This window comes from Saccopteryx bilineata, chromosome 4 (assembly GCF_036850765.1).
Source record: "Saccopteryx bilineata isolate mSacBil1 chromosome 4, mSacBil1_pri_phased_curated, whole genome shotgun sequence".
In the NCBI taxonomy this organism is placed as follows: Eukaryota; Metazoa; Chordata; class Mammalia; order Chiroptera; family Emballonuridae; genus Saccopteryx; species Saccopteryx bilineata.
In genome coordinates, this window is record NC_089493.1 from 223,896,292 (window position 1) to 224,040,470 (window position 144,179).

General features: G+C 39.6%; 1 protein-coding gene, 1 non-coding gene and 1 pseudogene across 2 annotated transcripts; 2 read left to right on the top strand and 1 right to left on the bottom strand.

The window, feature by feature from the left end:
• Positions 1-9,255: 9,255 nt before the first annotated feature.
• Positions 9,256-101,143, bottom strand: ELL2 (elongation factor for RNA polymerase II 2). The gene is made up of 12 exons (XM_066273864.1): positions 100,834-101,143; positions 79,593-79,640; positions 41,286-41,407; positions 34,349-34,512; positions 26,647-26,906; positions 22,941-23,065; positions 22,691-22,778; positions 19,384-19,954; positions 17,355-17,421; positions 14,004-14,175; positions 10,476-10,520; positions 9,256-10,386 (listed from the first exon to the last, which is right to left on the bottom strand). The coding sequence occupies exons 1-12, from the start codon at positions 100,978-100,980 to the stop codon at positions 10,270-10,272; spliced, it is 1,926 nt and encodes a 641-aa protein (XP_066129961.1). The 5' UTR covers positions 100,981-101,143; the 3' UTR covers positions 9,256-10,269.
• Positions 82,870-82,978, top strand: LOC136337031 (U6 spliceosomal RNA). Its single transcript, XR_010731750.1, has one exon. It is a non-coding gene; the product is annotated as a U6 spliceosomal RNA (small nuclear RNA).
• A 30,030-nt stretch (positions 101,144-131,173) lies between the features above and the next one.
• LOC136336275 (transcription elongation factor 1 homolog) lies at positions 131,174-131,479 on the top strand (annotated as a pseudogene).
• Positions 131,480-144,179: the final 12,700 nt, after the last annotated feature.

Consider the following 144,179-nt stretch of genomic DNA (forward strand, 5'->3'; position numbering starts at 1 on the left):
CTCAAGGCCTTCCCAACACATTCTCTCTTTCTGGTACACTCGCCCCTCACCGGACTCTAGGTCACCCCTCAAGTATTAGTTTACATGCCATTTCCCGCGGGAGGCCTTGCCCCACACCCTCACTGTCCTGTGCCCTGTTATAACTCATTCTCATAGCTGCCCTTTTATTTTGCAGCATTTACCACAACTGGAATTAAATGATATCTGTAATTCACATCTGTCTTACTCGGAGATGTACTCCCACCACCCAGATGCCTGGTACACATGTGTATTTGTTGGATGAATGCACAAATGCTATGACTGAAAATTCACAAATGTAAGTAACAGGTTTAACACAGGACTCTGATGGCTCTGGTTGAAGTCACAGGACAATAGATGCCACCTACCCCCACAATATAAAGCAAGATGTGGGACCACATATTCAAGGCTTTCACTGGAGATCGTCAAGGCTCCCTTAACTCCCCTTAACTTCTAGTTCCTCAATGGCAGAAGAGATTGAAGTTGAGAAGTCACTGACGTGGGAACTCAGAGGGTTTCTGTAGAGTTAAGAGTGTGCTTCTCCTCCTCGTAGGCTAACGAGAGCGGCTCTCTGGAGACTACTGAGATGCTGGCGAAGGTGTGGAGAAGGGGTGTGCTGACTGCTGCACTGTTGGTGGAATGTAATTGGTGCGGTCACTATGGAAAACAACGTGGAAGTTTCTTTAAAAATTAAAGAGAGGACTACCACATAATCCAACAATTCCACTTCTGTATGTTTATCCAAAGGAACTGAAATTAAGTACTCAAAGAGATACCTGCACTCCTGTGTTTATTGCAATACTATTCACAATTGTCCAACTATGGAAACAACCTACATGCTCACTGATGGAATCAAGAAAATGTGATACACACACATTATGGACTAATATTCAACCAAAAAAAAAAAAAAAACCGTACCATTTGCAAAAATCTGAATAAACCTGGAGAATTTATGCTAAATGAAATGAGCCATGCAAAGACAAATAAAGACAAATACTGTATTTTCTCACTTTTATGTGGAATAGACAATAGTCAAGTTCCTGGAAGCCGAGTAGAATGGTGGTAAGCCGGAGCCGCAGGGGTGGGGGGTAGGGAGGCGATGGTCAGAGGGTCCATGCGTCAATTATGCAGTGAGCTCTGGAGATTACTCTACAGCACAGTGCCTGTAGCTAACAAGACTGTATTGTACAGTTAAATTTGTTAAGACAGTGGATCTTATGTTAAGTATTCTTATCTGACACACACAGACAAACACAGATACTAATAATAAAAGGGCTAAGAGGAAACTTTGGGAGGTGACGGATATATTTATGGTCTTGATGGTGGTGATGATTTATAGGTATTCACTTAATCTCAAATTCATTGAGTTGTAAACATTAAATTTGTATAGCTTTTTACATGTCAATCATACCTCAATGAAGTGTTTAAAAAAGAAGAAAAAGAAAACCTGATTTGTGACTCCTCAGGCTTGGAGGACACAGGCAGCTGGTTTCTGATTCCGACTTGAAAACAACGGCCCTATAGCAGGGACAAGGGAGCACTCAGGAAGCCACCACACTCTCGGGGACAGCAGGGCGAAAGTGCTCGGGTCAGTATGTGGCAGGGTGGGAGGGCGAATGAGATTCTCTAGTCGGTCTGTTGGCTATGGCTCTTTAGAAAGGAGCCCTAAAGAGGCGGGGGGTGGGGTGGTGTGATGTGGGGGTGGGGTGGGGGGGGCCAAAGAAGAGGCTCTGCCACCCTCTGGGAGGCTGGGAAGCTCGGCAGGCAGCGTTTGAGATGCTCAGGATCGGCTCTGACTATGGCCCGAGGAAGCCCAGGCTAGATTTCAAGGTGCTGGCAAGTAAGACCTCTCCTGCCCCTTTTCTCCTACCTGCCTTCTGCTCCTTCAACCCCGAGACACTGAGGCTGGGAGGACGGCAAGAAAGGCTCCACTGCCAGCCTGAATGGGTCTAAACTGAACAAAGGGCACAGCTTCCATTTCAGAGTTTCGGATTAGTCTTATTAGTTACTGAGATGAGACCTATTCTGAAACTGACCACAGGACTGGCCATCTTAAATTTGTCCTGGAGGAATGATAAGACCCGGCCTGGATTTTATTGCTGAGGGTAGAGAAACAGCTACCAAAGTGGGTTTGTAGGGACACCTGTGAGAACAGTGTTGCTTTATGATTGCCCCACCCAGTCCCTCTAGTTGAATGTAACAGTCTCTGATCTTCACTTGCCCATGATCTGCGGGTATTATCAGAGTATATAAGAGATGATGAAAGTGAGATTCAGGGGTTTAGACAAGTTGCTCTGGGTCACAGGTTGGTAAATCTCAGAATGAGGACTCAGACCCAGGGTGTAGGACTACACGCTCTGTTCTTCACCCTCTATCACAAAGCATTTGGTTTATTTCCCAAACTTTTCATGTCTTGCTTGCAGAGCCCTGATTCTGAACCAACCTCACTTTCTATACGCCACGTCATCTCGAGCCAAAGACAGAGGCAAAATGCTAAGATGTGCACATGAACAGAAGGCAGGAGCCACAATGGTGCATCCAGGTGAGAACAGTGAGTGGAGGGGGCAGGCGGGGTGCTGATATTGGCCACCACAGCAATACAGACTTGTCAGCTAGGGCAGAGCGAGGCAGGAAGGATGAGGGTAGACAGGACTGCCAGCAGTCCCGTGTCCCTTTACAGCTGTTCTCGGTTACAGTTCTGTAGCTCAGGTGGCCATGAGACCCCTGGTGACCCTCTTGGCACTCCTTTGGCAAAGCAGACTAAGCTTATAGGTGTTAAGACAGAGTCATTGTCACGGCAAACTTTTTCCCAAAGCATCTTACCTGAAATGCACGTTGTTAACCCTCTCTAGTAACCAGAGGGTGAGAAGCACTTAAGCTTACAGAAAACAAGACCCTCTTTGAAACTCTTCCCCTCTGAAGACAACTGGAAAAAAGAATTAATCGAGAATATGCTCAAGCTTGGAACTTGCATCAGCACTGTAACTAAGTCACTGGTGGCCGTGCTGTTTAGGGCCGCTCATGCGGTACTGGAGAAGGTTCACGGAGCAAACCTACTTCATCGAGCAACTGGGAGCCGGGTCCTCCACACGTTCAGAGGTGTTTATCTAACACATCTCGGTCACTGTTATGCACACATCTAAGTTAACCCAGTAGGGTTTTCAGAACTCTGGCTGCCTGCTTGTTTATCAGGTATATTGTCAAAAACTGTCCAAATCGAATTTTTAAAAAGAATGGAAGGAATAGTTAGAAAATAAACCATAGAAATACATACAGAAAACTTACTAGGTGGCAACTATCACTCTACATACCCGCTATCACAACAACCCCCGGAGCTGGTGCCATCCACTCACAGGTGGGAAACGGGCTGAGGGCTTTATGAACCCGCCCATGGCCTGCAGGGTGTGGCTGGCAGAGCCTGGCCCTCAGCCGGCTCTGGCTTGACTGCTTTGAACTGCTGAATAGCACGTCTTGTCTGGCGCGTGACCAATCCTTCCCTGTCCTATTTTCAGCCCCTCTGGGAAGTGTGGAAGCTCCTGGGGTCTCATTAGCGTGGCCAGGGGCTGCATCAAACATCTCCGTCTCATCGTCTGTGAAACGAAGGCGGCAGTTCTGAGACGTCAGTGGGCTCCGCCAGCACAGCCGTTACAGGAACCCCACTGTCCTCGACTCTCCTCTGTGTATCCCAGAGTGCTAGGCATACAATAAATGTCCAAAAAGCACATGTTGAACTTAAAGAAACGTCAGGCTTGGAATGCTTTTATGCAGGTGGAAAAATGATGTACAATTCTCTCTCTAGACTGCTGTCCTCTCCCACGTTAAGTGAGAGAAAAGTGATTGAAAAAAAATTAAGAAATAAAATTAGAATCTGTCAGTTAAAAGGAACTTTTAAAAACCACTTCATTTTATATTCCAAACCATTACAGACTAATGTAGATTCTCATCTTCCAGAGGTGACTAGAGGGATGAATGTCAATGCTGTAAAGAAGTGTCCTCTTTGAAGGTGTCCAGTTAATTAACCATGGCAAAGGGATTCCCAAAGGAGAGTCAGTATGCCATTCCTAAACCGTGACTGTGGAAAGAAAGGGGCAAGGCCTAATGAATGACACAGCAATCTGTTGCAGTAATCCAAATCCTCTGGCCACATGATCTTTAAACATGGCATATATGGATAGCCTGCTTCCTTCTTTCAATAAATTATTATTAAGTACCTTCTATATGTTGGCACCAGTTCGAGAGCTGGGGACACCCTAGCGAACAAGATAGTCTCTACTTCCATGAAATGTATTTAATTAGTAATAATATAATTAGCATTTAGTTACCATTGTAATAAATGCCATAAAGGAGAAGTACAAGATGAAAGACAGCATATACCAGGGTGACCTGAGTTAGTCTGAGGTGTCAGAGAAGGCAGGCTTCCTGGAAAGAAGTTAATATTCAGAGATGGTAAGCATTAGGAAGACATAGCTGAGTGGGGAAGGGCTGAGGGTGGAAGGGGCAGCGAGTGCTGAGGAAGGCCTCGGGGGAGCAGGCTGACCTGGGCGCCTGCGGGCGGCACGCGGCTGGTGTGCAGGGCGAGTGTGGCAGGAGAGGAGACTGGCAGGGCAGGGCAGGCCGCCGACCTGGAATTCTGGAAGCCCCCTGGAATCCATGGAGTGTAGAGAGGCAGTTGTCCGTGACCCTGGGAACCTCCCCTTTGGAACTCAAACTTGGTGGCTACTCATGTGAGCTCATCTTTAGGAAGCACTCTGTACATTTCATAGACCCAGCTATGGAATTTCTACCATCCATCTACAAATGCCCACACTGTACCAAGTACTTAATTACAAGTAAGACAAACAAGCCTAGCTGCCAGTTGAATTTAGCAGGCACTTGTAAATGACACATCTCCACTGTCAGACAACAGAATCATCTGACCCCAACCAGGGAATTAAGCAATCACGAAACATCAGACATCTGCAGTGGCAGTGCTCGCCTCCTACCCCCACCTCAGCCAGGTAAACCAGTGCAACAGGTACATGAAGGCCTACCACTCAGTAAGACAAACCCCAAACACTCGACCTGGAAACCTCGAGCCTCTCTCTAGCACCGTCTCCTTCGCAATCAGTCAACATGGACCCATTGTCACCTGGAAAATAATGCTCCAAACAAATTCCCCCTACTGCCTTCAGCAGATAATATATAATTTAGATAGCTGTTTTTCAGGGGACTCCCAAGTACTTTATAAACAATAATGAAGCTTCTTTCATACCTAGTAAGAAGGCAGTTTCACTTTAGCACTGAAGAAAGGAGTTAAAAGACAAGTGCCATGTTAAATGTCTGGTGGGGGGGATGCTGCCCAGAGTCTCATGTATCCTTGAGAGTCCCATAAACCTAACCGCATCTCTGCCGGCAGTAAGCAGTCATGGTTTCTAACACCAGTGCTTAATTGAGGCCCCCCCTTTATTCCTTCAGAAAACTTACAGACACTGGACGTTGAGGATCCAGCCAGGAGGATGTCCTTGTGTTTGATTCAGTTGGGATACTTCCTAGAGTCAAGTCTGTTGTATGGAGATAGCCTTTTAATATGAACAGTGTTTCCAGGCCTGTGCCCCTGCCTCTGTCTCTACCTTCACTGCCCAATCTCCTTCAGAGAGCCGTTGTCGAGACTGCACACATTCATAAAGAAACATACCTTTTCTCAAAAAGTATTTGGGCCTTCCTTCAAATTTATCAATTCTGATATACCTGCTGAGAACAATCCACTAGTCATCCACCTTCTAGTCTCCTTTGAATCAAAACAGTCTAGCCGCCTGACCTGTGGTGGCGCAGTGGATAAAGCATCGACCTGGAAATGCTGAGGTTGCCAGTTCAAAACCCTGGGCCTGCCTGGTCAAGGCACATATGGGAGTTGGTGCTTCCAGCTCCCCCCTTCTCTCTCTCTCTCCTCTCTCTCCCTCTTCTCTCTAAAATAAATAAATAAATAAAAATTAAAAAAAAAATCAAATTTAAGAAAAAAAACAAAACAAACAAAAAAAACAGTCTAGCCTGTTTGATGTTTATTAGTTATCTGTGAAGATTCTTCTAACCCTAAATAGGTACCAACATAGGAGGGCAGTATGGGTAAGTGGGTAGAACACAGACTCAGGGACCAGGCTTCTCAGGCTCCACTGTTGACTAGGTGGGTGATGGGCAAGTTTCTTAACTTCTCTAAGCCTTGGTTTACTCACGCATAAAGTGGGTGTAACAGGGTTGTGAGGAGAAATGGGACAATGCATGCAATAGAGTCCAAAAGCCAGAGGAACTCTCCATAAATGCTGACTACAGTTACTTCCTCTAGAAGACGCTGCCCGTGGAGGGCATGTCCTAGACAAATGAAACAGGCAGGCTCCTGGGCCAGGTACCCTGCGCCCACTCTCTAGTCACCAACAAATAATACCCGTCCCAGGAAGAGCACTTACATAAGGCATCAGAGCGCACTTCGTTGTGGGGTGGGTTTTACTTTTTAAAGACAGAGTTAGGCTTGAAATGAGACAAAGGAAAAACAAGTGCCAGAGTTGCCATGTTAACATTTTTATTGAACTGAAATCGGTGTAGAACAGGGGCCACCACAGCTGCTGAGCCCAGTAACAAATGAAAAGTCCCTGTGACACTTTACCTTTCAGAGTCCTGACATGGCTTGGTTGGAACTGAGAAGCAGCGTAGATAATGTATTGTTTTTAACACTTCAAAATATTTTGAAATGAGCCTCACAGAACTTGTCCAGTTTTCAGGTTACAAAGAACAGTAACATGCTCTGTTGCCTTCAGTTAGTAGTGTCAGTTAAATATCGTTTCCCAAAATGCTCCTCTCAAAGTGCTGGCTACAAGTTCTCCCCTATCTGGTACATGTAAGAAAAGGGTTTAGTAACACTTACGCAAGTAATAAATCGTAAGAATTTCAAAAGTATATAGTAATGGCATACACAAAGCACATGTGACTCAACACTGGCTAAAGGGTCTCAGGAAAGTTCCAGAAGCAAAGAATAAAGTAATGCAAGGGGCAAGGCAACCAAGCAGTGTTGGAACTAATGGACCATTTATATCTAGACCTCATTTCAACATCTTGCTTCCAATATGCAAGTATGCATTTGGTTGACATAATAAGGTGAAATACTTGAAGGGAAAAGAAAACTCCTCTAACAGTAAAAAGATCGATCAGAGATGGAAGAAAATTAATACTGAATTGTTTATAATCAATGCATGGAGCAATGCTATAAGCTGACCAACGGGTCACTTTTGAGAGAGCCAGTACTTATCATGCTTCACCCTTTATTCCATGAGAAATAAACCCAACAAGTTAGGAAAGGAAATCCCCACATAAACAAAACCACATCGTTAGTGTTCTTTTTGGTTTGTATTAAGTCAGGTGCTCATTTGATTTAGAATTTGAGTGTTGGTAAAAACCTTCAAGAGTGCTTCAAATTATTTTAGATGAAAATATAAAATTCTCTCATTTTGACAATGCTGTTTTACATTTAATGCTTTAAAAAAAAAAAAGAAAATTTTCAATCAGAGTAACTGATACTAAGTGACCACCCATTCCTAATACAATTATTTGAGAGTATCTAAAAATCTAGCAGGAGATGAATGATGATTATAAATATTGTAATAGGCTTATGCCCATCTTCAAAAGAGATGCAGCCTAAGGTAACAGCAGAGTCAGACATGTACAGCTCTCAGACTTACGACTGATAAACAGAGACACATTTTGTCAGGATCTTCCCAAGGTACACACAAACATCTAAATTAAGGCTTTGATAGACTGGTGGTAAGTCTGTGGGTGTGCAATGCAAAGCTGGACTTCTTCACAGCATCTCCAGCTTCTATTACTATCCAATCTGTAAACCAGACGTAGGTGGGGAGGGTCTTCCGGGGCTAACAATCGACCAGCTAGAGGCCTTGTGTATAAGCAAGTTCTGAAATGAGAGTTGGCAGTGAAACGACTGGGAGGGTGCCTCACATCTTGTAGAGGGGAAAGTGACGGGCACCTGCTGATAGGGATGGACTTAAAAAGGAGGGGCAATAACTGAACTTCAGCTCAAGACTTTGAAATTTAGAGACCTACGTTTGAGCACTACATCCAAGCCAATGCTTCTCATACTTCAGTTCGCAAAGTCAGCTGGCCGATAGCTATGAAAATGTGGAAGGCTGCCTGGGCCCTAGACCCAAAGATTCTAACCTAGGTGAAATAAGTGGTCCAAGAACCTTGTTTTTGAGAAACACCTCTCATAGCAAATAGCAGCACATACTCTTTGATTAAAAGGCCAAGATATTCAAGAAATGACACCAATGGGGTCATTATGTATAGGCAAATCCCTCAGCAGACTCCACCATAATAATATGAGGACCAAATTGACCCAATTAAGTTTCCTCTCCTTGTTTTTAACTGAAAGTTTGAAATGAACATTTAATAATGATTGTACCAACTCTGAGGTAAAAGGAAGAGCACCAGGGGTTTCAATGCTAAAATCAATCGAATTCCCTAGGAGGCCCATGCTACATAGAAATTAAATTTCTGCAGTGATATTACAGTTATAGTACAGTGCACAGGGTCTTATTTTATTCTTTGTATAGTTTGTATACTTTTGTATACTTTTACTATATTACCTACTCTTTCCAGTTAATGTTTTAGAAGAACTCCAAAGAGAAAAGTTCATCTACATGCTCTCTCAGGTTTTCTAGACATTAATGTTCTCTGGTTTATAGCAATACACAACAAAGTTATTTACTTGGTTTTTTTTGGATGCTGGACACAAACATCTTTATTAAAGATACCACCAAAATTTTGGCAAACATTTCAAAACAGATTTGTAAACATAATGCTTCCCTTTTTAACTGGCAGCACTTTGAAAAGACAATACGGTAAGACAACACAACTTGAATCAACATTAGTTCAATATCCTTGTATTTCTGACATAACTTACGTTCCCACATGATAAAACAAGTGATAGTTAAATCAACGTCAACAGGTAAACTCCATGAAATGAAAGCTTGTGCTGTTTGATGAATCACAGTATGCTATGGTTAAATATATCCACTCTTGTTTATATTCCTGGCACCCAGGATGAAAAACAAAAATCTTTAAATATACATTTCATGTAGGTAATAACTTCTTTGCATATCTCTTTTCAAAAAATACTTTATAGCAGTATATAAATAGGTTACCTACATATTTAATTTTACTTTTTAACTACATAGTTTATAATTTTGCCCCAAAACTATAGATTTGTTTCATTTTCATAACATATCAATTTTGCCCAAGAACAAAGCTGACAAATGGTTGAAATGGAAATGCTTTTGTCTTCCACAACAGAAGGAGCAATTTGATAGGAAGAAAAACCCACCTGCAGTCACACTCGCCAGTTGTCTCACCTGCGCGCTCGGCCTGCGGACAGTAGCAGCTTCTCTCCTCCGGGCATGTTCACATCCACACCACCTCTGCACACACACACACACACACACACACACGCACACACACGGGCTGCGCACACGCTCTCAGACACACAGCGTGCTTCCCACCGCTCCAATCATGTGGGAGGCAGCGTAGCTAACGATTAACACACTATTTACACAACTAGCAAACACCTTAAGGCAACCATTGCAAGGGGGGTTAACTCGCAGGGTGGACTTACTGTTCTATATCAAGTCAGTCTGTATACATGTGTGTGTAGCTACCACACACACACACTCATAGACCTTTCCATTTCTTAACCCTCCAAAACAATGTTTTAATTTTTTTTGTATTTTGTGCAAATTTCCAAATATTCCACCATTTAAGGCAAAGAGTTCGCATTAAGAAAGATCAGAAAATAGGCTTATGTTTATCCAAAAGCATTTCACCTTGCACCTTACTTTTTTTTTTTTTTTTAAACACACATAACTTTGAAGTGTGGACACTGGATCCCCAATATCTAAAAAAATTATTTCTAATTACGAACAAGTTTTTAAGAAATAAACTGATTTGAAGTGTAGATACTGGATCCCCAGTATCTAAAAACAAATTACTTCTATTGACAAACCCAAGTCTTGAGGGGGAAAGAATAGGACCAGAAAAAGCAGCTTCAAAAATAAAGAGAAGCAAAGAAAAATGGGGGGAAAAAGTAGATCAAGTTTACAAATACTGAAACTTTCAACAGGTAAAGTTTCATTGTTTTAGAATCTTAGAGCAACTCATTTGGAATTTTAAATAAATAAGCTTCAGTTTATTCACATCTTCCGGTCCAGCAGAGTGCTAGTGCCAGGACTCCGCTTGCTGTTGGTCAAATTCCCCTATGAGTCTTTTGATGTGAGCCAGCTTGTTATGAAGATACTCGCATCTGTATTTTTCTTCATGGTAATTGGGACTAGACTGGGGGGGAAAAACAACAAGGAATCAGGTTGTAGAATTGTAATTACTTCCCGACTTCATGCCAGAAAACCCACAGTGATGATACTTACCTGCCTGATCTTCTGATATTCGTGTAAGACTTCTTCATGAACATTCTATAACATTAAAAATTAAAAATCAGAAGAGAACCTTTTTTGTTTGCAAATTAAAACAGTTAACACACATGTGGTAAATATTGATGATGGGAGGTAAATTGGTACAATCTTTAAGGAAGGCAATTTGGCAACTGCTCTCACTACAGCAAATGCAAATCTGACTTGGAATTTACACTTTTCTTTCAGATTTACTTGTGCCTAAGTGAAAAGATCTGTGTAGAAAGTTACTCCCTACAACATTGTAAAACAAAAGACATAAACAAAATCTAAGAGTCCATTAATCCACACAAAGAAATACTAAGGAGACTATTGAAAAAGGGGGGAGTGTTCATGTACTTATATAAAAAGAATTCTCTACTATGCGTTACGGTGTTCAGTGAAAAAAGTAAAGTGCAGAACAATTTATATAGTTTGCTATAATGTTTTAAAAGGGGAAATAGGATGATAATACACTGCTTACAAAAATTAGCGGATATTTCAAAAATGAATATGAAGCAATAAAAAAAAGAAGCATTTGATTTTTTTTTATTAAACAAGAACATCAGAAAAGCAAGTGACAAGTCAAAGAAAGTTGTTCAATTATGCAAATGAGATGCAAAACCAACTTTTATTTCATTGGTGAAAATGCACTATACAAAAGGCTGAAAGTACAGGAGTATCTGCATGTTCCCTGATCTTGAAAGAGCACATCCTGCAATTTCCCACCCTTGCAATGCCCCTGCAACATGATTTGCCCTAATGTGCAGTCTGGAGAGCCTTGGATATCTTGAAGCTGGTCAAACACAGACGACAGTGGCAACAGTACTTGGGACATCCCAAAATGCGATTAGCAGACTGTGGAATCACTTTCAAGAGACTGGCACAGTATGAAGAAGATGGGAGCAGGGTTGCCCATCTGCCACAATAGCAAGAGATGACCGCTACTTGACCCTATTGGCAAGAAGGAACAGGCACTGTACTGCAACAGAGCCGCAGGGCAGTTTCTTGCTGCCACATGATGGATATGTACCCAGACCATACGAAACCCGCTCCATGGTGTTGGACTGCACGCCTGAGAACCAGTGGTATGCATTCCATTATCTGCTGAACACCGTAGAACCCATAGAAGGTGGGCTGATGAGCATCGTCATTGGACCCACATTGAGTGAACTATCCTCTTCTCTGATGAGTTATGGTTCAGTTTGCAGCCTCACAATCATTGTGTCCTGATTTGGCGTGAATGAGGACTACGGGAGAATCCACGTTTCATGTGAGAAAGGGACTCCTTCGGTGGTGGTGGAATCATGGTGTGGGCTGGCATCAGCATTGGTGGTCGTACCGACCTCCACGTCATCAGAAATGGATCTCTGACTGCTGTCAGATAACAAGATGAGGTCCTGAACCCCATAGTGGTACCCTGTGCTGGAGCAGTTGGAAACAACTTTCTTTCCATGGATGATAATGCAAGGCCCCACTGTGCTCATCTCATCAACAACAAGCTTCAGAAGGCAGGAATCAAACACAAGGACTGGCCTTCACGTTCTTCAGACCTAAATCCCATTGAGAATGCTTGGGAAGCACTGGGAAGATGTCTGGCAAACCATCCAATGCCTCCCACAGCACTTCTTGAGCTGGAAGTTGCCGTGGAGCAAGAGTGGTGGAGGATCCCACAAGAACTGCTGGGCAGTCTGACCTGTCCTGCCCCATCGCTGTCAGTGTGTTTTGACAGTCTTAGGAGACCATACACCCTACTGAGCAGTCGATGTGTGGCACTCTGGTCCAGTTTGACATGCTTCCGTTCACCCCCACCAGTATGTCACTTGCTACTCAACCATGATAACTGAGTTTGTATCTCATTTGCATAATCGAACAACTTTCTTTGATTTGTTTGCTTTTATGATGTTCTTGTTTAATATAAAAAAACAAATGTTTTATTGCTTCATATTCATTTTGAAATATCCCCTAATTTTTGTGAGTATATATTCTAATAACTTTATTACTTCTAAGATGCCCATTTATTTTAATGAAATCAGATAATAATGAATCATACTTTTACCTTAACAATGGTGACTCTTAAACTGATGACATCTTAGATTTAATTACATATGGTATATTATATGGATTTGCTTGTGGATATACATCTTACACACACACACACACACACACACACACACACACACCCCTCTGAAAGATACACTGGAAACCAGTACTACTGATGGCTTGTGGGAGGGGAATCAGGTGGCTGGGGAAAATGGCTAACCCTTATGTACCATATGACCGCATGTATGATGAAACTAAGCAGTTTCCAAATACTTACATTTATTCTGCACAACTCTATAATCACCTCATCTTATGGGTGGTGATTTTGAAGCAAGTTAAATAACTTTGTGCCCAAAGTCACATGTATTAAACAGTAAGAGCTAGAAATCAAACTCAGGCATTCTGGCTCTGCAGCCTGCGCCTACCCACTGAGCAATCTTTGGAATTACACTGCAGTTTAAATATAATCACAGTGCACAGGTAAATACAGGAAAACAAACAAACCCAAACTATCATATCACCAACCCCTTGCACCCTCAAACACCAAGTCCTCTAGCAAAATCTATCATTCTAGTGGCTTAAGAAATAAGGCCCACTAAGGAAAGACATGAGGAATCTAGGGCAACGTGCTCTCAGGTTGATTTCCCCACTGTGGGAAAACCCACCCAACCTCTCACTTAGGCTCCCATCAGAACAAAGGTAGTGGACTGGGATGAAGGCACCATCTGTGCCTGTGAAGTGTGACAAAGTTATCTGGCTTATACAAGGAAGGACACATTCATTTATATTAATCCTTTTGCCAAGAACTATGAAAATGATCAGGTCAGGCTTCTACTGTTCTTTGTTAACTAGTAATGTTACCACTTAACGTAGGGTGGTAGGAACTGGTTACTATCTGCTAACAAGTCTGTCTCTGGAATAGCTGGAAGCGCCATGCTTTTCTTCACTCAGACCCCAGACTTCTTTACATTCTAAGTCTATTCTTTCCTAATCTATGTCAGATTGAGGTTATTTTAAAAATTAATTAAAATATTTACTTGAAATAGCAGCTTTGGGTAATAGCACCAGATCTAGGAGCTATATAGTCTGAGTTAAGTTGGCAATGCAATAAATATTTCAGTGAATCCTGAATGCAACTTTCTTCCACTATTGTGTGTGCTATTTTTCCCAGTACACTATATGTTATATTATAGTAAACATATAAGCATATATTACATTTTATACATATTATGTTAACTAAAAAAATTATTTTTTTCCACGGATGGAAATACATGTTCAATATTTACGTATTTTCAAGAACTATTTCAAATTTTTAGTTACCTAGCTAATTTTCAATGAAAGCAAAGCTGCAGAGAAGCAGGTCAGCAAGCAGACTTGCTCTGACAGCTAATGGGGTTGGGCTGGGCAGAGGAAGAAAGTAGAACAGGAAAGTCAGCTCGTCTCAGAGCAGATGCGTTTATTCACCTGATACTCTTTGGAGCCTGGAGAAAGGCGCTTCCGCTGTGCATCCAGTTTGATAAATCTTCTAGCTACAGTCTCCATTCTGGCGTGCAAGGCCCTGTACTCTTCATACTCTGCATTGAAGTCATCTTTGTAATTCTGGCGTTGCTCATAGGAGACGATAGCAATGTATTTTCTAGTAAGAAAAACAGAAAATAGAGCAATAGCTGTGTCACTCCTTCAGAGACCTTCCAGATGAAACTATCCCACTTAAGAACTTCAGAGGAGAGTATGGAAATATAAGAAAGACATGGTGGCAATGGAATTAAAGTGCAACTATGTGAAAAGAAAACAACACTCACATAGATGTAGCTTCCTAAACCTTTCTCCACCCAAAATAATTCACTACATACCAGCGGCAGAGACCAATGTCTATTATAAGTCACATGGAGACAGAGGACTAGATGGGTAATGTGAAACCAGGAAAATGTCACATAGTAATTGCTAAAGTCAGAGCTGTCCCCCGACCTGCTAATACAAGGAGACCCATCTTCAAGCCTTTCAAACCTGCTTCCACCAAGGTGCTCCAGGCCCCTCTCCTCAGACCCTGTCCTCCCATTTCTGATTAGGCAAATACATATAAAATACAAAAGGGGAATTGTTTATCATTTTTAAAGATGATATAGTGTAACATGCCATACTATGTGCAATAAAGGCAGTGTTGTGCTATAACTGTAGTTTACTTTCTTAATAAAAATGCCATGAACCTATACTTCACGTTATGACTATTTCTAGGGACCTAAATAAAGGCCATTTTGCCAAAGTGTCAGTTTATTCAGTGGTAAGTAAATTAAATGAGCATTTTATATTAAAACAGAGTTCATATTATTTGTTTGTGGATCTGGGGACTGGGATGACATCAGGTTCTGGTTTGGGTCTTTGCACTCTGCTTTTGTCATGGAATGCAAAATTCCCTTGACTCTTTTGAGACAAAAAGTGAGATTTCAAAGCAATTTCAAGGAGGTAGCAGGAGATTCAGAATGGCCCCGGGGGTACATAATGTTTTTCACTGTGGGAAAACCTTGGAGTTCAGTCCTCTCCAAAATGGCTTCAGATACTCTCACCAGTTTTATTTAAGATGTAATAGCACAGATACCTAGCTGCAAATGTGAGAAAAGTGATAACAGCACAAGCGACCTAATGTCCTCAGGAATACTTCTGTTCCTACGAGTGAGGCAGTGTGTGCAGTGTGCGGATTCACAGCTGCCCTGCTGGTGCCTCTGCTCCAAAAGGAACACCGCCAGCCAAGCGGGCAGCAGTCCCTTCCAGACAGGCACCGCAGCAGAGGGAGCCCACAGGGAGGAACGGGTTCCGGGGTAAGCATGTGAGGAAAAGGGCTAAACTGATTGTGAAACTCAGATTCCATTTGTTATACCAAATATTTACCCTGCTTTCTCAAAACCACACCCTCAATATTTCATTTAATAAATTCCCTAGGAAAAATAAACTGATCAACAGTTGTGTGGCTATTATAGATTATTTGATTATACTGGCATTTTAATGAAAAGCATTTCACTATTTCCACCAAAGTTCAGGAGTTCTACAGTTGGCTCTTTATGCAGTGATGGAATAAAATTTAAATAGTTTGTATAATTCACAACCAGAAGTAGCAGAAGTAGTCTAATATATAAAAATTAGGAATATTGTAGTTAAGTATGAATTATTTAAAGCTGATCATTAAGGTTTTGCAGTATGATCTTTTGGATTCTTGTGAAGCAACTTAAATTTTATATTTTTGGTGACTTCTGAAAAGTCATGCTTTCTCACCATTTTTAGAAAACTTTCTGTATTTACACAAGATTTAATTTTTAAAAACAAATTGCTTTTACTTAAATAAAGCAAGCAAACAATCACATAGGTCATGTAGTTTTGTACTTTTTAAAGAGCGAGGATGGTGACAAGTGTACAGAAATACACTAATGCAGATGCAGCAACTGGCCTTAAACTAGTTATTTTTTATTGTTTTATAATTATTATTATTTTTTTTTTGGTATTTTTCTGAAGTGAGAAAAAGGGAGGCAGAGAGACAGACTGCCACATGTGTTTGACTGGGATCCACCCGGCATGCCCACTAGGGGGTGATGCTCTGCCCCTCTGGGCCATCCTATCGCCTTGAGGCAGAGGCCATAGAGCCATCCATCTTCAGTGCCCGGGCCAACTTTGCTCCAATGGAACCTTGGCTGTGGGGCGGGGAAAAGAGAGAGAGAGAGGAAGGAGAGGGGGAGGGGCGGAGAAGCAGATGGGCGCTTCTCCTGTGTGCCCTGGCTGGGAATCAAACCCGGGACTTCTACATGCCAGGTCGACACTCTACCACTAAGCCAACTGGCCAGGGCCAAGTAATTATTTAAAAAAAAAAAAAAGAAATGGCCCTGGGGGCTTCTCAGCTAAGAGATGAGAACCAGCGTGATGGTATCCTGCTGTAGCATTCCGCAGTAAGTACAGCTTTCACACTATTGGCAAGCGGAAGTAATATATTTTAAGTATAAGACGTTCTCTAATCTATCTAGAAATGAGCATTTCATAGGACATGGAAGGCTAACGAGCACAGTTTAACTCTGTCTACCGGAGAAAATATGTTTATGCAGCCCAGATTCCATCATCCATTCTATATTCAAGCTATTTGCACATTTGTTCATTTTTTAAGCTATCGACAGACCCATTTGCTCTTTCACTCTCCATTTCTCTAGATTTTAAAACTTAATTATTTTCTTCTTATAGAAGCCATTGAGTCTATAAAAAAGCTAGCATTATGTGTCCAAGTTATAATTTCTGTGATAGCCAGTTACAAAAATGTCCCCAGCCCAGCATTTAGCAACTTGTCATAACAAGAAAAACATTATAACCTGTACTAAAATGAGATGATCAAATTTTACTATTCTCTTAAAATTAATTTGATAGTTTTACTTAACTAAACCTCAGTCCATCTCCACTTTGTATGAACTGCAGAGGGAAGCGCTTCCTTCATCAGTAACATGTGCAGGGAACGACTGAGCAGACAGACTGTCAGCTTTGAAGAGGCTGATCCCTGAAATCCTCCATAATCAAACGCTTGGCCTGGCCCCGGAACAAAGGACAGGCTTCTCTATACTTAAAGGCCACCACGCGGAGCTCAGAGCAGGGGGTGGCACAAGCTGCCGAAGCTGACAGGGTGGATTTGGGACGAGCAGGCTGAATGGCAGCCTTTCAATTGCAGGGGTGGCTCCAGGACACTATTTCTGGAACTTCTTACTTTTTCGATTTGCAAATTATGGGAAAAGAATTTGCAAGTTTCTAAAATTAAACAGTTTTCTCCCAATGGCAGACATCTGAACTTACATCAAATAATCTGGGAGTTCAATTGTTGAAGAAGGCTCCGTGGAGGCAGTGCAACCCTCTTGAACTCCTACGAAGAAAAAAAATCCAAGTGTTCACCAACAGTATGGTTATAAAATGCCTATAATTCTAAAATAGATCAGAAACATCTGGAAGACTTTTCCTCAAATCCTATTCATCTATCTCAATAAGCAACAGTGAGCAAGGAATACAATTGAACACGAACAATGGAGGCCCTATGACCAGCGCCAGCAAAACCGACGCCAGGCATTGAAAGCACCCTGGCTACTGCAGTGTCTGCACAATAAAGGAATTCCATCTTAACCCAAGGTCAATCTTCTATTCTTTCAACAACAGTTGTGGCATCTGCCCAGCAATTCAAAGACTGTGGTGGCAGATGCAGCCAGACAATGGGAGATACAAATTTTATATCGACATCTACTTTTCATAGGATTTAAACAAGGCAGATGAGACAATGAAGCCAGGTAGCAGACTGTTCTGGTCCCTGTATTTTCATGGCTACCCTTTTTGTATGCAGACAGCAGAAGTGGGTAGGAAGTTTTCCTATTGGTTTAATTTAAAATAAGTTATTACTAAACACTGACTTACACTCCTCTAATTTCTAACCCTCCTAAGAAGAGAGACTTGTTTTAAAAAGAACAAACAGATAAAGTGCTAGTCATTCAGGACTATGCTATGAAAGTGTATAAAATCCCTGAGTATTTCATTTGTTCGCACCATTTCCAGAGGGTATGTTCAGACTTTTTACTAGGGTAATTCATTCAAAGTAGAGTTAAAATAATAACTCAGACCCTAACCCTGCCTGCTGGCGAAACACACAATTTGATAATTTCTTCGTTTAATATTTTAAAGGATGAGCATCTGAGGGTGGGAAGTGTGGAGAGTGGGGCATACCCAGGAACCTGGTTTACTAACTCTGAAAATGAGGTGGTATTACCTCTTGCCTTTTTCTGACCTGGCAAATTCAAGTATGACAGTGTTAGAGGGAAAAAGCTTACATCTACCTCTTGGGCCACTATATAGCATCATACTGATCCCAATATTTCACAAATATACTCTGACATGCAATATGCTCCCCCATGTCAATAAAAGCACTGTTAGCATACTCTTCTAGAGTCAAAGCTTCTTTTGTATGGTAAAAATAGTTAAATCTAAGGACTACAGACTTTCAGTATTGTGGGCAAACTACAAAAGACAATACCCTTACACTTTATTCATCAAAGTAACTTTCTCAAAGTTGCATTTCCCTGGGGAGTTTTGCCTTAGTTATGCTTAGGATTTGAAATGGGCGGCATTGCTAAATGACCGGCTTGATCTTCTCTGTGCTGGCATAAAAGACTTAGTTTTAGAGGACAACTCTTTTTTAAAAAAAAACTAATTTTGTCATTAGGTTTTAAAAATCACTATATCCTAGGTAAGCAGTCCTACTGGTTAGTTTAATCGCCAACAGACTTGCACAAGACAAACTGCTTTTACTCTAAATGAAGATAATATTATGGATATGTAAATGTGATTGTACCTTGTCTGTTTTATAAAGAATTTGACATTTCCCCTGTGCTAATATTAATTAAAGCAAGGGTGACCTTGTGTCTGTGACAAAGAAGGAAATGAATATTTTTACTGCTAATTGTGTGTCTGGTTGAGTCAGTTCAAGAATGGCATATAACAGGTCATGTTGAGGTTACAAAATACCATTATATCACAGTTATGGAAGAGGGTAACAAAGCCCACTTTCTTTAAAAGGAGGATGACAGGGTCATTTTCAAATGTCACTCACCATCTTATTAACAAATATAAAAACCATATTTAATAGCTGGCTACAAAGAGACCAAAAATGACTATGGTAAAATGCAAGAGAAACCTGCTCAAAAATACAATACTAATATTAATAACTAAAAGGAAACTCATTTGATAAAAGAGGATTATAATTATGAACAGCACCACCTTACACTCATGACAGTCCCTCTTCCATTCATGTACTCGGGCAGCGGTTTTTAGAAGTATAAAATACCTTCGTTGGAATCTGGACTGGAGTTGTTCAGCTTGGCAATTTCCTCATCTCTTTTAAGGTCCTCTTCCTTTTCCTCAATCATCTCAATGTCGTGTTTATTTATTTGGTCCTTCTCCTTGTGTTTTTTAGACTTCTTTTTGGACTTTTTGTGAGACAGTGAATGGTTTTCTTCCATAGGCTTTGGACACTTGAGCAGAACTGAGTCAGAGGGGAAGGTTTCCAGAGCAGTCCTAGAGGTATATTTGTCTTGCTGGTCCTCGTAGACACTACTGTTTTGACTAAAACTGTCAACAGGTAGGTCTTGAGTCCCCCCGCCTTCTGGAGTGCTGGGGGAGTTGGAGTTAGAGTGTACAGTCTGCGGAGGGTTGGAGACGGGCAGGTGGGTGGAGAGCAGGGGCGGGGCGGTGGGGATGGCGGCAGCTGCGGGCGGCGGTGGCAGGCCTGCAGCCAATTTGTCACTGGTGGGATTCAAATGACCGTTTAATGTTGGTGGCACTCTGTTTGTCAGGTGAGATATTCGAGCTTTTTTATTCATTAAAGGATCAATGAAATCTGAATCTAAAAGTCGTTTCTGTGGGGCAAAGGGGGAGAGGAGAACAGGAAAAAATATAATTTAATATATGCATCACTGATTACCATAAGAACACTGAGTATTTTTATTTGTACTTAAGTTTATGACTTGTGTTGTGTTAAACCTTTCTCCAAGCTTAGGCAAAAACAAACAAGCCATAAAAACAAAAGTGAAATAAATTCTCATGTCTAATATAAAAAAGAATCTGGCAAATGCAGGAGTGGACCAAAGAATGTGCCACCCTGACATTCTTTTGAGTTAATACGGCTGTTGTAATATTCATAATGTTCATGCCTTTTTCTATACGAACAACTGTAAACCTACTTTGCCTACACTGTATATTTCTTGGAGCATTTATCTTTCTGATTATACAGTGTGGGGCAAAAGTAGATTTATAGTTGTTTGTATGGAAAATAATACAATCATAAATAATAATACAAGAATAAATTCTATTTCACATACTCTAACTGTAAATCTACTTTTGCAGCACCCTGGACAGGCCCCACCCTAAGTTCCTTGAGACAATGCCAATTTATGTGAATTATACCACTCAGGAGAGTACTAGATAGAGGTGGCTTCGTTCCTCTGCTGACCGAGTTCTAATAAGCGAGAGCAGGAAGCAGTTTGTATCATTGCACTCTGTCAGAACAAGAGTAGGTAAAGGGCAACAAGCCTACACTTACATATTTAACCTCCTCTAATCTGCTAACATGCTCCAGTTATGAATATTTTGGCTGCCATTTATTATTGCACCTGGCAACAGCCAACCCCTTCAGAGAAATTTCTCTAAGTATCTATCATTGTTGAAATACTATTCATTTCCCCCACTTCATTGGATTGGAAAATAATTCTTAATAACTGGTCTAGAAAAGTGATATGGAATTACTGCTTCAAAAAATTTCAAAGTCATGTTAATATTAGTCCAATTCAGCAACAATAATAGTATTTACATTAAAAAAAATTCAGTTGAAAAATATATCCGGTACACTACTGTGGCTTAAATTTCAGCTTTAGAGAAAACGACCTAATCATCCTGTTAATTTAATCTATTTTAAATTTAGTGCCATTGATTCGGCCCCCAGTGTATAATTAGATCAGAACTATAAGCAGCCTCATGGTAAGTGGCATTGAAATTGGGGCTTCTATGGGTAGGGTATAGGCAAGAACAGAACTGCTTTGATTTTGTTTCTCCTCTGTTCCTCACAATAGGGTGCTAACATTTCCTGACTTGTGAATAGCCTTTGCCCAGGGCATGCTTACTATTTGCCACACAGCTGTCCTATCTCCCTAATCCTTGGAAGGAGGGTCCAGAGAGAAAAGCACTCTGTCACCAGTACTGGGGTAAAGAGGTCTGTCCCACTGTCAGTCCCAAACATGTGGGAAACGGAGAGCTCAAGGCTGGCTGGGTCCTCTGAGACCAAGCAAATTTAATTCCAATGCTACCCAGGATCTCCCCCCCACTTTTTTCCAAGATAAACTGAATAGCTTGGGGGAGACTAAGCTGAATTGAAGTCCAATCGCAGTATTCTGATTGGAATCTAACTGAAAAGAGCTTTAAGAAAACATGTCTGAAAATGTCAAAATTTTTTGTTTACTTATTTAAAAAAACATTTTCCCCAACAAATACTTTTATGAACATGTTTCAGATAAAATGAAATATCTTCAGTTTTCTCTGTTATCTGAGACTGTATATGGGAGTGGAAAGGTCAATGTTTTTCAACTGCCAGTCAGCGGACTGGTCTCCCAGAAATTTCATGCCCATCTGCAAGAGTGAACCACCCTGATGTTTGTGTGATTACAGACCTAATGATGTTAATCAAATTCACTTATGCTCAGGGTGACTTCTGCCTTAATAAGTCCTTGAAATAATTCTCCTATTTTTACTGGTCTCCAAGTGTAAAAAGGTTGAAAACCACTGGAATAGGTCTTCTAGTTAATGATAAAATGGAAAAGTAGATAATCTTACAATAAAAAGTATCCTTTAAAAATGGGAAAGTAGATATTAAGAACTTTGACAGGCCCTGGCCGGTTGGCTCAGCGGTAGAGCGTCGGCCTAGCGTGCGGAGGACCCGGGCTCGATTCCCGGCCAGGGCCCATAGGAGAAGCGCCCATTTGCTTCTCCACCCCTCCGCCGCGCTTTCCTCTCTGTCTCTCTCTTCCCCTCCCGCAGCCAAGGCTCCATTGGAGCAAAGATGGCCCGGGCGCTGGGCATGGCTCTGTAGCCTCTGCCTCAGGCGCTAGAGTGGCTCTGGTCGCAATATGGCGACGCCCAGGATGGGCAGAGCATCGCCCCCTGGGGGGCAGAGCACCGCCCCTGGTGGGCGTGCCGGGTGGATCCCGGTCGGGCGCATGCAGGAGTCTGTCTGACTGTCTCTCCCTGTTTCCAGCTTCAGAAAAATGAAAAAAAAAAAAAAAAAAAAAAAAAAAAAGAACTTTGACAAGCACTACAGTCCAGTGGAGAAGAGTTCTGGGCTGAGAACTTCTCCAAAACTCAAGGCTGAGTCCTGCTGGAAACGAGCCGTGCACCCCCGGGGAGACAGCCGCGCGCCCTCGGGGAGACAGCCGCGCACCCCCGGGGAGGCAGCCGTGCACCTTTGAGGAGACAGCCGTGCATCCTCAGGAAGACAGCAGTGCACGTTCTGTGGCTCTCACTTGTCTCACCTAAAAGTCAGAGGAACTGACCTAGATGGCCCATCTCACGACTAGGATTACATAGTTTTATGAAATATGAAATACCTGAGGAGAAGATGCAGTGTCTCTACTAGAACACACAGGAGATTCTGAACGGCTGGTGCTGGCAGCATTTTGAGATGGGTTTAGTTTTCTGTAAAGGATACACATGTTCTAGTTATGGAGAGGTTTTTAACTTTTCATGACAGAAAACTTGCCCTTACTTCTCTTTTCCCAACTCAATGTCAAAATAAAAATGACTAAAATAACTTTATTTACATTATTTTTAAAGAAAAAAATTAAAACAAGAACTTACCTTGAGAGAATTGATTCTAATGACCGTCTGTCAAATTCATTATATCCAGGCCAATCTCTTTGAAGCTCTTTAAAAACATAATCCTTTAAGGTATAGGAGAGGTCCTTAGGATTCAGATTGGCCACCTGATACATGGTGTGAAAACAGAACATTATATCTTTTTGCTATTTCCTAACCTAAAAGAGACAACCTTTTGGATTTATATTGAAAGTTACTGTCAACTAGCCACAAAGGGACTGCTAGTTTTGTATATACCAGATCTCAGTAAATGTTCAACTTCATTTGGGGAATTAAAACTTTATATACATAGCTAAATATTTTTTTCCCCTGAATGGCCACTGCATTTATCATTTTTCCAATCAAATACACACAGTAGGCAAAAAATAGAGGAAGACTTTTTTTTTTTTTTTCCATTTTTCTGAAGCTGGAAACAGGGAGAGACAGTAAGACAGACTCCCGCATGCGCCTGACCGGGATCCACCCGGCACGCCCACCAGGGGCGATGCTCTGCCCCTCTGGGGCGTCGCCATGTTGCGACCAGAGCTACTCCAGCGCCTGAGGCAGCGGCCACAGAGCCATCCCCAGCGCCAGGCCATCCTTGCTCCAACGGAGCCTCGGCTGCGGGAGGGGAAGAGAGAGACAGAGAGGAAAGCGCGGAGGAGGGGTGGAGAAGCAAATGGGCGCTTCTCCTGTGTGCCCTGGCCGGGAATCGAACCTGGGTCCTCCGCATTGAGCCAACCAGCCAGGGCGAAGACTTTTTTAAATCAATTTTTTCTAGTCAAAGAAACTCAAAACCAGTTATGTTATCAATATCATTATTATCATTCTCTACTTTAGATTCACAGTAAAAATCCTTGGTCACTTGTATTAGGTAGAAACCAAATAGTGCCCAAATGTTAGGTTACAGACTTTCCCTTCAGTAACCAACGGAAATTATCTCCATAAATAGTATCAATGCTGATACTGTCATTTTCTTAGATAGCTAACCTTGCTCATTGTAGCTGCCGGGCTCTTGAAGAACCTCTTATTCAAAGTCCTTGAAATTCCAAAAACCAGTAAATGGAAACAAACCAAAATAATCCTCAAATTACTGTTAAGCCCATTTATTCCCAAGTGTAGTCTTTTCTCATCCCCTAACGACAGTTCCAAGTGTCTAGGCCTAGATTCTGTTAACAAGACAAATGTAACAAATGTACAGATTTAGGAGCCAAACCAAGAGTCATTTTTAAGGCTGGCACAAAACTATTCCTCCTGTCAGTTCCCACTGGAAAGGTCTTGTCAATACCTTGACTTCTTTCTCTGTAAGTAGTACCAAATATATATATTAGGATAGGACATGCTTTTCTCACAGCTGAAGCTGAATACTAATATGCTAATGTTGGTATAAAGTAGAAAATTGTAGGCTTATTTTAAAATTCAAATTAGCAAATAAATTAACATGACATGCAACTAGATGTCTCAAAGTGAAATAAATGTAACAATCCTCAGATTTCCCATTATCCAGGGCACTATACATACTAACAATACCCTAAAACTGAAGATGACGGTTTTATTCTTTTGTAACACTGTATCATGTCTTAGATAAAAATGAACTTAAAAGTATTATCCTTTGAATAATAGATGAAAACCTGTATTTTTTTGTGATGAAATTAAAAACAAATTTATTTAGAAATTAAATTTAATGGGATGACACTGATCAAGTACACAGGTTTCAGGTACACATTTCTATAGCATTTGAATTGTTGACTGGGAAAAAAAATGGTGAAATACCATTTATGGTGGATTTGAATGCTAATCAACATTTATGGCCCAAAGTCAGTAGGAAAAATATAGAAAGTTACAAACTGCTGACTAATTAAATTAATGATCCACTCTTATACTTAAGCTTGCTATTGTAAGTTAACTGGTCAGAGCTAATATTTTATATGTTCATATCTGTTAATGAAGAAAAGTGGCTGATCTCAATATAACCAAGAGTAGAAAAATGAACAGTAATACAGACAGCAAACAGTATGCAGGGCAATACACATTCTAAACTATGTAATAGGAAAAAATATTCTAGTTTATAACAATCAAACACTGATAATACATTGCATAAGGCCTATATAAACCAATATGAATTACGACAATAGATCAGGTAGTTCAAAACAAAACACCAACAATAGAAGCTTCTTGCTATTTTAACCTGACCAGGCGGTGGCGCAGTGGATAGAGCAGGGGTCCCCAAACTTTTTACACAGGGGGCCAGTTCACTGTCCCTCAGACCGTTGGAGGGCCGGACTATAAAAAAACTATGAACAAATCCCTATGCACACTGCACATATCTTATTTTAAAGTAAAAAAACAAAACGAGAACAAATACAATATTTAAAATAAAGAACAAGTAAATTTAAATTAACAAACTGACCAGTATTTCAGTGGGAACTATGCTTTTCTCACTGACCACCAATGAAAGAGGTGCCCCTTCCAGAAGTGTGGCGGGGGCCGGATAAATGGCTTTAGGGGGCCGCATGCAGCCTGCTGGCCGTAGTTTGGGGACCCCTGGGATAGAGCATCAGACTGGGATGTAGATAACCTAGGTTTGAAACCCTGAGGTCACTGGCTTGAGCGCAGGCTCATAGACATGACCCCATTGTTGCTGGCTTGAGCAAGGGGTGACTTGCTCTGCTGTACCCGCGCCCCTAGTCAAGACACATGAGAAAGCAATCAATGAACAACTAAGGTGCTGCAATGAAAAACTGATGCTTCTCATCTTTCTCCCTTCCTGTCTGTCTGTCTCTCTCTCTCCCTATCTCTGTCTCTGTCACAAAACATAAAAAGCTTCTCACTTTTTAAAATGGAATTTCAAGGCAAAATTTATTTAACTCAAATGAAGATAATGACTCAAACTTTAAATACCCACATTGTCATTAGGTTTTTTGTTTTGTTTTGTTTTTTTTACAGGGATAGAGAGAGAATCAGAGAGAGGGATAGATAGGGATGAGCAGAAAGGAATGGAGAGAGATGGAGAAGCATCAATCATCAGTTTTTTGTTTCAACACCTTAGTTGTTCATTGATTGCTTTCTCATATGTGCCTTGACCAGGGGCCTTCAGCAGACCGAGTAACCCCTTGCTTGAGCCAATGACCTTGGGTCCCAACTGGTGAACTTTGCTCAAAACAGATGAGCCCGCGCTCAAGCTGGCGACTTCGGGGTCTCGAACCTGGGTCCTCCGCATCCCAGTCTTATGCTCTATCCACTGCGCCACTGCCTGGTCAGGAGTTAATTCACCCTTTGAGTAGTGAGTTTTTTTCATGCTCGCTGACCTCCAGGAGTAAATTTTTTTTCAAAAAATGAAATTAGTTCCAGTTACAGTTTTATTAACTTAAAATCATGTTTGATAACCAATTTATGGAAACAAGAAGAACATACATTTGCCTTTTTTAAATGTTGCCTTACACATTTTTAAAATAAAAATTTTTGTATGATCGTACTCTGATGGTCAGGAGGCACCAGGACGTACATGAACGGTTGTACTACTCAAAGGGTTAATGTTTAAACTGAGGTGCTTTAACTTAATATTCAGCAGTTATAGTTCATATGGCATTGATCAAAATGATTCTGAAATTTCTCTATCTATACTAATAGATACAACAAGAACAAGCCTTCTAAAATGAACTTCTCAACAAGAAGGTAGGTATAAGGAACTCTCTCCTCCAGTGCTTACCTGTTGCAGAATTGCTCCGAGGGAGTTCTTATCTTTTTGATTGACACCATCTTTCTGCAGTCGAGCCAGTAGCTCAGGTTTCTTGTAGGCCTTCAGTGCCAGTAAGTGAATCACCCTGTCCCTGTATGGCCGCTGAGAAACACTGCTGCTGCCATGTGTCTTTCGAATGGTGTTTGCAGGGTTCATGGGGGTTGACCTTTTCCTCTCAGGCACTGCATCGGAAACAGCCTGAGGTGCTTTTCGAATTTGCACTCTTTTCCCTAAAGTCCAGTGGAAATGACATTTGTTACACATTTGTGGGTAATAATATAAGCATCTAAGTTTCCACAACCCTGAGTTAGGTACCTGTTCATTTCTGGAGGGAATAAAGACCACTGCTTTCCTTCAGATTTTACTTTTAAGAGATATGCAAACAGAAAGCATTCTGAATAAATGGCCTAAAATACAAATCAGGAATTTTTTGATGGAACCATTTATTGAAATAAATACATAATATAGAACAGTGGTCCCCAACCTTTTTTGGGCCACGGACCGGTTTAATGTCAGAAAATATTTTCACGAACCAGCCTTTAGGGTGGGACAGATAAGTGTATCACGTGACTGAGACAAGCGTCAAGAGTGAGTCTTAGACGGATGTAACAGAGGGAATCTGGTCATTTTTTAAAAATAAAATATCGTTCAGACTTAAATATAAATAAAACGAAAATAATGTAAGTTATTTATTCTCTCTCTGTGAACCGGTACCAAATGGCCCATGGACTGGTACTGGTCCGTGGCCCAGGGCTTGGGGACCATTGATATAGAAGTATTTTGGCCATTTAGCTACACATGCATAATAATTAGCAACACACATTGTAGCAACAAACTGGAAATTTTAAGGATGTAGGTATTTGATGTTAAATAGAAATTTACAGAACTTAAATAAACACTTTATATAATACTTTTTCGGCAGATATATTATAAATATAGGAAACATGGAATAGTGAGAAAAACCCGCTGTGCCTCGCTAAGAAAACACTCTTGCCTGAACTGGAGCATTACCTCAATTATTTCACAGACTAAGATGCTACAAAGAGGGGAGTCAGGCATAATTTGGGGTTAACATCCACAAGGGCATCCACGAGTACTATTCCTTTTCTATAGGCTGTAACAAATTCTAGGAGTCAAAAAGTAAAAACAAATAAAACCAACTGACCAAGCAACCTGTGTGAGAGGGCGAGACAAGCAGGATTTCTCCCGCGGAGCTGAGACTCCACAGTGAGGCAGAGGAATGGAAATGGTAAAGAGGCCGACTTCACATCACTCCTGCACAGACTAATACCATTCACAGAATTAATTTACTTTCTGTTTAGACTTAACACAAACAAGTGTTTGGCAAGTGGCTACTTCCAGAAAATATTTTGGACTGAAGTGACCTGTATACTATGTGAATGTATGAAGCAATCAGGCAGTGATTATTTACAACACCTAGTAACCACTTCTTGTTGAACTAAAAGAAATTAGAATGAAACTGTATAAGACTCTCACTTTATAGTTTCAGAGGTATAATTTTATAACTCAGTATACTCTAAGCCCCTAACTCTATGCACTCTGATTAAAGAGGAAAGCACTGGTAATGACATGCAACAGCAGCATTAGGTACAAACTTAATAACTAAAACAATGGATAAGTAAAAGCAGTCACTTAAGTGCTATGGTCACGAGTTAAAATAGCAGGTGTAAGGGGCAGGAGATTTACTGAATAATAATTCTGTCCATGTGAGGCTCCCTAGGTCTGGCCAGAGGAGCTGTTTGCTCGACACCATCCCACCTCAGGTAAAATAGTCTCACTGCCTCTTATAGTTCTTTACTAGCTGGACATAACTAATTGTAAATACCAGATCAAATACTACACAACAAAGAAACACAACATTAAAGTGACATTGCCCAATGATAAGAAAAGCTATTAAATTAAGGTACAATTAGCCTGACCAAGCGGTGGTGCAGTGGATAGAGTGTCCAACTGGGACGCGGAGGACCCAGGTTCAAAGCCCCGACGTCACTGGCTTGAGCACAGGCTTATCCGGCTTGAGTGCAGGGTTGTTGGCTTGAGCCCAAAGGTTGCTGGCTTGAGCCCAAGGATGATCGCTTGAGCAAGGAATCACTCGCTCTGTTGTAGCCCCCCACCCCATCAAGGCACATATGAGAAAGCAATCAATGAACAACTAAGGCGCCACAATGAAGAATTGATGCTTCTCATCTCCCTTCCTGTCTGTCTGTCCCTATCTGTCCCTCTCTCTGTCTCTCTCTGTGTCTTTGTCAAAAAAAAAAAAAAAAAAATTAAGGTACAGTTAGAGTTTTGGAGATAAATTTAGATCTGTTCTCTGAGTTATCCTTAATGTAGAGACAGATCAATGTCAGATGAGCAGGGAACTGATTCACATGATGCATCAGTTATGTGTTGAGGAGGGCACTATGCTGAGAACTATACAAACGTTCACTCTCCAGTATCCTGAGGATATAGATTTTGGTCTCACTTCACAGATGAGAAGGCTGAGACTGCTTGCAGTGGGATATGCTCAAATGGTTAAGTGCTCTCTCAGCATTTGGAGGGTTCTATGATCAACACCCAAGTTTTCCTACTTGTACCTCCCTGTGGAAACGGTTTTATGAACAAATGCCTAACGTCTACTGTTGCATCATGTTAGGCTGCAAGCTCCACGCAGGCAGGGCTGTGTCTGCTTTGTCACTCAGCTGATTTTGACTCAGAATTTGATGACTAGCAAAGTGTCAAAGTGAATGACAGCAAGAGAGTAATCAAACAGCTGAGGAGCTGGGATCAAAATGGAGTGTATTTCTACATTGCCAGACTGCCAGAATTGGAAGACATTGAAAGTTCTAAAATGGCAAATGCAAACCTTCCAATCCACTATTTCTCAGCTGTAACAGTGTTAACAAACAGTACTATTCCTTGAATTCTTAACAGAAATTTGTGTGTGTGGAGAAGGATCAGGGTCACAAAAGTTTAGGAAATGCTATAAATTCCATATTCTCTTTCCTGTGTAACTTGTTTAACTTACTCTTCTCCAAACAAGTTACTGTGGTACCCCCATTCCAACTCTCTGTGGAGGGAGCTAAGTTCAACACACCATGACTAGTCATTTAGAATGAATTCAAGCCAGCAAGGAAGCAAATAAAAACACAAAGTGACAGTACTACCACTGTGTTATGGGCTGCCCTACCTCTCCTGGATGTCTGACTCACCTCTGACCTCAGTCTCAGGAGAGCCCCAAGGTCTCCTGATTTACTCCCACCCTCCCAGAAGTAGAGATGGGCAGACAAACAAGGGAGGCTCGCTTTGCCCTTAAAAGGAGTGTAAGTATAGAGTTTGATAAGAAATTAGAATCTAGTCTGGGATGCAACAGGGTTAGCCACCTGGGGCGCAATGCTAGACTGTCATAAGTTAGTCCATGGATCTCCTACCCCCAATAGACTCACTTCACATTTACCTCACTTTTCTTTTAAATAGCCAGTCGTGGGGTAATCCATTTCTTTCAAATGCTGAAAGAACAATCCAGCCACACTGGGACACTGAGTTTTATGCAAAGATTACTTGCTCAAGGACTCCCATTAGTTTGTGCCTATTCAACCAGGAAGGAGTCCTTTGGTTCCGGTTAGAAAGCGCACAGATGAAGAAATCATCAGGGCTAGGAGTAAAGAGTTTAGATGCTAAAGAAAAAAAAAAGAAAATAGAAAAGCAGGAAAATATCAGGTTCAAAGTGGACAGAAGAAAGGCTTTATTTTTATTTCTTACATTTGCCTCAGAAAAGCCTTTTTAATAAAGCCTATGGGAGAACCTAATTCCCTTTCCAGACCCAACTGCTAATCAATTCCCTGGGCTCCTTTTATAAACAGCAGCAGTAGGTCCAACAGGGCTGGCAATCTGGGGCTATAGTAAACTTGTTTCGTAACAAGGAGTCAACTTCTAGCCTCTTCATTTAATGAGATGGTAGAAGTATCTATCTTTTCATCTAATGGCTGGAAAGTAAGTCTTAAAACAATCATCCTAAAGAGAGCAGGGGTTGTAGCCACATTCTGCAGCTGCTCTTCTGATCCATGGAACCTGACCAGAAGGCCTGGCAACACTGACCCAAGGCTTTAAAAACACTGGCAGGACTTTGATGATGGTGTGACTATCACGGTTAAATACAAAATCCACTGCAGTGGAATCCATCCCTAGCATTTGGCATTTATGATCACTTTTCCAAAGTTTACTATCAAAATGTATATACATAACAGACACAAAATATTAGAACTACAAAGAGCTGTAGGTGTTATCTAATTCAAATATCTTTTATTTAATATTTGAGAAAATTAAGGTTTACTGATATTAAATGATTTGTCAAAGGTCACTCAAATATGCACTAACTCATCAGAAATGAGGATGATTGTGGCAGAAGTCGAGAAAATCAGAAACAGAATCTGAGAAATTAGATTGGTTGGGTTATTTTCTATACTTAAATAAATATTAGTATGTGTAAAAATTTGTAATTCAATAAAATTCCAGAATTTAGGTATGAGTCAGTGAGCAGACTTAAGATACTAGTAAACCTGAAGCAATGGTATTAGTGATTTGTTTTCCACAGAATTATAACACAACAGTGTTTATCACTGATATAAATGCCATGACTAGAAGTGGAAATATTACTGAAGAAATAATGTTTTCTAGGTTAAAGGCTCTCCTGCTCTTCTCCAGGCAGAATAGGTTTTGTTCTTTATAGCCCACAAGAGGCTTTCAGAAGGTTGTATTCTTGGATGACTAGGCCAGGTGACCCCTCAAAGCAGTCTTCATTCCCTTCAACTTGGCTGATTCCCTAAATCAACAGTTAAAGGCCTGGCCTGGCATTATGCCCTCATAACCCCACAGTGGGACCCATTTGTCCTCTATCTAGCCTGACACCATTAAAAGAAACCTTATTCAGTAGGTACTTCTAAGATGGCATAGGTGAGCTTTTGGTATCATTTTATATGATATATTCAATTATGAATTACAGAGGTATCCCCTATCGTCTTAAGAAAATAGCACAACTTGTTGGTGAAGCCAAACCCGTATCATTCGCTATTTGCTGATACCAACAACTTGGTATGTAAAAGGAGAGGCAGTCATACCCTACCTCACAGGGTGGCCGACACGTAGAATGCCAACCATTGCCCTGTGCATCACAAGCACCCAGTAAGTGCTGGGTAAAATTAGTATAAAAGGATAGCTGATTGATTTTAGAGAGCGAGGAAGAGGGGGAGAAAGAGGGAGGGAGAGAGAGAGAAACACAAATCTGCTCCTGTATGTGCCCTAACCCGGAATGGAATTGGCAACCTCCGCACATTGGGACGATGCTCTAACCAACCACACGATCTGGACTGGGCCAGGTTGCATTTTAAAGAATTGAATGAGTCAGACAGTTTTGAAATACTGAAAAAAGCAGGAAGATATTTAATGAGCTACCTAGAAGGAAAGAAATATGGTAAAGGACTGATAAATGATAAAGTTAAAAGAAAAATATAAAAACATACCATAACAAAGAATGGTACAAAATCAAAAACAAAACCGAAAAGCCAATCTGGATACTAGCATTTTGCTCCCCTCTATTCAGAATTGATGAGAGTTTTCTTAAGGGTAGTCAGTCCAGTTTTGAACTTTGAAGTGAAGAATTGGAGGCAGTACAGAGGAGAGCAATAAACATAATTAAAGGGTTGGGATACAGGCCATATTAAGAAAAGTTAAAAGGAGTTGGGGTTATTTGACCTAGAGAATAAAAGAGTGAGGAGGTTAACGACAAAATTTAAGAGCAGCCGAGAACACAATGCTGTGATGGTGAGCGGCTGGGGGCTGAGGACACAGCACAGACGAAATGAGTCCACAGTGACCCTGGCAGGGCTCCAATGTGGGCACATGTGTGCACAAAGAGGGTGGCCAACCCTTCTTACAATGGTGGAGATGTAGTGTGGTTCAGATTATAACTTAGATGACCTCAAATTTTGCTTGAGTCACTCCCAAAAATGTATACAAATTATTTGAAACCTATAAGAAACCCTGCAAATTCTAAAATTCCCGTGCCATTAGGGAGTGTATGGTCCATGGAATTCTAGGTGTTGAAAAACCTGTTGTGTAAGCTGCAAATGAACTATACCTGACCCTATCAAAACAAACAAAAACACACAAACAGAGGGGCCACTCAAGGTTCATTCAACAGAATAGTACAGTAGTCATTGCCAATTTTCAAGTTTTGGAATAAGCTAAGATAAGAGTTTTCAGTTAGTTATAGTGGGAGAGGAAAAAAACATTTTGATGGCTTGTGTCTTCTATTAGACATGCCAATTTGTCTCAGTATTTCTAAAATGCTGGTACTGGACAGAGTAAAAAATACTTTCAAAGCAACAGGGACAGCAAATTCATAGTTTGTACTTAAATTTAAGTGCACTAGATTTTTAGCATTTAAAAATAATGAGATTTAGCCTACTAGCACAGAAAGTTAATTAACTTGCTTGTGAGGACAAAGGAGAAAAAGAAGCAGGTTGGAAGTTGCTACCTCACTCAGGTGGAAAGGGAAGATGAAAATCTCCTTGCTGGTAACTTACTGGGCAGGGAACGTGGCCCCGTAGGCACAGATACCTGGGGAAGTCATGAACTGTTGTTAAACCAAACTAAATGTATCTAAGCTAAGCACCAGGTCCCAGGAGCAATGGCTTTGTTCCAAAGAAATGCTTATTAAAGACTCTAGTGGAGCTTCTCAAAGCTGAATATATTGTAGCTGGGTCAACAATGAAAAAATACAGAAGCAGAAATCTACCAAACTATGGAAAGACATTGACTAAGGGATCTGGTTCTTCCAGAGACTCTTTTTGTAAGCATATTAATATGCTTTCACCATTTACTACCCAGCGATGTGTTACTAAACTGACCAAGGCCTCAAAGAGCTCATTCTTACTCTTGATAATTGCCTTTATTACTATTAAGTCATTGTGAATGGACTCCTTAAAATTGTCAGGGCTACTGCTCATAAAGAAGACTCATCTTGCTGGTCTGATCGGTCTTCCTTCCCTTCAACCTGATGAATACTTGAGTGAGCTGATGATAAATATAATGGAAGTGAGGCAGGTCCTTAATTAATGGATGAAGTTGAGGGTCCATAAATGATATCACAGTTGAGGTACCAAGGGCATCACCCTAATGCTTGCTATAAGCACATCTCATATTTTGTAATAAAAATTTGCTGTTGTGCAAAGATCCTCTGACAATGTAAGCAAACCTGCAACTATAAGGTTATCAATTCATAAATCCTACTAAGAGATTTCTTTGTAAAAATAACCCTACAGAAGTGCAAAACAAACACCATACCATCCGCCATTGAAATGACATCACCCAATGACAAAGAATTGACAATGGTATCATTCTTACAACCTCACAAAGTAAAATAACTTGACCAGATCACAATATGGTAAAATAACAATACCACAGGATTCAGATTTATGAAAGAAATAAAAGCTTTAAATCTGTTCTTCAATTAACCAGCACTCTGAAGAGAATGACTTCTGACCATGTTATCCAAAACAGGAGGAAAACTAATTTTTGTGTTTTCATGAAATTAATATAACCAGTATTTACCTACAGTGATCTTGAATTATTCCAGTCAATCAGCGAGAAGAAGAAAGATATCTATACAAACCTACATATGGTCCACCGGGTTTGATAACTTTTGTGCTTCGGTTGCGGGATTCCTCCTCTGCCTGGGTCATTCTTTCTCGTGTCACCTGATATGAGTCATTTGTTGCACACACTGTAATTTTATCTTGTATAAATCCCAGGCAATCGAGCTGGGAGGCTCCAGAGCTGTCAAATAAGATGATGGCTTTATTAGAGATGCCCCTCATTTTGCAAAGTACAAGCAAGACTTGTAAAGCCCCAAGGTCAGCAGCCCAAATAATAACTTTGAAACCCTAAAAAAACTAATATTAGTAATTTTAAATATAGACTATTTAAAATATTTGAGTTTCTCTTCTTCATTTCATGTCACCCCCCCATATTGTTAAAAGAATGGGTGAAGTGAGCACTCAGAGACTAAATCATGAAATTTTGAAAAACAATCAGCATTTGGAATGAATACCAGAATCCTGATGGGCACTATAGTTCTTTCATTTAACAGTCACTATTTTTAAGAATTAGCAACATAGATATAAGAAATGTTAAAAGTTTACTTTTAGTGGGACCATAATATGCATGGTTTAGAACTGACTAGGTTAAACAGACATACCACAATTCTTTTTATATCTAATAAGATATTAATTTTAAAGCTAAAATACTGCCAAACATTAAAGCTTACTTTATTATTCCAAAGATCCTAAACATTTATAGAATTTTTACTTACCACTTTGTTAAATCTACATAATATGACATTCATATAGCAAATACTGAAGAAAATACTGGACAAGAGATTTTGGCAATAATATATATATATTTTTAAACTTTTATTTAAACAATCATGCATATATATTAACACTGGCTCAGAAGATGGCTCTGTTTCAAAGTCTTATGCTAATATTAGGGGATCATAATAACAATTCTACTGATATTTTAAAAATAAATTACTATGGCCTTAAAACAGATTGGAGTATAAAGGTAATCAAAATATCACTGCAGCTCTGATACTCTTTCTAAATTTAATTGCAATAGCTTTGTTATGATGCTAAGAAATAAGGATCGATAAAAATTTATGTAAATGACTAATAACCTCACAAATACTATTTTTAAAAAAATCAGTTCAGCCTGACCAGGCGGTGGCACAGTGGATAGAGCATCAGATTGGGACGCAGAGGACGCAGATTCACAACCCTGAGGTCATCGGCTTGAGCACAGGCTCACCAACTTGAGCGTGGGTTCACTGGCTTGAGCGTGGGATCACAGACATGACCCCATGGTCACTGGCTTGAGCTCAAAGGTCGCTGCCTTGAAGCCCAAGGTTGCTGGCTTAGCCCAAGGTTACTCACTGGCTTGAGCAAGGGATCACTTGCTCTGCTGTAGCCCCCCAGTCAAAGCACATATGAGAAAACAATCAATGAATAACTAAGGAACTGCAATGAGGGACTGATGATTCTCATCTTCCTTCCTATCTGTCTGTCCCTATTTGTCCTTCTCTCTGACTCTCTCTCTGTAAAAAAAAAAAAAAATCAGTTTATTCATCTCATAAATATGTATTTATTGGGCAGAGACTCCATTACAGGCAATGTCTGAGGTACACAGGCTGTGACAAGGACTGAGACAGATGTTCAAGGAGCCATCTAATGGGTGAAAGGACGAGCAAACTGGAAATTACAGCAAAGAGACAAATACCAGGAGCAGGAACCTGAAGGAAAGTCCTTCACCTGGACTTGTGGGAGAGGCAAAGGCTTCCTAGAAGTGATGCTCAAGTGATCTAGAGGGATGACTACATAGGAGGAAGAAGGGCAGAAGTGCTTTAGGGGGATAAACAACCTGTGCAGGCCCAAGGGGAGCAAGGAAGAGTTTTTCAGTTAAACCAAAGACAGCTCTAAAGAACAATTAGAGAAGAGGCTGAAAGTGCATGAGAAGTACAATACACAGGGCTTTGGAGGTCACAGTATGGATTTTTTACTTGGTCCCAAGAATAATAGAGGTTGAAAATAGGAGAGAGAAAATATCTTATTTGCATTGTAGAAAGATCAATCAGGATGAAAAATAGATTGGGAGGAAGGGGCACAGAGTGAAAGCAGGAAAGCAGTTAAGGGGCTAATAAAGAATTACAGGCAAGAAGTGACGGCTTGAACTGGTGTAAAGTGGGATAAATGCAGAATAGTAAACAGATTCCAGAGATAGCAAAGAGGTAGAATTGATAGGATTTGGTCAGTTATTAACCGGTAGAAGGTGGGGAATAGAATAGATCATGTGCAGGTTACCAAGTGCATGGAATTGTCCTTTATTGACACTGGGATAGGGTTGGAAGAGAGAAATGAGTTCGGTGTTGCACATGGTGATTTTGAAGAAATGAGGAGAGATCTCATTTGAGGAGAGAACCAACTGTGAAGAATACTAATATTTAAAATAAGCTAAAAGAAGATTAAAAGACCAGAGAAGACAGAAAAGTCAAAGCCAAGGGAGTAGAAGGAAATCAGAAAAGCAGTGTGTAATGGAAGCCATTGGGATAGAATGCTTCAAGAATCAGAGAGTAGTCAATAGTGTGAAATGCTGGCAACAAGTCTAGAATAATAAGAAACCAATAAGCATTCACTGGATGCAGGGCAAGAAGGTCAAAGCCCCCATAGGGGAGCAGTTTCAGTGGAATGGTAGAGACTAAAGCCAGGTTTTGGCCCCAGAAGTGACTGCAAAGGATGTTGTCTTTATTTTATTTTTTAATGAACAGGGATGAATGCTGAAAACCCAGTTAAAAGAGAGGAAGGAGGAAAGGAGATAAAGGTTTAACCCTCAGGGGAATTAGGATGGAAAAGAAAGAGCAGGAATAGGAGATTGTAGTAGAGTACAGAAAAGACAGTAGTATGAAAGGTCTGGTGGCAGGAAGTTTTAATTTCAAGATCTCCCCTTATTTACTAAGTAATTTACATAGTAAGAATAAGCTGCACCGGTTGCAAATCATGATGGAGTTATAGTTCACACCAGGGGTCCCCAAACTCTTTACACAGGGGGCCAGTTCACTGTCCCTCAGACCATTGGACGGCCACCACATACAGTGCTCCTCTCACTGACTCCTCCCAGAAGTGCAGGGGGGGGGGCCGGATAAATGGCCTCAGGGGACCGCATGTGGCCGTAGTTTGGGGACGCCTGGACACAATTCAAAATCAAGAAACAGATCTTTATTTAGACTAAATAGCTACACCCTGCAGGAAAGAAGGTACTTTAGAATCCTCTCCTCATCCCTTTTCAACTGAGTTACCTTAAAAGTTTAAATATTTTGACATGTGTATAAACATTCTGTCTTGTGTGTGTGTGGCAGAGACAGAGAGAGAGTCAGAGAGGGACAGATAGACAGGGAAGAAGAGAGATGAGAAATATCAATTCTTCGTTGTGGTTCCTTAGTTGTTCCTTGATTGATTTTTCACATGTGCCTTGACTAGGGGGTTACAGCAGACCGAGTAACCCCTTGCTCGAGCCAGCGACATTGGGCTCAAGCTGGTGAGCCTTGCTCAAACCAGGTGAGCCCGCGCTCAAGCTGGCGACCTCGGGGTCTTGAACCTGGGCCATCCACACCCCAGTCCGACGCTCTATCCACTGCACCACCGCCTGGTCAGGCGAACATTCTTATAGTCTTTCTCTATCCTAGCTCCCTGTTCCCACACTTGAGTGTGCATTACTATACAGGGCTGTATGCCTCAAACGATGTATATATTTTCACTAGGTCTGTGAAGGGGTAGATTTAAGGAATTTTTGAAAGGTAATTTTGACTTTGGAATTTCTTCCATTTTACAAAAGAGAAATGCACGATTTAAAGAGATTTAACAAGAAAGATAAGAAAGACTAGTTAATTTGTAATTTTTAAACATCTACTTGTCAAACATTTAGTTTGAGCTCCACCAGCACTATAAGACTAGAAAAATGGTATAAGAAAGCTCCTGCCTAGAAAACTTGCACAGTTGAATGAAAGACAGGATCCATTGGAAAAATAAATTTTCAATGAAATAGGAAAGGTGGTCACAGATTATGAAAAGGTTTGTGTGCTAGGTTGAGAACTGAAAGTTTGAGTGCTTTTATCTTTTTAGAGGCAAATTTCCATTTATACCCATACTTTTTATAAGCATCTCAAATCACACTTTTTTTAAAATTTATTTTTATTTTTTTTATTTTTTACAGAGACAGAGAGTGAGTCAGAGAGAGGGATAGACAGGGACAGACAGACAGGAACGGAGAGAGATGAGAAGCATCAATCATTAGTTTTTCATTGCGCGTTGCAACACCTTAGTTGTTCATTGATTGCTTTCTCATATGTGCTTTGACTGTGGGCCTTCAGCAGATCGAGTAGCCCCTTGCTGGAGCCAGCGACCTTGGGTTCAAGCTGGTGGGCTTTTTGCTCAAACCAGATGAGCCCGCGCTCAAGCTGGTGACCTCGGGGTCTCAAACCTGGGTCCTCTGCATCCCAGTCCAACGCTCTATCCACTGCGCCACCACCTGGTCAGGCTCAAATCATACTTTTATACTTGGGTCATACTATATATTTATAAATTATACTTGAATTATACTACTGCATTTGTCCCAATTTTCTCACAATAATAATTTCTTTTCTCTTGCTGCATCAGGTATAGTTTTTTTAAGTGTCTTTAAATTCTCCAAATAAGTAAGGTAGAAATAAACACACAGGGTATTTGTAATGGAAGGGAAAAACCATATTACCTATGATGATATAACTGCTTTTGAAAAGGGGATTAAGTTCCTTAATAAAATTCCTAATGGGACATCAGCTTGATGTCAAAATTGTATCACTCTCTAAATTATATATTATTTATAGAGAATTAAATAATAATTCTCTAAAGACAAGCATTCCAGGTGAAAGCACAACAATTAGAAATTGATGTGTCCTGTGGGGTTTGTAATGAACACTGGACTGGAAGTTAAAACTTAGTTCTCATTCAGCCAGCTAAGTAACTGTGTAGATAAGTCACTTGTGAAAAGATGGGGTTGAACTACACAATTACCAAGGACCCTTATACTTGGTGATTCTGTAATTGATTGCAATACTATCCCATAGTTCTTCGTGCTATGGTGAAAATAATGCATGTGCTGTCCACGATGACAGCAACTAGATATGTGGCTTTTGAGCCTGTAATGTGTGGTTAATCTGAGTTAAGAACTGAATTTTTAATTTTATTTCATTTTTATCAATTGATATGTAAAATAGCCACAAGTGGCCAGTAGCTATCATATAGTAAATAGTGTGGAAAGGTCTATATAATCTGTAACATATGCAATTTGTTATAGATAACATAAGCCTGGAAGATGCGCAATTTTTAGAAAGCAAAATTAACATACTCACAAAAAATTGTCACCTTAAACAAGAGAAATTCAGAAGGCTTTCGTGATGTGTCTTATTTTATCTCTGCCTACTGTGCTCACTTGAAACACAACTTCCCTTCCGTCCTTCTTCCATGCTCAGCAAGTACTTATACAGTTTCAAGTACAGCCCAGAAAAGAGAGAGGAGTGGATGGCCCAGGGCACTGTGGGCCAATATCAGTGTTTCCCGGGAAGTTGGGGGCTCTAAGGCCTTGTCTTGGTCCACAGGCAGAACACACTCCCCCTACTCAAGGGGCCCATTCTTTAGTCAGAAACCACCACAGCACAGAAGACGAAACAAGTAGCTTATTATATATAGAGGATCTAAGTAGATAACAGTTCCCATGGCACCCTGGGATGTGGGTATGTGTTCTTATCTTCCTCCATTAAAAAAAAAATCAGAAATGACCACTGTACTGGGGTTAATTTCTTGTTTCCAATCTGCTGCAGAATAAAAGATTTTTAAAAATCTACCTTAAAACAAGGCTTGCGCTGGGAAGAAGAAAGGGAATAAATAATATATAAAGGGTTTCCCTCCTTTACCCTTTAATACGAGCCTTGAGTATACTATAAAAGACAGTTATTTAAATGTGGCAAATAAAAACTTTTTAAAAGTCACAACCCGCCCTGGCCGGTTGGCTTAGCGGTAGAGCGTCGGCCTAGCGTGCGGAGGACCCGGGTTCGATTCCCGGCCAGGGCACATAGGAGAAGCGCCCATTTGCTTCTCCACCCCTCCGCCGCGCTTTCCTCTCTGTCTCTCTCTTCCCCTCCGCAGCCAAGGCTCCATTGGAGCAGAGATGGCCCGGGCGCTGGGGATGGCTCTGTGGCCTCTGCCTCAGGCGCTGGAATGGCTCTGGTCGCAACATGGCGACGCCCAGGATGGGCAGAGCATCGCCCCCTGGTGGGCAGAGCTTCGCCCCTGGTGGGCGTGCAGGGTGGATCCCGGTCGGCGCATGCGGGAGTCTGTCTGACTGTCTCTCCCCCTTTCCAGCTTCAGAAAAAAGAAAAAAAAAAGAAAAAAGTCACAACCCATGTTTTATAGGTAAAAAAACTGTACTTCAAAAATGCCTTGAAGTAAATCAGAAAAAACTAAGAACTGCATGATTCCATACATATGTGGGACATAAAAACGAGACTCAGAGACATGGACAAGAGTGTGGGGGTTACGGAAGGGGGGGGGGAAGAGGGAGGGAGGAGGGGGGAGGGGCACAAAGAAAACCAGATAGAAGGTGATGAAGGACAATCTGACTTTGGGTGATGGGTATGCAACATAATTGAATGACAAGATAACCTGGAGATGTCTTCTTTGAACATATGTACCCTGATTTATTGTCACCCCATTAAAATTAATTTAAAAAAAAGAGTGGAAAAAAAATTACTTGAGAGTAAGAATGTTAAAATTTTTGTGACTATCCCACAGTGACAAGTGAAATTTCTAGCACAGAGTAGGTGCTCAATATTTCTCAAATAGATAAATGAGCTTTGCACTTCAAATCAATAAACATTTATAAATGACTACTATGTATTTTATTGTTTAATTTTAAGAACTCTTAAAAACTTATTTTCCCTTCAGTATGGCTTGAAATGAACTTACCTGGAGAGCCTTTGCTGGATGCAGTCAAAGCTGCCCTGAGGGTTGTCTTTGCCCACGTTTGACAAATAGAAGTTAAAGGTATGTACTTCATTGATGGGGTCGTTTTTGGGAATTTTGACAAGCTAAAAGGAGGGAGAGAGAAAAACACCTAAATAAGTTCTCCACAGAATAATCTGACGGCTGACTTACTGTTTTTCTCAACGTTCATTTTATACTCAAGGCTTGTTGTGCATTTAAATTACCAAATCAGCCCTGGCCAGTGGCACAGTGGGCAGAGCGATGTCCTGGAGTGCCAAGGTTGCTGGCACAGTCCCAAGGGTATCAGTTTAACCTTGAGGTTGTTGGTTCGAGCCCCAGTCAGGGCACGTATGAGAAGCAATCAATGGGTGCAAACTAAGTAAAACAATGAGTTATGCTTCCTCTTCCTCTTTCTCTCTCTCCCTGCCCTTTCTCTTCCCCTTCTTCTCTCTAAAAATAAATAAATTAATTAATAAAGAAATATAAATTACCAAATCATTCAAGGAATCTGGCAAGCAGGCCTGTAACTCACAACATTCTTATATCCACTTTTCTGGTTAGTTGTGTACTCACTGATTGCTTCCTGTGCGTGCCCTGACCAGGGACTGAACCAGCATCCTTTGTGAGCCCAGATGACACTATTTACTGATCCACCCGGCCAGGGCTGTTATGTCCATCTTTTAACCTTAAGTGCCAGTAATTACTTCTACTCAGTGATTAGTTTATATGAGGAGCCTTCTTCATTACAGTTCACATGAGAGAGTTATTAGTGAATTGGCCAAAATGTTCGTCCTCTTGAGCTACCCAGGTTCTTCTATCTGACAGATATGACCCCTTGCTTAATAGCTTCTAGATATTTAAATGCTCTCTAAATCTTAGATGATTCTGCAGGACACTCTAAGGGTGAGCTCCGGGCAACACTGTTAAACAGTTGTATGTTTCCCATGGTCTTGCTCAAAATCTGGTTTCTCTCATAGACGGGAGACCCCATGAGTGAAGAGATAGTTGCTCTAGATGACTGAGCCCTTGCACCAGGCACACATTCCTGGCAAATGGTAGAAGCTCAATTAACATCTGGACAAATAGACTGGAACTTTCTCAATGTCTTTCAATTGCTCCACCCTTTTCAGTTCTTGAGACTTTTCTTCCCTTGGGTCTGCAGGGCAACCACGGTGATAATTGCAAAAAGAATTCATTGGCACGGGTGTAAAACACGACATCTTTTTCTCCAGCCACATCCCTCCACCCCCCAAATTCACACAGTCTTAGTAATTTAGTGGACAAGCAGGTAAGGAAAGGTGTTTTGTAATTTTCTTTCTTCTTTCCCATTTCTGTCCTTTCCATGATTGCAAGATTAAGACTCAGGGTTAAATGGCTTCCGTGTGAGCATGCGTGCGTGTGTGACCTCTGTTTGGCCCTTCAGGACACCTTGCAGCTCTGACTTGCTCACTCTAAAAGACTCCTAATCTCTGGCTTACAGAAAAGCATTTAGAGCAACCAATTCCAATCCACACCCCCATCCCTAAAAAAGTAAAGCAAAGTAAGAAGGAAGACATTTTGCAGTGTATGACACGTAGTAAACATGCGATAAATATTTGTTAAAAGAATAAAGAAGTAAAATAAAAAGAATGAACAAGGAGAAAAAATAAGAAGTCAAAGAAAACCATCTTTTCATGGGGACAGGGGAAGGTGGAGATGGGTAGAGGGGGGACAGATGGTGATGGAGGGAGACTTGACTTGGGGTGGGGAGCACAGTGCGATATACAGGTGATGTGCTGTAGAACTGTGCACTGGAAACTGTTATAATTTTATTAACCAATGTCACCCCAATAAATTCAACAAAAAAAATTTTAAAAAGAAAAACTTTTTTCAAAGGAGATTCAAAATATCATACAGAGCTTGAAAGATCAAATTTCGCCAAAGATGTTAAATATTAGATAATGCTCCACAGAGCCTCCATTATTCATAAATTTAAACTATCTTCAACTCTACTGCAAATTAGTTCCCATTCCTAGAGTAACAAACCTCTACATTTATATCTACCATATAAATGATATCTTTTTTAGGGCCCTAAAGTTACTCCTGTTTCCCCAAACTTCCCATAGTTCAAAAATGCTGGAACTTTGTGAACAGGGCTTAATGTATTCTGTCTCTCTATATACACCAGGCCAGCCCTTGTGACAAAGAATCACCCAGTCTACAATGTCAGTGGGGCCAAGGCTGAGAAACTATGGATCAGAAATATAAGCAGTCAGTCCTTCAGATGAGAAGTCAGAGAATTCTGACTCCATTGACTTCTGAAAGTTTATAAACAAGTAGAGGGGGAAAAGTACCCATTTTATTTTAAACAAAAAGGAGCCACTTTAATTTAAAACACTCCAATTTCATAATTTCCAATCACAAGACACTGAGAAGTGCACCTGAGCCTTAGGTACAGTATATTTAGCCATTGAGAGAATGTGAAGATTAAATACGTACTGCAAATTAATTTCTACAAACTCTTCTAAACCTTACAAAGCCAACACATAAACAAATGGCTTAACAGGAGTTATAAAAAAATACTTTATTTGGAATGTCTACTCTAGATATCAAAGGAGGTCTTCAAGAGATACTAACTGATTATGAACAAACTCTCAAAATAAGAAAGGATCACTTCAGGATAAAGAAAGTGAATCTTTGTAGTGACAATTTCTGAGAATTTTGTTCCCCTACTAAGTTCCAAAAACTTCACTGGCAATAATAATTTAAAAAGAACCAGTATAGTTTTCAACTTAAAAAGGAAATAAAAGAGTAACACTTATCTGGAGTATGTTTGTAATCCCCAGCATTTGTCCTTATCCTTACATATACTACACATTCTAATAAAGTTCCCAGGCTGCCAGCTATCAGTGTCAAGCAATATTTGTCCTCAGTTCTCTGGAAGAAAGGTAGTATGATCGAGAATGACAGCAGGACTTCTCAATAATCTCTCCTACTCACTGTCCCACTTTGTGGGCATGTGTGTGACAGCAGTGGGAGGATGGAGCCAGGGGAAGGCATCAAGGTGAATCAGATTAACTTGGGACCCAATGGTGACTCCCATTGCACATCATAGTAATTTTTCCAGCTATAGAGGCAGGGTGGGTGTTGGAGGTTAAGAAAGAATGAGGGCCTGACCAGGTGGTGGTGCAGTGGATAGAGCGTCAGACTGGGACGCGAAGGACCCAGGTTCAAAACCCTGGGCTCGCTGGCTTAAAGCCCAAGGACGCTGGCTTGAGCATTTTTTTTTCTTTTTACTAATTTTTAGAGAGGAGAGAGAGAGAGAGAGAAAGAGAGAGAGCAAGAGAGAAGGGGGAGGGAGGAGCAGGAAGCATCAACTCCCATATGTGCCTTGACCAGGAAAGCCCAGGGTTTTGAACCGGCCACCTCAGCAGGACGCTGGCTTGAGCAAGGGGTCACTTGCTCTGCTATAACCTCCCCCTCTCCCAAGGCACATATGAGAAAGCAATCAATGAACAACTAAGGATACTAAGGAGCCACAATGAAAAATTGAAGCTTCTCATCTCTCTCCCTTCTTGTATGTCTGTTCCTATCTGTCTCTCTCTGTGTCTCTGTCACAAAATAAATAAATAAAATGAGGGAACACGGTGTTCTAAGTTTCTACATCATTTTTCCTCAGTGGTTTTCAGAGCAGCAGCAATGCAGAAGCTACAGATTGACCTAATCCCAAGCTTTTCCTGAAAGAGATTGAAGACCAAGATGTCACCAAGTGATCTTTATATCTTTAAAATTTCAAATGCTTAAATTACATGATCTAGAAATGAATTATATCTATTTTGTGAAGATGGTTCAAATTAGACAAAAATTTTATTTTTGTCAATATCTAAATATACTTTTTAAAAAATTATTTTTTATTTTTCTGAAGTTGGAAACAGGGAGTCAGACAGACTCCTGCATGTGCCCGACCAGGATCCACCTGGCATGCCCACCAGGGGGTGATGCTCTGCCCATCTGGGGCATTGCTCTGTTACAACCAGAGCCATTCTAGCACCTGAGGCAGAGGCCGCAGAGCCATCCTCAGCGCCCGGGCCAATTTTGCTCCAATGGACTGGCCAGGGCCTAAATATACTCTTAAGAATAAAATGGATGAGCCCTGGCCGGTTGGCTCAGTGGTAGAGCATCGGCCTGGCGTGCAAGGGGTCCCGGGTTCGATTCCCGGCCAGGGCACACAGGAGAAGCGCCCATCTGCTTCTCCACCCCTACCCTTCTCCTTCCTCTCTGTCTCTCTCTTCCCCTCCCGTAGCCGAGGCTCCATTGGAGCAAAGATGGCCCGGGCGCTGGGGATGGCTCCTCGGCCTCTGCCCCAGGTGCTGGAGTGGCTCTGGTCACAATAGAGCAACGCCCTGGAGGGGCAGAGCATCACCCCCTGGTGGGCAGAGCATCGCCCCCTGGTGGGCGTGCCGGGTGGATCCCGGTTGGGCGCATGCGGGAGTCTCTGTCTCCCCGTTTCCAGCTTCGGAAAAATACAAAAAATAAAATAAAATAAATAAAATGGATGTATTGTACAATGGAGTATTTAATGTTTATAGCTGGTAAATCTGCATAAGAGTTTGGCCCCATGGCAATCAAAGCAGGAGACTGACTTTGTGGATAGAGCAGATTGTGCATGACAATTAGGGTAGCTGAGGTAGTGGGGGTGGGGGCTGGAGGCTTCAGAACTAAACCAAGGTGACCTCTGAATGGACCAGAGCCTGTGCACAGCTCAAGTGGGATCTGAGACCTTGTGTAATCAAGGATGATAAATCAGCCATTTCAGACTAAACATGAGAAAACTTGCAAATGTTCATCACTCATCTTTCTGACACCCCAGAGCCTATTCTACAGCTTGTCTAGATAGTGAAGTAGGAGTCATTTCTTTCTTCCAGAACGGTTATAAAGCTTTTCGTATAAACTGGCCTTTAAATTTAAGGAATATTAAAGGGAGATGAAAATAAAATGACTGTTATTGGCAGGCGTAGGGTGGTTAGCCATCATGGGAAGAGAAATTCTGAGGTCTGAGTTAGAAGCAATCTTAGAAGAGGAACTCTGTGTGTGATACAAACTTCTCAATTTTAATTATAGTATTTTAAGCTTTTTCTATAGGTCAGTGGGAACAGCTTTATATTTAGGGAACCTTGGTCTACTTTAAATTTTTAGCTAAATGCCATAGAATGAAATATTTAAAAAGTATCAAAGACTATGATTTCAAACAGCTTCTTATTCAACACAAAGAATATAAAAATATATACCCTGTTCTAGGCAACTAGAAAAGTAGATTTTAAATTTCATTCTAAAAATAAAAGATTGGAAATCAAAGATTTAGGACCACTGTCCACAACCCTCCTCCAAACTCTAGTTTGTCTTTGATAAAAAGTTATGAAGAAAAGAGTTTCAGGGAATTTTCAGACATTTATAATTAACATAAACAGTATATACAAGATCTGTAAGTCAAAGCTTCTAATTATTCTGAGATACAAGCTTAGGCATGTGGCAATGGAATACTGTCTGAAAGGTCATTTCAACATCAAGTCACAGATCTCCTTTTACATAAGGATGTAGGGCAGAAATGCAATGTGCACACAGCTGCAAATTTCTCTCATGGGCGTGCTAACATCTGCTTAGAAGCCATTGGTACCTTTACTGCAGGGGTTTCATAACCTTAAGTCAAATACTTTCTAAATATTGGATTGTGAAGACCATCAAGGTTTTTGTTTAACATTTATTTAAAATAAATGTTTTATTCTTTTGTGGGTGTTATAAATGATTTAAGCCTACAGAAGCTTTTCTTGGATAGTAATTCTAGGAGTTCTAATCTCCCACCCTTTTGCTAAGTGACTCTAAACACTCAATGAGATGCTCGTGACCCAGCCATACCACCGCTTGATATAATGCTTAGTCTTTAGGCGGTGGTGCAGTGGATAGAGTGTTGGACTGGGACGCAGAGGACCCAGGTTTGAAACCCGAGATCACTGGCTTGAGCGCGGGCTCATCTGGTTTGAGCAAGGCTCACCAGCTTGAGCCCAAGCTCACTGGCTTGAGCAAGGGGTCACTTGGAGTGCTGTAGCGCCCCCCCCCCCGCCCCCGTCAAGGCACATATGAGAGAGCAATCAATGAACAACTAAGGTGCCACAACGAATAATTGATGCTTCTCATTTCTCTCCCTTCCTGTCTGTCTGTCCCTGTCTGTCTCTGACACACACACACACACACACACAGAAAAGGCAGAACCATAGTGCTGACAGGGCCTTTGAGATCATCTAGTTAAATTTCTTCATTTTACAGAAAAGGAATAGAGAGAGGCTCAGTGACTTGCTCAAGGTTATGACTCTATTTAAAATTGCAACTCCTGTACTCCTGACCCTATAACCCTGCTCCATGTTTACCTAAAACACTTAGTACCTGTACTATTTACAGATTATGTTTATTGTCTTTCTCCCACCTATAATATAATCCTGGGAAAGATAGAGGCTTTTGCTTGCTTTGTTCCTTGTATATATCACCACCACCTTGGATAGTGTGCCACATATCAGTCACTCCATACATGTTTGCTGAATGAATGAAAATGTTCATTAATACCTGAGCCAGGACTTGAACAACTGAAGTGTCTGCCTTCTTTTCGTCAATATTTCCAAAGCATGCTGAAAAGTTTTCTTATATGAAAAAAAGGTTCTATCTTCAAATAAATTTGGGAAATGCCTGGTTAAAAAAAGTACTTTCTTTGCTGTAGGCCCTTTCATATTAAATGGTGGTGTTCCAATTTGTATGGCCTCATAACCCACTGGTTTCTCAGGAGGCCAGCCTGGCTCTTAATATGATTTGACTAATGTATCTATTATTTTACTATATATAAACTATATATCTTAGCTTGGATATGAATAAACTAGAAAGCCCGGTGGTCATACAAAATGACCGCTGTTCTAGATATTATAAATTGTAATTAAAATGATTTGTGCAAAGGTGTCTGCTAATTCAAACTGAATTACCCAGGGCAGGTGGCGAGGACGCCCCTTTGCTTAGTGCCCCACGGGGTTTCCCCCTTCTACTTGCTTAATTGCTTAAAGTAGAGTGCAATGAAGGAAACCACTGGCGGTACATTTCTTAAGAGCCACCGCTAGCTCAATAAATAAAGGTGATTTAAATAATAAAATGTAAATTCACATGTCAAAGATCTCTTTGTACACAACATTTCTTGTGTAGATCTTTCCATCATTTTTAAGCTCGCCTTGCAGAGGGCCATCAATTATTTTTAATTTTACGTCCGTTCTTTCACGAACTTTTGAACAGGCAACATAAAGTTGACCGTGTCCAAATGCAGGCTCAGGTAAAAAAAATGCCAACACGCTTAAGACAGGCTTTTTTGTCTTGCATCTGAGGCAAGCCTTGTTTCTCTATGCTCATCAGTCTCATTTTGCCGAGAAAGACGCATTTGCTCTGCGACTGAAGCAAGCCTTGTCTTTCTCTGCTCAGGGGTTTCTTTTTGTCAAGAAAGCCGTTTTAGTGCAGCTTTAGCTCCTTTTCTCTCCTCTTCAGTGCTGTATTTTCTAGGAGGCATTCTTAAAAGAAATTACGTTAAGACGTAGTTTTTATGTAAAACAGATGATTGCCAATGTTAACAAATGTTCACCTTCCCCCTGACCCGCTCAATTTGCGTTCAGCCGTGGCAACTTCACCCCATTGGCTAGTACAGTTACGCAAGCAACCAATAAGCTATCGGCGACAAACAGACACTTAAGCCGCATATAATAAAGATATTGCTACAAACATTTAAACATTAGAATTCCCTGTTGTTCTAGGCTCTTAAGGATTCTGTCATTTCCTAACAATCTAGAACAAGCAAAAGAAATGCATCTGCATGTACTATTCAGGTTTCAGAGTTTAGGGGCAGCATAAAAAAATCTATAATCAGAACAGAAAACAGAAACCTCAACCTGAAAGCCACAGTCCTTCCTATTTTGCAACTCGAGCTACAGTTATGACTTCAGGTCTAACATTATGGATTTAGGGAAGGGGAGAAAAAGGCTCTCAGATCAGCCCAGATGTGAAAACCAATGCTGGGGTGGGTGTGGGAGAATAGGGAAGGTAGGGTACCTTTCACTGGCAACAGAAGTTAAGTATATTAGAGAAATCCTTAAGAACTAAATATTCCCACTGACGGAATGGCAAGGGTTGGGAGGTTCCCACACATACTAGAAATGCCTGAAGTTTCCATATGATACTTGACTGAGGTAAATAGTGAAAAATGCTAAATTTTCTAGCACAAAGAGAAATATTGGCAGTTATCAAAAAATTCAGGCTGTGAGCAATTAATATATATAATTCAAGAAAAAGTAAGTCCACTTATTTCCTTGCATTCTTCCTCTTTAGCAAGATGTATATTAAGGAAAAGAATAAAGTCAAATAACTTTCTCTATTATTCTTCATATAACTCTTTTTTATCCAGTTATTAGAATTTCTTAAAAAGTTTTTGATGTAAGGGTAGAGTAGGCCAATACTGAGCTTTCTTGGTTCTGTTACTTCTGTGGAATATGGTCTCATTAGAAAAATATTTTCTTGAGAATTGCATCTTTATCCCTAATGAACTTTCAAAGTTATGGCAATTTAGGGGAAACCATGGATGGCAACATTTCAAACTATACAGGTGTAACAGCTATGGAAATAAAGTGCTAATTTTTTTTTTTTTTTTTTTGTATTTTTCCGAAGCTGGAAACGGGGAGAGACAGACAGACTCCCGCATGCGCCGACCGGGATCCACCCGGCACGACCACCAGGGACGAAGGTCTGGCCACCAGGGGGTGATGCTCTGCCCCTCCGGGGCGTTGCTCTGTTGCGACCAGAGCCACTCCAGCGCCTGGGGCAGAGGCCAAGGAGCCATCCCCAGCGCCCAGGCCATCTTTGCTCCAATGGAGCCTCGGCTGCGGGAGGGGAAGAGAGAGAGAGGAAGGAGAGGGGTAGGGGTGGAGAAGCAGATGGGTGCTTCTCCTGTGTGCCCTGGCCGGGAATCGAACCCGGGACTTCTGCACGCCAGGCTGACGCTCTACCACTGAGCCAACCGGCCAGGGCCTAAAGTGCTAATTTTTAAAAGTCAATTACACCCAAGTTACTATATAACTGAAACTAAACAAACAAACAAACAAAAAACTACCTGAGTAATTTTCAGTTCTATTTAATACAAAATCAGCCTTCTAAATACGTCTCATCAGATGACATTGATTAATGGATGTTAATTTAATTAATTTTATTAACTGAGTGCCTCCTGTGTCAGGCACTGTTCCAGTTTCTGATACATTAATAAATGAAACTGACAAAGAGTCCTGTTGTTGTGGCACATATGGATAGAAATCCAGGAGCAGGATGATGGTGACTTGGACCAGGAGAGATTTGCGATACATTTTTCAGGCAGAGGCGGCAATATTCCTAGACATAGTGAATGTGAGGAATGAAAGAAAGAAATCAAGGATGACATTAAGGTGTACTCCCTTAAAAAAGACTGGAGTTGTATATTTCTGTGTGTGTGAACATATATACACATATGTGTCTATGTATGTATCTAGTATCTTGAATATAATAATGAGTACCTTATTGTTACTGAATCCATACTAGCTAAGTACACTAAAATACAAATGCTGGTTTCACTGGCTTCAAAGTGAGTTTTGTTATGACTCATTTTGTAGCAATGGCTAAAAATTATTTAGAAAAGACCAGGTGGCTGGGTCTTTGGTTGGTAGCTGGGTACTTCCAGGAAAAAAGGGGGGATGACAGTTATTGGCAGGGGAAAGATGCAAATAGCAAATACTTGAGGTACTGTACCAGGGAAAAGGTATACAGACTATCAGGTATGAGAGAACAGAAAATCTGCTTTGAAAATGACTGTAAAACTGACCTATAGCTTATAGAGAGAGAGCCACTGAGAGAAACTAAGAAGTTTGTTCGAACTTCACGGCTGAGCTATTTCAAGTCTTTCTTTGACAGCAGAAACAAACACTTCCCACTGAGTTCTGTAACTCTTAACATAAAACTGCTTTTAATTTTCATTTTTATTAACCAGTCCCTTCTAAAATATAAGTATATTCCTTATACTTAAATAGAAATTAGAATTAATGCTTAAGTAGAAAAGAATGCTTGTCTTATCCATAAATGTGCCCATCCGCCCACATCATCTGTCTCCCAATAAATAAACTACCATTCACCTACTTTGTGAGGTGTTTGGCATCCTGGGGAGTCAACCTGGACTCTTCTCTCACACCACTGAGCACCCCTCAACATTCAGATAACCACAAGCTCTACTGCCTTTACTCCTAAATTCTCTAATGCATGTTCTCATTTCCTTCCCCTGCTTTGGCTCAATTACACGTTTTGCTTTGACAACTTTTCTTTCAATCTCTACTTTTGCCTGTTCTTGGTCCCATTCTCTAATCATTCAGCTGCCAAAACTAGTCTCATAAAATGCTGGTCTGACCATGTCAGTCCCAAGAATAATTTATTTCTTCATGGTCCGTACTACATATATCCACTGTACAATCTAAGCTCATTAATAGGACATGAAGGTTCCTCCTCAGAAGGATCTGGGGCATCAACCTCCATTTATATTTGATGTTCCCACTTCCTTGTTTTGGCTTGTGCTAACTTATCCTTTATTTAAGATTCATCTTCATAAGCCCTTCCCTCAGGGAGATAGATTTAAGCCCCCTGTCAGTGTCCCTACACCCCCTCTGGTCCATCTCTACTGCTGCTTCACTATACTGCATGCTAAGTACCTTTTTATGTGTCATCCTCCCCACCAGACTGCAAGTTCTTTGAGGGCAAGGACCATGGTCTTACTTTCGTATGTATCTGGAACACAGTAAATACCTAGTAAATATTTACTGGATTCATCTGAAGAAACTTGTGACTTGATCAAGTTCACTCAGAAGAAGCCTTATGTTAAGATACTAAAAAAACAAAAACAAAAACAGAAATGCAGCTGAAATAGAGCACTTAAGAGTCTGGAAAACCAGACCTCCCCAGAACAGGCAAAAATAAATAAGAAAATGAAAGGCTGGGTGGGGTGGGGGGTGGGGGCTGGAGGGGAGGGAATCCCATAGTTGCCTGCTGTGTGATAAGAATATCAGGATGAGAAAGTTTCTGACTTTTCTTGTGCTAATTTAGCCCCCAAACCTAGGCCAAGTGGCTTCCTGGGTTTGTGGAACTTAAATTTATAAGCTTTATTTTTTAAAAGTCTCTTTATTAAATACTCACAGAATACTCTGGCCTCACCAAATTTCACTTAAAAATATGACCCAGTGTACTTGAAACTACTTTGTATTTTAAAGGATTCAGGGAGACCACACTAAGTAATTCTCAATTTAGTATCCTGGTCAAGTAAGAAAGCAGTACTTTGTTTTAAAAATGATTTTTTTTCTCCCTCAGAAACAAAGCCCAAATCTAAATTCTACAAGGAAAAAAAAAAACAACTTAAACATGCACGGCAATTTCCAAATTCATCGCCCATCTTCTCTCTCTTGCTCTCTTAGAGTCTCGTGGGAAGCTCTTTGTTATGCCAGGAGGAGCCGCGGGAGAAACACGGGTAGGAGTAAAATCGACGCAGGCAGTCAGCAACAGTTGTGTAAATCTAGGGAGAGCCTCGTACTATGCTTGACAGATGTGAATCCTCAAGATTGAGTTGCTAAAACTGACCTAGGCCCTAGATTTTGCAAAACACATCGTTTCATCCCAACCTAATCAATGTTACCATGAAAACTTATAAATTCAATAACATAAATAATATTTAGGTCTGAAGACCATTTCCATATAGATTTGGGGGGTATATTTAACTCTTAATTCTCTGTTTTTTCAACACCAATATTAAACCATTTTTTGTAAGTTACAGAATAACAGTTTTGAAAGAAAATCTTATGAAGAAACCCACCGCATATTACGAATAGAGTCAGAGCTGCCCTAGTTGAGGAAAGGGATGGCGAGTGACTATACCAGCTAAGACAGCCACTATGATAACATCACAAAATCCCCAGCTCAGGGGACCACAGACACAAAACCACACTCTGCACTAAGGAAAAAGAAATAGCAACAAGATATATAATAGCCAGGGGATACAATTATATTAATTAAATTTTAGTCGCATCTAAGTGACAAACACAAAAGACTGTTTGCAAAATATGAACTCTTCTGTGCCTCTTATAGATGCTAATCAGTGCCAAATATATACTTAAAGGGTACCCAAAGCAGGAAGTGGTGTCCTGCTGCCCTGTTCTCTTTGCTTTTTAAAATGTTTTATTATTGGATCCCTTCATATTTCCAGTTCAAAACTGGGTCTCCTTCAAGGTTTTCAGAAAAGAAAGTAAGAACTCTTTTACACAGAGATGAAGAAGGAGCAGTGCAAATAGGCTACATTTGGTGCTAGATCATGAGCTCTGGAGCAGCTGCCCAGTTTCCAAGTCTGCCTCTAGAATCTGTTATCTGTGTCACCTTGGGCAAGTAACTTAGCCTCCTTAATCCTGTTTCCTCATCAGTACAATGTGGTTAATGGTATTACTTCATACGGTTGTTGCAAAGTTTAAATTTATATAGCTTATCATTCTCCGATTCAGTCAGAACTAACCCTGTATGGTCGTTGATGTTAACTGGAATTATTGTGGTGATCATTGCAATATATACATGTATCAAATCATTATGCTGTATACCTGAAATCAAGATAATGTTATATATCAATTATAGCTCAATAATAAAAGATTAGATTTTTAAAAAGATAACCCATCTAAGGTACTTGCAAAATATCTGGCATACAGTACATGTACAAAAATGTTTGCTTCAATGATGTAAAACAAAATTGGGGAGCTCACACTCTGATTTTGGCCTGTTTGATTTAAGCGCACACATACCTTCCTTAACATAAAGATGTATTTGATTTTTATCATATGGTAAAGGACTGGTAATAAGTGCCCTGTACATATTCAAAAATTGACAATACTTATTATGAATCCTTGGTATTTACGAGTCTAGAAACCTTCAAGGTCAGCTTAATCAAAGCCAGAAGAAGCTATCTGAGAAAAACAACTAACCAAAAGACCAACAATATTTCTAATTGTTCCAAACTCAGAGAGAAAAGGTACAAAAATGAGTAAGTTATAATAGGTGTTTACGGAAGGCTGGAAAGTTACAGATGCCCACTGCTCCTCTAGAAGGGAGCACACACTGCCTCCCCCGAGCCCTAGCCATAAAAAGAAGGCGCCGCCTTCAGAGCCCCAGAGAGCCCCAGATACTAGCTACAGCACAACAAAGAAAAAAAGAAAATAGAATTAAGGAATTAAGAAAAGGAATTATCTATGTTATCTGTGGTTCTCATGGGAAGCACAACTTTGTGACTAAAGCATTCAAAAGTCATAAATGCAAACAATGTTTTTTAAAGTTTGTGTTTCTTTTCTTGTGTCAAAGCCTACAGTATTTTAATTTTTATAAATCTCTTTTCAAACATTTTTCCTGAAAATATGTTCCTGAGGTAAGTAAGGTCCATTTCATAAAATTTACTTCTATTCAGTTTTCACTTGCTAATTTCCTTCCAGACTATAAAAGAAGTAAAACTATTTCTGATTTTACATGTATAAAGCTACTGATATGCAAAATGCACCAGAGAGCTGAATCAGAAACCGCAGTTCTGATCCCAGACAAGGAAAGGCTAAGGGAGCTCATCACCACCAAACTAGCATTACAAGAAATATTAAAGGGCTTCTTCAGGGAAATGAAGGAACTTGAATATGAATAATAAAATGGCAAGTATAGATATAACAATAAACACTTTAAATGTAAAAAGACTCTCTTCTCTTGCACCCCCTCTCTAAAATTAAAAAAAAAGGCCGGAGAGCTCAGGATAGAGCCTCACCCTGATATGCCAAGGTTGTGGGTTCGATCCCTGGTCAGCGCAAATACAAGAATCAACTGATGAATGCCTAATAAATAAGTGCAACACCAATTTGATATTTCTTTCCCTTTCTTACTCTCTCTTTCTAAAATCAGTCAATAAAAGTTTTAAATATCTAGAAATAAAATTTAAGACATTGAAGAAAGACACTTAAGAAAATACAAATAAATGGAAACACGTACCAGGCTCATGGATAAGAAGAATTAACATGGTTAACATGTCCATACACCCAAAGCAATCTATAGATTCAATGTAATTCCTATCAAAATACTAATGGCATTTTTCATCACTAGAGCAAATACAGGGGGTCCTTGGGTTACAACAGTTTTGACATATGATGTTTTGAGTTTACGACATTCACTACCATAAAAACTTTAAAAACTTGAGAGGTGACTGTTTCAGCTTATGCCATTAGCGTCATACTGACAGACCACGTGGGCGAACTAGTTCAGTTGCACGTGGCAGAAGAATACACAGTAATGCAGCTTATGACTGAGAGAGTTGGTCTTCCCTAGAATGCTTACCTATGCCATTCTGGATTGTGGAAAGCACAAGTGTTCTGTTTGTGTTAGGCTAGGGCAGTGGTTCTCAAACTTTTTTAAGTTGGGGCACATTTAAAATCCTACAAATAATTGTAGGTTCACTATATACAAATTTCTGAGAAATGTTATAATAATTCAGTCAAATATTAAAGAAAAAATATAAAGTCCAAATGTGCTTTTATGGTAATTAAATGAAATAAATACAACAAAATTAAATTTATTCTGACATTAAAAAATTTTTATGTTACATTTTTTGAGTTATGCTTTTCAGAATTCATAAAAAAGGGTTAAAAATAAAAAAACGACAAAAAAGTTATCTTTTTATATATATATCAATAGATATATTCTTAGTAAGATTTATAAATTTTGCGGATCCCAGTGTGAATGTGTTAAGTTTTTCACTCTTGTGTTTATGAGAAACATATAATGATGTGTTAATAATAAATATTATATAATAATGATGTGTTAACAAAAAGAGCGGTATTTCTGTAATGAAATGGTATACGAGAGTAACTATATTTCTTTTTATATCTGCGCACATGCCACAAACCAGCGCAACTAGCTAGTAATTCCAGGTCCCGAGTGGGAATGGTGCGGAATTAAGAAAATATGGAGTCGGGAGGGCCCTATAATTGCTGCTGGCAAGAACAAAGCGTGCCCAAAACCGCATCTTGCTTTATCTATAGGGCAAAGTGAGGTCATTAGCAAATCAATGGTCTCTGACCACATTTCCAAGGCAACTCAAGAATTTTATCAAGTGCAGAAAACCCCTACCATGCATATCATCTTAACTTGACACCAAACAAAAAGATAGAAGAAACTTGCCTCTAGTCTTTCCAGGGAACATGGGGGGTAGTGTAAATAATCCAGCACCACAGCTTAACAGCCTTTTGCAACCTAATTAGGCAAGTTGAGGTGGGGGGTTGGGCAGGCTGTCAGTTTACAGCCAATTCCTCATACCTCTGTCCCCCCAAATCTAAATGCCAAAATCTCTGTTGGTTTTTTGGTCTCCAACAGGTACATATTTCTCTGGAATACCATAGGGCACACCTGGAAATCTTCTAGGGTGCACTAGTGCGCCTTGGCGCACACTTTGAGAACCACTGGGCTAGGGTGTGTTTTGACTTACACCAAAATTCAGGTTATGTCACTGTTATAGGAACAGAACTATGTTATAACCCAAGGACTCCCTGTAATTCTAAAATTTATATGAAACCACAAAAGACCCCTACAGCCGCAGCTATCTTGAAAAAAAGAACAAAGTCGGAGGTATCATTCTGCCTGAAATCAAACTATACTAGAAGGCCACAATAACCAAGACAGCAAGGTACTGGCATAAAAACAGACGCAGAGATCAACAGAACAGATAGCACAGAAGTAAACCCACGTCTATATGGTCCATTTATATATGTCAAAGCAGACAACAATATACAATGAGGTAAAGTGTCTATTCAATAATGGCATTAGAAAAGCAGGACAGATACATGCAAAAAAAAAAATTGTACCACTTTCTCAAACTATTCAGAAAAATAAAGTCAAAATGGATTAAAAACTTAAATGTAAGACCATAAAATTCCTAAGGGAAAACATAGGCAGTAAAATTTCAGACATTGCTCTTAATTAGTTTTTTCTGATACATTTCTTCAGGCAAGGAAAATAAATAAAAATAAACAAATGGGACTACATCAAACTAAAAAGCTTTTGTTCAGCAAAGGGAACCATAAACAAAAAGGAAAAGACAACCTATTGAATGGAAAAACATATTAATCAGATATCCCATAAGAGGTTAACATAAAAAATTTATAAAACACTTATACAACTTAACACCAAAAACATAAACAATCCAATTTAAAAATGGGCAGAGGACCTAAATAGACACTTTTCCAAAGATGACATACAGATTGCCAACAGATATATGAGTAGATGCTCAATATCACTAATCATCAAAGAAATGCAAATTAAAACCACAATCAGATATCACTTCATACTTTTCAGAATGGCTATCATTAATAAACCAACAAACAACAAGTGTTAGTGAGGATGTGGAGTAAAGGAGGATCTGGGAAAATATCCAAAGAAATACAAATCATGAATTGAAAAAGTTACATGCAACCCTATGTTCATTGTGGAGTTATTTAAAACAGCAAAGATACAGAAGCAACGCTCTATATTTTTATATCTATATCTATATCTATATCTATATCTATATCTAATAGTCATGAGATGAACCACAATAAAGTTGTGGTTCATATATACAATGAAATATTACTTGGCCATAAGAAAAAGAATGAAATCTTACCATTTGAAACAACATGGATAAACCTAGAGGGTATTATGCTAAGTGATATAAGTACAAAGAAAGATAAATACCATATGATTTCACTTGTGGAATCTAAAAAACAAACAAAACAAATCGATTCCAAGAGATAGAGAACCAACTGAGAGTTGCCAAATGGGAGTAGGGTAGAAGGGCTAGTTGAAAAGGTGAAGAGATTAGGAAATATAAATTGGTAGTTATAAAATAGTCATGAGATGTAAAGTATATCACAGGGAATATAGTCAATAATATTGTAATAACTATTTATGGTACCAGGTAGTACTATATTTATCTGGGGGATCCCTTTAAAAATCATAGAATTATCTAACCACTATGATGTACACCTAAAACAAGTATAAAATAAATATAAAATTAAATGGCCATTCTGATGTAAATAAGAGGGCCTGTCAAGTCTCTTAGATCAATAGCTTTGTGACTATAATAAATACAGAACTAAAAAGATTCATTTTTAAGAATAGTATGCTTGAGCTTTTGGTAAAGCCAAATCTACGTCTTCAAATAGAGAAAGAAATATGTTGACAAAGAAAGGGCAGTGGTTTATATTTAGACAGCTAAGGTAATTATTGTATTTGGATAATTCATATCGCAAAACATTTGTATGATTATCATTTAATAGTTCTTTAATTCTGTTAGAAGACAGATTTACACACACCAAGGTTCCTTACAACAATGAAACTACATGAGGTAGCAAATCATTTTATCCCTTTGCCAATAACTCACTTTACTGTCCCATAAAAAAGATAGCCCCACCACTAGGCTTCATAAGATGTTTGTAAACAGGCATCTAAAGATGAGGGTGGAAACTCAAAAGCACCAAATTATCAGGACCATAAACAATGATAAAGAGAAACAGAATGACAAAATAGCAAAATATATAAAAAGTTAGAGAAATAGAGTAATTATTTCAAAACCAGTCCATGAATTACTAAAATAAGAACTTGCCACTATTTTGGTAGAAACAACAAGAAAATTAAAAACTCCTAGCAATATCAGATGGAGACAACAAAACATATGATGATAGTTCATAGTGTAGTATATTACCTATGACAGATATTATCAAGCAAATCACACTGTCAGTTTTTAAATATTATCAAATAATTTTGAAATTTAAAAAACATGTATTCAATATTAGCCAGGGAAAACACCTAACAGGCACTTAAACCGCTGTGGAAACAGCAGCAGCAGTATTCTGGGGGTGGCAGTGGGGTGAGCAACTGGGCGACAGTCATCAATAACTTTAACCCTTTGAATAGTACAAACGTTCATGTACGTCCTCGTGCCTCCTGACCATCCAGAGTATGATCGATTTATTTAAAAAATGTGTAAGGCAACATTTTAAAAAGGCAAATGTATGTTCTTCTTGTTTCTATAAATTGGTCATCAAACATGATTTTAAGTTAATAAAACTGTAACTGGAACTAATTTTATTTTTTGAAAACAAAACAAAACAACTCCCTCCCGAGGGTCAGTGAGCAAGAAAAAAAACTCACTCCTCAAAGGGTTAAAAGCATTCATACATTCTGACCTGGTAATGCCATAGCTAGGAATTTAGCCTGAAGAATAATTAGAAATGGAAATAAAGATTTATTTATACACAAGAATGTTCATCATACCATTACTGATATAGAAACTATATAAGTAATAGGTAATGGCTAAAGAAATGCTAGTGTATCTATAAAAGAAAATGTTAGGTTGCTATTTAAAAGTAACTTTTACTATTTAATGACAGAAAAATTCTCATGTTATATGTTAAATGGAAAAATCAGGATATACAAAAGCAGTAAATACATTGTGAAAGTCATTTTTTAAAATGTATGTGTGAATATGAAAAAAAGAGTAGAAAAATCCAACACGAACTGGTTTTCACTGTTAGGAGCATTTATTGTTTACCTTTGTTTTTGTACTGTATGTACTTTTTACAATTCTCAACTGTGCATTCCTTTGCTTTTCTATCAGAAAAACAATAAATTGTTTAAAACATAATTAGAATTTGAGACTCGCACTCTCTCCTGTCAGCACACCACACCTTTGCCTCCCCCTTTCTCCTTCCCCCACAGGCTGCATCTCCTAAACTCTGAGGGTCCCCAAGTGACTTGCAACCAGGGGAGCAATGGACAGAGGCAACTCCTTCTGGGCTACCTTCCTGAGCCTCCCTCCCTCTCAGGTTTTTCTGACTTCCCAGTTAGCCAAAGCTCATTTCTTTCCCATAACATTTCTAGAGAGCCAAAGCAGCCCCACCAAGGCTTTCTGTTACTTCTTTTATCCTAAACCCTTCCTTGTTTCACTGCCTCCAGCTTTAATAAAAGTACTTGAAAAATAAAAAATGAAAATTCAAATTTAAGTACTGTACCCACTATGACATTGATCCCCAACCTTTTTTGGGCCACGGACCGGTTTAATGTCAGAAAATATTTTCACGGACTGGCCTTTAGGGTGAGATGAATAAATGTATCATGTGACCGAGACAAGTGTCAAGAGTGAGTCTTAGATGGATGTAACAGAGGGAATCTGGTCATTTTTTAAAAATAAAATATCGGCCCTGGCCGGTTGGCTCAGTGGTAGAGCGTCAGCCTGGCGTGCAGAAGTCCCGGGTTCGATTCCCGGCCAGGGCACATAGGAGAAGCGCTCATCTGCTTCTCCACCCCTCTCCCTCTTCTTCCTCTCTGTCTCTCTCTTCCCCTCCCGCAGCCAAGGCACTACTGGAGCAAAGATGGCCTGGGCGCTGGGGATGGCTCCTTGGCCTCTGCCCCAGGCACTAGAGTGGCTCTGGTCGCAACAGAGCGACGCCCCGGAGGGGCAGAGCATCTCCCCCTAGCGGGCGTGCCAGGTGGATCCCAGTCGGGCGCATGTGGGAGTCTGTCTGACTGTCTCTCCCCGTTTCCAGCTTCAGAAAAATACAAAATAAATAAATAAATAAAATAAAATATCATTTAGACTTAAATATAAATAAAACAGAAATAATGTGAGTTATTTATTCTTTCTATGAGGACTGTGACTTAATCACCTAATATGTCTTTGAAAAAACTATATATTTTTTACAAACCCAAAAATTGTGAAATACTGTGTAAGACTATCCAAAATTAATCCTGACTCATAATTCTCTTGAGTTCTCTGAGGAAGGAATAGAACACTATCTTCTTTAAAAAACAAAACACCAAACATTCCTAGTACAAGGTTTTTCTTTATAGTCAAATAGAAAACTCTCCAAAAAGCTGTGGAAATATGTCAGCATCATCTTTACTGTTTACTGGCAATGAAACACCCTCAAAGAACCTTCCCTCCTTCCTAGTCTGTGAAGACTGACTTTAATGAATTACCAACACAACTAGATTGAGAAAACTAAAAGGCATTCATATTAGTCATTAAAAAGAATTTCTTAGTAGAATATTAATATATTTAGCAATATCGTTATGCCTTATATTCTCAACCTAAAATAAGATATCCTTAACATAACTGAGTGATTAAACACTACGCTTTTTAAGTATCTCAAAATTTTTTTATATGGCTGCTTAAGTATCAATCCACTAATACTGCGGGCCCAATTTAGTTCTCCTTAATCAGTTCTCTACTGCATTCTGAGTTTTATTACCTTAAGCTCCCTAAGAATCTTATCTTTTAAAATTCAACTAACTACTACTTTTCATTCCCATTGACCTATCTAGACCTGACCCATCCCCAGGGGAATTCACAATATCCCTGCTCAAAAATGTCAGTTGTTAAAAAAAGAAAAGTGGCTTCTCCCAAGCCACTGATAACACCAGCCTTCTGTGTGTACCTTCCTTCTATTTGGGAGAAAGATCACAGATGGGGAGAGAATTTTCTTTCTTCACTGATAGATGACAAAGCAATTCTATCAAGTAGGTGACCAGCAATATGTTTAGCTGGTGTCCAGTTATAAGTAATTTCTCAAGCTGCCTTCTCCATTTTCCTTGTCAACCTGCTTTCTAAAACTTGAATAATCAGCTTTTCTTTTGGATTCTTGATATATTTAAATTTGGCAACTCAAAAATATCTTTTATGTAATTAGAACAATTAGGAAATATGTATACATTAAATATAGATATATCCACAGTAAATAAATATATATCATTAGTAAATCACCATCTCTGACATTTTGTATACAGCATTTCATATTTTTTTGTAGGTTGATATTAGTGTTTGTGCATTTATTTACTTATTTTTAATTTGTATACAGGTCTTTCACCTTCTTGGTTAAATTTATTTCTTAGATATTTTATTCTTTTTGATACAACTGTAAATGGGATTGTTGTTTAATTTCTCTTTCTGATAGTTTAGTATTACTGTACAGAAACACAACAGATTTTTGTATATTGATTGTGTATCCTGCAACTTTATTTGAATTCATTTATTAGTTCTAACAAGTTTTTTTTTCCTGAAATCATTAAGGTTTTCTGCATATAATATCATGTCATCTTCAAAAAGTGGCAGCGTTAATTCTTCCTTTCCAATTTAGATGTCTTTTATTTCCTTTCCTTGCTTAATTGCTCTGGTTAGGGCTTCCAAAACTATGCGGAATAAAAGCAGCGAGCATGGGCATCCTTGTCTTGTTCCAGATCTTAGAGAAGGGGTTTCAGCTTTTCACTGTTGAGTGTGTTAGCTGTGAATTGCCATATACATATATGGCCTTAAGTTGAGAAATGTTCCCCCTATGCCTTTTTGAGTTTTTATCATAAAAAGATGTTGAATTTTGTCAAATGCCTTTAGTGCATCTATTGAGATGATTATATGACTTTTTTGCTTCATTTTGTTAATGTGGAATATCACACTGACTAATTTGTACATGTTAAAAACCATTTTACATCCATGGAATAAATCCCACTTGATCATGATGTATGCTCCTTTTACTGTATCGTTGAATTCAGTTTGCTAATATTTTGGTTGAAGACTTTTGCATCTATGTTCATCAGGGAAATTGGCCTATAATTTTATTTTATTTTTCTTTTCATTTAGTTTTTTATTAAGTGAGAGATGGGGAGGCGGGGAGGCAGAGAGACAGACTCCTGTATGTGCCCCGACTGGGATCCATCCACCTGGTAAACCCCCTAGCAGGCGTCCCCAAACTACGGCCCAAGGCCGCATGCAGCCCCCTGAGGCCATTTATCTGGCCCCCCGCTGCACTTCTGGAAGGGGCACCTCTTTCATTGGTGGTCAGTGAGAGAAGCACTGTATGTGGTGGCCCTCCAATGGTCTGAGGGACAGTGAACTGGCCTCCTGTGTAAAAAGTTTGGGGACCCCTGCTACAGGGCAATGCTCTGGCTATCTGGGGCTGCTATTCTGTTGCTTGGCAGTCAAGCTATTTCAGCACCTGAGGCTAAGCCAAGGAGCCATCCTCGGCGCCCAGGGCCAACTTGCTTGAACCATTTGATCCATGGCTGCGAGAGGGGAAGAGAGAGGGAGGGGGAGAAGGAGAAGAGGTGGAGAAGCAGATGGTCATTTCTGTGTTCCCTGACTGGGAATCAAACCCAGGACTTCCACATGCCAGGCCAATGCTCTAGTACTGAGACAACTGGCCAGGGCCTATAATTTTCTTTTATCATGGAACGACTGTCTAGTTTTAGTATCAAGGTAATGTTGCCTTCATAAAATGAATTTGGAGTTCTTGTCTCTTGTATTTTTTGGAAGAGTATGAGAAGAACTGGTATCAATTCTTCTCTGGATGTTTGGTAAATTCACCAGTGAAGCCATCTGGCTGTAGACTTTTGTTGAAAGGTTCTTGATTACTGATTCAATCTTGATAGTACGTTTCTAGGAATTTATCCATTTCTTCTAACTTGTCCAATTTCTTATCACACAGTTGTTCATAGTAGCCTCTTATGATCCTTTGTATTTCTGTGATGTTGGCTGTAACAAGTCTTTCTGATTTATTTTGAGTCTTCTCTTTTTTTCTTGGTGAGTCTACTAATGGTTTGTCAGTTTTGTTTATCATTTCAGATAATCAGCTCTTAGTTTCCTTGATCTTTTTTATTGTTATTTTACTCTATTTTTTTTAACTGATTTTACATAGAGAGAAGGGGGAGAGAAATATGATTTATTGTTCCACTTATTTACGCATTCGTTGGTTGATTTTTCTATGTGTCCTGACCAGGAATCGAACCTGCAACCTTGGTGTAGGCCTTGGTGAGCTACCTGACCAGGGTCTATTTCACTTATTTCTCCTTTGTTATTTCCTTCCACTAATTTTGAGCTTTGTTGGCTTGTGTTTTAGTTCCTTCAGATATAAAGTTAGGTTTATTAGGCACATTGTTTTTTGTTGTTTCTTGAGGTAGGTTATTTATTGCTATGAACTTTCCCCTTAGAACTGCAGCATTCCATAAATTTTATTATATTTACATTAGTCTTAAGGTATTTTCATTTCTCTTTTGACTTCTTTGACCAACTGGTTGTTCAGTAGGATGTTATTAACCTCTGTGTATTAGTGAATTTTCCATTTTTCGTCATGTAATTAATTTCTAGTTTCATACCATTGTAGTTGGAAAAAATGCTGAGCATAATTTCAATTTTCTTAAGGTGTATTTGTGGCCTAACGTGATTGCTTTTGGAAAATGTTCCAAATACACTTGAAAGGAATGTGTATTCTGTTGCTCTGAGATGGAATGTTCTGCAAATATCTGTTAAGTACACCTGGTCTAATGTGTCCTTTAAGACTGATTTTCTTAATTGGATTTCTGTGTGAATAATCTATCCATTGATATAAGTAAGGTATTATAAAGTTCCCTTACAACTATTGTATTGTCTATTTCTCATTTATGTATATTAATATTTCCTTTATATATTTATGTGCTCCAATATTGGGTAAATATTTACAAATATATCTTCATGTTGGATTTAGTCCTTTGTTTTTACATATACATAATGCCCTTCTTTGTCTCTTAACACAGTCTTTGTTTTAAGGTCTGTTTTTTTCTAAGTACAGCTACTACAGCTTTCTTTTGGTTCCCATTTACATGGAATATCTTTTTCCATCCATTCACTTTCAGTATCTCTGTGTTATAACATCTGACGTGAGTCTCTTGTAAACAGAATATAGATAGGTGTTGTTTTTAATTCAGTCATCCACTTTATGTCTTTTGAATGAAAAAGACATTAATGAAAAATAAATTAAATAAAGAAATTAAAGAATACAAAGTAAACCTGATAATCTATATTCATGGATTGGAAGAATATTGTCAAAATGCCTAACCTAAACTACTTAAAGCAATAGCAATACCGATTAAATGTAATCCTTATCAAAATCCAATGGCATTTTTCACAGAAATTAAACAATACTAAAATTTGTATGAAACATATAAAAAAACAAAACAAAACTGAATAACTAAAGCAATCTGAATAATAAAAAATGCTGGTAGCATCATGCTCCCTGATTTCAAACTATATTACAAAGCTATAGGAACTAAAACAGCATGGTACTGGCATAAAAACAGACATATAGATCAGTGGAATAGACTAGAGAGAACAGAAACAAATCCATGCATATATGGCCAATTCATTTAAGACAAAGGAGCTAAGAATCTACAATAAGTAAAAGTATAGTCTTTTTAATAAATGATAGAAAAATTGGAGGGTCACATGTAAAACAATGAAACTGGACTACTGTCTTACACCACATACAAAAATGAACTCAATGGATTAAAGGCTTGAATAAAAGAACTAAAACAGTCTAACCAGGTGGTGGCACAGTGGATATAGCATTGGATTGGGACACAGAGGATCCTGGTTCAAAACTGGGAGGTTGCTGGCTTGAGTGCTGGTTCATTTGGCTTGAGTGCGGGCTCACCAGCTTGAGTGCAGGGTTGCTGGCTTGAGCATGGGATCATAGATGTGACTCCATGGTCACTGGCTTAAAGCCCAAAGTTGCTGGCTTGAGCCCAAGGTCACTGGCTTGAGCAAGGGGTCACTCGCTCTGCTGCAGCCCCTTGGTCAAGGCACATATGAGAAAGCAATCAATGAACAACTAAAGAGGCTAAGGAACCACAATGAAGAATTGATGTGTCTCATCTCTCTCCTTTCCTGTCTGTCTGTCTCATTCTCTGCCTGTCACCAAAAAAAAAAAAAATAAAAAATAAAAAAAAAAGAACTAATACAATGTAACTCCTAGAAGAAAACACAGGTGGTAGGCTCCTTGACATAGGTCTTGGTAATTTGTTTAATCTGATACCAAAAGCAAAAGCAACAAAAGCAACTGGGACTACATTAAACTAAAAAGCTTCTGCACAGAAAGAAAACCGTCATCAAAATTGAAAGGCAACCTACTGAATGTGGGAGAATACTTGCAAATCATGCACTTGATAAGTGGCTAATATCCAATATATATAAAGAGGTCAAAGAATTCATACAACTCAATAGCAAACAAACAAACAAAACCCCCCAAACAATCAATTAAAAAATGGCCACAGAATCCAAACCAACATTTTCCCAAAGACATACAGAAAGCCAACAGGTGCATTAAAAGATACTTGATCATCAGGGAATTTAAAATCAAAACCACAATGAGATATCAGTTCGCAACTGTGAAATGGCTGTCATCAAAAAGATGAAAAATAACAAACTTTGACAAGGATGTGAAGAAAAGGAAACCCTTGTGCACTGTTGGTGAGAAAATAAATTGGTACAGCAACTATGGAAAACAGAATAGAGGTTTCTAAAAATTTAAAAGAGCTATCATATGATCCAGCATTTCCACTTCTGGGCATTTATCCAAAAGAAAACACCCCTATGTTCACTGCAGCATTTTTCTACAATAGCCAAGATATGGAAACAACCTAAGGTCCCTCAGTGAATGAATAAAGGAATTGTGGTGTGTGTGTGTGTGTGTGTGTGTGTGCGCGCGCGCGCGCGTATACAAACACTTCATTAATGGACTTCAAAGGCATTATGCTGAGTGAAATAAGCCAGACAGAGAAAGATAAATACCATATCTCTCTTTAATGTGGAATTAATATATATTTTTAGTAATAATCGTTCCTGTCTATTTATAATATTCTGATATTTCTCACATTTTAAAAGAGACTTCTCTTCATTCTACTCTCCCACTATTAGGCTGCCAGTGATTTTTAAACAGTTATCTCTGAACTGATCATCTTACTAAAAAAAAATCTTACATGCTTTTTATAGTTTTTAACCTTGTCTACTTGGATTTTCTACAGATAATGACAAATTTGCTTCCCCTTATCTATTATCCATTGATTTTATTTCATTTCCTTTCGGTGACATTACTGAGAATTCTCAGAACAACGTTAAACTATAGATGTGATAGTGGGCATGTGTATTTTTTTTTATTTTTCCGAACCTGGAAACGGGGAGGCAGTCAGACAGACTACCACATGCGCCCGACCGGGATCCACCTGGCATGCCCACCAGGGGGCGATGCTCTGCCCATCTGGGGCTTCACTCTGCAGCAATCAGAGCCATTCCAGCGCCTGAGGCAGAGGCCACAGAGCCAACCTCAGCGCCCTGGCACTTTGCTCCAGTGGAGCCTTGGCTGCGGGAGGGGAAGAGAGAGACAGAGAGGAAGGAGAGGGGGAGGGGTGGAGAAGCAGATGGGCACATCTCCTGTGTGCCCTGGCCAGGAATCGAACCCGAGACTCCTGCACGCCAGGCCGACGTTCTACCACTGAGCCAACCAGCCAGGGTCGGCATGTATATTTTATTGCTAACATTAATAAGGATATTTCTATTGTTTTATCACAAGGTATGGTAAGTGGCTATTAGTTTGACAAAGATATTTTTCATCATGTTAAGGAAGAACTTTTCTATTATCTACTTACCTGAAGTTTTAATCCAGATTTAATACTGAATTTTTATTCAATGCCTTTTTGGCATCTACCTGGTTTTTCTCATTTAACCCATGAAGATGACAAATTATACTTAAAGTTTATCATAATAAAAACAAACTTTAATTTATGTAATATTTGTTTCTACAAAACAAATATAGCTTGATAGTTATAAAGCTTGACGACATAATGAGCATCTGTGAACTCACTGCCCAGCTTAAGAAACAAAACAGCAAAATATTTCTACACATCTGCTCCTCTTCTATCCTTCTGCCTGCCATTCTCTATCAAAGGTAACAATTTTTCTTTTTTGATTCTCATTCATTTTTTTAAATTAATTTTATCATATGTGTATATACCTATATAACATATCCTTTGATCTTGCCTGTTATTAAACTTTATAAAAATACATACTATATATAGTATTATGCCCACTTAGAGTTTTACTGCCATGTTGTACAAAGCTCTAACTCACTGTCCTTCACTATTATGTGCTTTCCACTAGCCACAGTTTATCTCTATTATACTGCCATGGCTTTTTAAAAAAATTTTCAATTGATTTGAGAGAGCGAGAGAGAGGGAGGGAGAGAAAGAGAGAGAGAGAGAGAAGCATCAACTTGTTGTTCCACTTAGCTGTTCCATCTAGTTGTGTATTTACTGACTGCTTCTCATACATGCCCTGACAGGGAATCAAACAGACGACCTCTGCATGATTATTTATCCACTGAGCCACCCGGCCGAGCTAGCCTGCCATTGTTCTTAATTAGTGTAAAAACCTATGGCAAAAGGAGCTATAAATTCCCTAAAATCAGTAATTAAAAGTACCAACACTCAAAAGTGTTCACAAATAAACCAGTATTCTTGATAGTTGGAAAAAACCCAAAATCTTAAATATAGTTTTATACCAGAATTCTTTCTGTACTCTCTTCTCACTGCTAGACTTCCAAGTATAATTAAATCATATTAAATGTCCTTTGGATTTGCCTTTTGAAAACCCTTTTGTTCCAAATCCCCATGCCTTCTGGACAGCTCCATCTTGATAGAATGAGGTGTGGTGTATTATCTGAACACCTGTACAGCATGTCCGAAACCAAACACACCCCATGTCTCCTGCCTCAATCTGTTCTTTCATCTATTTCAGATCTTGAATAATGGCCTCACCATCCAACCAAATGCTTGTCATATATATGGAGCCACACTTGACTCCTCCCTTTCCTTCCTCTGGATAAACATGTTAATTGCAAAGCAGACTACATGACTCCCTGACTAACATTTTAATTTTAATTTCATTATTTTTTTTCTAAAATTTTTAAATAAATGATAATATCCTGCAGTGTTTTTTAAACCATACCTTCTGATCCATTGGAAGGTCATGACATTAGTTTAGTGGGCTGTGACCAGGCTTTTTTAAAAATGAAATAAAATAGAAAATATAAATACATTGATGAGGGATATATTTTGTGTGTTAACCTCTTGTTTTAGTTATGTGAAAGTGTACACCTGTATGTGTAAAATTTCACAATGTAAAATGTTTTTTCTTATCATGAATTCTTAATGTGTTTGAAGGCATCTACTGAAAGTAGTTTCCTCCTATTGGAGAGGTCAGAGGTCCCCTTTCAGAAAATGATGAAAGTTATGAACCTTCTCCTGAGAAAAGAATGTACATGTACTGTATCTATACACATGATATTCTTATCATAGTGCACCTAGCTATCATAAGAAAACCTAGTGGAAAAATTTTGAAGTCTAGATTTCCAGATTTCATCATAGACCACCAGGGAGATTTGATAGATGAGAAGCACTCATCTCTAAGGTGAAATTCTAATTCCTTAAGAAGGTGGGAATATTTGCTGTACCTGCTTACTGCTTTGCTAGAAGCATTTTCCTCCTTTGATCTGCCAATTCCTGGTAGCATTTCTAACCTTAGCTCAATCATTACTTCTTCTCTAAGACCTTCCTGACCTCCCCTCTTCCCCTTGTTATTGAGGTACTCAACAAATGTTTATGTGAATGTAATAGTGAATAAAGTGCTCAGTAAACATTTACTATAGGCAGGTGGATCAGTACAGTGATAAGAACAGGCTCTATAATCAGGTGCCTAGATTTGAGTGCAGGTTCCCTTACTCTAATTTATGTGAGCTGTAACAAGTAATTCAACTTGAGAGCCATAGTTTACACATCAGCAAAATAGGAGTATCTGTTTTATACAGCATTCTCATGAGGATTAAATCAGAATAATATATGTAAAGTGCTTAGTAAATGATTCTTAGCATGTAATACTTTATAAATTTTAGCTGTGATTATTGACAAGTAATTGGAATTTACATACAAAATAACAGAATAGATAATTGTGCATTTATGCTAAATATAGTACTAATCATAAGACTAATTTAAAAGATTTGAAGATTCTTAGCCTAATAAGGACCAATTCATTAGCCTCAAAGCAAGACTGTGGACTTTTTAAATCTTTAAGTCAGGAACCTTTTTATTCTAAACTTACTTTCAAAACAAGTTACCTTTGTAAGTTAAGGTTTTTATCCTAAAAACAAATTTGAGAACATTTTAGTTCTACATTCTTGTTCCTTCCACTTTAAATCACAATTCAAGAATGGTTATAAACATGTACCTTCCCTAAAATAAGTGTGTGTGTGTATGTGTATCCCTTTAAATTCTCCATATTAACATACTGAGCTAAGAAGAAGTAGGCTAATTAAGAGGGGATTCAGGAAATAAAACTTTTGAAGAGATTCTATTTAGATAAAATCTTATTGTAAAACATAAGAGCTCTCTACTTCTAATGCACTGCTATAGTTTGTTGACTCTCAGATGCCAGCAACTGTAAAACTATTCATGATTTTATGTACCACTACACAATATAAAATGCTGACAAACTATGACACAATACTAAGATGCCACTGATAGAGATGTATTCCAATTCTAAAGACATTCAATGTTAAAAATAAAACACACCTTGGCCCTGGCCAGTTGGCTCAGCGGTAAAGCGTCGGCCTGGTGTGCGGAGAGGGGGGGGACGGGACGGGGGCGGGTTCAATTCCCGGCCAGGGCACATAGGAGAAGCACCCATTTGCTTCTCCACCCCCCCTTCCTTCCTCTCTGTCTCTCTCTTCCCCTCCCGCAGCCAAGGCTCCACTGGAGCAAGGATGGCCTGGGCGCTGGGGATGGCTCCTTGGCCTCTGCCCCAGGCGCTAGAATGGCTCTGGTCGCGGCAGAGCGACGCCCCGGAGGGGCAGAGCATCGCCCCCTGGTGGGCGTGCAGGGTGGATCCCGGTCGGGCGCATGCGGGAGTCTGTCTGACTGTCTCTCCCCGTTTCCAGCTTCAGAAAAATACCCCCCCAAAAAATAAATAAATAAATAAAACACACCTTGAAATGAACAGCATATAGCATTTGTGTGGTGGTAAATATTATCTAAAATAAGATCTTGGGCAGGAACATATTCTGCTAAATTGTTTTTCCTGCTTTAAATTTTTATTTCTTTTTAAGAAATTTCTTATAAGCTCATCTTGTATGCCTTATACATAGTAAGAAGACAAAAGATATTTAAATAGTGCTCATGGTTCAAATTTAGCTATAAGAATCACAGGTGTTAAGAATGATAAAAAAGATTATCTAAGTTTAAATTAGTGCTACTAAAATGACAATGTCTGTAACATAAATAACTCAACTTGACAAGTTTCAGTTTTAAATGGGAAACAAAAAAAGCAAAGCCATCAGTGGCAGATTTTATTGGCAAACAGATGCCAGTTAGAAACAAGAACTGGTATTTCAAGGTCCTATTTACCTCTGTCTATACATTGCTTACCATGGTGCCTGGTACACACAGAGTATTCATAAATGCTTACTGAATGAAGATAGTAAGCTTAGCTCACTGCTAAGAATGCAATTTATGGTACTAGTGGCAGCTGCAGATTTCAATAATAGTTGCAGGTGCTGCTTTCCAAAGTGACCACAGTTTGGTGAAGGGCAGGCAGAGCAGGATGGTTTCATCTTCAATGCCTGTTCCTGATCATGTTTTGGGAGGCTTGATCTCCTGGTAGCCTACACTGGAGCCTGTGTGAGGCTGTGGTCAACAAGTACTTTGAAATAGTTTCCCCAGGTACCACAGACACACAGAGTCAGCCTCCCAACCTCCACCATTCTGTACTCTGTCAGGGCAGGGGTAGACTGGGTCCCCTTTATGTCATTGGTGCCTGGCTGAGGTGTGAAGACATAGATGGTGAATTTAGTCTGTTCTCCTTACTGAGAAACCTTGTAGCTAGTTCTTACTCAGAAAGAAAAGAAAGGCAGAGTAGTGTGGCAAAATGAACTAGAGAAGTTAGTCAATTTACAATAGCTTCAAATTATAATTTAATTATTGTTTGAGATAATGTAGGTTTCCAGCATGTCAGCCCATTCTCCTGCCACATGAGCTTTTACATATATGTGTATAATATACATGTTATATATTTTACATTAAATTATAATATATAAAATAATCATTGATATATATCAAAGTAAACTCTTTCAAATTAGGTAGTTTACTATTATATTAATACTTTATAAATTAACATGTGGTTAAAGCATTATGAGTCAACATAAATATTAAAATGTTATTTACACGTCAGCCACCATAATATTAAAAAAATTAAAATCAAACTACCATTACAAAAGGATATAATTTTACATCCTTCTAGTATTAATTACACTCAGAGCAGGGTGTATAAAGGTAGTTGTAAGTCAGCAACCTTTGAGCAGACTGACTAAACACAACTGTTAGCAAAACCAGTGGGCTTGCCAAACCAAAACAGCAGGGAGAGCAGTCCGAGTGCAGGCATATCATCTAAGAACCAATGGCAGCGCTGGGGATTTATTTTTATCCCTACTGCTGTTTCAAACAGAAAGTTATCTTTGCTTCCCAGGTATCAAGTAGGTTAGAGAAGGGCAGTCTGCAGAAAGCATTTGCAGGGGGGCTGAAATTAAATTGCCTACTAATTTCATATACTGTATAATTTAGTTTTTCAGACCTAATCTTCTCCCTAGCCTACCAAAAGAAAATAAACAATTTAAGAAAAATTCAAAATGTGTTGCTAAGTTTGGAAGTTAAAAGAAAAAAAAAAAAAGAAAGAGAAGAAAAATCCAACCTCTGTTCTTTAGAGTTAATGACTCCACTGCAAGAGTTTTAAAGCACTATTCAATCAAGTCTTTAAAGTTAGCAGTTAAATGCAATTAAATCTTAAGTCACTGTGCCTTTTAGGAAGACATGCATTTAAAACTTGTTTTACTGGCTATTCCTTGTTTATTCTAGGAAAAGTGTGTGTGACTAAGTATTTTTTAGGAGACACTACATAGTACTTAGAGAAAATATTTTCTATTTTTCAGTCCTTTTCTTAAAAAAAATTCTAAATTATATATGCAAAACTAATTTCTATTTTCTAAAGCCTCAGGAAGAAAGCTAAGTCTGAAGTAAGCAATTAAATTAGAAAGAATTTTGGAGCAAAGTCCTCATAACAAATACTAAGTTAATAACACCGGGTCTGGAATCTCCTTTACTGTGACGTTAACACTATTTCTCATTGCCCTGGGGCAATCAATCCCTGACTGAGTCCGGAGCTGCAGGGAGGTCCACTTTGCAAGGCTGCCACACACCAGCAGATGTGGCCCCTATTTTCTACAAAAAAACCTTGCCAATTTAGATTTTATCTGAATTATAAACATACCACAGATCTACCTTTTTGTGTATGTCTGTGTACATGGATTTTAATAAGCTTTCTGAAATTTTACATACCTACTGCCAGGATATAATATTTTGGATTTACTAAAACCTCTGTTTAAAACGCCGACTCATAGCAATCAGAAATATGCACATAAGCCCTGTTCCTAACAGTTCCCTGTTTCTAAAGAAGTTCTTAGTGGAGGGTTCTGGATAAGCTCTACTTTATTAACTCTTTTCTGAGCATTAGTTTTTATGTTTGTTTGTCAGACTGAGTGTCCATGTCTCAACCATCCCTGTATTTGCATACTAAGCACATGGCACTGGTAAGGGCTAAAAGAATTCACAATAAGTAAGAAACAAGCAGAAGCATAACATTATTAGCACATCCATTGATTATAGTTTATTGTAAAATATAATACTGTTAGTAGATAACTTCATTAGTTACAACTGCCATTACCTTAAAATACTGAGCTAACTTGCTTCCAGTACCTCTCCTTTTAAAGCTATGCAGTAGAGGGGTGAATTTTCCCCTGGCCATGTGGAGACCTAGAGTATGGTAACAGCTTCGCCTCCAAAAAGAAACTTTCAACAAACATAAGAATATAGGGTTTAGTTTTTAAAACTGCACTGGGATACACTCTTTGGAAAAAATTTCATCTGCCACATTTTCAGTATATTTCAGTTGAAATATAAGCGACAGAACTACTCTGATTTGTTTAAAGCTTACCTGACAATAAAGATGGCGCTTTTGGAAACCGGGAGCATTACACCAATGCACCCCTCTGAATGTTGTTAACTTGAACACCTTTAGTACCGTAGCCCATGCAAATCTCACCAGATGCTCTTGTTAAATTAAAATAGTTCTGTAGAAATGTATAATCCTAGTAAACCTTGAGTTAAAGAGCATCATAGGTATGCATTTGAGCTATGAGGATAATTAGTTGACCCATACTCTTCAGAGAAATCAACAAGGTATTTTTGGCTGATTTATGTAGCTCCTGATATTCATGAGTTTAGAAATCACAATCAACTGCTCTTACAGGTATTTCCTCTTCTTCCTAAATTCATAAAATGGCTTCAATGACCATTCAATTTTCTGAGCACCTTCTTCCTCTAAAAAAAGGGGGTGAGATGAGTTACAAAAGATGCAATTTACATTTTTTATGATATAAAAGCTGCTGCTCAATTGTAATGATAAAAATCGAGGCAATCAATGCTTCTCAGAATTTTTACTCTTTAACAGCATACTACCATACTTTAATGTTCCAGTAAGCATTTATTTAGAAGAAAATTTCAACCTAAGAGAGCATGTTGAGGCATAAAAGTAAATATGCTTAAAAGCTAACCTGCCAAGACCCAAATTCTGACCTTCTAAAGACATTACTGAGGGGGAAATAGCCTATAATTACAATAGTAATAAGCGACCAAAACAGCATAACCATGCAGACCTTGGCATCAGGGAAACAGGATATAATTTTAACACCAATGTTCACTCTTAAAATATTATTTTAACAATCCTTCAGTTATGCTTCAAATATGCCTACATATGACATTATCATGATAGTTGCATATTTTCAGTCACATTTGATATAGAAACTGTAAATTTGTTCAATTTTCCAAATCCTTTCTAGGAAAGCTTTCAAAGTTTCTGAAACACTGTATTAAAAGACAACTAAAACTTCTTGTTAGTAATAAGTATCTTTTGTGGGAAATCTAAATTTTAATCTTCCATTTTAAATTCCTAAACATTTTCCACATAGGAAAACTGTAAGTATACTTCTTAAGAGTTTCTAAAGCAATGAGCACAGGCAATGTTAAATTATCATGCTTTAGAAAAACAGAGGAGCACTGCGCAGAAGACCCTCACATTTGTGGCCCTGTGTATTTCCCGTGGGCTGTGCCAACCCACTCTCTCCCTTGTAATGATTCTTTGTTTTTACAAGTCCCAAAGGGCTGGTGAGAGCTGGGCAAAGAGGAGGGGTGGGGGAGGTGGAATGCAGCTGCAGGCTCTGAAACAATGCTGAGTCCATACATTTTGTTCCCAGTTAGAATAATAAAAAGGGGACAGAAGTGGGGGTGGAGGGGTCAAGGAGACAGAACTCAGAGTAAGCAAGGTAGGGCCACAAATCCCAGTTGTTAGTCTGCACCTTCCTTTCCACCCACTCCTCCTCCGCCTTCTACTCTACCAAATCCAATAACCATTCATTTCAGTAAACAGCTTATCTGTTAAAATTCAAATACCCATTAAGACTTAAACCAGTCATTATATCCAAATTACTTTTATCAGTGAATTATACTCAGGCTAGGATGAAGTAGGAAAAGAGCTGGAATACACGAGACAGAAAAGCTTGGGAGAGGTAAGGAGATTCAGAAAAGTATGTTCAAGGTTTCAAATATACGCTGCCTGCTTTGCAACAGTACCTGCGACCTGGGGCAACTGGTATGCCAGAGAAAACCATATTCCTTAAGACTGATAAAAGCTGCATATGCCTGCATGAATCAAGAGTTTGAAAATCTGTGCATGCTGGTTCCTCATCACTCAGTCTAACCTGGTGGCCCTAAGAAAATGTTTTTCACTTGCATTGCCCTGGCCTCTACATCTCAACAGAGAGAGAGATGAGAGAGAGAGAGAGAGATGAGAGAGAGAGAGAGAAAATTAAGGGAAGAAGCAGACTCCAAACAAAGTGACATCTGCTAGTAAGGGAAAATCAGTTGAAAGCGTAGGCTCCTCTTCTAGGCCCTCTCTCCCTGGTAACTGTGGACCGAAAAAGGGCCACATAGTAAACCTGACAAGCTCAGGGGAGGCCAGCATGGTGGGCCTTTTAAACGCTGAGACCTAAGTAACCACATAGGATGGTCTGAAATAAAAATTTTCTAGCTAAAAGCAACTCATGGCAGGCAGTCATGTCCTAGGCCTGTACCTTTCTTGATAAAGGTCAATCTTTCCCTTAACTGAGCCTGTCTATTGTCTTTTTGCATCAACAAAAGCACACCTTTGGAATGTCAGGGTAATTTCCTTTTCCAGACCCCTCAGGACACAATCCCACCATAGAAGGAGATCACTGTTATTGTTATTGGGTTGTTAACTATCCTATACTTACCTATGTAAAAGAAGTGTCTATTCCTTTTACTTTTTATCCAATCCCAGAGATTTCCCCGCTTTGCTTTCTCCCACCTCCCTAGTCTATCACTAATGAATTTCATGTAACCACCTTTTTGTCTTCCCCTTTGATTCATGTGTAAAACTGCCATTTTCCAGACCATTTTCTCAATCTGTTGAAATTTTCCTTCCAGGTAATTGTCATCAGTTTGGCTCAAATAAACTCATAACAATGTTTACAGGTTTGGAAGTTTCTTATGTCAACATGTCCTTTGACTGAATCCATGGAGCCCTCCAGGGTGCATGGACTCGGGACGCCTCTAGAACAGGGGTTGGGAACCTTTTTGGCTAAGAGAGCCATGAACGCCACATATTTTAAAATGTAATTCCATGAGAGCCATACAACGACCTATGTACATTACACATTATCCAATAAAAATTTGGTGTTGTCCCGGAGGACAGCTGTGATTGGCTCCAGGCACCCGCAACCATGAACATGAGCGGTAGGAAATGAATGGATTGTAATACATGAGAATGTTCTATATTTTTAACATTATTATTATTTTTTATTAAAGATTTGTCTGCCAGCCAGATGCAGCCATCAAAAGAACCACATCTGGCTCATGAGCCACAGGTTCCTGATCCCAGCTCTAGAACATTCCTACAGGTATTATTAACCCTTTGAGTAGTAAGTTTTTTTCATGCTCACTGACCCCCGGGAGTATTTTTTTTCAAAAAATGAAATTAATTCCAGTTACAATTTTATTAACTTAAAATCATGTTTGTTTGATAAGCAATTTATGGACAGAAGAAGAACATACATTTGTTTTTGTTTTTGTATTTTTTGTATTTTTCTGGAGTTGGAAATGGGGAGGCAGTCAGACAGACTCCCGCATGCACCTGACCAGGATCCACCCAGCATGCCCACCAGGGGGCGATGCTCTGCCCATCTGGGGTGTCACTCTGTTGCAACCAGAGCCATTCTAGCGCCTGAGGCAGAGGCCACAGAGCCATCCTCAGTGCCCGGGCCAACTTTGCTCCAATGGAGCCTTGGCTGCGGGAGGGGAAGAGAGAGACAGAGAGGAAGGAGGGGGGGGGGGGGTGGAGAAGCAGATGGGCGCTTCTTCTGTGAGCCCTGGCTGGGAATCAACCCGGGACTCCTGCACACCAGGTTGACGCTCTACCACTGAGCCAACCGGCCAGGGCCCACATTTGCTTTTTTTAAATGTTGCCTTACACATTTTTAAAATAAAAATTTCTGTACAATTGTACTCTGGATGGTCAGGAGGCACGAGGACGTACATGAACGTTTGTACTACTCAAAGGGTTAATGCCATCAAAATTTTACCGAAAATACAAGAAGCCTTAAGTAAACAACCAAAACTAACACCTCAAAAAATAGTATCAGCATGAGCTAAAGACTACTTCAAAAGCTATAAAACAAAATTCAGGAGACCCTTGTTTCAATTAGGATACCATTCATGAACACCCAGTAACTGAGAAAGAAAAAAAAAAAACTTCCTTGTAAAGCAATCATGTAAAAAAGCTCCTCACCAGACACAAACACCTTCATTACACAAGATTTAAAGGAATTCTAGTTGGTGTTGAATGATATAATTAATCTCTTGACTCCTTAAATGTTTTCAAGTTATAAAGTTTAGAAAGGTTATTTATTTACATTGAATTTTTGCATTTTGTGACATAAAAAAATCACCAGTATGTAAATTGATAATAACCAGAAGTACCCCAACTCCCTTTTCTCTATCACTCTAAAATCTATTTAGTTATTCCAACTCTCCATACTACAGCCAGTATACAGAAACAAATTCAAAAATGCAGATTAATTTAGGTGAAGGAATGACTGAGTCTATTTATTAATAATACTAACAGTAATAATTAAATAATATTGACACTACTGTAAAGTTTATCATGTACTATAAACACAATTCACAAGTGCATTTTTCTAGGAGTTATCATTTATTATGTTTTTAAATGCAGCAATAAAATAGACAAAACCCTTTGTTTATTGTGTAATGGAAAACTCCATTTTATACATTTCATTTCCTAGTATGTACAATCAAAGAAATTAAATAGTATAGCTATTAATAAAAACAACAAAAATATAATCAGAACTTTCCTGAAATTATGGTAAACAAAACATTCTCATAATACTTTGATGTATGTTACAATTCAATAAAATGGCTAAAAAAAGCTATTACCGCCTGACCAGCTAGTGGTGCGGTGGATAGAGCATTGACCTGGGATGCAGAGGACCCAGGTTAGAAACCCCAAGTTCCCTCGCTTGAACGCGGCTCATCCAGCTTGAGCGTGAGCTCACCAGCTTGAATGTGGGGTTACTGGCTTGAGTGTGGGATCACAGACATAATCACATGGTCACTGGTTTGAAGCCCAAGGTTGCTGGCTTGAGAAGGGGTCAATGGCTTGGCTGGAGACCCCAGGGTCAAGGCACATAGGAGAAGCAATCAATGAACAACTAAGGTGCTGCAAAGAAGAATTGATACTTCTCATCTCTCTCCCTTCCTGTCTGTTTGTCCCGATCTCTCTCTCTGCCTCTCTCGCAAAAAACAAAATAAAACAAACAAACAAAAAAACCCAAAAAAACAATTACCCATGATTTGGAAAAAACTACTGTCACTAAGTATATTATTTTTTAATAAATTTTTATAAAGTTTATTATTTTTTAAATAAATCAAGAAAAGATAATTCAAGTGTCTTAAAGATGTCAGAAATTTCATATTTAGTCACAAAGTTCACAAAATATGGGAAACATTACATTAAGAGGCACAGGTGAAAACAAATTTTAAGAGTTAAATATAGTAGTATGTGATGTTCTTGTTAAATCAATGAGTACTCACCCCTTGGGGACCTTGAAACTGAATTGAAGGTCGAAAAGGAATTAAATTCTGTTTAAAAAAAAACATGAAAAACAAACAGGTCAAACTTGATTACTGTGACACAGAATTAAATGTTTAAACTTTAAATCTGTGCATTTGGTCAGCACTACAGCCTACAAATACACCTTTTCATTATATACTTAAGTTTACATGTCATTATATTAAGATGACTTCATGAACAGTACTGCTCTACTGACATTTCTCTGAATCACACAACGAAAGGTATCTTTTGGCAGTGTAGTTAATCGGGTTTTTGAAAATGACCGACAATTTGACATAAATAAGATTCAACTTTACAATGAAAAAACATACTGTTGCTTAGTTTCTTCAGATGATTTTAAAATGGGTAAGGAGAGGGAAGAGATAATTGGGGGAAATTCGCAAAACTCTCATAGGATACTAAAAATAAAATTAAAGAAATACTTGAAAATTAAAGAAATACAAAATTAAAGTATATATTTGAGATTGAACTATGGTTTCCACTTACTCACATTTGACTAGAGATTAGTTTTTAGTTAAGGGTCAAACAGGTTACCAATTTTCTCACAAGATTCTCACTAGAATAGTACAATTTCTAGAATAAAATTTTGTTTTATTATGAGCTCTCATAGTTTTAATATTTTTAGAAAACCTATAATTGTAAATATCTACCATAGTGTCCAACATGATTTCCTGTATCTAAAGTCACAAGTAGGTTTTTCTTTGGGAATGCTTTTCCAAATTGCTAACAGAAATTCACAGAAAAATCAGATTTGGGTAACATTTAAGAATAATACATTAGCCTGACCAGGCGGTGGCGCAGTTGATAGAGTGTCAGAGACTGGGACGTGGGGGACCCAGGTTCAAAACCCCAAGGTTGCCAGCTTGAGTGCAGGCTCATTCGGCTTGAGCACAGGCACATCTGGCTTGAGCATGGGATTGTTGGCTTAAACTTGGGATCACTGTCTTGAGCATGGGTTCATAGACATGACCCCATGGTTGCTGGCTTGAGCCCAAAGGTCGCTGGCTTGAATCCCAAGATTGCTGGCTTAAGCAAGGGGTCACTTGCTCTGCTGTAGCCTCCCGGTCAAAACACATATGAGAAGCAATCAATGAACAACTAAGATGCTGCAATGAAGAACTGATGCTTCTCATCTCTCTCCCTTCCTGTCTGTGTCTGTTCCTTTCTCTGACTCTGTCTATATAAAAAAAAACAGAGAGAGAGAGAGAATAACACATCAACTTGTAAACTACTCGTTACACCCTTACATACAGTGGTTGCTGGTCATCTCTATCTCCAATAAAAATACAGAGGCAGGCACCATGCTCTTCCCTTCAGCCACTGCACATTACCTACTACTTTAAGTTACTTTCCAAACCTTCTCTGCAGATTTCAAAGTTTACTAATTGGGATTACAATAAACCAGGGGTCCCCAAACTACTGCCCGCAGGCTGGATGCGGCCCCCTGAGGCCATTTATCCAGCCTCCGCAGCACTTCCGGAAGGAGCACCTCCTTCATTGGTCGTCAGTGAGAGGAGCATAGTTCCCATTGAAATACTGGTCAGTTGTGATTTAAGTTTACTTGTTCTTTATTTTAAATATTGTATTTGTTCCTGTTTTGTTTTTTTACTTTAAAATAAGATATGTGCAGTGTGCATGGGGATTTGTTCATAGTTTTTTTTATAGTCTGGCCCTCCAATGGTCTGAGGGACAGTGAACTGGCCCCTGTGTAAAAAGTTTGGGGACCCCTGCAATAAATTACAGAGAAAGGATGAAAGGATGAGTATTTCTGAAAAGATAGGTCATTTGAATATAATATCACATGGCAGCATTTACCATTCTATTATTATTTATATAAATAGATAAACATCTTGGAAAAAAGTTATAAATACTGTTATCATTGCTTTACTACCCTAAAATGATCATTTAACTTTAGACTTATCAGCAGGCTTAAAGTATTACTTGTAACAAATTCATTTCTTGGTGTGCGAGAGTGGATTTTTAAAAAAGAGAAGATAAAAGGGTAATGGTTGAAATTTTATAATAATTTTTAGTAGTGATTCATTCTAATTCATGATCTTTTATGAAAATATAAAATATAGAGTAATACTGGAATTTCCTTAGAGAGAGAAAACCCTACCTAAACCCACCTTCCATAGTTAAACTTCCTGAAGCAATGGCAGGCTGCCTGCAGAAGCGCAGGGAGCCCCCTTCCTGTAGAACTAAGGTAGACCTACAATTTGGGTAACACAGGTCCAGGCTCCAGTTTTCATAATATTGCCATCAGCCCTGACTCCTGGCTGTCCCTTCAAATCACAAATATTGAACATCTCTGAGGCTGGTTACATTTTCCTCCCTTACTTACTCCTTGAAACTCAGAAGCTATCTCTTCAGCTCACCACTGGAATTTGAAATTCTCTATTATCTATTCTTCCCACTGGAATTTGAAATTCTCTATTAAGTTTATCTATTCTTCCTGGTCAAACAAATGCTAACTTCTCTCAATTTTCAAATTGCTCAATTGTCCACTGGATATCACTGCTTCCTTACACTTAGAGACACCAGCCCTCCTAGCTTTTAGGTCACACCTTTCATTTCAAAAGATAGTACCTTTCCCTTTCCTCTTTCTAGATCCACTCTCTTCTGGAGGCTCACCTGGTCTGTTTCCTGGTCTTGTCTGTTTCATGATGACTCTGCATCTCTTTTCCATTTCTCAACTTGCATCTCTCCACAACTTGCTATTTATCACTACCTAAAACATTATACATTAGAAACTCTCAGTGACAGCAAAACTGGCAAACACTAACCCACCCGACCTGACCCCTAAACTGGCACCTCTTTCCTATTTTTTTATCAAGGGTATTTTATCCTTTTGATTCTCTGGGCTCATAACCTTAAATTTGATTTATAGCCCTCTCTTTCCCCACCCTCACCATATTCTATTAGTCAATCGCAGGCCACTAGCATCACAGAATCCTAAACCCATAGATAATATAGTTAATGCCTATTCCCTACAGGCAATATGTCTCATTACTAACTAAGCTAGGGTCAGAGCCCAGGACTCAATCCTATTTTATCATGCTGCTTTTCTTCTACTACCTTGTGCTCCACACACATCTGCCACAGGAGATTCAAGAGTATGGGGGCCTATTCATGGCAGAAAGTTCACATTTTAGTTGAGGAACATTACAGAATGATTAAACACTAGGCTAGGTACTACAAGGAGGTGTAGTAAGAAATCTCAAAAAGGAGAGAAGAGTGCTCACTTCAGCAACACATATACTAATATTTAAATAATATAGAAAAGATTAGCATGGCTGCTGTGCAAGGGTGACACACAAATTAGTAGGAAAGATAAAAAAGGGGAAGAGTACAGGTTAGGTCTTGTGGAAAAGGTAGATCTTGGATAGCAATTTAGAAAAGACAGACTCTAGGGAGAGGAAGTGTCCTGTCTGAATAAAAAGGCAAGGAGACAGGAATGGGTATGATGAAGGCAGAGGGCAAGTGTCTCTCCATGTGTACATAGTTCTTTCATACTTGAAACACTACACAAAGGATAAGAACTGGACCTGAAAATTCCTGTGTAATCTTTCCTTGGGCTCAAAATTTGTCTTCAGTTTTAGCATCTATCCACTACAGAATAAACAGGACAATAGTTTAAATTTCAGGCCTCTGGGATTTCAAAAGGTTTATCACCTTGAGAAATAATTCTACCCTAATCCCCTCCATTACTCCTGCAGGCAGGGCCTTTGACATGATAAACAATTGAAGGCTCTTTTAATTTTTGGAATAAGAAAGTGAGTTGCTGAAAAGAGTGTTTCAGGGAAAGTAGCTCTTTCAGTCCTGTGAAAGAATGAAGGAGATGGACGGAAAGAATCCGTGATCAGCTCCAGGAAATACTGTGGTGGTAAGGCCCTAAATTAGTATGTGACTTCATCTGGAGCAAACAGGAGTTGGTGGACAAAGCAGACATTCCCAAGGAAGAACTATAAAATGTGCCGAAACCTTGAATACCAGGCACCAAAGAAAAATGAGGCAGATGTGGCTTCAGGGCTCCCAATCATCATTTCTGGCCAGTCAGTGCCCAAATTTCTCATATTATGCTCTTAGTCTGTACTTTGAAAACCTCTGCCTATTTCAGGCCTCTATCACCAAGCACCTTGATAAAGGCTTTTTCTCCCTTACTTGAAGTCCTTGCAAGTGCTGTTCATCATTCAAATAGCTAGCAGAAGCTCTCTCAGGCGCCCCTCTCAGCATGTTACACAACTTGCAGTGAGTGCATTCCATCAAAGCAAAGCAAACTCCTCCACATAGAAAACAGGCCATCTACAGGACCAACCAATTTCATCTTCCATTTTCTCCAAACTGTGGCTCAGCCATGTTAAACTTTTTTGTGTGTGTTTCGTAAACATTTTCTTCTCTATTTCTATCTCCCTTCCTGTTTCTTCAACCTGGCATACCTTCCCAAACACATTTTGCCAATCTGTGCTAATCACTCACTTAACATTCAAATTTAATTTCTTCAGCTAGGCCTTCCTTTGGATCTATCAGGAATGCAAGGCTCAATGTTTTTAATGATTCCAAGGCAGGTAAATGTGAGAGACAGGGTGTAAAGCAGGGATCTCAAACTCGTTGCCATGCGGCCCACCCACCAATTTTGTGCGGCCCGCAGACTAATCAAACTTCGTGGATTAATGTGCAGGCCAGTCTGCTGGCCGCACAAAATTGGTGGGCGGGCCGCATGCAGCCCACGGGCTGCGAGTTTGAGACCTCTGGTGTAAAGCAACAAGGAGTAGTGAATACCTGGAGAATAAATGCCCAACCCAGAAAGGATTCAAATTTTTAAAAGTTAAATCTCTTTCAGGCCCAACAAAACACTGCTGACACCACTGAGTTAACTCCCGTTAACTGTTGTTTTTGCAGATACCTGTGTCATGATTCTAGTACATTGGGGGTGTATTTTTTCATAGGTTGTCTTACTCCTAGTTGTTATGATAAAGAGGAGTCTAATACACATTTAACTTTATACAAGTATTTATCTATATTATGCTCAGCTAAAAATATTACTTGGTCATGTTCTCTTTATATATGCAGTACACAGTACATACACACATTATATACTTTACAGATTATTATTCAGGGTTGTATAGACAAAACAGCACAACTATGCTTTATATCAGTTTAGAAGCTTTCAAGTGTAATTCTGACTTTATCCAGTTTTTGCCTCATCACCTGAATTTAGAACCTAATCTCCTGATGTGCTTGCTTAATTCTATTTGTATTGCTTGATTCCTCAACAAAAATGGTAATTTTTGTTTACATAATTTTGTAATGCACAGAGCGTTTTTATACCTATTGTCTAAGTGAGCTACCCCAAACCAGCCCTGGGTGGTAAGAAAACATCATTTTCCCCATTTCAGAGGGAGAGGTAAATGAGCCTCCAGCAGCTAAAGTGTGTTGCTCAGGACCCTCATGCTAATGATGAACAGAACTGGACCTCAATTTCAGCCATCTGAATGCCAAATACAGAACCCGTTCTTTTTCTTGCCTCTATAGCAGGTTACCTCATAGTGTTGATGCTTAAAAACCCTTAAATACTCATTCAGTTCTTTTGGCATTTTGTTTCCAAATAAAATGAATTTCATAAAATTATTACAATTTACAAAGTTCAGTTTTTGATTAAAAAATAACAATACGTTTTTGTTTTTTCTGTAATGACCATGTATAAAAAGGAATATCTATAAATATTTGTGCTAGATTTTTTTTTTTTAAATAATAAAAATCTCATCTATGGAATAGTTGTGAGTGCTTATTCAAACTGGACAAACTAAGATCACTGTTACTAAAAAAAAACTTTTAAGATATCTGACAACCTAGAAGAGAAAGATAAATAAGAGACCCTTAAATGCTTTATTGATTTTAACCCCAATTTTAGATAAGATGCTACTAAAAAAAAAGTTACTAAACATAGTCTTGAATGCTTTTAAAAAATGCAAAAGGTAGCTAGAACTCTATTCTACTTGTTATACATCTGACCACTGTGTTAATGGGAGAGCTACCAGAAAAAAGTTTAAAGTCAGTATCAATATAAGCAAATGATCAATGTTAGTTTTTTTAACTAAATGTTTTTAAGCCTAAGTTCAGCTGAACCTAAACTCACTGTATATTTTTTAAATGCAGTTTTAAAGGGTTGTGTAATTATAGGTGACCAAATATAATGTGACATGTTTTAAAATAATATTTAACTCATTAAGTACATTCCCCTTGTAAATGAGTTTCAATAAGGCTTCAACTTTTGATTTTCAGCCTTAATTAAATATTTACACCAAGTAGCTCTTTTAAAAATCAAGAAACTCTAGGGTTTAACTGAAGAGTAGTTGGCTAAAATCTAAGTAAGATTGTGATTTGGTATCTTCATCCAGACAAGAAACAATGCAGTCTGGAACTGGCTAGGAAACTCCTTTTTGACAAATGCTTCAAAAACCTGATAAAAGTGATGTTTTGCAGTCAAGAGGCTCCGTTAAATTTTCAGTCCATTCATTGATTTTAGAGCTCCTTGAGTTAACCCTGTATTCTCTTAGAAAATATAGGGCATTCTTAAGCATAGAATAAAAGTGTAGGCAATACTAAAATGCTCAAAAGTTTGATTATATTCTTGAGCCCTGCCATTACAAGCCAATTCTGCTGCAACAAAGTGTTCTATGTCCACTTATTTTCCAATGTCCACTATTCCTCAAATATATCAGAACTATAAAAGTAATATGTACTGTATTTTTCGCTCCATAAAATGCATCTGAGGCCCTGGCCAGTTGGCTCAGCGGTAGAGCGTCGGCCTGGCGTGCGGGGGGGACCCGGGTTCGATTCCCGGCCAGGGCACATAGGAGAAGCGCCCATTTGCTTCTCCACCCCCCACTCCTTCCTTCCTCTCTGTCTCTCTCTTCCCCTCCCGCAGCCAAAGCTCCATTGGAGCAAAAGATGGCCCGGGCGCTGGGGATGGCTCCTTGGCCTCTGCCCCAGGCGCTAGAGTGGCTCTGACGCGGCAGAGCGACGCCCCAGAGGGGCAGAGCATCGCCCCCTGGTGGGCAGAGCATAGCCCCTGGTGGGCGTGCCGGGTGGATCCCGGTTGGGCGCATGCGGGAGTCTGTCTGACTGTCTCTCCCCGTTTCCAGCTTCAGGAAAAAAAAAAAAAAAAAAAAAAAAAAATTAAAGAAAATAAAATGCACCTGATCATAAGACACACCTAGGGTTTTAAGGAGGAAAATAAGAAAAAAATTATTCTAAACCAAATGGTGTGTTAAAATATTTAATAAAATACCGTATTTTTCGCTCCATAAGATGCACGGGCATTTTCCTCTCCACTTTTGGGGGGAAAAGTGTGTCTTATGGAGCAAAAAATATGATTATTTATTAATCTTAATTTTATTGAGTTATTATATTAATGTCTGACATAATTCTTGTAGATTGAGAGAGAAGGAGCAAAGCTCAGGTTTCTTTCGAGTTAAGTTATCCTATAAAAGTTGTTATAATCATCTCTTGATTGTTTACACATGTACACAAATTAAATCTATGGTTACTTTTACTTTATCAACTGTCACTGTTTTTATGAATATACAAACATAAGAAATAGCATAAGAAAATCAAACGTAAGAAGAGTGATTTCTCTAAGAAACACATTACAGAGATTTTTCCAGCTTTATTTCCTAAGGTTACAGATGTACTTGAAACACCTGCTTCCCTTCTGAACCCATCATAGAACTCTGACAACTCAAAGTTAACTCTTGAATTATTCTTGAATTACTTAATTTAAAAATTCTTGAATTATTTGAAATCAACCAAGCATTTATTAAATACTTGATATTTATCTGAATGCCTAGGTTGTGTTATAAATTATGATAAAGACAGTGCTAAAAATTTCAAAGTCAAATTAATTTTGGAACTTTGTCAGAATCAAAAAAATCTATAAATGGTGATTTCTTTAGGTGGAATTGTTTCAAGAAATAATTATAGCTACTTTATCACTATTTATTGAGTGCTTAAAATGTGTTAGGCACTGTAATTATTTTTACTATCACCTTCTGTGAATTCTCAAAATACCCCTGTGGGGTAAATACTATAATTTCCACTTTTCAGGTAAATCCTATGAATTACATAAGGTTACACAGCTAATAAGTTACCTGGGACTCGAAACCTGGCCTGCCTCACTTTAAGAACTATGTTCTTACCCACAGTTTATATAGCTAGCCTCGCCTGCCCCTCACTAAAACTTATATAAATGGGAAACATGTGAAAGTTAAAGATTTCAGTCTTAGAGATAAGAATTGAGAACTTTTGGGGGGATCACTTGTTTGGATTTTGCACTATAGCTTGGGGAAAATATCAGACAGTTAAATTTGTTTTCACTAGTGCAAGTAAAAAGTATTTATTTCCCTGGGATACAATTTGTATAAGATAGACCATATCTTTTTCCTAAAAGTAGTAGTACACCATTTTAATAAATTTCAGTTATGATTTTTTAACTTAAAAAGTCATTTTATTCTGTTCTTTAAAACATCCCCTGAGAAGGGAAACTAAAGATAATTTAATTATTATATTTTAACCTCTATAATAAAAAAATAAAATCTGGGCAGAAAGAGAAAAGAGGAATAAAGAAAATTGGAGCCTGACCTGTGGTGGCGCAGTGGATAAAGCGTCGACCTGGAAATGCTGAGGTTGCCGGTTCGAAACCCTGGGCTTGCCTGGTCAAGGCACATATGGGAGTTGATGCTTCCAGCTCCTCCCCCCTTCTCTCTCTCTGTCTCTCTCTCCTCTCTCTCCCTCTCTGTCTCTCTCTCCTCTCTAAAAATGAATAAAATAAAAAAATTTTTTAAAAAAAGAGACATTCCTTTAAAAAAAAAAAGAAAAAGAAAATTGTAACTAAAGAAGGAAACAGCACAGAAATCAGACTTGATCCTGAAGAAATCAAATATACTAAGCTTTTGTTGTAAACTTATAATAATATGTCTAGAAATGACAGCATGAATGTGATAGAGATCAACCAAAGCTGCCTTAATAAAGATTATCTCCTCCTTTGCCTCCAATCTTTTATTAGATGCCCCCCAAAAAGTCATTAAGCTTCACAAAATCCAATTCACCTATACTGGTAGAAGAAACGCCTTCTCTGAAGATTTAGAAGAACCAGATTAATTAGCATAAAAAATAAAGAGTAATTTCTTTCTGGCCCCTATTACACAGAAAAAAGTGAAATATAAAAGGGATTACCAAAACAGTAGTGAGAAAGGTGAAAATTTAATCTATTTTAACACAATCCAGTGAGAAGAGGTTAAAAACCTAATCTATTTAACACAATCCTTGTTTTGAAAAATATCTCTGGCAAACTGTAGTTGATGCAGGCCAAATTATAAAAAATATTATTGTTGTCTTAAATCTTTCTATTTCAAATAGCTCTTAAAGGAACACAGAGGGCAAAAAAAAAAAAAAAATCTAAATTGGATACCTGCTTAAAAATTTAGTTACTGTGAACTAGCCTTTAAACCAACAATACTTAAAATATAATATCCTATGACTTTTTCAAGAGCTTAATATGTGCTTTATGACTGTATAAAAATGTCAAATCTAACTATAAATGTAAATAAAGATGTATTTCCTTGGATCATAATCTCTAGAGCAGGCGTAAGGAGAAGTGGTAATATAAACTTGGATTGAAAGATGAAGATTTTTAAAAATTTTTTAAAAGAGGCCCTGGCCAGTTGGCTCAGTGGTAGAGTGTCGGCCTGGCGTGCAGAAGTCCCGGGTTCGATTCCCGGCCAGGGCACACAGGAGAAGCGCCCATCTGCTTCTCCACCCCTCCCCCTCTCCTTCCTCTCTGTCTCTCTCTTCCCCTCCCGCAGCCGAGGCTCCATTGGAGCAAAGATGGCCCGGGTGCTGGGGATGGCTCCTTAGCCTCTGCCCTAGGCGCTGGAGTGGCTCTGGTCGCAACAGAGCGACGCCCTGGAGGGGCAGAGCATCGCCCCCTGGTGGGCGTGCCGGGTGGATCCCGGTCGGGCGCATGCGGGAGTCTGTCTGACTGTCTCTCCCCGTTTCCAGCTTCAGAAAATACAAAAAAAAAATTTTTTTTTAAGAGTTTATTCATTTTAGAAAGGGGAGGGGGGAGAGAGAGAAAGAGAGAAAGGGGAGAGGAACAGGAAGCATCAACTCCCACATGTGCCTTGACTGGGCAAGCCTAGGGTTTTGAACCTGTGACCATGCTTTATCCATTCCGCCACCACAGGTCAGGCTGAAGATTATCTTTAAAACACTAAACATTGCTAAAGGAAAGCAACAAAAACATTTTTAAAAGGGAGCTATTAGAAAAGTTGACATTAGGAAACTACATGATTGAACTTAAAATAATTTTTTTCCATGGGGTGGAAGAGAGAGGAACTTAGTTGTTCCATTTAGTTCCACACTTACTGATTGGTTCTCATACTTGCCCTGACCAGGGATCAAACCCACAACCTCAACACACCAAGAGGACATTCTATCCACTAAGTTACCCATCCAGGACCTCATCCTTAATGTTTTAAAAAAATGACTCTGGTTTGCCATGTGGAGAATAAATTTGGGAGGCAGAGTAGAAGCTGGGAGGCTAGCTGCAAGCCCATGGCAGTGGTCCTCAAGAGAGATGACGATGGCTGGGACTGGAATGGTAATGACTGATGGAATAAGATTTTGATGATCGAAGACTGACAGGACTTGGGGCTGGATCAGAGAAGTAAAAAAAGAGGAAACAATTCAAGGATTACTAGTTAACCCCACTTACTAAAATGGGAAACACTCAGGAAAAGGTAAGTTTGAGAAGTGGAAATCAAGAATTGTGTTTTGATCTGTTAAGTCTGAGATAACTTACATTTTGATAAGGAGATGAGGTGTTTGGAAGTAAATACTTGTAGTTGGAAGAAGGTCAGAGTTGGATATAATATTTGGAAATCTTTAACATATATGTAGATGACATTTAAATCCATATGACTAAATGAGTTCACCAAAGGAAAATGAAGAGAAAAATAAGGGAGCTGGGCCTCCAGCGTTCAAAGGCTAGTCAAGCAGAGGCTGGTCACAGCAGAAGAGACTGAGAAAAAATGGAAGGGAGGCAGGAGGAAAATAAGGATAGTGTTTCTATAGGAGGGAGTGGTCAACAGGATGGAATGCTGCTGATGTCAGGTACGTTAGGTACAGAAAGATGATACCTGGACTCGGTAACAACGGACCTAGTCAGCAGCAATCTCAGGAGTGTGGAGGAGACAACCCAACTGGAGTGGGCTGAGCAGAGGATGGAAAGTGAAGAAGCAGATTCTGATTCTCAGGCACATCCTCAAACATAATCATTCTCTTTTTAGGTGTCCTCCTTTAATAAAAAATTTACTGCAGCCCTGCCCAGGTTGCTCAGTGGATGGAGCGTCATCCTGGCATGCTGAGGTCACAGGTTCAATCCCCAGTCAGGGTACATATAAGAAGCAACCAATGAGTGTACAACTAAATGGAACAATTAAGTGGAACAAGTTGATGCTTCTTTCTCTCTGTCCTCCCCACCCCTAATCAATGGGGAATACTTTATTGCATTTTTTTTCATGTCTGCACTTTCTTGATGGCAGCAACTGTCCAATAACCTCTTTTTTTTTTTTTTTTACAGAGACACAGAGAGAATCAGAGAGAGGGATAGACAGGGACAGACAGGAAGGGAGAGAGATGAGAAGCATCAATCATCAGTTTTTCATTATGACATCTTAGTTGTTCATTGATTGCTTTCTCATATGTGCCTTGACCGCGGGCCTTCAGCAGACCAAGTAACCCCTTGCTGGAGCCAGCGACCTTGGGTCCAAGCTGGTGAGCTTTGCTCAAACCAGATGAGCCGGTGCTCAAGCTGGCGACCTTGGGGTCTCGAACCTGTGTCCTCTGCATCCCAGTCCAATGCTCTATCCACTGCGCCATCGCCTGGTCAGGCGTCCAATAACTTATTAATCTTTATCTTTCCAGTGCCTAGTTCTATGTCTGGCACATGTCAGAAGATTAATAAATGTTTGCTAACTGAATAAATGAATATTTGGTAGTTATAATTCTGACTCCTACCTCTATTCTGTTATTAAAGTAAAAACATCTTAAGATACTCATCTGAATTTTAATTATAATGATTGTTTTCTGGTTTTCAATAATTAAAACCAAAAGCAATGATACTAAGTAAATGTTATTTTAAAATATGCTAACACTTATGATTCCAATTACGCACATTTAGATCTTAAAATACCTCAGCAAATTTTATTAGAAAGTTCAAGCCTGGCTCCACCTTTGAACAAGCTCACTGTTCAGTGAAAAAGTCTTCTAGCTAAGGTTATCTCACGGACCATGAACCAAGCAGCCATAACTAGTCCATGACAATATATAGGTATAACAAAAGCATTATGTACTCATGATGATCTTTTGTTTTTCACAATAAAACTGTCAAACAAACAAAAAGAGAATCAAAATACTAAAACAGAAATAGAAGTAACGTAGAAAAAGCGAAAACATCGATCCTTTCAAAGTCTTTAGAAATCATTTCAAAATGGTACTTGAAATGTAAATCCAGGTACATTATAGACAGTTACTTAATGTTACAATAATCATCAGGGACAGAAACCACCAACTTCATTCTTATGTTAAAATCAAATTTGCTTTTCATATTATCTGTGTTCTATGATGGTCTTTAGTGCAATTTATAGAGAAGGTTATTGAATAAAGGAAGCCCATAAACATACAAACGAAATTTTAAAAACCCCTGCTCAAAACCAAAATTTCTTCTATCTATAATTCTTAACTTCCCTCAAAATATCATCAATTCTCAAATTTCCATCCAAATGTAAGTTTATGAGACATGTACACAATATATCAATAGAAGTACTGTTCTAGTCTAACCTCAAACTCCCAAATATACTTCTCAAATATAAAACAGCTAATCAAACCTGAGTCTCTTAGTCACCAAAAGAGAGTAAAAGTTCATTAAAATGATACACATCATCCTTACCTCCCCCACCCACACCCTACTCTCCCAACTGCCTCTGATTTCTATTTTTCTACTAAGGATACATTCCCCTCCTATTGCTGATAGCTGAAGATCTCAATTCAACCCTATTACTTTAAATTTGTTGTTAAATTTTATAGATTCTATTCATTTCTAATGCTTCCCACAAGCATCTACTTTAGACCAAAATCATCTCTGGTCTGAACCACATACTTATTTGTAACTTATTTGTTTCCTTCCAGATTTACCTTACATTCATCATGCACACTAAGGCCAGAATAATCCAAAAGCACAGTTCAAATCATCTTAAATTTCTACTCAGTGTCTCCCTAGTGTTGACAAAATAAACTTCAAACTGCTCCAATCTGCCTTTCCTCTCTAAATCCAACCACATTTTCCACCTGCACCCCAGAGTAAGTGGAACAGGGTCCTCCTTACAATTCTCAGAGCTGCTCTAGCTTTTCTACTGCTGTCCTCTCCTTACCTGTGCCATCCCTCTGTTGCAATTGTGGTCCTCCACCTAGTCTCTGCCTACTAACATCTTGCTAAAATCCTTTAAGACCCCAGCATGTTTTTTTAGGCCAATAACATATTGCATCCCCATAATGAGAGAAACTTATGGCATTTATCTAACAGTCTAGCTCTATGAAACTAGTAGCCAAAAGCTCTGATTGTAGAGTCCAATACAAGGTGCTAATTTGATTCATGAATCTTTAAAAAGCATATAGCCTAATTAGTGAGATTCTCTCTTCTTATAATCCTATATTATATTGCTAGTCATAAAAAAATGCTAGATTTGGCCTTTGCTGGCAAAGTAGTAAGGGTAGACCTTAAACCAGTTCTTCCTAAAGATTTAACATTGGCCCTCAAGAGCCATAATCCCATAACAGAAATGATAGATAAATAAACTGGAAGGGAGGGAGAAAGAGGAAGAAAAGAAAAACAGATAAATTCTTACTGATAAATTTGACCTGAGTTAAGCCATATTTCAATTTGGCTATGGAGATATAGCCATTAAACTATTGTATTGTTTCAGACCTGCTTTTATAGATTTTTGCTTAAATCATAGGAAATGTCACATGGAGCTAGAGGTCTTCAGGAGAGTCAAATGTGGAGTTACATACATGTTATTTTCTTTATTCTAAAACTTAGCTCATCTTAAATGCAGAAATGCCCAAAATATCACTTTTTAGAGACATCTTCTCAAATACTCTAAATATATTTCATCCAAACTGGCAAATAGTGATGAACTCTGGTGCCAACCTGAGCCTCTCTGTGGTCACTGTGACTTGTTAGAATGATCCAGCATTAGTTTAGCTGAAATTCTTATTTTCCTGCCTGACCAGGCAATGGTGCAGTAAATAGAGGGTCGGACTGGGACATGGCGGACACAGGTTTGAAACCCCAAGGTCGCTGGCTTGAGCCAGGGGAGCCAGGGCTCACCAGCTTGGGCACGGGATCATAGACATGACCCCATGGTCACCGGCTTGAGCAAGCTGTAGTGCGTGGTCCACCCCCCCACTCCCTCACCCCCCATCAAGGCACTATGAGAGAAAGCAATCAATGAACAAGTAAGGAGACTAAGGAGCCACAACAAAGAATTGATGCTTCTCATCTCTCTCCCTTTCTGCCTGTCTGTCTCTCTCTCTGTCACAAAAAAAAAAAAAAAAAAAAAAAAAAAAAAAAAAAAAAAAGGAAAAAGAAATTTCCTCACTCTCTCTGCCTACTTTATCACAAATTACCTAACAAGTGCTATAAGCACAGCTTCCATAGAGCAAATGGAAAGGATTGGATCTGGTGATTGTTCTCCAGTAAGCTTTCCTGTAAATCATTCCAAGAATTCTACACCCCTTTCCTTTTAAATTCTTTTCTTGGACATGTTCCAATCCCTCACATATGTTCTTTCTTTCTCCTCCCAAGTCTGGTGCCAAGATTCCCCGTCTATCTTTTTAGGCAATCTGGCTACTGCTTTGCACAGGGACAAGCATCCTCCTTTGCACTGAGCACCTGATCATTTGAATAAACTTTTCAATCACACTGCTACATGGGGCACAAGCTTGACTTGACTTGATAACAAGCATTTTAAGATCAAGTTCAGCCTGAAGATAGGACTAAGCTAAAAGTCAGTAAGATTAATTTATTTAAATTAAACCTGGTTACATTTTAAAAGTGCAAAAAAAGGAATGTGCTAATGCAAACCTCATTGTTTTATTTAATAACATGTCAGATGACCGTAGCAGCTCTGTGCTGGCAGGTCTGAATGCTAGAGTGCTGCTTTCAGAAGAAAAGTCTTCTGTAGTATTTATAAGGTAGATTATTAAACACACACAATTAATAGCAGGAAAAAAAGGAAGAGATAGGAAAAAATAAGGTATGAGTCTTTTTTCTGCCTTCAACCACAATTAATCACACACAGAAAAGCTCTGGTAGAATGAAAGGCTAAGGAGGGGAAATCCCCTACCCCATGACCTGCCAGAGCAGTGATTTTAAAAGAGCAAGTAACACAGTAAAGGGAGCTACGCTGAAAGACATTGGAGGTTTAAATAAGACTTTATTTTTGATTAGAAATAACAATAATTAGAGTTGACAAGAGTATGTGTTAACAGAACCCTTCTTAAAGGCATCTGCTTTCTGATATTCTGACATAAAGAATGAATGGTCAAGTCCCTGCCCCCAAATGTATCTATGCAAGACGTTTTATGTAATAGCTGGATAAACATGATATTATTTGAGTCGCCACGTTTAACGTTTTGGGTAAACATTTTTTGAAAGTAAATCGACAGGGTCTTTACACATGCAGAAAGTGTAAAATGCAATGACAGAATCTTCTCAGAATATTTTGATAAGATTTTTGTTACTATCACTAAGTAACAAAACTCAAATATTTCAAAATAAAGCCAGCTACACTACTAAAAAATTTAGCTGAAATATATTTTGAATTTTGAGTTTTAATTTTAAATACAGTTTTAGGACACATTTGGGAGAAATACGTAATTACAGTAATATATGCTCATTTAAAATATGTAGTTATGTAGTTATATATAGACCATGCAATCACAGACATCAATTTAGGATGACTATAAAATTGTAATTTTACTTACTTATTTAGCAATTTGTTCCCTCATATCTATAGCAAAAAAAGCTTTACAATATATCCTAAACATCAATAGTAGTATGTCTAAATTTATTCTGCAAACTATGAAAATAGTGTTCCAGTTTACATTTTTTATATAAAATCAATTTGATTGGTGTGAGGAAAAAGGGACACTGGAAGGTAGGCTTCCTTGCTCTTCTAAGGGAGGGTTCAGTCTCTTCCAGCCCTGCTCCAGCCACCTATGACCTAACCTTGCCCAGAATGCTGGGGTTTGCCACTGAAGGCTGAAGGTGCCCAGGGCCATTGGCCCCATCCAGGACACTGTGGACGAGCCTAGGGTATTTATTCCAAGAAGCAGGTAAACCAATCTCATTTGCACAAGGGCCACTTAACTATGTCTTGCCTGAATAGTCAGGTTTTTTATTCTTCCCTCAAAGATCTCTGTTGTGGGTGCTGATAGTCCTATTTTCTGCTGCTTTGTTTAATATATAGTGTTTCCTTTATTCCTCCTACCTCAATGCCCCACTCATATTTCAGGCTGGGACCTACTCCTAATTTAGAGCTCTCTTTCCCCCTTTTTGCCAACTTCTATTGTGAATTTACCTTTGCCACCCAGCTTAGTGTATCCCAAGGTTCTCTTTACCATGCCACAGTCGCAGAGCTCCAGGGAAAAGCAACTTGGTCTCATCTCTCCAGGCAGAGGAGAACAGAGGCTCCATCTCCACACATGCTACAGATGGCTTTTCCAGTCTACCTGAATCATTACCAGCTAGAAGCAGCGGTCATTGGGGCTTGGACGTGAGCTGCAAAGTATAGAATTGTGACAACAATTCCAGTGCCATGTGGACTTTTCCTGGACTCCTGCTCCTTGTGATAGCTCCTAATGGACTGAACTGGGGTTGGGTTGCATTCGCAGGTATTTGGATGGTGTTAGTGCCAACTTGGACTTGGTGAACATGTTAAGGACACTACTCTTTTATGGATTCTTGTTGTATTGGCCAAAAGTTTGCTTAAAGGCTTTAATCACTGTTAAAAAAAAAAAAAAAATGACTGGATAAAGAACATTTGGCACATATACACTAAAGGTATACTATTCAGCCATAAGAAATGATGACATCGGATCATTTACAACAAAATGGTGGGATCTTGATAACATTATACGGAGTGAAATAAGTAAATCAGAAAAAAACAAGAACTGCATGATTCCATACATTGGTGGGACATAAAAGCGAGACTAAGAGACATTGATAAGAGTGTGGTGGTTATGGGGGGAGGGAGGGGGAGGGGCACAAAGAAAACTAGATAGAAGGTGACAGAGAACAATCTGACTTTGGGTGATGGGTATGCAACATAATTGAATGACAAGATAACCTGGACATGTTTTCTTTGAATATATGTACCCTGATTTATTGATGTTACCCCATTAAAATTAATAAAAATTTATTTATAAAAAAAAATCAATTTGAAACAATTTCTGTATTCAAACTGAGTGGCCAAACAACTTTTAGGAGATATTTACTCCAACTACCATTCCTGAACTCATAATGTCCCTCCCTCCACCTCAGTCCCTATTTATAAAGGTTCCTAAGTTAGCATTCTTCATTTCTTCTCTAAAAATAGAAAAGTTGAAAAATGTAGGTCAGTTAGGTTTGTCTTATTTGTTTCCAATTAAAAATTCTGTTTTCATGAATCCTAATAATTTCATATACTTGCTTAATTATTAGCTAAAAAACTTCTGTATTTTGTCTAAATCATAGTTTCCTAAAATTCCTGAATTTACCTACCTGAAGCCTTAGGTCAAGTGGCTTAATTTAGAAGACAAAATCTAATGGACAAAATAACATGGATAAAAATAACTGAGACTTGATTTAGGAAACTAACCTGTTGAAATTTCTGGCTCTTAGCGTCACTAGAAGAGAAGCGGTAATAGTCATAACTTTGCACACAGACCAAAGCCACTCAAGGCCACTTGTCAAGCATTATGCACTTTCCTATCTGAGCAGAGGAACAGTGGGGACAGTTGTATGTCAGAAATTAAAGTCACTTTTTTCCCCAGAGAGAATAGGCTCTACCACCAGAAATTTCTTCCCAATTACCTAACACCTGCAATATACGTATTTCCAAACAGCAGCTACAATTTAAAGTCACGAGCCCTACTTCTGATAAAAATGGAAAGTGTAAAATACCAAATAAGTGTGCTTCTACTAGAAGATAAAAGCTCAGCCTGAAGCCTACTGGTGACAACTGTTAGTCTTGCCAATGGGGGAACCCTTGTCTGGCTAGAACCAGGAGTGTAACTGAGGATACATTTGTGAGAGGCTTATCTGAACATGCAAGAGGATCTTACCATAGTGCCAATAGTGTATACCAGGGCTAGTCAACCTTTTTGTACCTACTGCCCACTTTTGTATCTCTGTTAGAAGTAAAATTTTCTAACCGCCCACCGGTTCCACAGTAATGATGATTTATAAAGTAGGGAAGTAACTTTACTTTATCAAATTTATAAAGCAGAGTTACAGCAAGTTAAAGCATACAATAATAATTACTTACCAAGTACTTTATGTCGGATTTTCACTAAGTTTGGCAGAATAAATCTTTATAAAACAACTTACTATAGTTAAATCTATCTTTTTATTTATACTTTGGTTGCCCTGCTACCACCCACCATGAAAGCTGGAACACCCACTAGTGGGCAGTAGGGGCTAGGCTGACTACCATGGTGTATACAGTCATCTGACGGGTTCCTTATTTTTCTCCAGTCTCTTCCTACTCTTCAACCATCTGGCGTTAACACTGTCATCCCTTTCCTGGGACTCAGTGGTCATACAGATTAGTGAGCAATGAGGGCCTCTCTGTCACCTCTCCTGGGTACCATCCCTTCCCCGAGGGCCTCTTCATGCACCTTGTTCCTGCCAAGTGTACAGTGCCTGTCAATCTTGCCGTAATCAACTGTTCAGTTTGCCTGCTGTTTTCCCAAGGTTGACCTATTGTCCCCAAAGATGCCTCTCTGCTCTGTGTGTCTTTTTTTGCTCCCTGGGTCTGTTTCTAACTGGAGGCTGGCCTCTTTCTACCGGCTTCTTCTTCCCTAGCCTCTGTGTGTTTTTCTCCTTATATCCCCTGACCTACCTTCTCCCCACTGTCATTCCTTCCCATGTCCTCCCCTTGGAACAGGCAAGCTTATCTCCATCTTGCAGGGCTGAGTTTCTCACCAGTGTCTGCCTCTGTCCCTCAGCCTGCCTATCTGGCTTCCCCCAGATGGGCCTCCCCACTCCATGCTCGTACTAGTCTTTTCCTCGCAGGTGCACCTGTCTGGGAGTAGCTACTAACACATGCAGTATTGTATTTCTTGTATCTTATTGCATTTCTTTTGCTGGGTGTACACTGACCTCCCAGCCATACACGACACATTTCCCTAGGATTTCATGGTGTGTAGGAAAGTATCTTTCTCCCTCGGCATGCACTCCTGCCTCCTCTCCCAAGTCTGAATGTTTTTCAGTATGTGCCCTGAAGTGTACAACCATGTGTTTCCTCAATTCTGTGAGTGCTCTCCTGAGAGTATGCTCAACTCTCTTTCCTGATGTTTACACATACCCTATCACTTGAGTTCATGTACTTCCCAAGCTGTGCACAACTGAATGCCCCCTCCCCACGTGCATGTTTACGTAGAAGGCCTCTCTGAACATGAGTCTCCTTTGGCCTGGGTTCGCATGCTTCCAGTGAACTAGGGTTACACCTCTCCTATGGCTCTCACTGCTACTCTGTCTTCCTTCTATGCATTTAAAGTGCCTGGCACTAGTGGGAGCTCAACAGATGTTAAAGCTCCACTTTTACCGGAATAACTGAGTCTGCACTGGTGTCCCTCTTTGCCTGTTTTTATGAGATCAGTTCATTAGAGCCTGTTTCCTTGGTATGGATGGTGCTATTTGTCAGAAAGCTCTGTGGGTTATATCTCCCTCCAACTGTCGCTCTTCTCCGAGTAAATGTTACCTGTCCTCATATGGTATATACCTCCCTTCATGCACTGTACGTCAGCAGCGGGATGGCTGTAGCTGCTCCATTCCGGTCTCCCTCGTTCATTAACGGCTTCCCCATGCACCCTGGTTGCAGTCTCTCCCCCAACGTGAGAATGTGTTCCCGGGTTTGTACTCCAATTGCAGCGTATGTGTGCCTACATCAGCCTTCGCTGAACTCGAGTTGTGTGTCCACGGGTCTCTCTCCGGAATGCAAGGCGGGGTAAGACACGGGATACGGTATATCCTCCCCCCACCCTCACCTTCCTTCCATGTCTACGTCCCTGAATTCCGAGGCCGGGTACGAGGAGCCTCCACGAATCTGTGTCCCCAGTAACCGATGTCCTGATTCTAGGAGTGCGCTGGGTGTGTGCAGCTCCTTGAATCGCGGTGCTGGTGCGTCGCGGGGAACGCAAACGCCTGTGTCCCCAAGTCCCTGGGAGTGCAGAGGACGACTGTGTCCCCCTCCCCACTCCTACGCGGAGCGCCTGTGCCCCCCCATATGCAGAGTGCCTGTGTCCCCATCTCTAAGAGTACCCACGGTGTGCCCAATGCCCCTAAGTCCCTGTTAGTACAAGGCATGTCCCATACGCCGACCGCCTGTGTCCCTGTCTTTGCGAAGCCACATTGCCTAAGTGTATTGTCCCCAAAACGAGGATGGCTTGTGCCCGCGGGTTCTCCGTGGCTCATTACTGGTACAGCGCACCCCCCAAGCCCCCGGCCGTGAGAAGCGTGGTTATCTCACTTGTCTCTCTGGTACCTCTCTCCTTCTTTGGGACTGAAAAAACCAGAAAACCCGCGGGCGCCGTCGGAAAGTCCCGCAGCAGCGGCGCAACCAAGGCAGAGCAGCGGCTGCCTCGGCCCCGCCGCCAGGGGCCGCCCGCCCGTCCGCCCGCCTCTCAGCGCCCCAGCGCCGGGCTGGCCCAGGACGGCGGCGTCCGCGACCCTGCCCGGCCCTGCCCGGCCCTGCCGCCCGAGCGCTGACCGCAGCGGCGGCGAGTCACGGCCCCCTCAGCCGCTAGCCGGCTGCGGGGGCAGCGGGAGGCGCCGAGGGGCACCCGCTCCCTCCGCGAGCCTGGCCAGCTCACCTTGTGTCTCTGGTAGGTCTCGAGCGCCCGGATCGCCGTCTCGGTGAGCTTCACATGCAGTACGGTGATGTTGTCCTGCCCCAGCCGTCCACACGACAGCCCATAGCGCTGCGCTTCCCTCAGGCCCGCCGCCCCCCCTGCCGCCATCTTAAACTCCCCGGGGTGCCGCCGCCGACGCCGCTCCAGCTCTAGTCTCTACTGCGGCCGCGGCTGCTCGGGCTTCTGCAGCCGCCGCCACAGCTACAGCCATCCCGCTGCTGACGTACTGTCATATACTGCGCGCAGCCAGACCTCGGGCGGCCACCGCCGCCACCCGCCCCACCCTCCTGCCCCGCGCCCCGCCCCGAGCTCGTCTCATTGGCCCTGTTTCCCTCAGACCTGCCCTCACTGGCTGCCACCCTCCCGGGGGCGGAGCCCAAAGTCACTGGAGTTTTGGTCTCCGGACGGGACGTCCGAGAGGTGAGAGGCTGACGTCGAGGTGACGCGCTACTTAATCACATCTTACGTCACGTCTGGTCGTCTTGTATCACCCGCCGCGAGTGGCTAGACAGGCTTGGGGGAATACCCAGCTAATTGGCTGTCCAGGTTGCCTGGTCTGGTTATCTGGAGTCGGAGCCTTGCCCCTTGGGGGATAGTGGCGGATAGGGAAGAGTCTTACTGAGCAGCTGGTGGTTCTGAGAGAGGAGGACTCCTACCGTAAATGTGTCCGAGTAAAGGACTTAGTCTCCTGACAGCCACGGAAAGCTTTATGGAGATTGGAGTGTGCGTGTGTGGGAAGACGCAGTAGGTGGAGTCACTGGAGAGCTTCTGCTCAAAACTCAGTTTAGTACTGGTGAAAAGATGGAATTGGGGGAGATGTCCTTCTTAGTCTTTTCGCTCTAAACTTGAAATTCGCGAGTCCACACTAGACTTTAGGTTTGTGTCAGGTTGTGAGGAACACCTTAAGTACAACATCATCCCTAAGGCTTAAATGCTTTTGGTGTGGGGGGCTATAGTATTGTATATTGAAAATGGACTTCAAGGTCTTTCCCACGTCCCGCCCCGTTGTGATCCCATAGGAACATATTGCGTTCCTCTGACATTGCCATGGGGCAGGCTTGTGTGTGCCCTTTTTTGGAGGGGCGTTCTTGGTGGGGGTGGTGTCTTCTTTTAAAGGACCGTGGAAGAGTAGAACTAGCCTTCATCTAAATGGAAAGAAACGACGCCTCTCATTCTCTGGTGCTGTTTGAGTTTTGTCCATTTTATTTGACAGGGATGTGGGAAAACCTAGCTGGGGTTTTATCTATTGATGTTAAATGGGGAGATGGGGGTGCGAGGGGGTGCGGAGGCCGGGCATATTTTCCATTCTTCACGGTGCGCCGTGTGTAGGCGTGGCTAAAGGAGGAACCGAATCAGGAGCCCTCTTGAGGCTGTGTGTGGCTAGACTGACAGGCTCCTGGTCAGAGAGGATGAATTAGCAGGGTGATTAGGAACAGCAGATAAAAATAAACCATTGAAAGCCTTGAAATTGTTGAAAGGCAGTTATTTAAAATTATTTTTTCAAAAATATTGAGACGCTTGTCGTTTCCCTCAGATTGTAAAACCTTGTTGCGTTTTACAGGGATTCCCCAGAAAAATTTATCGGCAGTATTTCCCGTACTAAAATTGGAGAGGGCTAGATTTTCCAAAAAGGTCCAAGTGGGATTTTTTTATGACTCCACCCCGCCCCCCACCTAAATAAATTCCTTCCTCAGCCCACAAGTGGACTACCACTTGATTCAGACTTTCAAACATTGTATGTGCATAGTATGAATTACAAAACTAGTTCTTGCGTAGAATATGGGCTAAACGGAAACACTTGTATTAACTGTTGGTTACATCACAGGAGAACATTTTAAAAATTGATTCAACTTCAAACCACTACAATTAGCTAGCTGTTAAGACATGATTAACAGTTGTTAATTTAGTTTACTAAAGTGTTGGTTTTAAATTTATTGAATAGAGAAAATAAGGCAGCCAAAAAATAATTTTATATTTGGATTATTTTTACCTGTGTATGCTTTACTTTGATAGGGATGTATTTCCATTGACATATCGAAAGCCTTAATTATTTGTCAGGGGGAGGAGTTTGACCAGAACAAGTAAAACCTGTATCCCACTTCTTTTCCTGTGAAGGTGGGTAAATCCCCTCCCACTTGGCATCTTGATGTGGCCTTCTCTTACTCAGAACTTCTGATGACATCCGGGGGGGGGGGGGGGGGGGAGCCAGGGTGATTTTCACTGTAGTTTTCAAATATTTGACCAGCAGCCACTTTCTAGTAATTCATTTCTTTTCTTAATTGTAGAAAAAAATTTCAAATGCCCTATTCTAGTGGGTAACAATGTTTCAATGGGCAATAGAAAATTGTAGTGAGTTACTGTTTATAGTTTTCCACTTTAGAGCTTCTTGACTATGGAAGGAAGCAATAACTATATACAAAGTAATATGGTAATCTACCACGGTAATCTAGTAATGTTGCATAGTACGCATTATACCTGCCTGAATCAGATGGGCAAGTTGTGATACTGATAAGAGTAATTCCTTTTGAGAGGGCTGTTGAAAGTTGCTTTTTGGAAAGTTCACCATTTTATAGATATTTTCTGAATTATTATTCAGTTTAAATATCATTGAATGGCAATTAAGTGTAAACTGCTCTGGGGGGTTAAAAATTAAATGGTATAATATTTTATTTAAAGGAATCTTTTAATATGGCAAATGATCTAACATACACAAAGCAAAGCAATTAAGAATTAATAAATGCTAATATGGGTGGTAATGGAGATAAGCTCACAAATTCAAAGAAAGGAGAAGTCTGGAGTGGTGGTGAAACTTAAACAGTCTCAACGGCTAAGGAGATTCTAGATAAGTGGGGAGAGGCCAACTCAAAATGATCTTGATCATTTTAATTTTAAATGAAACTTTTATTTTATGAATGAGGAAACCGAGACACTGTTAATTTACAAACAACTAGCTGTTAACCTTAAAATTTAAGCAGCAAAGATTATTCAAACAGCAAATGAGTTTGTGAATAGCAGAGGAATTGCAATTTGGGACATGCAAACTATGGCAAACCATAGGCAAGTACGGAGAGACAAAGGAGGTCAGCTTTTAACGGGTTTCAGGAGGAAATTAGGGAGAGTTGTTTTGAAGAGGAGCCTGTTAGTAGAAAAGGAGAGTTTGAAATTGTGCCAGTTTCTTATGGGCAGAAAGTATAGAGCAGTTGCTGATCCTAAGGCAAGCAGGGAAGAAATCTTCCTTCTTACTGGCTATGTAAGCTCCCAGGAGTGAACTTTCCCTCCATAGCTTCCTGACTCCAATTTCCTTCATTCATATTTACACTTCCTAACTTATTACAACCAGGAGAGACAGGGTCTGAATCAGCAGTTTAAGAGTCCTTCTAGTTCACTATATATACCGAATAGCTATTATTTGGATTTAATAACTGAAAAAAGTTTTGCATGGTAAGTCAATGCAAGGAAAAGGCAAAAAGGAAGAGACAGCCTATTTCATTTTTGATGTCTAGCATACAGCAGAGAAGAGGACCTGTGAATGTCAAGGCCTTTGCTGGCCTACAAATGCCAGGCCACCCCTCATTCCTGGTTGCATAATTATTGACCATTTCTCACTTATCCTTTCAAGCTGAGGTCACCAATTCAGATGACTTCACAGACCACGACATACCCAAAATGAGTGGAGCAGGCCAGACACAATGTCACAAGAACGGAAGGTGCTGCACTGGGGCGGTGTTTGAAGGGCTCAGTGGTTTTCAGGTGCAGCTGATTGTTGCAAGGTGAAGATACAGGGGTCCAAGTGTTGTCCAATCTTCTCATTTTTTAAGAAAAGCTTGGAATTTCAGGTTTTTAAAATTTTTATTTATTGACTAAAAGTTTCAATATACATTTTGTGAACATTAAAAGTCTTTGGGCTTTAGTTAGCGCACAGCTTTCTAATTTTCAACCTCTGCTCTAGTGATGTCCAGTACAGAAGGCCATCTAGTCTTATACCTGTCTTAATAGTTTTGTTAGTTATTTCTTGAAGCCACTTATAAAAAAGTTTATACTAGTGTCTCAATATGAGGCAATGGCTTCTGTCGTGATAAGAGAACTTTGATCCGTATAGAGTTATAGCAGAGGAGCTCTCTAAAAGAAGAATTCCCAGGTGAAAACTTTCTCCTTGAAGTTCACCTGATGCCTCCTACCTCGTTGTGTTGGACTCTGCACCATTATACTGCTCTCCTATTAAGACTGCCTGGTCCTGTGCACAAATCTCCTCCTTTCCTTGGATACGGATGAAGTAAGAGCTTGATGATTTTAAAGGAACTTCACTAAATGTTTATAGAATAACAGTGAAATACCTGTAGGAGGGATATAAACATTTGCTGCCTAAAACACAGTTTAAGCTGGACAAATATCGTATCATGCATGATTATTTTTTACTCCACTCCATTTAAGTGTGAAAAATGTCACATTGCATTATTTATTATTACCATCACCATCATCATCATCATTGATAAATCTGGCTTTGAGCCCACCCCAACCCCAATTTAAAGTGTAGTAGAACAATAAATCCACAGGTCTTACAAAGGCCCTAGAACAGTGGTTCTCAACCTGTGGGCCGCGACCCCAGCGGGGGTCAAACGACCAAAACACAGGGGTCGCCTAGGTCACCCGCCGGGGTCACCCGCCGGGGTCGCGACCCACAGGTTGAGAACCGCTGCCCTAGAATATATGGGGAGGCCTCACTGGTCTATGGCCATCACTGCTGATATAATCCACTGGAAGCTCAGGAAGTTCTCTTTAGGAAGGGTTTGGGATTGGGATTGGGTAGAATCTAGATGGGAGGAACCAGACAACCTGAATTAAAACTGGGTTTATATAGCAAACATGCCAGTTTTATTTAGATTAAATATTTATTTGGTAGTGGGATTGAGGGTGGCACTGCTAGCGATTATCAGAAGGGAGGCTGAAACTCTCCCTAGCCACTATTGGCACCAAAACATATGTCATCATGTCTACATGATTTCCTGAAAGGTATAGCTCATCTGAGAACTTTGCCAAGACCGGCAGCATTGGAGGAAGGTACCAGGACCAACCACCATCATCCCACTTTCCTGGGGAGCTGAAAGGACAGTGGACTTGGGCCTCTGGCCCTTCTCAATCTTGGAGAAGCTATACCACCCTAGACTCCTACCTCTGTATAGTCTGCAAAGTTCTTTTCTCCTCCTAGAACAGTCTGGTGGTTCATTTCAAAAATTGTGATCTGGGAGTAAGTCAAGTACCCTCCATCCTCCTGGCTCCCCTACACCTCCAGGTCAAATCCCTTCTTTTTTTTTTAAGTTTTATTTTATTTTTAAATTACAGTTGACATAGAACATTATATTAGTTTCAGGTGTACAACATAATGGCTAGGCATCTATATACTTTATGAAGTCATCACTCCAATAAGTCTAGTCCACATCTGACCATACATGGTTATTAAAATATTGACTATATTTTCTATGCTGTACTTTACATCCTTGTAACTATTTTTATAATCAGGAATTTGGATTTCTTAATCCTTTTCACCTATTCTCCCAACCTTCCTCCCATCTAGAGACCCTCAATTTATTCTCTGTATCTATAAGTTTAACACAATAATTTGAAAAGTAATATGTACTTACATGCTCATTGCAGCATTATTTATGATAGCCAAGATGTGGAAACACCCAAGGATTCATCGACAGAAATATGGATAAAGAAGATGTGATACATATATACAATGGAATATTAGCCATAAAAAAGAATGTCATTCTATCATTTGCAACAACATGGATGGACCTAGAGGGTATTCTGCTAATTGAAGTAAGTCAGACAGAGAAAGAAAAATACCATATGATTTCACTTATATGTAGTATCTTTAAAAAAAAATAAGTGAACAAACAAAATGGAAACAAACTCAGATAAAATCGCTTCTTTACTCGTTGCTGGGCTGAGTAGAAGACTAGGTGGGCAGAGCTCTCTCTCACTCTGTCAGATGCATAGAAAACACAATTCTGGCTTCCTAGGACAGGGATACTCAGACTTTATGAACAGCTTTCTGGGATTGGTTCCCTTTCTATTTCTTGCCTTCCCCTACTTGAAGAGCAGTCTCTAGGAAGTTTATGTCCTTTGAAAGCAAAAGACTTAGGCTCAATGCTCCTACACACCAAGAGAACTCCCTCCTTCTGTACCCATTAAAAAAATGTCCCGTCCACAGAATTGTTTTGTATAGTGACCGAAGTGTCCCTTTCTCCCATATGATAATTGTTTTTATGGCTTTTCAGCATAGTGCAGAGTACCCTGAAAACTGTTAAATAAACTGATAATGAGAAGGGTAACCTCATAACTTTGTTTCCTTGCTGTTTTGTATTAAAAAGGAACATGTGTGTTTCTGAATAAACTGAGGAGGTAGGAAGACTGGAGGGGACAAAATGTCCTATTAGCTTTTCACTTTTAAACATGCTACTAGTGGGCCAAACGCCATCAACATGAAGAACAATATTGATAAAAGAATAGCTTATCTTGATGTGGCTTTACCGTTTAAAAGTGATTAAGTTATATTACATCTTTGAATTTTTTCCCTACTTTGTGAGGCAGCCTTATTTTATACTCATTTTATCTGTGAGGTAAATGAAGGTCAGAGGGGCTGTGAATTACCCAATGGGTAGTGACAGACTTTAGTCAGATCCTAAGATTTCCTTTTCCCCATAGAGCACTTATATATGTTTGAACATGACTCTAAGTTCTGAGGAATTCTACTGACCATGTCCGGTTGTCACAATAAAGGAAATAACGAGGAAATGGTTGGTTCCACTTTTGTGGCAGCTTGGTAGTTGGTTTTGTTGTTGATGTTGAAAGCAAGACTCAAATCATTTGAATGACTCCCTTTACACAAACACCAGATATACAATTAAATAATAAGAAGGCAAAAAAAAAAAAAATGATCCATTCAACATTGGTTTTTTTATGGCTAACATATTAACTTTAGTGATATTTTTAATTAATTTTAATGAGGTGACATTGATAAATCAGGGTACATATGTTCAGAGAAAACATCTCTAGGTTACTTTGACATTTGATTATGCTGCATTCCCATCACCCAAAGTCCAACTGTCTTCCATCACCTTCTAACTGGTTTTCTTTGTGCCTCTCCCCTCCCCCAACCCTCTCCCTCTCCTCCCTCCCACCACCACACTCTTGTCCATGTCTCTGAGTCTCATTTTTATGTCCCACCTATGTATGGAATCTATAATTCTTAGTTTTTTCTGATTTACTTATTTCGCTCAGTATAATGTTATCAAGGTCCATCCATGTTGTTGTAAATGATCCGATGTCATCATTTCTTGACTTTAGTGATATTTATGAAAGCTAATTCTATTTTTATGTGTGGTATAGATAATTTGTAATATATTAAAATGCTTGATATAACAAATATACACAGTCATAAGTGCCCATTATACACAGCCATATAATTTTAAATTCAAGGTTTACAATGGTCATATCCTTGCTTTTATTGTATGTTGTTTATATCTATGACTTATTTGATAATGAGTCTTTGATCAAAAGCACAGTTCCCCATAATATCACTAGTTCCCATGGGAAAATACCACTTACTTGATAACACAGTTTCTAGAACACAATATGAGGAAATGCAGAGAATAAATATATCACACATATGAACACAGACACTTTTCTGTTTCTACTTAGAGAATTAGAATTGTAGTCATCCTGATTCCATTTTGTTTTCCATAATTTATTTATTCAAGTATTATGTCTTTGATCTATTGATCTGTTATAGCTTACTGTGTAGGAGATTTTGTTGCTGCTTTGGATTTTGGAAATTTAAGAAGTAACATAACTTCTTAATTAACTTAATTAGAAACATGAAAGTACTATGTAGTAAGGAATATAAGATATGAGAGTAAGAGATATTAGGTAAGAAGTAGCATGCAAGCACTAATCAGAGATGTAGGAGTTCTGGATTGCTAGAATACACTCAGCTCAGGGCATTGGGAACAGTTTCATGGAAGAGTAGGCATTGGGACATAAAAGGTTTGAAGCTGTGATAATGAGAGTATTGAAACACATTCTAAGTTTAGGGATCTTAAAAGCAGTGGTTTGTTAGCTATCATAATATGTTTTGGGGAAAAGATAGTAATCTGGTTTAAATGGCATTGGGGCACATGAAGGTGGTTCTGAATAATGGAGCCAGAAAAATGAATTGGGGACAGATTGTGAAGAGTGTTTTCTTTTTTTTAACAAAACTATTTTTTAATTTATGATTTTAATTTATTGTGTTTACATAGATTCAAGTGTCCTACTGACTTTATCTCTCCTCCCCACCCCCGTGTTCCCTTCAGCCCTCCCTTTGTCCCCTCCCCACAATGCCTTCCCCTCTTCTCTCCATGATTTGCTGTCCTGTTCTCTATAACACTGTGTTATGTATATATAATTTCACCAATCTCTTTCCCTTCTCTGATCCCATCTTCTCTTCTACTTTCCCTCTGTTCATTTTCTCTCTGGTCCCTTTGATCTCTCTTCTGCCTCTGTTCTGTTCCTCAGTTCACACTGTTCATTAGATGCCTCAAATGAGTGAGGTCATATGACATTTGTCTTTCTCTGCCTGGCTTATTTCACTTAGCATGATAGTTTCCAGGTCCATCCATGTTGTCGCAAAAGGTGAGATTCCCTTCTTCCTCACATCCGCGTACTATTCCATTGTGTATATGTACCACTGCTTTTTAATCCACTGGTCCACTGAAGGACACTTGGGCTGTTTCCAGATCTTGGCTATTGTAAACAATGCTGCCATAAATATGAGGGTGCATTTCTTCTTTTGAATCAGTGATTTGGTATTCATAGGATATATTCCTAAAAGTAGGATTGCTGGGTCAAAGGGCAGTTCCATTTTTAATTTTTTGAGGAATTTTCATACTGTTTTCCACAGTGGCTGTACCAGTCTGCATTCCCACCAGCAGTGCAGGAGGGTTCCCTTTTCTCCACACCCTCTCCAACACTTATTATGTGTTTTGTTAATGAGCGCCATTCTGACTGGTGTGAGGTGGTATCTCATTGTGGTTTTAATTTGCATTTCTCTAGTGATTAATGATGTTGAACATTTTTTCATCTGTCTATTGGCCATATGTATGTCCTCTTTGAGAAGTGTCTATTCATTTTTTTTTTGCCCGTTTTTTGATTCGATTGTTTGTCTTCCTGGTGTTGAGTTTTACAAGTTCTTCATAAATTTTGGTTATTAACCCTTTATCAGACATATTGGCCAATATATTCTCCCATTGTGTGGGTTGTCTTTTTATTTTGTTAATGGTGTCTTTTGCTGCGCAAAAGCTTTCTAGTTTGATATAGTCCCATTTGTGCATCCTGTCCTTTATTTCACTAGCCCGTGGAGATAAATCAGCAAAAATATTGCTACAAGAGATATGGGAGAGTTTACTGCCTTTGTTTTCTTCCAAGATGTTTATGGTTTCACGACTTACATTTAAGTCTTTTAACCATTTTGAGTTTATTTTTGTGAATGGTGTAAGTTGGTGATCCAGTTTTATTTTTTTGCAAGTACCTGTTCAGTTTTCCCAACACCATTTGTTAAAGAGACTGTCTTTACTCCACAAAAACATTTTTTTTAAATTTACTCATTTTTTAGATAAGAGAGACAGAGAGAGAAGGAGAGTGGGAAAGGGGAAAGAGCAGGAAGCATCAACTCCCATATGTGCTTTGACCAGGCAAGCCCAGGGTTTTGAACAGGTGACCTTAGCATTCCAGGTTGACACTTTTATCCACTGCACCACCACAGCTCAGGCAAAGTTTTCAATATTGGGGAGTCTTTGGAGGCTTCTGACCAGGAAGTGACATATTGTTATCCATAAGTTAGGGCTCTCCAAGTGATAACAATATGAGTAATGGATTGGAATAGGGGATACTGGAAAAGAGAAAGGTGAATTAGAAGGCAAAAGGTCATAAGGTCTGTGACAGGATATGAAGAGCTCTGTGAAAGTAGAGCTGACTGATATGGCAGCTTTATTGGGATATGAGAAGTGAGTGAGCATGAGGAACCTAAAATTACTAGCTTTAAGTTTGGTTTACGAGGAGATAGTACTGATATGAAAAGAAATAAGGAAATCAGGAGAAGGAGCTGGTTTTGGTTAGAAACAGTGGTAGGATATATGAATGGAAATATTCAGCAGGCATTTGGAAATGTGGCGCTTAGGCCTCAGAGTCCATCTCATTGAGTTAATAGTGGGAGTCATGGAATTGGACAAGTTTTCTGAGGAAAGTTATGAGGAAAGGGGAGGAGAAAGAAAAAAAAAACTGGGGAATATTTGTAAATCATGCCCACTGTAAGGGCTGCACCCGCTCTTCCCAGTTAGAATCATGGCTATGGTAGGCCACGTTACTGAAGGTATCTTATATCTGAGGTGTGTGTGTCCCTGTACATATCTCAATAGGAACATCACACCTAGTCACTTGCATTCAAACTTGTGTTTTGGAGTGGGAGGAAAAAGGTAAATACTGTAAACAACTGCTCCTTAGGCATTGACTTTACTCTCAGTGTACACCAGCGGAGATGTGTTGACTTGCACACCTCATTCATTGAGTATGTTATGACATGAAGTAGGTATTTTAGGTAGTAAATGGTGAGCCTGAAGGCACTTTTATCTGAAATGTTCAGGTAACAACAGATAATTGGGGGAGAGTAAGCAGGGAGACCTAAGATTGAAGAAGGCTCTACATCACTTGGGAGTTTGCAATAGGGTACTAATAGTGGAGATCATGAACAGTGTGATGTTTAAGGGCTTACTTGCAAAATGCATTTAAGAGTAAGAGATCATTGCTACTGATAGTAGTGACATACTGAATAAAGTTTACTGGGTGTACATTGAATATTGTTCATCCTAAATAGATTAAAATTTCAGTTCAATCCCAGGGAATATTATATAACTAGAAAAGGAAAGGAACTCATTTGTCTCCAAGGGCTGATATTGAATAGTACTTAAAGTGATAATGCCCCCCCCCCCACTCAAATTGTTATGGGAAATGAATTTTAACAATGACTAATGAACAGAATGTGTTTGATGATCTGTAATCTGATCTTGAAAGCAGGGCCACTGACTGAGACTAAGTGGAACTGCTCTCTGTTTCTGATTCCATCCCTCTATTCCTTACTTTGAATATGTGTAAAGTGACTTTAGGTGACTTAAATCACGTAAGTTATTTGAATTGTGATATTTTTCTTCAATATTCTTCAACAGAGAAAACATAAAAATTATAAAAAATGTAATGTATGATTTGATTTACCTTCAAAGGGTATTAGCCCCATATTCAGTATAAATGTATCAGATCAGTATGTTATATACCTTAAACTTAGAGAATATGTCAATTATATCTTAAAATTTTTAAAGTGTAGCATTAGTCTCTAACAGGGATATTCACATTAAAAACAAACAAACAAAGAAATAAACAAAAAACAGCAGTCCAAAATGTTAATAATCTATTATGACTCTGACCCCTTGTGAAAAAAATTGTACTGGAGTCAGCACATTGTACTAACATCAATAGTCTAGAAAGCCAAGCGGCATGATTTAGCTCTACCAAATGCTGACAAATGCTTGGAGCAAGAGGTCCATCCTATGTAGGTCTTGAGTTGATTAGTATCTTTGCTTCATTTTTAGTTTCCTGAAATTTAAAAAAACATTTTTTTATCTTGTAGTTTTAAAATTAACTTATTTTTTTTACACTCACTATAAGCATATAGGTTTGAATATATCAATTATATGTTATTTTTGAATATTTTCCAAAATAGAAACATGGCATTGAAAATTTACTCTAAAAACAGAAAATTTGGCCTGACCTGTGGTGGCACAGTGGATGAAGCATCAACCTGGAACGCTGAGGTCCCCAGTTCGGGTCCTGGGCTTGCCTGCTCAAGGCACATGTGGGAGTTGATGCTTCCTGCTCCTCCCCCCTTCTCTCTCTCTCTTTCTCATCTCTCTCTAAAAATGAATAACTAAAAAAAAATGTAAAAAAATATTAAAAACAGAAAATTTGAAAGCATTTTTTGATTTGCAATGACAATTCTTCCAGAAGGTATATTGTAAGATATCTAAGTGTTAGCTCAGAATAAACTCTTTAAATTTTAAATTATATATAGTAAAATTTACTTTTAGTTTTACACATTTGACAAACAGAACAGTTCTAGTACTGTTCCCCCCAAATCCTTCATGCTGTTCCTTTGACCTTCCTCCCTTCACTCTTCACTGCTGGTAAACAGTGAATCTGCTCTCTGTCCTTGCAATTTTCCTTTTCCAGATATCATGTAAATGGAATCATACAGTATTTAGCCTTTGCAGTCTGGTTTTTTCCCCTTGGCATAATGCATCTGAGATTCATTCATGTTGTTGCATATTGCTGTAGTTTGTCCCTTTTTTATTTCTGAATAGTATTTCATTGTATGAATGTTCTACAGTTTGTTTAGACACCAGTTGAAGGACATTTCTATTTATCTGATTTTTAATGATTCTAAATCCATGATGGCGAACCTTTTTATAAAGACTGCCCACTTTTGCAGTGCTGGTCAACCTGATCCCTCCTGCCCACTAGTGGGCATTTCAGCTTTCATGGTGGGCCAATCACAGTGCCGTTTGGTTGCTCTGCTAGCCTACCATGAAAGCTGGAACACCCACTAGTGGGCGGGAGGGACCAGGTTGACCAGCACTGCAAAAGTGGGTGGTCTTTATAAAAAGGTTCGCCATCATGGTTCTAAATATATCTTCTGTAGCTATTCACAAATTGTTTTTATGGAAACATAAGTTTTATCTCTCTTGTGCAATTACCTAAGAGTGGGAATAACTTCATATAGTAAGTGTATAGTTAGTATTATAATAAATTGCCAAACTATTTTCCAAACACCTATACCATTTTACATTTGAGAGTTTGGGTTTATTTGTATATTTACCAGCACTTCAAACTGTCATTTTTTTTTTTTTATTTTAGTCATTCTAGAGGTATATATTAGTATCTCATTGTGGTTTTAATTTGAATTTCCATAATAACCAATGATGTAGAGTATCTTTTTATGTGTTTATTTGCCATCCTATATCTTTTATGTTGAAGTATCTTTTCAGATATTTTGTTAATTATTTTTAAAGTGGGTTGTTTTCATATTGTTAAGTTTGAAAATTCTTTATATAATCTGAATACAAGTTCTTTGTCACATATTATTTGAAAATATTTTCTCCTAGTGTGTGGCTTGTTTTAAAATTTTTCTTAAAGTGTCTTTTGCAGAGCAAAACATGCCTTTTCATAGAGAAAAAAAAAGTTTTTAATTTTGATGAAGTCTAATTTATCAGTTTTTTTAATGGATAGTGCTTTTGGTTTTATATCTAAGACATCTTTGCCTAGTCACAAAAATTTTCCCTTACGTTTTTTTCTAAAGATTTTGCGATTTACATTTATGTCTGTGGCTCATTTTCAGTTAATTTTTAGATAACATGTAAATATGTGTCTAGGGTCATTGTTTTGCATATAGATTTTCACCATTTATTAAAAAGATGACCTTTTTTTTAATTGAATTGCCTTTGCACCTAGGTCAAAAATCTGTTGACTCTAAGCATTTATGTGGGTTTATTTCTGAGCTCTCTGTTCCATATTTGATCTATATGTCACTGCTTTCATCAATACTACACATTGTCATGATTATTGTAGCTGTATAGTAGAATTAACTTTAAACATCTCTGGTAGAAAGAAACAAGTTCTCTATAAGTCTAGTCAATTTCCTTTTTCATCATCTTATCCCAGAAAATTTATTATTTCTCAACAACTTCAATGTCTTCTATCTTTATTCAGTTTATATGTTGACTATAAACTCAGAATGGGCCATAGCCCTATTTCTTTTTTTTTTTTTTTTTTTTTGTATTTTTCCGAAGTTGGAAACGGGGAGGCAGTCAGACTCCTGCATGCACCCAACCGGGATCCACCCCACATGCCCACCAGGGGGCGATGCTCTGCCCATCTTGGGGCGTCGCTCTGCCGCAATCAGAGCCATTTTAGCGCCTGAGGCAGAGGCCACAGAGCCATCCTCAGCGCCAGGGCCAACTTTGCTCCAATGGAGCCTTGGCTGCAGGAGGGGAAGAGGGAGACAGAGAAGAAGGAGAGGGGGAGGGGTGGAGAAGCAGATAGGTGCCTCTCCTGTGTGCCCTGGCCGGGAATCGACCAACCGACGCTCTACCACTGAGCCAACAGGCCAGGGCAGCCCTATTTCTTTTTTTTTTTTTTTTGTATTTTTCTGAAGCTGGAAACGGGGAGAGACAGTCAGACAGACTCCCGCATGTGCCCGACCGGGATCCACCCGGCACGCCCACCAGGGGCGATGCTCTGCCCACCAGGGGGCGATGCTCTGCCCCTCCGGGCGTCGCTCTGCCACGACCAGAGCCACTCTAGAGCCTGGGGCAGAGGCCAAGGAGCCATCCCCAGCGCCCGGGCCATCTTTGCTCCAATGGAGCCTTGGCTGCAGGAGGGGAAGAGAGAGACAGAGAGAAAGGAGGAGTGGGGTGGAGAAGCAAATGGGTGCTTCTCCTGTGTGCCCTGGCCGGGAATCGAACCTGGGTCCCCTGCACACCAGGCCACCGCTCTACCGCTGAGCCAACCGGCCAGGGCCCAGGGCAGCCCTATTTCTTATATCCCTTCCCTGGATAGGAAAGGATCCCTCTGCACTATGGCATTTAACTAGAACCTTCTCTGCATCACAGTCAAATTCAGGCATTTGCAAAAAGAACCATTTACTAAGCTACTGTCTGTAGACGCTCCCCTTCTCTTACAAGCCTACCACCTCTCAACCAGAGCTGCCTGGACAGTTGTGACACCCTAGTATGCATTGACAACCAGCTTCCTGAACGTGGCACAGCAGTTGGTGGGAACCAGCTGTTATGAATCATCCCACTTCAGATTTCTGCATTTTGAGAAATGATGCTAATAGAGCCAGGCTGAATGGTATCTGATTGGGAGAATTTCCATTAGGAAAGATTTCTAGTGCTTCAGCAATTGGACTTTTTATTTTTAACAGGTATGTTCCAATTTCCAGATTCTGCATGAGCTAAGTGAGATAGATAAATGTTGTTTTCATCAAGCATTTGTACTGGCTCTTATTTCTTCCTGAAAAGCAAATGAGCATGGAAACTTTAAAAGAAAACAAACAAATTGTTGTATTATCAATTCTTAAATGGTTTTACAAGCTTCCAGGTCCCTTTTGGAGACTATCAAAAGTCTGAAATATTCTCTGCCCAAGATATGACTCGTTATGTTTTGGATTTGGTTAAGCATTCTCGAGTGCCTGAGATGGTAGCCTCACCTTACATACCTTAAAGATACAATCTTTTTCTTGGCCTGCTAAAGCCAATTTCCCTCCCCCCCTTTTTGTAATTTTATTAGTTTAGATAGACTTATGAATATTATTTCTTTCATTTTTAATTTTTAAATTTTATTTTTTTAAGATTTTATTTATTCATTTTAGAGAGGAGAGAGAGAGAGAGAGAGAGAGAAGGGGGAATGAGCAGAAAGCATGAACTCCTATGTATCTTGACCAGGCAAACACAGGGTTTCGAACAGGTAACAGTGTTCCAGGTCAACACTTTATCCACTGTACCACCACAGGTCAGACCATGAATCTTATTTTAAAGCAGAGTATTTATTAGGAAGTCAAAGAAGTTTACAATCATCAGGACAAGTTTTTGTGCCTATTAGCCAATAAATACACTGAAAATAAAAATAAATTTTAAAATATTGGTAAAGGAAAAGTATACTGGTTTTTATGAGTTACCCCCAAATTAATATTGTCCTTACTTTAGAGAAGAGAAGAGAGTACCATGACGAAGGAGAAAGACAGTGATTAATTCTGAATGTACCAATTATGTTACTAGTTGTGTGCATGGTGGGAGGAAAGGGAACCTGTTACCAGCAGCCTGTACAGGCTGGGCCAGATTTTTTATAATGATGCTGAATCACATCCCTGAATATGAGAAAGACAAATTGTGGCTGGAATTTTTCTTATGCTAAGAAGTGCTGGTTTCATATAGTCAATGAAACTTGTGTTAGAAGTTCAACATTTTACATTTGGTATTAACAAGTAATTTTTAGCTTTGGGTTTGAGATATTGTAGGGCAGAAATTCTCAAACGTTAAAGTACATACGAATCCTCTGGGAGCTTGTTAAAATTTAGGTCTCTGGGTGCTCTGGGTCCCTGAAGCATAACGGCGCCACTCCCATCGTCCCCTCCTCGTCTCAGGCTCGTTACCCTTCCCTTTCTCTTTCCTAAGCTCCAAGGCCTTTTCTTTTGGCTCTTTAACTTGTTTCCTGAGCTCATTTCTTTTACTACTACTCACTTCTTCTACTTCTGTGACTTTCTAATTTCTTATTTTTAGAGAGAGAGAGAGAGGAAGGGAGAAGGGAGACAGAGAAACAGAGCGAGAGAGAAACATAGATTTGTGGTTTCACTTGTTTATGCATTCGTTGGTTGATTCTTGTATTTGCCCTGACCAGGGATCGAACCCACAACCCTCTTGTGGGGTAGCTGTGTTAGGCTTGCTCGCGGGGTTACCAGCTGCAAGCACTTTGCCTGATTGGTATGTGAGCACTTGGCAGAGGCACGTGTGCATAGCCTATATAAGGGCTATGGGTGCTTATCCTGGGCTGCGATTCTCCCAGATCGTTCTCCATCACCGTGAGGTGCAGTTTTCCCTGCTCCCTTGTCCTCACTGCGAATAGCAGTGTTTCCTTTGTTTATTAGCTCTTTCCCTTTTGTTGTTTATTTGCTTACCTGTCTTTGTGAGCCTCCCACAAAGGGGTATGGCCGACACTTTCCAGCTCCGCAGTTTCTCTACTGTCTGCCAGAATCCTGGGTGAGCCTGCCTGGCCTTGGCCACTGGCCTTACACTTGTCACATCAGGACAATGCATTAACCAACTGAACTGCCCAGTCTAGGCTACCTCGTGACTTTTAAAATAAACTCTTATAATTTTAAAATAAAATAACATAACATAATATAAAATAAAATTTAGGTCCCTGGGCTTTAGCCCTCAAAAGTTTAGATGTAGTAAGTCTAATGAGTGTCTAAGAATTTGCATTTTAATAAAAACCTCATTTTTGTTTGGCACACTGAATCATCTCTTAAGAAGTTGCAGAATTCTCCAAACAAAAACTGTTGTCTCTAAATTGAATTTTTAAAATACTGTTTCACTTAGCACAAGTAGGTGTTACAAAACCTAATGATGATTGAGCTTCAGAGTTCCAAAGCAGTTAGCAATAAATAGTTTAGATTCCCAAGGAGTGAATTAAGACATACTTGTAAAGAGCAGTAGTATAGAGACTTAAGTTAGATTTCTTTCAATTAGAAGTTACTAGTTACACAATTTTCATTTCCAGTTCATCTATACACAGATAGTATTAGATAAAGGAGGTAGACCAGCCATAGATCCCGGGGGAATTTCACAAGGTTCTTTATAATCATTTATAGTTTGCTGTGCCCTTAATGATGTTACTCAGGATCCCATTAAGTTAGCTGTAAATATAGTAATTGGTCCCTTGGCAATAGCCAGGGGCTGTCTAATCCTATGGTTCCACCCCATTCTGGTCCTATTGGAGACAAGATAGAAATTGTTACCTGTAAATCTTCAAAGGACACTGTCCTTTCTGAGGACAAGACACCTGTGCTCCAAAGGAGATTTCTTAAAACACAACAGGAGTCCCTTGAGATGCCTCCTCTAATTCAGGCAGGCACTTATGACGTGCTTTTATTCATTTATTTATTTATTTATTTATTTATTTATTTATTTATTTATTTATTTTTACAGAGACAGAGTCAGTGAGAGGGACAGACAGGACAGACAGACAGGAACGGAGAGATGAGAAGCATCAATCATCAGTCTTTCGTTGCGCATTGCGACATTTTTAGTTGTTCATTGACTGCCCTCCCACATGTGCCCTGACCGTGGGGCTACAGCAGACTGAGCAACCCCTTGCTCGAGCCATCAACCCTGGGTCCAAGGTGGTGAGTTTTTGCTCCAACCAGATGAGCCCGTGCACAGGCTGGCAACCTCGGGTCTCGAACCTGGATCCTCCGCATCCCAGTCCAATGCTCTATCCACTGCGCCACTGCCTGGTCAGGCTATGACGCACTTTTAAAAGTAATTTGAAAATCTCATCAAATACAAGTAATCAAATCCAGATTCTCCACTTGGTATTCTGTCGACCTAGCACTGTACCTTTCCATCTGCCAACACCAATATATTTCGAACAGGGTTTTTCTCTCCCTTCTGTTGATACTTAGGTAGGATGGAGATTTCTAGTTTATGAACTCAGAGCAGCTGTACAAATGAATATGGTAGTATATAAATTGTTTTTTCTTGTATGTAACAAAGGAAATAAAATTAACTGACCTGATATTCAAATTCAGACAAAGTTCTGCAGATTGCAGAATTAGAACACCCAAACCAGAGATTATTTTCCCCTTCTTGGAAGCCTTGTCCTTATGGTTCATATGTGTATTTTATGAAACTTTTTGAACTTTTCAAAGCAAAACTTTGGCAAGCAAAGACATTTATAGACTCTTCCAGAATAGAAATATACTTTTAAAAACATTCAATCCCATCATTTTCTAATTTTTAAATCTCATCTTGCTTCTACTTTAATTCTCTAATTGTCAGCTATTTCTATTTTATTAGTATGCATGAGACTTACCATGCATATGAATTACCATGAAACTATACTAATAATCAAGTTCAGCTTCTTTAGGAAGCTGAACTGTGGATAACAAATAGGTTTTTTTTTGTATTTTTCTGAAGCTGGAAACGGGGAGAGTCAGTCAGACAGACTCCCGCATGCGCCCGACCGGGATCCACCCGGCACGCCCACCAGGGGTGACGCTCTGCCCACCAGGGGGCGATGTTCTGCCCCTCTGGGGCGTCACTCTGTTGCGACCAGAGCCACTCTAGCGCCTGGGGCAGAGGCCAGGGAGCCATCCCCAGTGCCCGGGCCATCTTTGCTCCAATGGAGCCTTGGCTGCGGGAGGGGAAGAGAGAAACAGAGAGGAAGGAGGGGGGGGTGGAGAAGCAAATGGGCACTTCTCCTATGTGCCCTGGCCGGGAATCGAACCCGGGTCCCCTGCACACCAGGCCGACGCTCTACCGCTGAGCCAACCGGCCAGGGCCAACCAATAGGTTTTTATAAAAGGTAAATGCACAGGGTTATTAATTATGAATTCCTAACTGTGCAAGTCATGGTGGGTAGTCATGCCCCAAACATATAACCTCTTTTTTAAAAACGTGTTTTACTTATTGATTTAAGAGAAAAAAGAGAGAAGGAAAGGAAGAGAGAGATAGAGAGAAACACTGATTTTTTTTGTTCTACTTAAGTGTATTCATTGGTTGCTTCTTGTATGTGCCCTGACAGGGATTGAACCAGCAACCTTGGCGTATTGGGATGATGCTCTAACAGTATGAGCTGCATATAACTTCTTTATAAAAGGGTTATCTTTGCCTTAAGCAAGCCCTGTCTATTATTTCTGTGCGTCTAGGTCAGGCGTGGCCAACAGTTTTGCCCCTGGGCCAGATTAGAAAGAAAACTTCTTTCATGGGCCAGATGAAATATTAAAATTAAAAAATGTTAAATACGGCCTGACCTGTGGTGGTGCAGTGGATAAAGCGTCGACCTGGAAATGCTGAGGTTGCCAGTTCGAAACCTTGGGCTTGCCTGGTCAAGGCACATATGGGAGTTGATGCTTCCAGCTCCTCTCCCCCTTCTCTCTCTCTGTCTCTTCTTTCTCTCTCTCTCTCTGTCTCTCCCTCTCCTCTCTAAAATGAATAAAAAAAAATGTTAAATACAAAAATTATTTGTTTAGTAAACAAAATTTTATTATGTAATTTGTTTATAAATAAATGTAAGTGAAAAAAAATTTAATATACGATATTATTTTAATAAATATATATTTTAATAAAATTATAATTATATACCATATAAATATCCAAACTGTATTGCAATCAGTTGAAACAATATTTAATTAATAGAATGAGTTTGAAGGGGTTGTATCGTAAATAAAACAATTATTTCGTTTTACAAACAGCCTGGACACGTTTTCAATTATCAACTGCAGCTATTGTCTATGCTACAATGCCACTGGATTCAGCACACTTGACCACAAAAATAACAAATTGTTTGACCTTGGGTGTGCACTGGCAAACTCCGCCTACAAGAATGTGGGTTTCACATTGCTGCTAAATGTCAAACAGTTCATATTGAGTACAGATGAGTACAAAAGTTGTAAATCTTTATAATAAAATTTTTTAAAAAATAAAGAAGTATCACAAATTCATTTGACCAATTATTGGAAGTTAACCCTAGATTAGTCACACGCAGAATTCTTTTCTGCATATCACTATCTTCTTAAATATCTCAATTTCCAATAATCAAAGACACTTCCGCTTCTGAGTAGCTGAGATTTTAAAGTAGCAGAGAATATTAAAAATTTAATCACGGGCTACATAAACTCTTTACGCAGGCCGGATCCGGCCCGCAGGCCGTATGTTGGCCATGCCTGATCTAGGTTAACAAACTTTTGAAATGCCTCCTTTCAGACCCCTCCTTCTAATATGTGACCACTTTTTACCAATTCCTCCTCCTAAAGCATGACCACCCTCAATGAGCACATAACCTTAACTATTATGAAATCTATTCTCCACCTCTATATCTTCTATCCTCATGTAATCTTCCTTACATTTCCTCCCAATTTCAAATGTGTAAAAGAAACTACAAAATTCTTACTCTCCAGCGCATTTGAGATCTTGACAGGGGTCCCCAAACTTTTTATACAGGGGGCCAATTCACTGTCCCTCAGACCGTTGGAGGGCCGCCACATACAGTGCTCCTCTCACTGACCACCAATGAAAGAGGTGCCCTGTCTGGAAGTGCGGTGGGGGCCGGATAAATGGCCTCAGGGGGTCGCATGTGGCCCACAGGCCGTAGTTTGGGGATGCCTGCTAGCATGTATCATTGGTTTGGCTCAAATAAACTCTTAACAATTTTCTACAGGTTTGGACAAATCTTACGTCCACATGGCCTTAATAGAGATTGGTGAATTTGATCATCAAGTTGGCAGATATCTTTACTCATTCCCTATATTCCTGTTGCATGGAATTGGCTGTCACATTTTCTCATTTCTGATATTTTCCCTGTGACTCACTCGTTGTGTGGCCCTGCGTAAGTTACTTAACCTCTCTGTGCCTTAGTTTTCTATAAAATGACGCTCAATAAATGACTGCAGGATCCTGATCATCACCAGCCTGGCCATGCTATCTTAATTTTAATCACTTCAGGGTGACGTTTACAAGATTTCTGTCATCTCTCCTATTTACATTGGTCTGCAATTTCTGCATTTGTCCATTTCTGGCTATATCTTGTCCAGTAGAATTCTGCCATACCAAGAATTGTGTGGCACTGCTCAAGGTTCCGGAATGGTGGTTTGAAGGGTTGTGAGATGGCATGGCATAACACAGGCTGCGACGCAGCTTGGTGTGATCCTAGACCTACCACATACTTTAATTTACCTCAATAAGCCTGAATTTCTTACAGGTAAAAACGAAGATGTCATGAAGTATAGTATTAAATGATTTAAAATATGTAAAAGCATTCTTTTGAGTGGGTGACTAGTACATAAAATAGATACCATGCCCAAGCCCCACCCTAAGATTCTGATTTCACTGATCCTGGGTGGGTCTCAGTGTGCTCTCCCTCTCAGGGGCACGCCCTCACTTTCTCCTACCCCTCCAGGAGCTGACCTTTGCCCTTCTCCCTCCTAAACTCCAGTGGCCCTTTTCTGCCTCTGTAACTTGTTTCCTAAGCTAGTGCAGCGAACTGGCTCACTTCTACTACCTCTGTGACTTTCTAAATAAACTTTCTCTTATAATTTGAAAAAGAAATAGAAAAAAAAAAGAAAAAAACTCTCTAGATGACTCTCACGTGCAGTAAGGATTGAGAATCACTAGACTGGATCAGTGATTTTCAACCAGTGTGCCTCAAGAACTTTTTTTTGTTGTTGTTGTTGTTGTTATTTATTTATTTATTTATTTTTTAATAAATTTTTATTAATGGTAATGGGATGACATTAATAAATCAGGGTACATATATTCAAAGAAAACATGTCTAGGTTATTTTGTCATCAAATTATGTTGCAAACCCCTCGCCCAAAGTCAGATTGTCCTCCGTCACCCTCTATCTAGTTCTCTGTGCCCCTCCCCCTCCCCCTAACTCTCTCCCTCCCTCCCTCCCATGTCCTCCCTCCCCCCCCACCCTTGGTAACCACCACACTCTTGTCCATGTCTCTTAGTCTCATTTTTATGTTCCACCAATGTATGGAATCATGTAGTTCTTGTTTTTTTCTGATTTACTTATTTCACTCCTTATAATGTTATCAAGATCCCACTATTTTGCTGTAAATGATCTGATGTCATCATTTCTTATGGCTGAGTAGTATTCCATAGTGTATATGTGCCACATCTTCTTTATCCAGTCTTCTATTGAAGGGCTTTTTGGTTGTTTCCATGTCTTGGCCACTGTGAACAGTGCTGCAATGAACATGGGGCTACATGTGTCTTCACGTATCAATGTTTCTGAGGTTTTGGGGTATATGCCCAGTAGAGGGATTGCTGGGTCATAAGGTAGTTCTATTTGCAGTTTTTTGAGGAACCACCATACTTTCCTCCATAATGGTTGTACTACTTTACAGTCCCACCAACAGTGAATGAGGGTTCCTTTTTCTCCACAGCCTCTCCAACATTTGCTATTACCCGTCTTGTTGATAATAGCTAATCTAACAGGAGTGAGGTGGTATCTCATTGTAGTTTTGATTTGCATTTCTCTAATAACTAATGAAGCTGAGCATCTTTTCATATATCTGTTGGCCATTTGTATCTCTTCCTGGGAGAAGTGTCTGTTCATGTCCTCTTCCCATTTTTTTATTGGATTGTTTGTTTGTTTGTTGTTGAGTTTTATGAGTTCTTTGTAAATTTTGGATATTAGGCCCTTATCTGAGCTGTCGTTTGAAAATATCAGTTCCCATATAGTTGGCTGTCTGTTTATTTTGATATCAGTTTCTCTTGCTGAGCAAAAACTTTTAATGCTGATGTAGTCCCATTCATTTATCTTTGCCTTCACTTCTCTTGCCATTGGAGTCAAGTTCATAAAATGTTCTTTAAAACCCAGGTCCATGATTTTAGTACCTATGTCTTCTTCTATGTACTTTATTGTTTCAGGTCTTATATTTAGGTCTTTGATCCATTTTGAATTAATTTTAGTACACGGGGACAGGCTGTAGTCGAGTTTCATTCTTTTGCATGTGGCTTTCCAGTTTTCCCAACACCATTTGTTGAAGAGGCTTTCTTTTCTCCATTGTGTGTTGTTGGCCCCTTTATCAAAGATTATTTGACCATATATATGTGGTTTTATTTCTGGGCTTTCTATTCTGTTCCATTGGTCTGAGTGTCTATTTTTTTGCCAATACCATGCTGTTTTGATTATCGTGGCCCTATAATATAGTTTAAAGTCAGGTATTGTAATGCCCCCAGCTTCATTCTTTTTCCTTAGGATTGTTTTGGCTATTCGGGGTTTTTTATAGTTCCATATAAATCTGATGATTTTTTGTTCCATTTCTTTAAAAAATCTCATAGGGATTTTGATGGGAATTGCATTAAATTTGTATATTGCTTTGGGTAATATGGCCATTTTGATTATATTTATTCTTCCTATCCAAGAACAAGGAATATTTTTCCATCTCATTGTATCTTTTTCGATTTCCCTTAACAATGCTTTGTAATTTTCATTATATAGGTCCTTTACGTTCTTTGTTATGTTTATTCCTAGGTATTTTATTTTTTTTGTTGCAATCGTGAAGGGGATTATTTTTTTGAGTTCGTTTTCTAATATTTCATTGTTGGCATATAGAAAGGCTATGGACTTTTGTATGTTAATTTTGTATCCTGCGACCTTACTGTATTGGTTTATTGTTTCTAATAATCTTTTTGTGGAGTCCTTCGGGTTTTCGATGTATAGGATCATATCATCAGCAAAAAGTGATAGCTTTACTTCTTCTTTTCCGATATGGATGCCTTTTATTTCTTTGTCTTGTCTGATTGCTCTGGCCAGAACTTCTAGCACCACGTTGAATAAGAGTGGAGAGAGTGGACAACCCTGTCTTGTTCCTGATTTAAGGTAGAAAGTCCTCAGTTTTATGCCGTTTAATAGGATGTTGGCTGATGGTTTATCATATATGGCCTTTATCATGTTGAGATATTTTCCTTCTATACCCATTTTGTTGAGAGTCTTAAACATAAAATTGTGTTGTATTTTATCAAAAGCCTTTTCTGCATCTATTGATAAGATCATGTGTTTTTTGTTCTTTGTTTTGTTGATATGGTGTATTACGTTAACCGTTTTGCGTATGTTGAACCATCCTTGAGATTCTGGGATGAATCCCACTTGATCATGATGTATTATTGTTTTAATTGTTGTATTCGGTTTGCCAGTATTTTGTTTAGTATTTTAGCATCTGTATTCATTAGAGATATTGGTCTGTAGTTTTCTTTCTTTGTGCCATCCTTGCCAGGTTTTGGTATGAGGGTTATGTTGGCCTCATAAAATGTGTTTGGAAGTATTGCTTCTTCAATTTTTTGGAAGACTTTGAGTAGAATAGGAACCAAGTCTTCTTTGAATGTTTGATAGAATTCACTAGTATAACCGTCTGGGCCTGGACTTTTATTTTTGGGGAGGTTTTTAATAGTTTTTTCTATTTCTTCCCTGCTGATTGGTCTGTTTAGGCTTTCTGCTTCTTCATGACTCAGTCTAGGAAGGTTGTATTGTTCTAGGAATTTATCCATTTCTTCTAGATTGTTGTATTTGGTGGTATATAATTTTTCATAGTATTCTACAATAATTCTTTGTATATCTATGATGTCTGTGGTGATCTCTCCTCTTTCATTTTGGATTTTATTTATTTGAGTCCTGTGTCTTTTTTCCTTGGTGAGTCTTGCCAAGGGTTTGTCAATTTTGTTGATCTTTTCAAAGAACCAGCTCCTTGTTTTATTGATTTTTTCTATAGTTTTTCTGTTCTCTATTTCATTTATTTCTGCTCTGATTTTTATTATCTCCTTTCTTCGGCTGGTTTTGGGTTGTCTTTGTTCTTCTTTTTCTAGTTCCTTATGGTGTGAAGTTAAGTGGTTTACTTCGGCTCTCTCTTGTTTGTTCATATAGGCCTGAAGTGATATGAACTTTCCTCTTATTACTGCTTTTGCTGCATCCCAGAGATTCTGATATGTCGTATTTTCATTTTCATTTGTCTGTATATATCTTTTGATCTCTGCGCTTATTTCTTCTTTGACCCATTCATTTTTTAGAAGTATGTTGTTTAGTTTCCACATTTTTGTGGGTTTTTCCCCCTCTTTTTTGCAGTTGAATTCTAGTTTCAAGGCTTTATGATCAGAAAATATGCTTGGTACAATTTCAATTTTTCTGAATTTGCTGATATTGTCTTTGTGGCCCAACATATGGTCAATTCTTGAGAATGTTCCATGTACACTAGAGAAAAATGTATACTCTGTCGCTTTGGGATGAAATGTCCTGTAGATGTCTATCATATCCAGGTGTTCTAGTATTTCATTTAAGGCCACTATATCTTTATTGATTCTCTGTTTGGATGACCGATCTAGAGCCGTCAGCGGTGTATTGAGGTCTCCAAGTATGATTGTATTTTTGTTAGTTTTTGTTTTAAGGTCAATAAGTAGCTGTCTTATATATTTTGGTGCTCCTTGGTTTGGTGCATATATATTAAGGATTGTTATGTCTTCTTGATTCAACTTCCCCTTAATCATTATGAAATGACCATTTTTGTCTCTGAGTACTTTTTCTGTCTTGTAGTCAGCATTATTAGATATGAGTATTGCTACGCCTGCTTTTTTTTGGGTGTTGTTTGCTTGGAGTATTGTTTTCCAGCCTTTCACTTTGAATTTGTTTTTATCCTTGTTGCTTAGATGTGTTTCTTGTAGGCAGCATATAGTTGGATTTTCTTTTTTAATCCATTCTGCTACTCTGTGTCTTTTTATTGGTAAGTTTAATCCATTTACATTTAGTGTAATTATTGACACTTGTGGGTTCCCTACTGCCATTTTATAAATTGCTTTCTGTTAGTTTTGTATCTAGTTTCATTCTTCTCTTTTGTTTTTCTATCATTTGTTTTTGTTTGTTTGTGTTCCATACTTCTTTCCTCTGTTGCTACCTTTTTTAAGTCAAGTGTTTTTGTGGTGGTTATTTTAAGGGTGGTTACCATTAAGTAATGAAAAGGGTACCTACCATATTCATTGTAGTACCCTATCTTATAAGTATTTCTGCACTTCATCATCCTTTGCTACTGTTAATCTCCATCCTCTCCCCCCTTTTTTTCCTTTGTTGTCACAGTTTAAGTTTGGTTTTATTGTGTTCTTGGTGGAGCTGTTACTTGTGGTGTTGTTTTCTTTTGTTCTTTGAATCTGGTTGGAAAACCCCCTTTAGTATTTCCTGGAGTGGGGGCTTTCTGTTGATAAATTCTCTCATCTTTTCTGTATTTGTGAATGTTTTTATATCTCCTTCATACTTGAAGGATAGCTTTGATGGGTATAGTATTCTTGGCTGAAAGTTCCTCTCTTTCAGGGCTTTAAATATTGGGGTCCACTCTCTTCTAGCTTGTAGAGTTTCTGCTGAGAAATCTGATGATAATCTAATAGGCCTTCCTTTATATGTTGTACTCTTCTTTTCCCTGGCTGCCTTGAGAATTTTTTCTTTGTCATTGGTTTGTGTCATCTTTATTATGATGTGCCTTGGAGTGGGTTTGTTGGGGTTAAGAAAACTCGGTGTTCTGTTTGCTTCTTGAATTTGAGGCTTTAGTTCCTTCCACAGGCTTGGGAAGTTCTCGTCTATTATTTGTTTGAGTATATTCTCCATTCCATTTTCTTTCTCTTCTCCCTCTGATATACCTATTATTCTTATGTTATTCTTTCTGATGGAGTCAGACAATTCCTGTAGGGCTTTCTCATTTTTTATTATTTTTGAGTCTCTTTCTTCTTCTCTCTGTTGTGCCTCAAGTTGTTTGTCTTCTATTTCACTAATCCTATCTTCAATCTGGGCTGTTCTGTTAGCTAAGCTTGTTACCTCGTTTTTCAGCTCGTGAATTGAGTTTTTCATTTCTGTTTGATTTGTTTTTATAGTTTCAATTTCCTTGGTCATATATTCTTTGTGTTCATTGAGTTGTTTTCTGATCTCCCTATATTGCCTTTCTGTGTTTTCTTGTATATCTCTGAGTATTTTTAAGATTTCTATTTTAAATTCTCTGTCATTTAGCTCCAAGGCTTCCAATATGTTAAGTCTTTTCTCCATAGATTTTTCCACATCTATTTGTGTTACCTCTCTTTCTTTTGTATCCATAATATTCGATTTCCTCTTTCTTATCGGCATCTGAGGGTGGTCTTATTGATAGCACTAATTAGAATTAATAAAGGATATAAAGTAAAAAAAAAAAAAAAAAAAAAAAAAAAGGTAAAACACCCCACAAAAAAAAACAGTAATAATTTATTATTTCCCCCTTTTTTTCTCTCTTCTCTTTCCCTCCTCTCCCCTCCTCAGGGAAATATCGTGCCTATAATGGAGGGCCTGATTTGGGGTGAAGAGTTCAAGGGGCAAAAAAAAAGGGAGTAGGGACCTACTAAATGCAAAAAAAAAAAAAAAAAAAAAAAAAGGAAGAAAATCTTAGACAAGCATAAGATGATTTGCTTGTAAGTGATGGTCGACTAAGAGATATAATGAGAGGGATAAGAGGGAATCAGAAAAAAGGACCAAAAAAGAATAATAAAGAAGAAAAAATAAAAATAATAAGTAAAAATCTGTTGTATTAAGTGGAGCGAAGACTAAATACAATGGAGACCTTGGGTTGGGAGGACCCAAAATGCCACAAAAATAAACAAACAAGAAAAAAAAAAAACAAACAAAAGCAAAAAAGAGAAATAAAGCCAAAAAAAAGCCTTGAGTCCCAAATTAACTAATTTGTTCGTGATTGAGGATTATATGGGAGGAAAGTAAAATGAGAAAAGAAAAAACGAATAGAAAGGAAAAAATAAGAAAAAGAGAAAAACGAAGGAAGAAATAAAATAGGAAGAGAAAAAAACAAAATAAAGCAAGACAAAAAAAAAAACAAAAGAGGAGAGAGTGAAAGTTAAGTGTTTTGGAGTATAACCTTAAAGGAGGGTGAGGATGAAGAAGAAAAATAAAATGCAACACTCATGGGTAGTGTAGTTCAAGAAAGGGGAAGCATAAGATGGGCAGAGAATAGAAGGACCGAGGTGGAGGAAATAAAGGCAAAAAGATAGAAGAAACAAACAACAACAACAACAACAACAAAATTAGTGGATCAAGTTGTAAAGTCTGTGGGTTTTTCTTGATTTTGAGAGGTTAACTTCTTCCTTTTTCTTTTCTCTCCCTCTTCCTGGTCGGTGACTCTGTACCCCAGGCTCTGCCCCTGTGTCACTCTTAGGTAGGGATTTGCAGTTGATGGGATTCTATGGCAATGTCATATAATTGGCTTTAGTCTTGCTGGAAGTAAAGGCTTGTTGGCGTTTGCAGGATCCAATGATGAGAGAGTTTGCTTTCCTGGATTCTCTCTCCTAGTCCCCCCTTTCTGAATTAGCAGCCTGGTGATCCAGCTATAAGGCTGCAACTGCTTCTGCCTGGGGAGTAAGAGGCTCAAAGAGCTGGGAAATCCCCACTCTATCCCCACTCAGTGCAAGGCTTTAGGAAAGGCTCTGACAGTCAGGGCCTCCAGTGTAATCAGGCGGGGGTGGGAGTCAATTGTTGTCAAGGTGACTGTTCAGCGCCTATCATTTAGTTGGACCTCTCAACCCAGGCTTTCCACGCTTTGTAGCCTGTTTTTGCAGGGAAGAAGAGGCACTAGTCTCTGCTTACGACTAGTGTAGTATAGACCTTATTATCTGCCAAGTCCTTCTTGTTAGCGTTTATCTCTGAATATGGAGGCTCTATCAATCAGAAGTTGCCCCCGCCCCTTTAGCGAGAGGCACTAAAAAATATCACGCCTCTTGTCTTGGATCGCTGAACTGAGAGAGATCTTATCAATTAGAATCGAGGGTGCGCAGATTTTATGGGTTAAGCTAATTTCAGTGATTGGGTCGCAGCTGTGCTTCCGAAGGTATTTTAGGCTGCCTGCGCGCGCCCCTCCCCCAACGCTTGATTGTTAGCTTGAATGGCTGGGTGAGGTGCCCCGCCCACGGAGAGAATCTCCCAAGCCTCTCCCGCTCGCCCCGCCGCTGGCGGCTGGACCGCACCAGGCGCAGGATAATGGAGGCCCCTGGGTGTGCGGGCCAGCAGGGCGCCCTGGGCGCGTGGAATGCCCAAGGCACGCGCGCGAATGGGGCGCTCCGGGCACCGGTGGCCGGCGACCCCCACTCGCAGTGTGCGGGCCGCTGAGAACGTCAGCGGTGCTCAACCGGACCGGGCGCGCGCACCGCTGCTCGCGGCAGCTCGCGGCGGCTCGTGGCGGCCGCTCGCGGCGGTGGCTCGCGGGGGCTCGCGGCGGCTCGCAGTGGCGGCTCGCGTCGGCCGCTCGCGGAGGCTCGTGGTTCCCAAGTATATGGGCTGACTCACCACAGGCGCACTTCCTTGCGGTTTGAAAGAACGTCCCTGTGGTAGCTTCATCCACACCCTCATCTCTCAGATTCACGTGATAACAGTCCTTTCGCTATCAGTTTGTGTGGAACTCCGGAATGCTCCGAGGATAAATTTTTCTGTTTCTAGTTGATAAATTTGTTGTGATTTAGGGGAGAGCTGTCGGACGCGCTGCTCACGGCGCCATTTCCGTGACGTCACTGCTCAAGAACTTTTAAAATATGCAATACCTGACTCCTTAGGGGCACTGACCTCTTTTCCTTTAGATTGTCAAATTAAAAAATGTCAATAGCCAATGCAAAAATAGCCATCTGGTGTTTATGAATAAAAATTATATCTATATTTTTTGTCAGATCAGCTAAATACATATATTATTTTGGTGTGCCACAGAATTTTAGTAACTAGTTTATGTGTGCCATGAGATGAAGAAAGTTGAAAATTGCTGGACAATTCTCAACATCTAGCCTAATAAGCAGTGGTACAAGCTCACATACTAATGCCTCATGCCCTTTCATTTTATAGTTTAAATTCTGTCTAGAAGTCACTGTCTCCCGGGTGAACGAGGTTGTTGCAACGAGGCAGGGCGACTGCAGGTCTGCCCTCCTGACAACATGGGGCGCAGAAAGTAAAAACGGAAGCCACCTCCAAAGAAGAAGATGACAGGCACCCTAGAGACCCAGTTCACATTCCCCTTCTGCAACCATGAGAAATCTTGTGAGGTGAAAATGGACCGTGCCCTAACAGCGGAGTCATCTCTTGTACTCTGTGCCTAGAGGAATTCCAGACGCCCATCACATATCTGTCAGAACCAGTGGGCGTGTATAGCGATTGGATAGACGCCTGTTAGGCGGCTAATCAGTAGCAGTGCAGAAGACCCACCCCCTTGGCCCCCTGGGTACCAATCCAGAGACATTCCTGAGGTCCAGGGTGTGAGTCCAGGGCCCTTGCAGCCGTGTGGGTGTGGGTGTAGAGGATGTGGGTGTGAATTTGTAGCTGCAAGTGTGGCCATGGCAGTGTGCTCATGGGCAGGGGGTGAGGTTGAGCGGTCCTGGGCCCTGGGGCCTGAAGTTTGGTCCCAAAAGCCTTTGACTTGCTCCCTCCTTCCATCCCTGACCCCCCTGGCTCTGGGGTCCTGGCTTCTCCAGGGGCCAGTGTCCTGACATCCTGGGTGAGGGCAGGCACCAGAGATTACCTCACAACTCTCCAGCCTCCTCAGCCACCTCCCCAGCAACTTGCCCCTTTGAACTGGGCTGCCAGCCCTCCTCTGCCTTCCAAGGACTGTGGCCTGGGATTTAAAACCATAGACCCCTCACCTGGGCCCTGGCGGGGTGGCCCTGGTTCATGTTTAGTTGCTTTCATAGAAGAGGGAGGACCTGGGTCTGGGACAACTGTTTGTCATGAGCCCTTAAATAAAGCAGCCCATGCCAAAAAAAAAAAAAATCTGTCTAGAAAATACTCTGGGAAGATAGCAGCAGGTATGTGAAAGCTGTTGAAAGGATGAAAAACTAACGGCTACAATTATTTAGTACATACATACTGAATAACTTTATTATGGTAGGTTTTCTATGATTCTAAGTCAAGAAATTTTCTATTGAAAATATAAGTAGATTTTAGGCTGCCTCAAATCACTGTCCTACAACATAATGTGGAAAGTAGTTGGTTTTTTTTAAAAAAGCAAACTTCACGATTCACTTAACAAGGACAGGATATGTATGCTCACGTAGAGCAGAAGAGTAAATTAATTGAGTATTTGGAGTCTGATATGTTGTAATGAATTGAATTATCAGGTGGTGACTTAATTGGGCTATTGAATGAATTACCATCCCTTAAATGTGGAAGTTCACACTTAGCTTCATCAGTCTTGTCAGTGAACTTGTGGCAGTATCCAAAAGATCAAATTACATTTCTGAAAAAAATCCAAGTAGTTTATATTAAAGAATAATGAGTATCAGAGGCATTAGGGCCCTATCGTGTAATATTGCTAATGTTCCCTTAATATTCACTGCCGACAAGACTGGGAAGGTACAGAGAAATAGAAAGAAAAAACTAAAATCATCTTTAATTTCATACCCTGAAACAACTATTATTAAGAACTTTATTTATAAACTCTTAGCACAATTATATGTATTAATGATATTTAAATATGGTCATTATTAGAGATAAAACTTTGCATTTATCCTATTAAACCAACTCTGTGAGAGCACATTGCAAGACAAAATAACTTTTTTTTTTTTTTTAAATTTTTTTTTATTTATTCATTTTTGGAGAGGAGAGGGAGAGACAGAGGGAGAGAGAGAGGAGAGACAGAGAGAGAGAAGGGGGGGAGGAGCTAGAAGCATCAACTCCCATATGTGCCTTGACCAGGCAAGCCCAGGGTTTCGAACCGGCGACCTCAGAGTTCCAGGTCGATTTTTTATCCACTGCGCCACCACAGGTCAGGCCAAAATAACTTTTAAACTTTTGCTTTCTCCTCAGTTATACATGAGCTATGCTAAATATTAATAAGTTCAAGGTAAAATATGTAAGTAAAAGGAAGATTGCTACTACCCAGGGTAGAGAAACAAGGCAATGAAGAATAAATCATGTGTGTTATTTCTGAATATCACGTTTTTATTTGATAATAAATTACTTATGAGAAAGTTGAAAAAGGCAGGGCTCTCAAATTTTTTATGGAAAAGGTATAAGATCTCAAAAATACTTCAGAGAAAATTGGATTAAGTTCAGTAGTGACCTTTAGGGAGTGGTTCTATGAATAATTATTTTATGAATGGATTAAGGAATAACTAAATATATAGGAATATAAATATAGTTTCTAAAATTTTAAATCCTTTCTCATTCTTTTTTCCCAGACTTATTCCAAAGTCTCACTTTTTTTTCCATATTCTGCCATTCAGGAATTTTAATTTTTAAAAGTGGGAAAAGAATTACTGCTAATATATCTTTTTTTAAATTTAGAAAATATTGAAGTGCAATTGAGTCTTAGGTATAAACACAAAGAATTGGGAGATTTGTGCTTACAATGCTTGGAGCAGGCTTATACATTGTGAGGTCAGTTGGCAATGGGGAAGGTCACGTGAGGAACCAGGCCCAGGAAATTTGACTGGGACCTCCCACACCCATGCCCACCAAAAAGAAATGGGCTGGAGCCCTTTGAAAAAGAATGACTGTCAGCCAATGAAATTTTGCCACATTATATCAACCCGATCACCCTACGGACTCTATAAATTTCCCCCAAACAGGGGAGGCGGCAGGACTTCTCTGGCCCGTCTTGCAGACCAGAGAGCCTTGTCTGGATGCGCTCTACTAAATAAAGCTTTTGCTATTCCACATTTGGTGGCTCCGCCCTTCTTTCTTCCTCGGTGGGGAAAATACCTACATAAACTGCTCACAAATATTAGGGGATATTTTATTGCGTCATATTCATTTTGAAATATCTCCTAATTTTTGCAAGCTGCATATTTTCTATGGTGGAAAGTTTCCCATAAAGAGAGGAATAAGTGAACTTTATGTTGCTGAAGGCTTCCTGGAGCCATCTTGTAATGAATGCCCATGTACTTGCCATGCAGGTGTTAGAAGTTCATCTTTTGATTCCCAATGGCCTCTGTAACACTGATTATATAATTTGCCAGACTTTTGGGTAGACAAATTTTTTTTTTTAGGTTTGCTCACTTGTATTGGGGCCCTGCCATGTGAGTATAGTCTATGGAAGGCTGTGGTGCTTGCCCTCAGGGCAGCAGATTGCAAATTGCAGATTGCTTTCTGCTTGGGAGGGGCCACTGTTTGCTATTGTTTGCTAGAGAAGGGGTTTTATCTCCCAGCCTGTTTTGCAGAAGAGTGGGAGCCTAGGAGTCTGGAGAATGAGCCCAGGTTGTAGAACTGGAGACCAAGTTGGGGTTTGGGAACCCTGAGAGAAAGGGAAGCAGTTTCCCTGCCTGTTCGCTCTTCCACCATTATGAGACTCTAATAAACGTAATGGCCCACCATTTTCTGGCTCCACAGTTCCTTTACTGTCTGCCTGAATCCAATATGAACCTGCCTGACCACGAAGACGAGAGCCACTGGCCTTACACCAGACCAAGCACAAAATGAAGATGTGGTGCTCCTTATTCAGAGAACAAAAAAAGTAAAATAGAAAGTGTGTCCTTTCTTCTACAGTCTTTCTCTCAATCTGCAATGGTGTTTTTATTGGCTATTTAATGTTTTGTGTCCTCAAGCATGGGGACCCTAGCCTGGCAAGTGCAGATTATCACAGGTCCCCATCCTGTGACTAAGCATACATGCCACCAACTGACTGGTAGGTTCTCCTTCCGCCAGCCTCTAGTCTGACCCATATCCTGGCAGGAGATGGAGAGGTCACGCCAGGCAACTCTCCTTGCTTGGTCCCACTGCCCATGGGAACTCACAGTGGATAGGCGACCCTATGAGGGTACTGAATCCTCCATGCCAGAATGTGCTAGGTACCTGGACTTTGGTGGGTAAGAAGCTCTCTGACCACCAGTCACCTGTGAAAACCCTATAGCCCTGCCAGTCTGAAATGAGGATGTCTGCTGTCACACCTTGCCTTGAGATGTCTCAGAGAGCAGCAACAACCTTGTGTCTACGAACAGACCTCCACTGGAACTGGAGGTCAGTAGCAGTCGCCAGATGAGGACCAGGAGAGTGGAGGCCGAGAGGTCCCAAAGTGCCAGGGCAGCTGGGAGCCCATCCCAGTGAGGCAGGGACGTCGGCTATTAGGTGAGCTGAGGCTCCAAGCTTCTCATGCATGCTCTGTGGTCTCATAGGACTTCACTTACAAGACAAAAAGGCAAAGATAAAATTAAGAATTTCAAGACAAACTGTAAACCTCATGGGGGGAGAAAGTCCTTTGGGCCAGTACCCAGTGTGACTGAACTGGTTGCATACGAATGAATTGGGCCCTAAGCCTCTGGAATAACCTTTTGAAACAAAAATGAAGAAACTGTTTTTTGAAAGAATAAGAAATACATGAATATCACTTTGGCTTCTTGTATATTAATGCTTCTAAACTTTAATGTGCATATTAATAATCTAAGGTTCTTATTAAAATGCAGATTCTAATTTAGATCTGGGATGGGGCCTGAGATTCTGCATTTCTATCACGTTCCCCGCTGATGCCAAAGGGGGTCTGGGAACCACCTTTTCATGTCATCCCCCCCCAAACACAACATTTTATTTGGACATAATTATAGACTCAGAAGAAGTTGCAAAAAATAGCACATAGATTCCTATGTACCTTCAGCCCCCAATGGTGACATAACTAATGTGCTCTAAAGTTGTCTCCTTGTCTCTAAGCAAAATAAACCAATTTTTAAAATTAAAAAAAAAATAATTGATTTTAGAGAGAGGAAGGGAGAAAGAGACAGAAACAAACATTGATCTGTTCCTGTATGTGCCCTGACTACAGACAGAAATATAATCTTAGCATTTTGGGACGACACTCTAACCAACTGACCTATCTAGCCAGGGCTGAAATAAAAGTTTTGAAAAGGGATTTAGATTTGGGAAGATAGGCACATCCCTTGTTAAAATTTTATTATATTGAAACTGAAATTTGTTTAAGATTTCTGACATAATTAATCTGCCACTTTATTTTACCTTAGCAGTAGGGTTAATTTTTTTTTTTTTTTTTTTTTACAGAGGCAGAGATAGACAGGGACAGACAGACAGGAACAGAGAGAGATGAGAAGCATCAATCATCAGTTTCTCGTTGCGCATTGCGACTTCTTAGTTGTTCATTGATTGCTTTCTCACATGTGCCTTAACCGTGGGCCTTCAGCAGACCGAGTAACCCCCTGCTGGAGCCAGCAACCTTGGGTCTAAGCTGGTGAGCTCTTTGCTCAAGCCAGATGAGCCCGCGCTCAAGCTGGCGACCTCGGGGTCTCAAACCTGGGTCCTTCCGCATCCCAGTCCGACGCTCTATCCACTGCGCCACCACCTGGTCAGGCTGGGGTTAATTTTTAAGTTAAAAAAAGTTGACTTACAAAGATGAATGCCTAAGATGTTCTTTACATTGTTTATAATGCCCAAAAAGAGTGAAAATAAGTTATTTATCAGGGATTTTGTTCAATTTTATACCATGGAATCAAAAGGATGAGGTAATTCCATATACATTGACTAATATGTCCAAGATGTATTAAGCTACAAATAAACAAAAAATATTGCAAATAAAAGAAGCCAGACACAAAAGAATACATATGGTATGACTCCATTTATTGAAAACATAAAACAAGAAAAGTTATAATTCTTAATGATGTAGGCTTAGGCAGTGAAATTAAGAAGACAAACAAAATACCTCTTGATTAGAAGTCAGTGTAGTGGCAACCTGTGAAAGGGAGTGTGGGTGGATTTAGTGATTAGCAGGAACCAGGCAAAGGCTTTCTAAGAGACTGGCAGTGTTTTACTTTTCAAGCTGGTGACTGCAAGGGGTTCATTTTGTTGTTTTGGACGCTTATCTATGTGTATATTAGATTTCAAAATAAAAGCTATTTTATAACTACATTAAGCATATATAAATAATGTCTGTGTGTGTATATATATATATTTATAATGCATATCCTTGTGAATTCATAGACAATTTTATAAAGGATACACACACACAAAAAGAAAGATCTATGGCCATTTGTGATCACCTTTAGGTGGTGGGAATGTTGGGTAGGGAAGATGTCACTTCACACTTTATAATTTGCATTTTACAAAAATTTATATTTTCTCTGTAATCATGTGTTACTTTATTTTCAAATGCCCCCCTCAAAGATTGTATGTGAATATAGATTATTCCATTTTTTACCTGTTTCTGTACTATTTGACTTTTCTTTATAATTATGCATCACCTTGAAAATGCTTTCTAAAAATTTGCACATGAATACATGTATATTCATATGATTATCATGTATACATATTTATATTTGCTTGAAGAATTCTGGGATGATATTCATAAAACTTTTGTTGCCCTTAGACAAAAACACAGCCAGATATTTCTCTAGCAAAATGGGTTACTTGGGAACAACATATAATTACAATTCAGGACATGCAATATAATGGCAAACCACTTGCAAACCCAGAGAAATAAAGGTGGAAAGAGCTTTTTTATGAACTGAGGAGGGGCTGTTATAAATGTTGAGTTCATTGGAGGAAACTGAAAGTTTGAAGTAAAATGATTATTCATTGACTGAATTACAGCAGTCTCCCATTGGCTGAGCCATTGCTGGGCAAGGAGGAATCTTTTCCTAATCCTGCTGAGATAGTAAAAAGCATCACTTTCTATCAGAGTTGATGGCAGCTCTCTTTATGTTGGGTCAGTAGTGTGCATTGTGTGGCATGTACACGAGAGTTCTCTCTTTTAGCCTCCAGATTTCTTTTTAAACAAGGTTTCTCTTTATTAATTTTCACACTTTTAACAGTAATCACCTTAGAGGGGTGCACTGGGGGGGGATAATGCATTAAGGGAGGGAAGAACTTTCACTTTTTACTTTTTATAGTTATGGTTTGTTTGAATATTTTCTTTTACAGTGAGCATGCACTACTTTTAAATTTGTAGCACATACCAAAAGTGAAATATAGTGTTTTTCAGAATAATTTGTTTTATAGGCAGAACAAACTTAGAGGGAGAGAAATGGGTCTACTTAAAAATGAGTCTGGGTTGGGGGAAGACTCATCTATAGGAAAACATACCCTAGAATACAAACCCACACCCTTGCCCCAACATACGAATGCCTGAGCATCTGATAATGGGCTTCTCCGATGGAATCTGAAATTAAACCACCGAGGCAGGAATCCTTAAAACCAAGCACAGGTCCTGGCCTGTGGAAGGTAGTCCTGAGTTATTTGTTGAATTTATTGGAAAAAAGTACAGTGTTTAAATGATATTTTACTCACTAAACTTTCACTACTTGTCCATGCTTTATGTTTTGTTAATATGTTAGGTGTTTTGTTAGAGCAGGGGTCCCCAAACTATGGCCTGCGGGCTGCATGCGGCCCCCTGAGGCCATTTATCCGGCCTCCACCGCACTTCTGGAAGGGGCACCTCTTTCATTGGTGGTCAGTGAGAGGAGCATAGTTTCCATTGAAATACTGATCAGTTTGTTAATTTAAATTTACTTGTTCTTTATTTTAAATATTGTATTTGTTCCTGTTTTGTTTTTTACTTTAAAATAAGATATGTGCAGTGTGCAGAGGGATTTGTTCATAGTTTTTTTATAGTCCGGCCCTCCAACGGTCTGAGGGACAGTGAACTGGCCCTCTGTGTAAAAAGTTTGGGGACTCCTGTGTTAAAGGGTTGAGAGGTACAGAACATGATTGATAGGATGAAAGTGTGTGATTTAGTTGGCTTTTTAAAAGCATATGATACTTTTCAAATGGTTAATTAACAAGGATACTAGATCCCAATTATTCTGTGAAGGTTAAAGTAAATTATCTAAAATTCAATAGGAATGACTGAACAGACAAGAAAAATTCATCTGAAGACTAAATATATTGTAGGGAAACGGTAGTGGTATGAATTAAAGTTCTGATACTTAAACTCTGTGAGTAATCCAAGTAGATCCAACATTTTGTTGCTGGTAGTTAGATATTGCCAACAAATGATAATCAATAATAATGTTTTGTTGGCAAAGAGGCAATCCAGTATAGAGATGAAGAAGGGAACTACTCACAGAAATAAGAGTTTTTAGAAATAGTGCCCAGCACTGGTATAAAACTGTGTTGCAGAAGACAGTAGCAATTATACACCTGACGCTGCTGAGCACTAAAATGTGTCTGGTCTGGATTGAGATGTCTTGTGTCAAATACACACTAGACTTTGAAGACTTAGTTTGAAAAGTGGAATGTATACTGTTCACAATATTAAAATATTAATAACATTTAACATTGACTACATGTTAAAGTGATAGTGTTAAGCCTAATCCAGAGGGACTCGAAACATTGAAGACATGAACAAAATCCGTCGATTACACACCAAAGCTTTATTGTCTAGCTTGGTCAAGCCACGGCAACTCTGACAGAAATCTGAGGGAGAGCACGCCGGCCCTTTGTTCTACCTAGTTTTTATAGTTTTGCAAGAGGGAAGTATAGAAGCAAAAATTGCAATTAGATACCCTTTACCACTATTGGTTATAGTCATATGTCCTTTAACATGATAAGACCATGTTTAATTTGCAAGCCATACAACATTTTGGAGAAAACAAAATTTACAAGTCAACACAATGATAGAAAGATGTCTCTTTACATATTAAGAGACATTCCTGTATTTTCTAATGTTTATCCGCCATCTCTTTGTCCAGAGTCACATACATTAACTATGTGCATTCAAATGGGAGAGGTAGTTTCTATGGGGACAAATGCCTGCAAATGGCTCATTACTATAAGAAAAGGTTTATTTTGGCTTTTCTCTTCCTGCACCTGGCTAGCCATTCACCCCTTTCCCCTCAGGTGTGGTGGAATGTCAGGGAATCCATGTTTTCCTTCCCTTTGCATTTACAATACAATGCCAAGGGCCATCCTGATTTTATGCCAATCACACAGTACAGAGATTATTCACAAAATTTCTCTGCACACCTTAACCCAAATTAATAAAATGTTCTTCAAGCCTCTTAAAATATTAATATCGATTCTGTAGCTTTTGGTACTTTACAACACCTGCGGGTGAGGTGGCGCAGTGGCTCCTCAGGGCTCCTCAATAGTATTTTGAAATATATTAGAATGAAAAAGTATTATTAAAATTGATTTCACCTGTTTTATGTGGTTGTTCAAAAATTTTCAAATGAACAGTGTAGCTCACATTTATAGCACACTTACGATTCTGTTAGACAGTGCTGGTGTAGAAGGTCTGATTAGAATTAGAAATGAACCAAGAATCAGCATTCTCCATGTCTTACTTTATGACAGGGAAAAAGAATTCCAGGGAGGGAAGTGCTTTGCTCAAAGGCACAAACATGGTTGGTAAGAAGTGGGGTGGGGGCGGGGATGGGAGGCAACTTCCATCTTTTGATTCTCAGTCTCCTATTTTCTGGCTTACACAACTACCCCCAAATGGAAAATTTGAGGCCAGAGAAACAGACTTCCTTAGAACATTTACACATCAAAAACCCTGTTTCTTTAACCTTTTAAGTGCTAGACAATGATAAAAACAGTTCTAGGGATTTGGAATAGGATTGAGTGTAGATAGGGGTTAGAAGACTCTTAGCATTCTATTTTACATACCTCTGTGTTATTTTTAAACCTAAGGCAAGGATTACTATTAAGAAAGAAGAAAACAGGTCTGGGGTAGGGTGGGGATAAAAAGCATTCAGATAAGGTTCAAAAGAAATCATGGCTTGAAATTCAAGTCTGAAGATATTTGAAGTGGTTTTTTCTACCATTATCTCTTTCACATCTCTAAACACCCTTAGTTCATTCTTTCTGCTTTCTGTGGGGTGCTTCACTTTTTTACATTACTAAAGCAAAATCTGCTGGCACAAACTAATTTTTGAATCTGCAGCTATAGCTCGAAAAACCTGTGTGTTTTTTCTACTTTTGGTAAGCAGCAGGCTGTAAGAATGATTGGTGATTTTGTTTCAAGGGAATTCAAGTCTTGTCTTCTAAAGGGCACTCGCTAAGAGACTAGATGTTCCTATTTAAAGCCATTTGCTACAATCATCGTTGAGATTTTTTGCTCATGACTTTCAGAGCTGTTACTTCTGAAGGCAGATTCTTAGAACACAAGTTCATTTAGCTTCAGATTGTACACCGCCTTCTTATTGAGCAGCTGTGCTGAGTTCCTGAATGGAGAGCTGATTTCCACAGTACATTTTATAGCCAGCCACCATTCCTGAGGATAATCTAAGATGAATTATTATTATTCTCACTCCTTTATTGTAGGAGAGTGTTGGGCAGATAAAATTATTATGCTCACTTTGTTAAAGATGGCGCTGCCCATGAGGAGGCTGTCGCCCAGGTGATATTAATGTGTGTTGGGGGTGGGCTAAAGGCAGGCAATCCTTGTAGCCTAGGGCTTGGTTTTGGGATTAAGCCTTTCCCACCCTTTTTGATGTGGGTGGTACAATCCAATCATGCCTCAGAGAAGTGACTTTGTATTAGAGACTTCCCTATTTTGTATATTGGATTAGAGGTTGTGAAGCTACAATATAAAATGGGGACAGAGCAGGAGTTTGGTCTCTCTTGGTTCCTGGGATGATTAGCATGAGAGAGCAGAGGGAGCAGAGCAGAGAGCAGAAAGAGGCCATGTGGCCAGGAGAAGCAGACAAGATGGCGGAGTGCTGAGTGAGATGCCAGTTTGTGTAGTGTTTGTATCTGGGATAAGGAAGGAGATGGGGAACTGAGGAGAATAAGGCTGGTGAGCTAGAAACCTTTGATTCTAGGAAACTCAGATAAGTCAGTAGCTTTGTGAGCACTGAATGTGAGTGGGTTTTGGAGCCCAGTGTGTATTTTTACTTGCCCGCCGGGTGCAAGCTAGAATTAAAGACTATGGTCCATCAGTTTTTGGCTCCGCTGTTTCTTTACCGACTGTCCGAATCCAATGCGAACCTACATGGGCCAGGCTGCTGTGATAGTGGCCCTGGCTACTGCCTTCACATCTCTGAACCCCAGAACTCCATTCAGTGGTCCTCTGACCTAAGACAATGACAGGTTGGAGTACATGTGGGTATGGTGTTATTTCTTCTGTTTAACTTGTTGTCAATATTCTCATTTTCTCTTCTTTTAAGCCCTTTCAATCCCTGAAACAAAAAATAATTCTGTCCTGGATACAGATCTCATCTTCTGTACTTTTTGTGCAGCAAGTTCGAAGGGTTTAAAGGGAATTTCAATTTGATTTTTCAAAAATTATTTACCAAATACACATTCAGATATCTGAACCTACCTAGAAGCTGAGCAATCTCAGTCTCTTGAATTCCAAAGTCTGTTTCCATTCATTTCACAGTCACAATATTAAGCGCCTGTTCTATGGCAGGGTGGGTTCCATCCATTAGAAGTAACCTTGACAGCTCATCACATGAAAAAAAATTTAACTCTGTATGGTGATGGATGTTAACTACACTTATTGTTGTGATCATTTTGCAATATATACAGATATTGAATCATTATGTTGTATACCTGAAACTAATGTAATGTTATACATCAATTATATGTCAGTTAAAAAAAGAAAAAGAAGTAACCTTCGCAGTGTGAAAAATGCTGCGCAGAAACCCTTGGACCACCCCTAAGGACAGTTGGAAGAGCAGAATGAAGGGATGGAGGGGATGAAGCTGACAAGCCTGGGAGAGCTGAACATTCTAGAAATAGTCAAATACCACATACTCCCAGCCTTTATGTACCCTCAGTTGAGTTGCTACATAGGGCTTTAAATCCCTGAGCTTTGCTCTTCTCACAACTCCAGGAATTGAAGTGTTTACATATGACCCTGGTCTTAGCTCTATCAAGACAGCGGCAGTGTGGCCTCACGCTAGCTGAGAGTAGCTGCTCTTTGGTCATTTACTCTGATTTGCAAAGAGGAGTGGGACTCTTCTTAGCATTAAACTGTTAACCATGCCTAACGAAAGAGGCAGAGGCAGCACCCTTTGGGGAATGGTTGTTCACTGCTAGCGGGCCTGGGTCACACCAGAGGTGTTACACAGTGGAGGTTTCGGAGATATGCATGTGCCTCCATCCTGCCACAGACCAATTAAATAAAAATTTCTTGGGAGTGGGACATGGGGACAAGTGTTTTTGAAAAACACACCACCTAATATGCAGCCAGTGTTGAGAACCATTTGTGAAAACATCAGACCTCACTAGAGACAGATGTGGGTGTGAAATCCAGAGTTTACCACTTAGTAGTTGTCGATCTATGAGCAAGTCATTTAATGCCTCTGAGCCTCAGTTGCTTACCTATAAAATGGGGACAAAATTGTACCTTTCTCAAATTTATTATGTAGCACATAATACTCATTGAATTGTAGTTATTGAGATGAATCTATGGTTGTTCTGACCAAATGATAGCCATTAGCCATATGCATCTGTTTAAGTTAAAATGAGATAAAAAGTTTGTTTCCAAGTCCCGCTAGCCACATTGCAGGCGCTCAGTAGCTACATGTGGCTAGTGGCTACCACATTGGATAACATAGACAGTAAACATTTCTTTCATCACAGAAAGTTCCAAAGGCTGGAAAATACTAGTCTATAGCATCTGCTTCACTAAGAGCTAAGTTTGGTTAGGGAAAGTTCATATTTAATTCTGTTCTGGAAAACTAACCACATTTGTTACTGTCAGGTAAACAGCAGGCCTTTTGGCTTGAGCAGAGAAGTGAAGGAAATCCAGTGACCAGCTCTTTTTGGAGACTCTTTTTTCTTGTTCCTGTATACCTGTAAATGACTTTAGTAGTAAACAAACAAGTGGGAACATCCAATCAATTGTTCAAATAATGATCTCTCCTCCCCTCCTCACCCCACAGTTCTGAGGCCACACATACCATTTAGTCCACTTTTTGAAGTAAAACATTAACTTTTCCTGCTCTGTTTTTCAGTACCATATGCACTATCAGTGAAGCTGCTGGTGTGTGTGTGTGTGTGTG

Excerpts from the sequence above, each read along its gene's own strand:
- ELL2 (XM_066273864.1), bottom strand. The coding sequence starts at position 100,980 with ATGGCGGCAGGGGGGGCGGCGGGCCTGAGGGAAGCGCAGCGCTATGGG. Across the intron at positions 79,641-100,833 it reads AGACCTACCAGAGACACAAG|AATTTAATTCCTTTTCGACC; the intron begins GTGAGCTGGCCA and ends TTTTTTAAACAG. Across the intron at positions 22,779-22,940 it reads TTAGAATCAATTCTCTCAAG|AAAACTAAACCCATCTCAAA; the intron begins GTAAGTTCTTGT and ends TATCCTTTACAG.